Raw genomic sequence first — 104,756 nt, forward strand, 5'->3', positions numbered from 1 at the left:
AGAGCTTCATCCTAAATATGCTGCTATAGAGCTACGCTGCAGGGGGGGACTCCACCATGATCCACTGAGCGGTGCCCACCACCCCTCCTTCTCCTTCCTTTCTCAGTTATTAACTAGAACTATATCATAACCATCATTGTTCTCCATTGTTCGTGTATTGGGGCAGCACGGAGGCTTGGTGGTTAGTACTGATGCCTCACAGCAAGAAGGTTCCCGGTTCAACTCCCAGGCTCGAGAGGGTCTTTCTGTGTGGAGTTTGCATGTTCTCCCCGTGCTTGCGTGGGTTTCCTCCGGGTACTCCGGCTTCCTCCCACAGTCCAAAAACATGCAGTTTGTAACATAAATTGATGATTCTAAATTGCCTGTGAGTGAGCCTGTGAATGGTTGTTTGTTTAACTATGTGGCCCTGTAGACTGGTGACCTGTCCAGGTAACCCCTGAAATTAGCTGGGATAGACTCAATGACCCTGCAAAGGATAATGTAGCTTTTATAGTTTGTTGTACAGGCCAGAGCTTCAGGAGCTGCGGGAGGGTCCCCCATTACGAGCCTGGTCCTGCTCAAGGTTTCTTCCCTCTTAAAGGGGAGTTTTTTCTTGCCACTGTTTGGATTAAGGCTTTTCTCCCACTAGGGGAGTTTTTACCTGCCATTGTTTATGTTATGTTATGTAATAATTGCTCTGGGGGTTCATGTTTTGGGTCTCTGGAAAGATCCTAGAGACAACTTCTGTTGTAATAGATGCTATAAATAAAATGTAATGTAATTGAAATGAATTGAATTGAAATCAAACAAAAAGGGACATGGCTGTTTGTCATAGATGTTTTATTTTGTGCTGTTTGCTCAAGGCTTTTGAACCTTGAGAGAAAAGTCTGCAACTGGACATCCTTGCGTTATGCAGCCCAGGGAGATGACGTCTACGTGTGAGGAGAAGTACAGGGCTATGTTATCAGGGCCCACTCCTCCGCTGGCTTCTATCAGGAGGGATGGGAAGTGGCTCTTCAGGCTGCGTGCTGCAGCGTGGAGCTCCTGAAAAACACCACAGTGCTTGTGTCAGCCAGCAGCAGCCAGGAAACCACCCCAGGTTGTTGTTTTGTACCTGAGGTTGAAGGTTGTCCAGCATGACGATGTCGGCCCCCGCTGCTGCAGCCTCCCTGCCCTCCTCCACGGAGCAGCACTCCACCTCCACCTTGCTGCTGAAGCCGCACACGGACCGGGCCGCCGTCACCGCCTGCACAACCAGCACAACCAGCACAACCAGCACATGGCAGGACCCAGAAAAATCTGTTTGCCACATTTACAGGGATTAAACCGCTGCGACTGTTGGACAACTCCCACTCTCTCTGACCTTCAATTACAACACTTCTGCTTTCAGAGGCGTTTTCACTTCAACATGTACTGTATGCATACTATAAGTTTACTGTATGAACATCTGAAGTTGTTTTGAGTCTGCTCTAAACTGTCCTAGTGAAGGCGCCATGAACACACAAACTGCAGAAAAGCCATCTTTTTTCATAAATTAATCAATTAATCTAATCAAATTCAAATGTGTCTTTTTCAAATGCCAGTTTTTCAATCTGGCTGTGAAAAGTTCAACTACCGTATTTTCTGGACTATAAGCCGCTACTTTTTTCATAGGTTTTGAACCGTGCAGCTTATACAAAGGTGCGGCTATTCTGTGGATTTTTCTTCAACCGCTCGGGGGAGTGCTAACCGGAATTAGAATAAAAACTAAGACAAAATAAATGCAAAGAAGAATATGCTACTTCTTCTTTAGCAGATAGAAGTAGGTAGAAGCAGATTTCAAACAGATAAATAGATAAATAAATACTGGTTATTTTCTCTTGGTTCTGTCCCGTTTTAATCAGCAAAGTTGCTGCCGTGTTAAAAGACACTGTTAGGAAAGGATCTATTTAGGTACAAACATGTACATCATTTACAGTTCAAAATCCTTCTTTACATGTAGTAAATATCTAATCTAACAACATAAATATCTGCGGCTTGCATATCTTTTTTTTTTTAAATAGAGCGGATGCGGCTTGTATACAGGTGCGGCTTGTATATCTTTATTTTATCGTTTTTTTTTTAAATAGAGCGGATGCGGCTTATATACAGGTGCGGCTTATAGTCCAGAAAATATGGTATTTTCTTTTTTTCTATAAGGCAGGAACACTTTTTCTCTCACTTTTGTAGTTTTCTCAGCGTCCGTTACGGCTCTTGGGTTGTGAAACATTGTTCTGTAGAAATCTTCCGATATTATCTTAGTTTTCTTACATTTAGTACTTTTGGTAAGCTTTGATAGTACTAGCCTTAGAGTCTTGTTCTGTGTTCTGGTATTCATTTGTATTTTATTTTACAATCACTTTTTGTTCTGCACAGGGTTTTCATTTAATTTGGTTTACTAGCTGTTTTATTATATTTTATTTATTTAGAGCTTGTTTCCTTGTGAATTCAGGGCTGGTTTTGGATTTTTTATGTGTCTCAGTCCCTGATTTCATTGACTACTGCACCTGAATCCCCCTCACACCCCCTGGACTCGGCTGGACTGGGTCAACAGTTGGACTCATCACACCTCCTCTGCAGCCTCCTTAAATGTTCTCACTCGCTGCCTGGCGGCCTGATAAGCAGGAAGTTCCCAGTCATGTGGAGCACACATACCTGTACTCAAGATGATGTACCAGGAACAGGTGATAGCCAACTCTGTCAATAGATCAACTTATTTAAAGATGCACAAAAGAGAGTTCAATAGGGGTCAGGAGGAAGGCAGAGGGAGATGTAAATGTCATTAGAAACAAACCAAAGGGCTGCTGCTCCACCGACAGTCTGTGGAGGGTGTTCACAAATAAAAAATAAATGTAATCAAATATTGGCCCCACCGGGCAAATGCCTGGTGTACCAGATTACAAGTCCAGCCCTGCCTCCGTTAGTTACATGACTATTCTATGTTTTGCTTTCTGCCTCCTTTATTCTCCTCTTTTTTTATTGGACTGTCAGCATCATCAATCTGAACGTGTTTTCCTTGAAAAAGCTGAGTAGAGTTGTATATTTTCATTTATTTTTGTCTCAAGCTGCTGCTGGCTGTAAAGCATTTTTACATTCCACTTATGACACACACACACACACACACACACACACACACACACACACACACACACACACACACACACACACACACACACACACACACACACACACACTCTGGTGAAATCACTAACCACAGCCAGAGCCAGTGGGAGTGGCCGAAGGAAAAGGCTGTGTAGCAACCACACGTGTACTTCAGTCTACTCTACGGGTCCGGGACACGACTATCTCACACAGGAATCCAACTCGTGCTCCTCTAAGTGCACGTTTACAGCCTGATAAGAAACATGCTCAAACATGTTTCCAGAGTGGCTGCAAGAAACATGAAAAAGCAAATGTTATATGCATCCGTGGCCTCTACAGGTGTAGAATGACAACCTGGGTCAATAAGGTATTGACTAACCTCTTAAAATCTAATTTATGAACATTTGGATGATTCAATTATAGATTTTTTTTTTTTACTATGAAAAACTAACAGCTTGTAGTATGTTTGCATCTATAAGTATGCACATTGTTCCCAAACTCTTCCTCCACCTCTGGCTCACAGTTTGGGAATATCTTTGGCCATGCTGAGATTTCATGTATTAATTAGAGTGCTCTTTGGTTGGTTCAGCGCCTGCAGTTGTTGCTCTGCAACCAACCCACCAATGTCTGTTTGTTTAAGTGACCTGTAGGCAGAGGTGGGTAGTAACGAGTTACATTTACTTGAGAAAGTTTTGGGAAATGTTGTACTTTTAGGAGTAGTTTTGAATCACTATACTTTTTACTTTTACTTGAGTAGATTTGTGAAGGAGAAACTGTTCCTCTTACTCCGCTACATTAGGCTACGTTGAGCTGTTACTTTTCTTTTATCCCTTTTATCCACGTACGCGTCAATCTCATGACATCACTGGGTGATTCTTTGGGAAAAATGTTTGTTTTTGCATGTTTTGTCACATTTACACAGACTCAAACACACACAGAGTTTCTATGAGTTCATGTTTGTTCTAGTTCTTCCTGGTTAAAAAAGAAAAGTACAAAGGCTTGAAATTTTGTGCTACTTGTGTTAATTTATTTTTTTTATTCTGTTTTATTTATTGTATTATTTATTAAAGATTTTAATTGACTTTAAGCTTATTTTAATTTAAGGTATTTTTATTTTTTATTTTTATTTAATTATTTTATTGATTTAATTTGCCTGAAGATGATTATTTTGTACTTTTGTCTGTTTGAATGGTTGTGTTAAAAAAATAAATCAGACGTTACTCAACAGTTACTCAGTACTTCAGTAGTTTTGTCACCAAGTACTTTTTTAGTTTTACTCAAGTAATTATTTGGATGACTACTTTTTACTTCTACTTGAGTCATATTATTCTGAAGTAACAGTACTTTTACTTGAGTACAATTTTTGGCTCCTCTACCCAGCTCTGCCTGTAGGTCTGTTCAGTGATGGAGAGACAGGTGTGCCGGCACCAGGTCGCTCAGCTGGCTGATGTTAAGCAGGTTTATCCGTGTGTCCTGCCTTCATCATGAGGCCCGCTCTCTCCTTTTGTTTTTCTTTAGTATTGAGTGTATATGTGATGGTGCCACCCACCTCTGTGATGCTGCCGGAGGCCCACACGTGGTTGTCTTTCAGCATCACCATCCCACTCAGGTCCTGCCTGTGCATGGACACGCCGCCCACCAGCATGGCGTACTTCTCCACCAGCCGGAAGCCCGGGGTGGTCTTGCGTGTGCCGGCCACCTCCCCGTGCCAGTGGCTAGCCTTTGCCATGGCTTGGAGCCGAGAGCAGCGGGTGGCGATCCCGGAGGCGCGGGCCAGGCAGTTCAGAGCCGGCCGTTCCCCGAGCAGGAGGTCTCTCGCTGGGCCTCTCACCACAGCAGTCAGGGTCACGCCCTCCGGGCCTGGGGAGGTTTCACAGAAGGTGGAGATTAAGTACATTCAGTATACTATATGCACTTCATTTTGGACTTTTTATTTTTTGGGGGGGAGGATTTTTAACATGGGAGTACAATATTTATATCAGTGTTCCCCAGTCAGGTGTAAATGCATCCCCGAGCTATTTTTTACAAATTATAATTCTGATCTTTTGAACGATTTCAGTGTTTTCACTATCTATAACAAAGATTATAATGTTTAAAAATGCTGATTGGCTTGTTTGTGTTTTGGAGATAATCGTAGAAGTTAATTTCTTAAAATCCAGTGGTTCATGATGAAGAACTTATTTACAACAAATGCTGTTCTGTTCAAGCAGCTGATATGTAGATCACATGTAAAAATAAAGTTAATATATAGTACATGTTGTCTCAATTAGGATACACAAATATATACATGGTGAGAACATCTTATGTCTTAAAGTAACAACTAAAAAAAAAAAAGAAAAATCTTGTTCCAAACCGCAGATGTCAAAAGGTAACTGCTATCGTGACTGGGTCCAGAAGATGCATTTGTACTGAATTTGGCTTCCTCTGGATTTGTCTCTGGCCTGAAAGCACATACTAGGGCACAAAAAAGCAATGGCTAAAATGAACCAATCTTTATGCGGTTTGGAATGAAAAGCAGGAGGAATATTCACGCCGATTCCCATGTTTGAGGCTTTTAAGGCTCGGTTGAAAAGATGTGGAAGTGGAAGTAAGTGCACAGTGCCTACCAATCTCATCTCCATCCTGGTAAATCCAGTCCACGGTGCATCCCACCTCCGTGAACACTGCCGTGAAGAAAGGGCTCCCTGCCAGGACGGTGTGAGGAGTTTTACACAGCAGCCTTGCCTCAACTACGGCTGATCCCACACACACTCCTGCAGGGTCAAAGTTCGGCGTGTCCTCTGCCAGCCACTCTCGTGCCAGCCGGGTCAGGGTGGGGCGTGGGATCGAATCTGCCACTGGGTGTTTTAATGCAAACATACTGCATACAAACAAAGGAAACTGATTTTTCTCTTTTCATTGACATGAAAATGTCTGAACTGAAAGAAGGAAATGCATAGTGAAACACTTTGAAAGGGATTTCTTGTCTCACAGTTATTTTTTTATTAGTAAAAAACGGGCGTGCAGAGAGTTTCATTATTTATCAGCTTTGTTCATCCTGATTCAGAGTATAAGTAAGACTTTTTGAAAATGAGAACAAATTGCAAGATCACCAGACATCTTTAGTAGGTAATTGTAAACTCTGTGATAAGGATAAGGAACACTGACGTGGTCCTAGATGCTCATGACCCTCCATGATGACTCACTTTGATTGTTGTAACCCAGTGTTTCCCAACCCTGGTCCTCGGGGACGGTTCTGCATGCTGCATGCATGTTTTAGATGCTGCCCTGCTGCAGCACACCTGATTCTTATTAACGTCCTCATCAGCTTGGTCTGTACAACTGTGTTGATGACACAGCTACTTGTATCCCGGTGTGCTGAAAGCAGGGCAGCTTCTCAAACATGGGGGACAGGGATGCCCCGAGGACCAGGGCTGGGAAACCTTGTTCTGGTCTACAAATGGTGAACACGTTTGCTTCCACTGGGCTGTATCGTAACCTCCCAGGCTAAAAACTACAGCGCACAAGGAACTATTGCTAACAGCATATTGATACCCTCTGACAGGAACTGCACATATAGATGTAAACCAAATACATACTTGCCCGAGTCAAAGGTTCCTACTTTCAGTAGGGAACAGACCACAGAGTTGTAGAAGTGTCGTTGTGAAGTGTAGAAGTGAGCACACAGGAAAATTGTGGAGTGGAATTTGACCCTGCATGCATCCATGCTGGAATGTTTACAAGATCAGTAAGAGGTCACAGTGTAGGCTCAGCATTGATTATTTTGACAATGGCTCAGTCACAGGCCCCGTTTTCATGTGGAAAACAAATCTAATCGTCTCAATCAATTCTATTGAGCCCAGAATAACAGAGTTTATAATATAAAGGATTATTGAAAAGAACTGAACTGATATTGCTTGAGAATTTCAGATTATAGTATTTATTTTCAATTTGTCAAACTGTGCACACAGGCCTTCTTCTCCTTCTTCTTTTTTGGAGTTTTGCGGTTTTTTGTGATATTTTGATCTTTGAGTTCACGTGGACACTTTGGGGAAGCGAACATGTTATCATCATGTCAAATGTTGTTTATCATATTTATTAACATTTGGCCCTACAGATTGAATGGATTATACTCCTCATATATACCATCAGATTACTTAAATTATATGGTAATTGGAAAAGTTGAATGACCGACATCCATGTTTAAAGTGAATGTATTATCAGACATTTAATGACTTGACTCTCTAAAATTAAGAATCACAGCAATTGTTTATATAAGACAGAAATGCTGAAGCACCATATAATATAAACATTTGTTTTTATGCTTAAGAATATATAGATTTAGCACCAAAAGGAGATTTGTGTGTGGTAGATTATATCTTTGTTGTAGCGATGCTTCTTGGCAATAAATCTTATACTATGGGAAGTCTGTTTGTTTCACTTTCTAACGGTGCCACATTTATAAGGTGCCACGCATCTGTGGGATGAGGAGCAGAGATGAGGATGTGGGTTGTGCCCATGAAAACTGTGCCAAGTTTTCTCTGCCAATGCCAAACATCTTATTTTGCTATTGACTTTTGTTTGGGGGATTAGATGATTGAAGTTTTAAGAAACAATATGTATTGGCATTTTATCCATTTAACAAACAGGAGCCTCAGTAGTGTGTGGAAGAACCAAACAATGCCACAACAGCCTGGCTCCTCCTCCTCATGCTGGTCACCAGCCTGACACTGCTGTGGGATGGATCCCATCCTTCAACCAGCTTATGTCACAAGTCAGCCAACGTCGTTGTGTTGGTCACTCTGGCAAGAAAAGCACGCTCAAACCACAAGTGTCAGGACTGCTGGCAGGACACCCCATCCTCTCCACTCCCAGATTCTGCAGGAAGTCTCTGATAAACCTGCTCTGTGGTGAACGTTGTCAACTTGGAGGCTAGAGTTCCATCCCAGACTGGAGATATGGGATTACCACTGGTTGCAGAATCTCATCTCGATATCTCTCTGCATTGAGATTGCCGCCAATGATGACGAAACCCTCCAGTGAAGGAGATGCTGCCACACACCATCACCCTGCCTTCAGCAAAAGATGTGACTCTATTGGCGCTGCAATCAGCACAGCTTTCTCTGTCTTCTCCACACTTTGACCCTTCGATCCAACTGCCGTCTGCAGAATCTAGACTGGTTGGCAACTGACTTGTAGCAACTGGGTTTACAAGAAGCTTACGATGATGACACCTCCTGAATTGTAGGATATGATGGATGTGGAAAATTGTTATAATCATGTGCTGATTGTAAACGAGAAGCGAAACAAGATAACGAAACGCTGATTGGTGGTAGCGTTCATGTGTATCAAAAATGCATAGAAGAAGAAGCCGTGAAGGAGGAAACCGTGGTTTGGTGTCAGAGGCATGTTGAGGCTGTATCTCTTTGGTGTTTTTCTACTTAAGTATGAGTGATGCATTCAATTGAGAGCTTTGGAAGTTTTGTCAAGTTTTGAATAATAGGGTATCGTATGAGGGCACGTGGTGGCTTGGTGATTAGCACGTCGCCTCACAGCAAAAAGGTTTCTAGTCGGCGGCTTTTCTGTGTGGAGTTTGTATGTTCTCCCCGTGGCTTGCTCAGGGTACTAACTTCATCCCACAGACCAAAAACGCCCAATTAATAGTGATTCTAAATTGACCATAGCGGTGTGTAAGCGTGTTTGGTTGTTTGTTTGTACACTTTGAGTGTGTGTATATTTATACATGCACTCACCCCTTTATTGGGTGTAAAGCAATACATGTATTTATAATATGGGGCGTAGCCTTTCAATTGGCAGTCGACTCGGCCAGTAGAAAGCCATTATTGCTTTTTCATCAGTCATTATGCTGAAACTTTGAAGCAATCTGCACTTTGTAGCCTACTAACTAACCCATCATCGCCTAAAGGCAGTGGTCATTTCTGATTAAACCACCAAAACAACATCTCAAACAGGATGTTCCACTGCAAACGTTCAGTGGTAACTCCACAGCTCTGTTTGTTTGTGCCACTGCTTTGCATCGTGGCATTGTGCAGGACAGGGAAAAAAAGGCTTCAAAAAGGATCTTCAGAAAATGTATAGTATATATCATGGATTGCCCTGCGTAGTGTTTGCAGGCCAGAGTTTCAGGAGCTGCATGCTGCCCTGCAGCCCTCCCCCCGACCACCTCGGTGTCTGCTGTCTACATCTGCTAATTTAGTCATCCCTGCAGTGCACCAGTTAGCCATTGTGTCTGTCTTTCCTTTCTCTGCTTTTCGTTCTCCCTGTCTGTTCTCTCTTTTCCTGCTCTGCCCGGCTGGTCTCCGGCAGGAGGGTCCCCCCTTATGATCCAGGTCCCTTCTCTCCTAAAGGGATGTTTTTTCTTGCCACGGTTTGGTTTAAGGTTTTTCTCCCACTAGGGGAGTTTTTACCTGCCATTGTTTATGTTATGTTATGTAATAATTGCCTGGGGGTCATGTTCTGGTCTCTGGAAAGATCCTAGAGACAACTTATGATGTAATAGACGCTATAAATAAAATTGAATTGAATTGAATTGGAATCAAGCAAAAAGGGAACATGGCTGTTTGTCATAGATGTTTTATTTTGTACTGTTTGCCCAAGGCTTTTGAACCTTGAGAGAAGAGTCTGCAACTGGACATCCTTGCGTTATGCAGCCCAGGGAGATGAGGCTTAAGGCTTTTCTCTCACTAGGGGAGTTTTTACCTGCCATTGTTTATGTTATGTTTATGTAATAATTGTTCTGGTCTCTGGAAAGATCCTAGACACTACTTGTGTTGTAATAGACGCTATATAAATAAAATTGAACAAAACAGACAGGACGCCAGGATAAATCTTGATTTACTGATGTCCAATTCTATATTTACTCAGTTGCTCGAGAGGGTGTGTGATCCACTTGTCTCGATAAGACAATAGCAGGAAGTACAGTAGTGAACATGCAGCACAAAGAGACAAAGAGCTATTTCTGTTTCCCTCCAAGGCGTTTAAAAAAAACAACTTTATTAGCAAATCATGCCATACAAACACCAACAAGGTTCGAGTGGAACATACAATGATGGAGTCAATTATAAAAATATCTAGTATGAATAAGAAATCATAATGAAGCAATAACAATAATAGCAGTAATTATAATAACTAGAGCCGTCATTTTTCTACCTCATACTGCTGCACCTTTCAGTTCTTTATTTGTATATATGTTAATAAGTGCCACATTTGTTTATTTACTGTTTGCTATTTTTAAATCTGGGTACAGCGAGCAGCATAATAATAATAATAATAATAATAATAATAATAACAATAATAATAATAAAGATGAGTAAGTAAATAAATACAGAATAAAATAAATACATAAATAAATAAATAAAACAGGAGAATAAAACAGGTATGAGGAATAGAATCAGATGCATAGAAAACAATAAGGAAAGGTCAAGACAGTTATAAATAAAAGGTTAGTCAGAGGATACAGGGAAAAGCTTTTCGTAGTTGATTAAAAATATATTGCTTTTTTTGTTGTTAATAAAATAAGGAGATCTAATGAGATAATGTAATTCTAATAGAAAAGGGGCAAATTTAGGAGTAGCACCAGCAAATCTTTGTTTGTGAATAAAGTTTCCCTCCAAAGGCGTCGCTGCGCAGGCGCGGCGCTGGTGACGTCACGCGGGCAGGCAGGCGAGTCGCGCTCCCGCTTTGCGCGAGCCCGCGGCCGCGCCTGCGCCCTCTGACCCAGATCGAGCGGCGGAGACGCAGAAGAACCAGGAAGTGAAAGTACACACATGGAGGGTGTGTCTGCCCCCGCCACCGTCGTGAGTTTTCCGTCCGGCGGCAGCAGCAGCGGGTAGAGCAGATCCATGATGGGGGACTCGGCGAGGAGCCGGCGGCGGGAGCAGCTGCAGCGCTGGGCCGGGTCCGGCACCGACACGGCGTCCGCGCTGCCGCGGCGGCGGCGGCGGGGCCGCGGGGCCGGGGCCGGCCCGGAGGACGCGCCGCCCGGGCCCGGCGGGGACGAGGAGCAGGGCCGGGACGAGGGCAGCCCCGGCCTCCGGAGAAGGTCAGAACCGAAGCTGAAGGAGTTAGGAGGCGGTACTGGGTGGATATTGATCTGGAACCATCGGGACGATGGTTCCAGATCAATATCTACCCAGTACCGCCGTAGTTGAAGTTACCTGTATTACCTGTCCGCCCCAAGCTTGATCTTGTCAATACCTCTCTGCTGCTTTTTCTATTCACGTGTCACAACATTACATGTACATCCACCCACTGTTCTTATCTGTTACTGTAGAGGTCTGGGGAACACCTACACAAGAATAATCTATACCAAATAACAGAGGAATGTTCACACAGAGAGAGGGGCTGTAATAATCTAAGGGGAGAACTAGATTTTAGAAAATATAAAGTAAGAACAACAATGAAAAACATGTACATAGAGTGACTCTGTCGTTTGGAGCAGGAAATGAAACAAAGTAATAACATAAATCTGTTTAAAAAGAGATACAAAAGATTATTTAAAAACAAGTATATGGAAGAGGAAATGGGTTAAAGAAGAGTGTGATAAACAAATAAAATAGGGAAAAATGGTATATTATACTTGCTTAAGATAGGTTTAGATATTTATGTAGTATATATGATATGATGTATAAGAGGGATAGTTATAATTATGTAATATATGTTATATATTTATTATGTATGTAGCATATATATATATTTATAGGGATATTTATGTAGTTTATATAGTGTATATTTATATAATATTTGTATTTTCTATATATATTTATGTAATATTTATATTTTCTATATGGATAATTATGTAGTAATAGGCATGTTTACGTAGTATTTATATAGACAATGTTTATATGGATATTGTGTAGTTATAATAATAGCAATAATGTAAATTCATAGAGTTATAAAGGGGTAGGAACTAGGAAAAAGTGTATACTTCTTCCTACTCCTTTTTCGAACCTATGTGCATATGAAGATGTTACTGTTTATTTTTTTATTTTTATTTTTTATATTAATGTTGGAAATAAATTCATTCATCCATGTATTTACATTAGGGGTGGGACGATATGGGTAACTTACGGTTCAATACTGTGGCGATATGTGGCCCACAATAACGATAATGGCCGGGTTTCCCAGATCAGTTAAGTAGTTCTTAACAGCGAAAGACTTCTTTCAAACCTTCTTAAGGAGCCTGTGAAAGAAAATCGCGTTTCCCAGAGTCGCTCTTAGCTTAAGTATCTCTTTCATTAAGAAGGAAATGAAAGATGCTGCTGACCCAGTCTTTACAACCATCTTAGTGAACAAAGACTCACAGATCCAGCCGCGTCAGGCAAAACAATATTACACCAAGCAATGAGATATTAAAACAATGCACCCCGCACACGTTTTGATCTATTTTATACTTTAGATTTATATTGTTTAGCATTTATTGGTGACAGCAAAGGGGGGAAAAAAAAGAAAAATAAGGAATAACAAGTGTGTTCCTGTATATGCTTTACGCACAAATAAAACGATCATCATGAATATCATTTATTTGATGATTTGGCTGCTATACAGCATGTTCTCGCTGCAAATAAACCGCGTCACCGTGCGCGAAGCAGAACTGTTTTTATGAACGCATTCGTGCGTCAGCACTTCAGTCCCCTGGACGTTCTGTCGGACCGGCTGTCCAGGCAGCCGTGACACCTGCGCCGTGCCCGAGCCCGAGCGCACCTATGTGATGACAGGGAAGCAGCAGCTGATCAACGGGATCCTTTGATGAATCGTTCATACAGTCTCAAATATAATCAATGGTGTCGGTTTATATTAAAGAATCTTTTTGCCCAGAAGAAAAAAGAGCGAAGACAACGACCCATAACTATTTTCTTCTCTTGGAAAAAACCCACCTGCGGGATGCAGCAGCATCAGAAGAGCAGTGGAATACGTGCGTGGCGGGGATGATCTCTGCAATCTGAAGCCCTCTATAATTGTAAAAAGAATTTCACTTATCACGGGTTCTTTTTGGAACATAACCCCTGCGAAAAACCAGGGATTGCTGTAATTCCACGTTGCGATTTGCGAAACTCGCCTTCTCTTGGCTCATGTTTTTGAACGCACACACACGCCCACCACGTTTCCTCCCGGTTTCTGCGTGTGGGGAAAAAAAGCCTCACTGTAGCCAGAAATAACGGAGTAACTCACCGTTTGGATGAAAAAGGGTCATTGAATTATATTTATCATCTTAATTTTTCATTATAACGCACAGGCAGCAGGGAATTAGTGCGTTAGGTAGCAGTGCTGCGTGTGAAAATGCGCTGATAGTGATCGGTGATCGATTTGCCTGGCATCGATTGATTTGGTTTCAGAACCGGACAGCTGCTCCAAAGAGCTTCTGAAAGAGCGAAACTAAAGAACGGTGTTAAGAAGTCATCTGGGAAACACCCATATCTTAGGGTTCTCTCTTAGTTCAAACCTTCTTTGAACCTCTCTTAAATCCTTAAGAGAGGTTGGATCTGGGAAACCCGGCCAATATCACGATATCTATGATATTCAATATATTGGAAGGGATTTCATCAACGATACATCACGATATATGTGACCTGGAAAAGAAAAAATACCCATAAAAAGGAAAACTGTAGTTATGCATTTATTCAATGCCAAAACTTCATACAATGTACAACGAAAGTGCATTTGTATATATTTGCCTCAGTGCCTCCTAGGCTTGTAAATGTAAACACTGTACAGCTGGACAAATGGAAGTGCATGAACAAAAGTGCAGTGACAACCGCGTAAATCCATTATGTGTGTTGTAGTAAAATATGGATATTTGCCGTGACTAATGTACACCCATCCATTCATCCATGTATCTATATATCTATATAGATCAGCTTGTGCAGATGGATATCCCAGAGCGGTCCCTCCTCCTCCAGGAGGATGCTGAGGCGGTCCGGGTCAGCCGGGTCAGCTGGAGCTCTAATGCTCCATCTGTCTGCTGCTGGCTCGTGTCCAGGAGGGTTTAGCCACACACCTCCCTCAGCCTCCTCAGGTGGCTCCTCTCTTCTTGAGAAGCAGCTGCTCCCAGTCTTTCCCAGATCATTGAACTTCTCACCTCATCTCTAAGCGTGCTCTCACAGCTTCCTGCTTTTGCTCGGGACTAGATGGGAATCAGCTGACCAGTTAGTTCATTTGAAGCAGTTTAGTTCATTTTCTTCTTTTACACGGATCCAAAACATGTGACGTTGAAACATGCAAGGACTTCTTCTTTGCCTTGTGGTCGGATGCTCTGAGGCAATAATGAGAAACAGGAAGAAGACCCCATGTTGTGTGCTGTTCCTGCTTTGTGATGGCGAATGCATGGGGATCAGTTGTCAAGCTAGTGATACTTTATGTTACCCGAGTTTATCTTTCTCACTAAATGCTTCAGTTTGCAAAGGAAGTCCAGCTACAGATTGTGAGGATTGCGTGCATTACTGTTAAATACTATGCTACTCCAGGCAGCTTTGGTCTTGTTTCTTGTTTGGCACTTCAAGCACTGCAGTGACTGACTACGTTTACATGCAGTCAAAATTCAGGTTATTGCTAATATTCCGGTTACTGAGACATTCAGAATATTCCGTTTACATGGTAATTAATCATTTGGGATATCTGGATCAAACATGAACATGTGCAGAAAACAAATTCCTGTTCCGTTTGATGGGGATATTCTGTTTGGTGTTTACATGACCCAATATTCGGGTTTTAAAAGGAGTAATCCAGGAGTAATCCATATTCGGGTTTTTAAAAACCAGAATATGAGCAAATTCGGGTTATTCAAAGGTGTTATTGGTGTTTACATGGCTGTGCAAAACCGGGTTATTGCTAATAATCGGGTTTTAAAAGGGTTATTGATGCATGTAAACGCAGTCACTGTTGTTTTGGTTTGCACCTGAGTTTGTTTACTTGGCGCCTGATACATCAGACCCTCTAGAAAGACGTCGGGTCTGGAACGGTCCACGGGGCCTCCTGCTCCGAGGGCTCACCGGCGGTTGCTTATCAAGCTGCTTTTGCATGCAGATGGTTAGCGCTGTGACCAATCAGGGCAACGAACAAGGTGACATATTCAGAGCGACGGAAGCGCGTCAGCGGGAGAGTGTTGAGTAGTAGAGAAAATGAAGCATTTGCCGAAGCCTGTCGGCAAAACAGCAAATACACGTAGCTTGCAAAGGAACAAAGGCAAATTAAAAATTGGTGGCACTATGTCCAGATTTCCAGGGTTATTACTTTGTTCACATCAGATGAAACAGACTGCACCATGTGGCAAAAGTGAACTCAAGTTTGTTTGAACCAAAATTTGAGAAAAGGGCCATTTCAAGTTAGGTTTTTTTTCTCTGTCCAGGATTATTCAGTGCAGCATTAAATTCACTTTCATCCTGGTGCAAGAAATACTACCGCAGCTAACCCACCCTTCATTAATTCACTGTTGGAAACGTCCCATAAAATGAATTATTAGTTACAATCAGAGCCTTGGAAAACCTATTTATTTATATTCTACATGTTTGGCTGGTTGTGGCTCAACTTCTGAGTGTTTGTAATCGCTGTTTTTCCAGCAGAGATGGTCAAACTGTTTTGGACGGCGTGTGTTTTTGCCGACACATTGGTCCTTCAGCGTCCATCAGTCCATGTAACTGATAAAGACATGAGCTACTCTTTTGGGGTAGAAGTAGGGAAAGACTACTTTATTAATATTTATAAGAAATGTATCCATATCCAAAACTCCTGCAAGTTTTATACAGAAAACTATGTTACAGTTCAGAAAATCACAGCTATAACACGAGACGCTGCCAGAGGTCATTTCTCACTGCCAAAAACAAATACAAACTAATAAAAGAACTGTGATGTACAGAGCTATGTATGAATGGAACTTACTTCCCAAACACTTTGAGCGAACTACTAGCATAAAAGAATTCAAATTATTAGTAAAGAAACATCTCTTGAATAAATACATATAAAACTTATTTATTATTATTAAAAGGTTATTGGTTCAAGTTACGATAAGTGATCATAACTTAAACACATTGTCAATGACTATACATGTACAAGTATACAAGTATATCTTGTAGTAGAATTTCCTTTTTTTTCCTTTTTTTTCTATGTTTCTTTTCTTTTTCTTTGCTACCTCTTTAGGTTTGCTTTTCATTTTTGTCATGTACTGTATATTATGTGTCGGACCCCAGGAACAATAGCTGCAGTTTTGCTGCAGCTAATGGGGATCCAAATAAAACTATAAAAAAAAAGTATTGTTTGAAAACATGACACAAAAAACAACTTTGATTACAGGATGATTGTATGGACTTTTCTTAAATGCTGGAATTGGTGAAAGCACTAACAGATTTGCTGTAATGAGATGTTCCTTGTGTGTTCAGGAAGAGGGTGAGGTTTGACCGGTGTGCTGAGTTCCTGGCTGCCTGTGCCAGCGGGGACACGGAGGAGGCCACGTCCATGGTGGACGAGGCCAAACAGACCATCAGGACGGACAGTGACAGTGTGGCAAACATCGTCAACTGTTCCAATGCCGACGGCATCACCGCCCTGCACCAGGTGAGACGGCTCCTCCTCCTCGTGGTTTCAGTAACGGACTTTCTTCCCTTTCTAAATCCCAGCTTTGTTGAAGGATACTTAATGGAGCGTTCTCCTCCGCAGGCCTGCATAGACGGCAGCATGGAAATGGTGACGTTCCTTCTGGAGAATGATGCCGGCGTGAACCAGGTTGACAGTGAGGGATGGACGCCGCTGCATGTTGCTTCCTCTTGCGGCTACCCTGACATTGCAGAGTGTGTAGTATACACCTCAACAGTTAGCAGAGTCCCGTGTGAACAGCTGTGCCGTTCAGTCCTCTTTGCTCGTGTAGTGACGTCAGTACAGCCAGGGTGCCAGAGCATTTCTGCACCCAACAATACTAACATTGTTGTCACGTTTGGCAAGACGACACGTCAGCTAAAGCATGCCCGCCACACAACGCTTGCAGCTCAGAAGATTTAATAATAGACCTACTTTTTTTACTCCAATGGGTTTTTCTTTGTTAGAGTTTTAATGTCTTTTTAGTCTTACAGTGTACATTGAATGCGTCGTAGCCATAAACACAGATCACGTGATGGATTACGAGTCCCCACTTTAAAGGGGATTCTCTTGTCTTTCTTAAGTTCAATGTATCGTACCTTTGATTGTTTTTCAGGTTTCTTTTGCAACGAGGTGCGTGTCTGACTGCCGTGAACTGTGATGGGGATGTTCCCGCGGACATCGCTCTGGACGAGACCACCGAGTCCCTCCTGCAGGATTACACGCTGAGACAAGGTCAGAGATGCTCCTTCACTGCCCCGGGGACCTATTATGGCATCTAATCCCTATTTTAAACAGGCATTGAATGTCTTAAAAACAAGCTTTTGATCGTTTTTGCTAAATAAATTAGAAATTCAGCCTCTGTCTTTATCTCACCATTCTCTAATCTCATTATCTATGCGGGATTCTGAGTGGGCGGGGCTATGATAATGAGGCTCTGTGCTGATTGGCTGCCTGAATGACGCGATACACCGCTACGAAAAAATGGCGGAAGCTCCGGCTGGTGGAGTTAGTTGTGGGCGTGGTTTCACGCATCGGAGGCCAACCGATGGAAATCGCATTTTGGTTACGTACCGACGGCAGCAGAATCTTATTGGCTCGTAGATCCACATCACACTGGACGGCTCATCCGGGCGGCTGTACAGACACTGCAGAATCTGGTTGCTTTCCTCCTTCTCTGAGTTGGCAGGCTGAGGGGAGAACACTTTATCTACAGGACGGTCTCAGAAAATTAGAATATTGTGATTTTCTGTAATGCAGTTACAAAAACAAAAATGTCATACATTCTGGATTCATTACAAATCAACTGAAATATTGCAAGCCTTTTATTATTTTAATATTGCTGATCATGGCTTATATTAAAATAATAAAAGGCTTGCAATATTTCAGTTGATTTGTAATGAATCCAGAATGTATGACATTTTTGTTTTTTTATTTGCATTACAGAAAATAAAGAACTTTATCACAATATTCTAATTTTCTGAGACAGTCCTGTATGTTAAAGCAAGAAAAAACATGTTTTTCACATAAGGTCACCTTTAAGATAAATGATCATTCGTCTGTTCTGGACTGCAACGTTACAGCTCTCGCCAGAGTTTTTAGTGGGATCATTTTCTAAACATTAAATGAGACACTGACCTGCACTTCAGACGGGTCCTGGTTGACCAATCAGGATCCACGAACACGAGGTTTATTGGTAGGCAGGATAAAAAACATCACACATTTCCCCTCATTTCCTTTAACTGTGCTTTTGTGCTTCGGCTCTGTGATATACTTGTATGTATCTAAACTTGTTTATATGGGGTAAAGCGATCCCCGGCTGAGTAAGGGCCCATCTGAGGACACAAGTCAGTTAAAGGAGATGGATTTGACGTGGCCAGCCTCCCGTGACGCTGGGGTACAGAGCGATGGAGGGCTCGGTTATGACGAGCATCCAGAGACGCTGGTCCAGATTTATGTAAGAGATCTGTGCTATCAGCCAGGGTTACTGCTCTTGTTTTTAAGTCAGCACAATTGTGATTAAAGGTTAAAAAAACAAACCAACAAGCACTTGTGATTGTGGCTTGCCACCTCTTGCTGGGACTTTGTGTCCTACTGAATCATGACATGAATAAGTACCCGAGCTGAAGGGAGTTGCCTGCAACAGCTCTGGTTGTGGTCGTGACGGCATGTGCTGCTGCGTCTTGGTGGGAAGGTTGTGTCTCATCCAGAAGGCTGGTTGGTTAATCCCCGGCTCCGCCACCTGTCACTGTTTTTGGGTGGGAACTGATCTCTGCACACGTTGCGTAACTGTTCTCGGTCTGCCGCTGTTTCACCTGCACATGTCATCAATTTGCTTCCAGATTTATTCCTTGTGTCTAATCCAAAACGCCCTGCTTCTCTGTAGAGAAATGACATCAGATTTATTTCTGCTATCTCCTGCAGTCAGCTGTCAAACCGCCTGAATCATAGTGACTTTGTCTCACAGTAAACATTTAAAAACAGTTGAACAACTTGTGTCGTTTAAATGTTGCACGAAACCAAACCGTTTTAATGCTTTTTTTGTTTTTACAAAAGGGAAAACTAGGATTAATCTTATTATTCACGGCTAATCCTACAAAGAAGTCAATGTCCTTAGCTTGAAGAGTTTGCTGATATTCAGTTTTATTATTGTAAAACTCAGAAAATTTGAATATTGTGATAAAGTTCTTTATTTTCTGTAATGCAATTTAAAAAAACAAAAATGTCATACATTCTGGATTCATTACAAATCAACTGAAATATTGCAAGCCTTTTATTATTTTAATATTGCTGATTATGGCTTACAGTTTAAGATTAAGATTCCCAAAATATTCTAATTTTTTGAGATAGGATATTTGAGTTTTCTTAAGCTGTAAGCCATGATCATCAATATTAAAATAATAAAAGGCTTGAAATATTTCATGAATCCAGAATGTATGACGTTTTTGTAATTGCATTACAGAAATCACAATATTCTAATTTTCTGAGACAGTCCTGTATAGAATCTTAACACAGTACATTTAGAAATAAAAGTGTTTAAAAAGAGACCAAAAAACAAACCTACATGTAGAGGATTTGCTTCCAAAAAAGTAAGCAGAGCAGTTGTACAGTAATATTTATATTGAGGACAATTGTAAACTAAAACGTTAAACTTTAAAGGCGGGTCCTCGTTTTGGCATTGATCAGATAAATGTTTAAGATAAATACAAGTTTTTGGGAACCAACTTGTCCCGTAAATGTTAAAACTCCCTCCGTCACTAAGCATCATGTGTCATTTAATGTCCAAGTTTAAAGTTTCCTGTTAACGAGAGTGATGGTGAAACTCTGACACGTTTCACTGTTTCCTCTGCTGATGCCGTTTCAGCGCTAGATCGGACTCCGAGACTCAGAACCAGGAAAACCGGTGCTGGCACCAGAACGAGACTGGGATTATTAACAGATTATTAACAGATTGTGATTGCAGCTGTTCCGTCACATCTGTGCCGAGCTGGTAGAGAAGAATTAATGTCAAGCATTAAAAGAATGGGCGTCAGTAGTGTGTGGATCGGTGGAGGGGACCGTCTCCACATGTTCACCTGTATTTATGAATGCCACCACAAACTGTGTTTTAAACTGCTGGCGGTTGTTTTATATTAAATTTAAGATCAGGGTTTGGATTTTCATCAATGAGCATAAAAATGATGGTAGTTTCGGTGCTTGTGCTTGGGGGTCCTCTTCAAAACAGATGCCATAGATCTCTTTGTAACAGTTTGTAAGTGTTCATAAGCAACAACCAGAAGAAAACTTGGGTTTTGAGGTGATTTGTGTCCTTTTTCGAACCGTGGTCTGGTACAGAGTTCAACATCAGAAGAGACGTAATGATGCACTGATCCGGCTCTGTGAATAAGGAAAAGCACACCACCTCGGTTTAGTCTGTATGTTGGGAAGTGTTGCATGTTATGGCACTTTTCCACTAGTACCTAGTGGATTCTACTCATCTCAGCTCGACTCGACTCGGCCTGGTTTATTCAGCACCTGGAGCAGAAGTAGGAGGTTGGAGAAGCTGCTGTGACGTATTTGATTGTGTATCTAAAGGAAGAAGACAACAACACTAAAGATGTAGAACCTGGAGGAGATGATAGATGTGCTGCTGGGTCTGTGGCTTGTGTTTGATATCAAGTTAAAAAATGAGAAAAAGGGAAAAGCGCTGCTGAAAAGTCAGCTGAGCCGTGAGCAGCTATGAAGAGACAGAGGTCCTGGTAGATCTTTTCATTCCTCATCGCCTGTCTAGATCCCTTTTTAATTCTCTCCTCAGCACCAGGTTTATGAACATCTGCACCTCAGAGTTGGATCATGAAACAGACTTTTGCGCTGGTTGAATAAAATGAACAAGAAGCCGTAAGAGTCTCTTTCTCTGATTTCCTCCTCCTGACTCAGACGTCTGACTCCAACCCCCCGACCAATCGGTGGCCTGTAGTGTGATGATGTCAGATACAGCCGACTCAGCAGCTTAGAACCTCAGCAGAGTAGTTACAGAAAAGTATCTACTCGGCACGTTAGACCCCTGGTGGAAAAACGCAAAGGCGAGTGCTTCATCTGTACCTGCTTGTTCCAGTTCAGTCACAGGGTTGACCTTGTGTTTGTTCAAATAAATGTCAAGAGAAAGTTGATTTGCTGGTTCCAAAGACAGAAACCCACATTAGTAGTTTGACTTGGTAGAGAGGGAAGAAACAGGAACTGGTTGTGTTCTCATGAGCCTGGATCTGTAGACGGTGGTATTTAAAAGGCAGTGCTGGTTGTGTGCAGGCGTGGACCTGGAGGCGGCTAAGCGTCTGGAGGAGGAGCACATCATGACGGATGCTCGGACCTGGCTGACCGAGGGCCCGCCGGCCGACGTCCGGCACCCAAAGACGGGGGCCACGCCGCTGCACGTGGCGGCAGCCAAGGGCTACGTGGAGGCGCTGAAGTAAACACCCCGACCCACACCCGTCTAATGACCCAACTGCCAGACGAGCATGCTAAACTGATGTTGTTTGTAACGCCGCTCCTCCAGGATACTGTGCCAGTGCGGGCTGGACGTGTCGGCCACAGACCTGGACGGCTGGACGCCCCTCCACGCCGCAGCGCACTGGGGCCAGGGCGAGGCCTGCTGCATCCTGGCCGAGCAGCTGTGCAACATGGAGGCTCGCAGCAACGGGGTGAGGCCCGGAGAGACAACACCGATGTGACCGCACCTTCTTCTCAGCGTCCTCTTTACTGTGATGTGTGATGGCTTGTTGCTTAGTGCAGCTTTTGATACTGTGGACCATGTCAATCTACTTCAGTGCCTTGAACAGTGTTTGGGCCTCAGAGGAAACAGTTCTTAACTGGTTTTCATCATATCTAAGTGGTAGATCTTTCTCTGTTTCGGTCGGCAGTTATGAATCTGATAATGTCAGCATTCAATATGGAGTCCCACAAGGGTCAATTCTAGGTCCCCTACTTTTCAATTTGTATATGTTACCACTTGGGTCCATCATTCGGCATCATAATATTCAATATCATTCTTATGCTGATGACACACCATTATATGTATCTGTTACTGCCGATCATTTGAGCCCAAATGACCTCATTCAATGCATTACAGATATCAAGCATTGGATGGAAACAAACTTTTTACAGCTGAATGAAGAAAAAACCGAGATTCTTTTAGTTGGTCCAAGTGCTCTGAGGCAACATGTTCTCCCTTTATTAACTCCTCTGTCAGTAAAACCTTGTGAACTTGTCAAAACCTTGGGTGTTATTTTAGATGCTGATCTTAACCTCCAGAAACGCATAACTAATGTCTCCAGGAACTGCCTTCTATCATCTCAGAAATATATCTAAAGTAAGATGCTTTCTGTTACAATCAGACTCTGAAAAGCTGGTTCATGCTTTTATCTCCAGTAGATTAGATTATTGCAATGCACTTTTTGCAGGACTAACAAAGCAAGTGTTACATAAACTCCAGCTTATTCAAAATGCTGCAGCCAGAATTCTAACAAAAACCAGGAGGTTTGAACACATCACTCCTGTTTTATCCTCTCTTCACTGGCTCCCTGTTAAACAACGAGTAGATTTTAAAGTACTTATTTTTGTCTTTAAATCTATGAATGGCTTAGCTCCCTCCTACATGGTTGACATGCTGACTGAATACATACCGGACAGATCCCTTAGATCATCAAATAAGAGTCTTCTCATCATACCTAGAATTCACACTAGATCTGCTCATGGTGCTTTCAGTCACTACTACACTCTCTGGAATTCCTCTCTGCAGGAACCAAGGTCTGCTCCAATAGTGCCCACTTTCAAAAGCAGAATAAAAACTTACCTTTTTGCACAGGCGTTTGCCTAAACTCATGGTTGGCTGGGTGATCGCACTTTTGTTAAAATGGAATTATGGTTGTTATTATTGTTTTTTCTCTTGTCATACTTGTTATCTATTTCTTTTATTGTAAACTTGTAATTTTGTTTGTTATTGTATTTTGAGCACATTGAGTCCATGCTCTTCATGTGAAATGTGCTTTATAAATAAAATTGTCTTTGCGTGGCATCAACGTTGCAGGGTCAGACACCGTTCGATGTTGCTGATGAAAGTGTGGAGGGGCTTCTGGAGGAGTTGTCACAGAAACAAGCCAACGTAAGAGAGTGGCTGTCCGTCTTTACTCCGGTTGTACCTCCGCATTAAGATATTTACTAGCTTTATTGTCTCAATCGCACATTCCTCTCTTGCAGTGGCGAAATGAACAGTCTATATTAGACAGGCAGAACCAAGCCGGCTCCAACGCTGCAAATGCACAAAACAAGCGCCGAAGGTAAAGCCCTTTCCTCGTACTGGAAGGTCACAGGGTGAACAGAAGAGCAGATGTGTGGAGTAACCGGTGTCCGTTTCTCTCCTGCAGGAGTTCGGTGTGCAGGATGAGCAGCAAAGACAAGCTGAACGTTCAGGACCAGTCTAAAGAGAGGAGTGTGTCCGGCAGCCTGAAGCTGAGCGAGGAGAAGGAGAGCAGTCCCGGTGAGTCCGTCTCGTCCTGAGTGCTGCTCTCATTCAGCGTCTGAGTCATCTCTGCCGTTACAAAAGATCCTTGTTCTCTCTCCTCCCCAGAAAGCTCCACTGTGTCCAGTCTGGACCCGGAGAGCGTGACCACATCTGCAGCCGGTCCTGCTGACAAGGTCCAGTAACACACAGCAGCTTTGTGTCAGCCCATCAGTTGATCAGTGGCAGCAGTAGAGGCTGGAGCAGTAGAGTCATGATTCACCTTAAACACCCGCGCCTTAGTCAGCGCTGGTCACATGACCACCGCACTGACGCAATCAGAACGCAGGAGAAAACAATACGTGGACTTGTGTAGTTTGAGGTCAAGTCATCCAAATAAAGGAGGATATTCCTTTTTAATTATTATTTCATTATGTACATAAGCATTTAAGCCCATGTTCTTGTTTAAAAACACAATCATCCATAAAGTGAGCTCCGGCAGCTCTGGGCAGCTCTGGGCGGCTCGTCTCAGATCTGAGCAGCTGCTGATATCAGTATACATTTATAAAAAGAATATTGATTTACTATTACTTTGAAAAGTAACACTATTACTTGAAACATTAGCATCTGATCTGGCTGAACAGCTGTAACATCACTGTTTGTTCTTTACACCTCTACATGAATTAATGCTTTAGATTGAGTTATTCCCTTTATTTATGGAACAGTGATGACTTTGTTTGGTTTTTAAGTGAAGGAGAGGGATCTAATGTGGTATATAATGTCAATCATCGGTGGTAATACATAGTTCAGTGAGGAATTAAATAAATCTGTACTAAAGCGTACAATATTTCAACAGATATTTAGCACCGTATGGCACTTTTCCACTAGTACGTACTCTGCTCTGCTCAGCTCAGCTCGACTCAACCAAGTTTCTTTACCATAACAATTCAGCGTGACGTATTTGATTGTGTGATCTAAACGAAGAATACAGCACTAATGATGTAGAACCTGGAGGAGATGATAGATGTGCTGCTGGGTCTGTGAGAGTGAGAGAAGCTTCAAGCAGCAACGCTTTTTACATTTTTTTTAGTTTATCTCGGCGCTGCTGAAAAGTCAGCTGGAGCCGCGAGCAGCTATGAAGTGACAGAGCTCCTGGTAGATCTGGTCGTTCCTTATCTCCGTCTAGATCTTTTTAATTCTCTCCTCAGCACCAGGTTTATGAACATCTGACCCTCAGAGTTGGATCATGAAACAGACTTTTGCTGCCGTTGCTGGTCGAATAAAATGAACAAGAATCCGTCAGAGTCTCTTTCTCTGATTTCCTCCTCCTGACTCAGACGTCTGACTCCAACCCCCCGACCAATCAGTGGCCTGTAGTGATGATGTCAGATACAGCCGACTCAGCAGCTTAGAACCTCGGCAGAATAGATACAGAAAAAGTATCTACTCGGCACGTTAGACCCCTGGTGGGAAAGAACCAAACTGAGGCGAGTGGAGTCGGGCTGAGTAGCTGCTGGTGGAAAAGCGTCATTAGATTCAGACTAAAGCTCGTCTTCACACAATGTTGATTATTGTTTACTTGAGTAACGAGTGGGTATTTTTGAGGTGAGACATCTAATTCCAGCTTGTTTTGGTCTCTCATGTGGTCCAGACATCGGAGGAGAAGGATGAGGAGGCGGAGGAAGAGCAGCAGAAGGAGCAGGACAAGGCCAGCCGGACGGCCAGAGTCCAGCCCACTCCTCAGACCAGAGAAGCTGCTGCCGACAGTCCCAACGCTCCCGCCGCCGACAAGAAGCACAAACAGTACTGATCCCAGCTCATTCTTTAGTCCTGAATGCACTTTAAACCATGCCAGACTTTGATATGTTCAGACACTAAATGATGCTGTAAATGGTCACATTATTGGTGTGTATTTGTGTGTTTCAGGTTCCAGGCTCCCGTCAGAGACGAGGAGTCTGAATCTCAGAGGAAAGCTCGCTCTCGGCTGATGCGTCAGTCTCGCCGCTCCACGCAGGTACTGCTCCACAGCGCTGCTGCTCCTCACTCCTGGATAAAAACATCTCTGGTTATGCCGTTGTGCTGGAGGCGGCGTGACTGCCGCCTTTGTTCTCTGCAGTACAGAAGAGAGGGAAAAAATCCCTGGTATAATTCTTATTTGTAGAAACCACTGAGCCAAAGATACGGCAGCGTGTTTACAAAGTAACATAAAGTGGAGCCAGTGCCAAATGACGTTGAAGATCCTTTTTACTGAGTCACAAAGGATATTTTTAGGAAGTGTTATTGATGTATTTGTAAGATAATTAGTTACTTCTGCTCAAGAGAAAATAGAAATATCTGTGTTGCTACATACAGGACTGTCTCAGAAAATTAGAATATTGTGATAAAGTCCTTTATTTTCTGTAATGCAAAAATGTCATACATTCTGGATTCATTACAAATCAACTGAAATATTACAAGCCTTTTATTATTTTAATATTGCTGATCATGGTTTACAGCTTAAGAAAACTCAAATATCCTATCTCAAAAAATTTGAATATTCTGGCAATCTTAATCTTAAACTGTAAACCATAATCAACAATATTAAAATAATAAAAGGCTTGCAATATTTCAGTTGATTTGTAATGAATCCAGAATGTATGACATTTTTGTTTTTGTAATTGCATTACAGAAAATAAAGAACTTTATCACAATATTCTAATTTTCTGAGACAGTCCTGTAAATGTGTGACTGACTGAATTCAGTACAAATTGAGAAGGTGCAATTTAAACCGTTGTTTAGTCCGACTGTCAGACGTGTCCAGGAGCAGATGAGCTCACGTGCACGAAGGCTGGTGGTTTATGTGGAGATGTGGGCGTCTCTGAGCAACATGAACCCTGAGGGTTGTGGTTTCCTCTCTTCCTGCAGGGTGTGACCCTCACCGACCTGAAAGAAGCAGAGAAGAGCGTGGGCAAAGCGGCCGACCCTCCTCCTCCTCGGAACGTCCAGTCAGTGAGCCCCATCGTCACCGTCACGCCGGCAGAGAGAGGTGAGCGGGAGCTCTGCTGCTTCTCAACCAGCTTCTTTCTCTTGAGTGCATTTGTAAAAATGTTTGTATAATATAAGTTCCTGCCCAGGACGTAGCTAATAGAAAGCTTCAACGTGCACTTACGCAGTCCGGTCATTGCACAGCTTCCCACACAAAAGTGTATTTAGTGACCACATTTGTTTGTTTGTCTGTAGAATATTCTCTCCTCTCGCCTGGAGGCCTCAGTTGTGGTGAGAAATAGGACGTACGCAGCTATTTTAGGGTGGAGTGCTGCGCAGGGTCGTTCTCTTTAAAGGAAACGATGCTTTCTCACACGTTTAAGGCGACTGCTGCTCGTGGCTCGTGTGCATCAGCCGTTCTGGTTTTGGTGCATTTGTGACCACTGCAGAGCACCGCCCTGGTTTGTGGTCGGTTGGTGAGGAAGTGCAGCGTTTCCCCACCTGGCAACACGGGCCTGGTGTAAACAGCCTGTAAACATCTTCATTAATGATCGTACTGATCCCACGCTGAACCTCTACTTCAGCCCCCGATGATCCAAGCTGGACGTTCAGAGTCACGGGCAGCTTGTTTTACTCTGAAAACTAGGGCCAAAACCTTCTTCTTTCTTTCCCTGGCTGGATCCAAACCCCCAGATCTCACGAGTGTTTTGTGTTTCAGACACAGACCCGGAGAAGCAGGCGGAGCAGCAGGGAGACAAACGCCTGGGCGTGAAGGACCGGAGGAAAGGCCGGAGGGAGAGACGCTCCACGGGCATCGTCCAGCTGGGAGAAGTAAGCAGCATTTAACCGTCAGACCCACCGGCAGCCGTCCCGGGGAGAGGTCTGGTGGGAGCTGCCGCTCGGCACCCCGACGCCACTCAAGAAGAAATGTTCTGCTTTTAAGAGAACTTCTCTGACTAGAAGTTAAACGGACTGGTGGTTCTTGTGCAAGTGTTACAGCGAGGTGGGGGTGTGGTCGTTCACAACATGAGTTTATCTCGTGGGTCGGCAACCCAAAATGTTTTAGAGCCATATTGGACCAAAAACACAAAAAACAAATATGTCTGGAGCCGCAAAACATGAAGAGTCTTGTATTAGAATGAATTAGAACGCATGCTGCATGTTTCTATGTTAGTTATAACTGGGTCCTCGGCTGCAAATGTAGCTGCTAATGTCTTTCCACATGATTCTTTTTGTTACGCAAATCTATGGAAGAGTATTAGGGCCAGGCAGGAGAAAAATAAAAATAATATTTTAGAGGAGGAAGATTTTTTTTCATTATGCACCTCGAGAAAAAAGTCGAAATGTCGAGAAAAAAGTCGAAATGTCGAGATTAATGTTGAAGTACAATCTTGAGAAAAAGTAGAAATGTCAAGAAAAAAGTCAGAATTTCGAAAAAAAAAAGTAGAAATGTCGAGATTATAAAGGAAAGGAAAAAGGAAGAAAAAAAAGAAAAGAGAAAAACAGAAGAAAAAAGGAAAAGAAGAAAAAAGGGAGAAAAAAATTAACATTTTTGAAAAAGCTCCAGGAGCCACTAGGGCGGCGCTAAAGAGCCGCGGGTTGAGACCCCCGGTTTATCTTCTGCCTTCCAGATGTTTTACAGTGAAGATCTGCCAGAGGTTGCTTTTAGCGGCTAACAGTCCGATTGTCATGGAAATATTTACCAGAGCAGGATGGGATCCACCTGAGACGTTGGATCCTCATTGTTTGCTGAAAGTGTAATTCCATATTTCAAAGTGCTTTCAGACAGTTTTAGTCTCCATTCCCCAGACGCATGCATGACAGTCAGCGGTCGATCATTATCTCTGAACAGCTCAAAAACTCACCAGAGACACCAAGTAACTGCCGGCAGCCGTCAGGTATTTACCGTGCTGATTATCTGGAGTTGCTGCGTCCAAGTTAGAGCCAGTAGGAGAGAGAAGCATCAGCACAGTGAAGCCTGAGGGGAAACCGTACCAGCGCAGTACAAGCAGGCTGCTACGGCAACACACAACATTCATTACCGCACACGTGTCCTGCTAGCTGAATGTGCTAAACTTTTATTTAGCGTGTGATTTGTTGACGTCTCGCTCACTCCTGTTTTTCAGAATGAGGAGGACGATGTTCAGCCCGATGATCAAAATAGTGACGGCACTTCTCTGTGAGTACCTTTGCTGGATTCTTTCCTTTTTTTTATGTGATAATTATTTTATTAATTTTAAAAAGCAAAAACAGTCAAAGCTGAATCTTGACGGCATCTTAAAGTCATAGAGCTGCAGGACAGGACTGCTCAGAAATGTGTTTGCACTTGAAATTGAAGCAGTTTTTGTTTTGTTTTTGTGTCCTGACGTAGTTTAAACATGTTTTAAGCTCAGTTTTTAGCTCTTGTGGGCAGATTCAGCGCTAGTCTAGTGTGAATATGGAGCAGTCTAAAGGAGTTGTTGTGTTTCTGCAGCGGGAACCAGCTGGGAGACTCGTCTGCAGATTACCGAACGGTACGAGCCCGATCCACTCAGCACAAACACAGCTGGGGCTGACGGGGCGGAGCCGGCGGGCAGGAATGATGCCCGGCAGGCCGTCGCCCCCACACACACACACACACCTACTTTCTTCTGTAGTTTCTAATCACAAGTAGTTTTCGTGGAGGCGTAATACCGTCTCCACAGGTGGCTGCTGCTTTTACACATGCTCTGTTGTTTTGTTTTGTGGTCCAGTTGTACTTCAAGGTGCTGGAGGAGAACGTGTCTCTGAAGGACAAGCTGCAGGAGATGGAGCTGCTGCTGAGCCAGAACAAGGTGGAGCTGGAGAGACTCCGACAGGTCCGTCAGGTTTGCTGCTCCTCCCTTCAGCCGGCCGACGGCGCCTGCGGCTCTCGCTGCACCGCCGGGGGCTACAAGCCAAACATTACCTCACTGCTGCTCATATTTGTTACTGATCACACTTGTTCTCTGTGGCAGAGTCAGGACAGCTTCACCGACAAACCCGCCCTGTTGGAGTTGGAGAGATTCGTAAGTCTGCATTTGCACAAAGTGGATATTTCCTAGTTGTTAAAGCCGCAGAGCTGCGGAGGCTGAAGCTACGGGTGCACGTTAACAGCTCTGCAAGCTCATCTGTACTGTTAGACACGCAGCTGAAATGTTTGGCGGGCGGGACCTGGGCAGGTTTCACGGCTCTCTTTTGCCCCGCAGGAGAAGTTGGCCCTCCAGAGGAAAGCAGTGGAACTGGAGGACGAGCTGAAGGTACGAGTCTTCACCGAGACGCAAACACACGGGGATAAATCAATAACAATCAGTCCTCGGCTTCAACACAAACACAAACCCGGTGGATTCCTGCAGCGTTGAACAACGTCCTCACCGGGATCGTACCTTCCTGTCAAAGATCCTTCACGGTTTAGGTTGCACCAACTTTTATACTCTGAAGGCAGCCCGAGTCTGAACAGGAGAAACCGTTTCAGCGTAAGCCGTTACTGAGCTCTGCAGGTGAAACAGCAGACGACATCGTCTCTCTGTTTTTGAGAATCATTTAAGAATGGGTTGAATGATCCTGTTGAAGTGAAATTGGCTGAGATGTCGGCAGTAGCGCTCACTACGTTTACGTCAGGCGTGACCTGCTGCAGAGCTCACTCACGTCACCTCCTTTACAGTTTTCCTCCCTGGACAAGCAAAGCAAATTCCACCTTCCAGGTTTCAGACGCCACTTCAACCCAAAGTGAAGTGATGTCGTCGTCATTTCTGTGCAAAGAACAGTGGAAAAGAAAACAAACAAACTGTAAAATCCAGCGAGGCATTGCGAGCCATAAACGTCCCTCACTCCCGACGTCCACATGACAACACTGCAGTTTTCTTTCCTTTATGAACCATTGATGAACATTTTAGTTTTGACATTAAAGCAGATGAAACTTAAAGCAACCGAGTCCATCAGACATCGACACCTCAGAGCTACCGCGACCACATCATCTCCGTCATTCAGTTTCATTACTTTTTAAACACCTGTGAAGCTCCGGCTTCATTCTTAGCTTTTCCTCCAGAACCTGCGACGCGTGTGGACGTTTCAGTCATCTGGCAGCTGAAACGCCTCAGATCTCCTCTCCTTCTGAGAGCAGCACGTTTCCCATGAGCCTCTGCCTCTGAAACACTGACTACGTTTACATGCAGTCAAAATTCAGGTTATTGCTAATATTCCGGTTACTGAAACATTCAGAATATTCCATTTACATGGTAATTAATCATTTGGGATATCTGGATCAAACCAGCGACGCAGGGAGAACATCATGACGCAATTCCGGTCATTTCTGCTTCTTCTTCCTGTATCCAAATTCAAAACAAATGCTGCTTCGTGCAACTTTCTCACCTTCTTGTAAATCTCACTATCCCGGTACTTTCTACCGTCTACAAATGCAGAAATTTTCATATCCTTCATTACATTTATGAAGTGATTAGTCTCCTCCTGGTCTTGTGTTTCTCCGTGTTTATAAGAACTTCCTGGACTCAAAAGACCAGGATTCCTTGTGAACAGAGCATGTGCAGAAAACCTGTTCCTGTTCCGTTTGATGGGGATATTCTGTTTGGCGTTTACATGACCCAATATTCAGGTTTTAAAAGGAGTAACCCAGGGGTCATATTGGGGTTTTTAAAAACCGGAATATGAGCAAATTCTGGTTATTCAAAGGGGTTATTGGTGTTTACATGGCCGTGCAAATTCGGGTTATTGCTAATATTCCGGTTTTAAAAGGGTTATTGATGCATGTAAACGCAGTAACTGTTTCGCCTCTGCCTGCAGGTTCTGGGCGACCTCCGAGCAGACAACCAGAGGCTGAAGGATGAGAACGCCGCCCTCATCCGAGTGATCAGCAAACTCTCCAGATGAACCTGGAAAAGCCCGGAGAGTGAAAGTATTCCAGGAACGATCTGTTTGCCAAGGCGGAGGAGACGCAGCAACACGGCCGGAGAACAGACCACTTTCAGGGTTATCGCCTGCACTTGGGCCTTTTACATTTTGGCAGATCTACTGTATAACAAGCTGAACTGCACCTCCTTCGGGTCGACGGGATGTTCCTGTTCACATCCACTTTTATAAGTTTTTATTGTACCTTTTTTTTTTTTTTTTTAAACTGGAATATTTTAATGTGCTTTGCTTCAGTAATCTTGGTATAAAATCTGTGTTAAGAGACTTGAAGCCATGCACAGTGAGGGCTGACGGCTACATTTTATTTTTATTTCGCTTCTTGAATAGTTTGAGGAATTTAGAGGGAAAAAAAACCAACAAAAAAATAAAAATAAAGCCAGTCAGGTGTGTGGGCCGATCGCTCACGAGAAATGACTTTAATGTGCCAAAAGAGGGAAAAGATAGAAAGAAAAAAAAAAAAAGCTCCCAGTTTTGCACATCCGTTTTGTAAAACTCCAAGTGGTCAGTGTTTTTCTCAGGAAGATTTTCTGTTTGATTCTTCCTGTGTTTATTTTAGCCGGCTGCTGCGACGGTGGACCAAAACCTGCACACTCGTTTCTCTTGTGCTTCCCTGAACCTGCACGTCACGCCTAGATTTACTAACACACACCGGTGTGGGAGGATGGAGAGCTTAGGGGTGTCAATTGACTATTTGTAAAACATTATGTTACAGACGTGAAGTCATTCGGGGGTCGTGGAAAACACTCGCTCTAACTCGATCAGTCGTGCCGCTTCGCCATGTTTGACTGGACGCTTGTGACGGCAGCAAAGTACTCTCGTGATGGACAACTGTTTAGAAAACAGGCCAGATGGGTCATCCTTTGAATGTTTACTTCATTATGAGGAAAAAAAAAAGATGCATGCCCGATATTTTGATGCCGTGCCTTTGAATATACATTTGTTAGTATTATTTCTATTTTGCTTTGGCAATGTACACTGTTGAGTATAAAATACAACATGGGCATAAATGATTCAGGATCTGTTGCTTCTCTCTATGTGAGTCCTTCCTCTTTTTTTCTTACCAATATTACAGCTGTATTTCCCCCTATAAAATAAAGTAAGAGAAAGTACCTCTAAATAGTGTTGGTTAATTTAGATATTTGTCCATGACAGGTTTCATCCACCAGAGGGCGCTGATGAGATTCATTTTACGTGGTGAAAATTACACATTTGTTAAATAACCATTTTCTGTAAGTTTTTATCACAGGTCATTCCTGAATTTGTTTTTCTGACAGTGTTAAACACAGACATTTGGGAAAATGTAGCTATTGTGGCAGTAAAGTATAGAGGAAACTGGTGTTTTTAAATAAATGTCTTGTCCATGCTGTTATTGTCATATTATTTATCCATCTGATACAGAAACATAAGTGCTTTCAGCTTCATTTCACATCTCACCGTCTCTTAATCATGACGCCTCAGTACTTTTATCCTTAAATGATCCAACTCTTCGTGGTGAGATGCTTGATTCTAGGGGTGTGCAAACAAGGGTACCTCACGATTCGATTCGATTTTGATTATTGGTGCCACGATTCTTCGATTATTGTGATTTTTAATGCTTTTTTCCATACAAGATTGATTTTGTCTTCATCTGTGGCTACATTTGTAAATAAATAGCCAATCAATTAACTCAGTTCCTCTAACAACACTCATTAAGTAAATAACAAGGTTTTTTGAACATTTGACATGTATTTTTCAAAGACACAAAATAATGTATTTTATGACTATGTAAACATTTGCTCTTTGACTTCCTTAACTTTGACCAGGGAAAGCTCCACTTGCATGAGAGCGCCCTCTATTGGTGGAAAACACTGAAAACGGTCAAGCCCTGGATTTAATGAGTTCATTAATTCAAGTAAACAAGTAAACACATTTATTTAGTGTAAACATATCTGCCATATTTCAAGTGAACAATAAGAAATGTGCATTCTTGAAAATGAAATGATTCAGCAGCTTATTCAGTCTGGAATCTGGATAGGATAACTTAAAAAAAAAAAAAAAAAAAATGTATTAATTGATTCCAAATCGTCACGTGACGCATCGCGATGCATCGACACATCGATGAATTGCACCCACCTCTTGATTCATTGATCAATTAGTGTCAAATAACAGATATGGATCCCAAGCTTTTTTTCTTTGGCAAAACATTGCAACTGAGGCTGATTTGAGCAAAATCTTTATTGAACGAGAAGAGCAATCACAAATGATGACAGAATATACAACCCCACCAACATGCCAGCGTTTTCATACAAACTGTACAAGGTGAAGGAATGTATGGAGCAGGAATCGTTTACACTCATGTCTTCAGATACAGTACGAGTTGATTTCAGTTTAGCGGTAAGTTGTGTTTCTGTGGTGTCGCCTGACCCTAACGTTAGTGTTACTGAGATGTGGGGGCTGAACAGGCCAAGCATCTGTCTGGGGGGGGGGGGGGGGGGTAGCGGACACCGGCCAGGTCTCCAGCAGCAGCAGACGGTGTCCGGCTCTTCCTCCTCCTCCTCTTCCTCTTCCTCCTATCTCTGGTTCTACTTCCACACCTGGGACTTCCTGGCTGCAGATGTCGTGTAACAGAGCCGTCTGAATGAGGTGTAGTGTGGGGGTGGGGGTGGGGGTGGGCGGATGATGTACATTAAGGCAAAGGGAAACTAAACAAAAAGAAAAAGTTATTATTTTTGTCCTCCACATGATAATAGTTTGGTTCTAAGGCCTCACGGCTGAAAGGAGCAAGAGTGCCATCGTGGATTTAACTGTTCTCATCATCATTATTATTAAATCTAATTCTATGTGAACATTCGGCCCCATCTGGGAGTGTGTGTGTGTGTGTGCAGAGCTGCAGCTGAAAGGGCTTGTTGGCGGCGAGTAGCCCTTCAGTTAGCGACTACAGCGTCACAACTAAGCGCTGCTCGTGCACACAAGGCATGCTAAAGAGACACCGAGGAGTTCAGACATAAGGCAGCTATTTCTGTGTTTTACTCTCCCTTGTGGACTTTGGCTCCCGTCCCTGTTGGGAGGGGAGTGGGTGACTAGGCCTGGGGGGGGGGGAGGGAGGCGCTACAGCAGCTCCGAGTGAACTGTCGTCACAAGGCAGTTATTGGTCATAATATCAAAAGACAGCGAGCAAAAGGAATGATATAGTGAGAGAGTGAAGGACGAGGGGATGAGGTGGGGTCAGCGATGATGAACACAACAGCTGATTACCTGTGAGTACAGTCACATTACACAACCATTGATACAATTATACACATATATATATAAAAAAAACAATAAAAGGCAAACAAAAGTTGATTGTACAGTTGCTTCTCCACATGTACTTCATACTGAAAGAGGAAGACACCGTTCTGGGGAGGTGAAGGCGGGGGTTAATCTCTTCAAGCAGCAAAAACCAGGAGGAGCAGGGTGTGAGGAGGAAGGTGCTACATCAGAGAGGTGGGGGGGGGGGGTGTGCAACCAATCAGACAATGTGCAGGGAGGGAGGTGATGGACGGACGGGGGGGGGGGGTTGCTACTGCCGACAGGAAGGTGGAGCACGGCCAGGCGGAGGAACGGAGGCATGACAGCATGAAATGCACTGCAAAGTAAAAACAGAGAAGGCAGAGACGGTGGATACAGTGCGGGGGGGTGGGGGTGAGGAGAGGGAGGGGGCGGCGGGGCGGCCCCCCCTGACCGCACACCCCCCCTCTGCAAACACAAAGGCCTCTTAATCGTTCCAGTCCTTCTTGATGTTGAGGTTCCACTCCCAGGACAGGTGGTTGTGCTTGTCGTCGTCGGTGAACTTGGACTTGATGAGGTAATTTCCGCGGGCCAGCAGGCCCTTGGGAGCCTCCTCCACCGTGGTCAGGAAGTCGTACTCGGGGGCGCGGGGCCCGTAGCTGCCCACCATGTAGTCCGACTTGTCAACTGTCGACAGAGAGAGACGTCACGGTGAGACGGCGACACGTCAGCGTGAGGCTTGCTAGCCTAGAGTAGCAGCTGATGTTGCTCATGTGTGCTGCTCAGGACTGGACATACTGAAACTGTATTTCTAATTCTGAGTTGTTTAGGCCCAGTCCCAATACTCCCCCTACTCCTACTTTTCATCCCTACCCCTAAATTCTGCACGTTCCCGTGAGGGTAGTGGTGTCCCAATTCCTCTTTTCACCTAGGGCTAGCGGGGAAAACAAGGGTAGTGGCTATGAATCTGTCCCTACGGATCAAGTGTTTTCAGATCATCACTAGCTGAACTAGGGCCAGAAAAATTTCCCAGAATGCTTTTGTTGTCATTTGCGGACTGAATAAAAAAAAAACAACATGGCGGACATTTCTTATTTTTTAGTGAATAAAATCAATATTTTGAGTTAGTTTCTGCATAAAAATGCGTTTTGATTACATTTCTAGTGAGAAATATATATTTTACTTTCATAATATTCACTCAGTGAATGTACACAATCACTCGTTTGCCCGTTGTTGTGAAGTCTTTTCAGATTTCGCCGGAATAAAGGCTGATTTATGGTTCCGCGTTACACCAAACCAGAGCCTACGGCGTAGGTTACGCGGCGAGGCGCGCCGTACGCCGTACCTAACCCTACACCGTACGCCGTACCCTACGCCGTAGGCTCTGCGTCGATTTAACGCGGAACCATAAATCAGCTCCGGAGCCGGCAGGCAGAAATCTCAAAATTTTCGGAGCAAATTTCTTAACAGGCGTAGCTACAACTGTTAGATTTCATCTATTAAACCAACATTTATCTTCCTAAATGATTTATTTCAGCCAGCAGTAATTCTCCACAGAGCTGCAGGTTTCTCCCCGGGACGACGGCGCAGGTTGACCTGGCGATCAATCCTGTACGTGAGCTGCTGCTGCTCCGAGCCGGCGGCTCTTCTCATCGCCGAAAACATCGGATCAAATTTCTTAACAGGCGTTATTTGGATAAACTGAGCCCAGGTTGGGGATCTTAACGGTTACTTTTACGCCTGAAAAAATATTAAAACTTAATAAAGTGGCATATTAACAGCGCTACAGCTGAAATTAAAACAGCTTTTAGCTCTCAGCTTCCTGATTTTAGGGGTGGTGCTGAAAGTAGTAGTAGGGGGAGTATTGGGACAGGCCCCTGGGGAGATTTCAAGTGCCCTAAAATCTGTGGCTTCTTTTTTAGGGGTAGTGGTAGAAAGTAGGGGGAGTATTGAGATTGGCCCTTAGGCCCAATCCCAATTCAACTTCACTCGCACTTCTTTTCTTCCCTAACCCCTAAAAAAGAAGGGGGAGATTTTAGGGCACTTAAGATCTAGGGCACTTTGCCCAGGTGCCTGTCCCAATTCTCCTACTCCCCCTCGTTTTCATCCCTACCCTGATCAGGAAGCTGAGAGCCAAAAGCTGTTTTAATTTCAGCTGTAGTGCTGTTAATATGGCACTGTATTAAGTTTTAATATTTTTTCAGGCATAAAGGTAACCTTAAGATACGGCGTAGGGTACGGCGTACGGCGCGCGTCGCTGCGTACATCGACGCAGACCTTACTTACGTAACCTCCGCCGTAGGCTCTGTGTTGGTGTAACGCGGAACCATAAATCCCTTTATTCTGGTGTGATCTTCGGCAACTTTATCTGAAAGTGTGTAAATTACCCAGATAACAGCTGGATTACTTTGTGGTTTCTGAAGACTATTATATCAGAAACATCCAAAACAAATCTGACGAGTCACAGGGTTATTTCTCTCTATTTCTCTGAGACAAGTCTGCCTGTTTGCCTTCGGTCGGCGAGTCAAATCGACGCAGAGCCTCTTTTTTTCATACCCCCTCGCTCGCCAAGTCAGCATCTGAAATCCCTCGATTTGAAGGGGCTATTCTCAGCCCCTAGCCCTCGTTATGCCCCCTCCCCCTAGGTGAAAAGAGGAATTGGGACACCACTACCTTCACGGGAACGCGCAAAAGTTAGGGTTAGTGAAGAAAACGAGGGCGAGGGGGAGTATTGGGACGCAGCCTAACTCTCTGTGGGGACATCCATCCTGCCCCGTCGTGCTCGGCCCACCATTGGATTCAGATAAGTGGTGTGTGTTGAGGAAAAGGACCAAAGCTTCACCTGCAGAGCCGTGCTTAGTTTATTGTTTCATCTCCTCTTGGAAATGTTTTCACGTGTAACCGGCACATGTGCGATGACAAATACGTCAAATTAACTGAAATATGTCAAGATCAGATGTTTCTTGCTGAACTCAGAAGGAGAAAAATTTCCCGGCTTCGGGGAATAATATTCATTTGAGAGGACGCACAAGTTTTTAAAGAATTAAAACAACAAACATCTGATCTTCATGAGGTCAATAGTTTTATATTACAGTTATTTCCTTCATGAAATGTTCATCTAAAAACCAGGGGCCTCATGTACAAAGCGTGCATACGCACAAAAACATGGCGTACGCCCTTTTCCACGCAAACGTTCAGATGTATCAAGAGTGAAATGACCGTGGAAATGTGCGGTGCCCGACGCCAACTTCATGGCTGGCGTACGCACGTTTCCACAGCTATTGGTCCGTTGGCGACACTTAGTGGTGATGCTGGGAAACTGTTAATAATGTGAAAACAATTAGCCCTCAGAGTGATGTGCACATCAGAGACACACTGATGAACAATTAACACATTCAACTGTCTGCAATTACACGAGTGGATATAAAAGCAAAGTGGTGCAGAAATACCGTTAACAACAATGGCAGCTTTGGCAGTGTTAGAAGATATCACAAATGGCGCAGTAAGAACATAAATAATATTTAGCCGGTTTTCCTAATGTAATCGGAGCTATCGACTGCACACACATTGCTATAAAAGCACCATCACTGGATGAATATGTGTACGTTAACAGGAAGCATTTTCATTCCATTAATGTACAGATTATATGATTAATTTATGTTATTTGTGAAGTTATTTCTTGGAAAAAGGGGCAGATCAGATAAGATTCTTCTTCTTTCTGCTTGCTTTCATTCACGAGTTAAGAACATTTGTATTTGTATTGAATTATTTTATTTTTTTGAATGGAATAAAGAATATTAAAAAAAATAAAAAAATATGTCACAGGTGTCAAACTGAATCCCAGAAGGGCCGCTGTCCTGCATGTTTTAGATGTTTCACTGCTTTAACACACCTGATTCTAATTAATCATCATCACCAGCTTGTCATCAAAGTCTGGATGGTTCTGTTGATGACACAGCTCCTTGTATCATGGTGCAATTAAACAGGGAAACCGGCCCTCGAGGGCCTATTTAAATACATTTGCATATTTAAATGGAGGCGTGGTCAGGGAGGAGTCTGGGACTCCTACATGTGCGCTCAATTCCACGTTGATTGGGATGTACAAAGGAAATGTGCTTGGATTCATGCCTACGCACAGTTTCATACATCTGGATTTTTTTGTGCGTAGGACGTTTTCTGGATTTAAGCGTACGCCATGTTTCAGTAGGAAATCCACGCAAGTCTTTGTACATGAGGCCCCTGCTCCATGTTAAACTCAGATTTGATAGTTTATAAGTTGCAGTTGGTCACAAACTCTCCTGCTGCTGGTTAACCAGCGTGAGGGAGGAGAGAAGCTGCAGCCTCGTGTTTATCTGCACGTTAAAGACGACAACCTGAGAGCAAGTGTCCAAAAAAAGACAGAACTTACAACTTTATAGGCGTTCACTCTTGCTGCTGCTAAAATAAATCTAAATTAAATGTTATTAGCAGCGTCTGGCTCGGGGGGGCGAGGCTGCTCCTCCACTCCTGCAGACATGGAGGACCGTGCTGGGGAGGACCAGTCACTTTGACCTGATCTAATGATCACTTTCATGATACAAACCCTCCAGGAATCTCTTGACCCAAACAACACATTCAGGATTCTTTTGGTAACAAAGATAGTTACTGAGTAACGGGAAGTTCAGATACAAGAGCCCACGTTGAGCTTCAGTTCAAAGTTAGTTTTTACTCACTTTTCATTCCTTTCCTGTACGTTTCCTGCACGTACTTCAGACCCGAAACAATCTCCCTGTTTACCTGAGGATAAAAAACATGATTCAAAACAAGAAAGCAACGTCTCTTTTGTTCAAAACATCCCATTTCAATCACATTTCTAGATTTTTGCTCTTCTGACGCCGTATCAGCAGAGACGGCAAATGAAAATGAAGAAGGAAAACTGGTTATTTCTTGAGGTTTTTATCTTACTGACATGGAACGTACCATCAAACTGTCTCGGCCTCCGTCACAACCTTCAGCTCTAGCGTTTCCGGCGGTTCCAGCTCGTACCAGACCCTGCCCTGGTTTACTGATCAATACTGAATGATTTCCTCCGGGCTGCTTCACAAACAGCAGCAGATTGTGTGGTGACCTTTCTGGACGGGACTGACCCAGACACAGCTCTGGTATTTGATCAGCGTTATAATCACTGATAATCATTTTTAAATTAATACATTCTGCCACGCAGACTTGCTATTTAGTTACATTATATGAGTACCGTATTTTCCGCAATATAAGGCGCTACAGTAGATAAGGCGCTACAGTAGAGTCTGGGGTTACGTTATGCATCCATTAGAAGTATTTATTCAAGTGTATTTTATTTGTGTTAGTTCTTTAATATTTTAGTTCTAAATTGGAAGATTATTGTGATCTTTTTCGTCGCTCAAAATAAACGTCATACTTCTGAAAGCCGGTATTCCCGCCAAAACGCCATCCATTTGTCGCGACTTTCAACCCCAGCAAGGCCAAGTATGGAGAAATGTAAGAAAAGAATAATATCTGAAGAAAATGGAACATTCATGATGCCTGGGCAGATTCATAAATTACCTCTGATGAGAGTGACCTACCAGTATGCCTAATGTGTGGAGAAAAACTGTCTAACAATAAACGGTCAAATGTCGCAAGACATTTCAACAATACACACAGAGCCTTTGCTGAACAATATCCAGAGGGAGAAGAGAGAAAAAAGCTGTTTGGGAACTGATGCAGAGACTGATCTGACGAAAAATCACTTCAAGAAGTGGCTGAAGTCGCAGCTCAATATTGATCCATATATAAGGAGCACCGGATTATAAGGCGCATGGTCAGCTTTTGAAAAAATTGAAGGCTTTTAGGTGCGCCTTATAGTGCGGAAAATACGGTATTTCTGAAGCATTATTCATATTTTTTTTGCCCCTGATGGACGCCATATAAGGTAGTAGCCCACCGTCGCCAGGGCAGAGAGGGCTAACAATGACCTCACTCAGACCTTTAACTCTCAGCTTCTGTTACACTTCCCTCCCAAATACCTGGTGAGGCCGGGGTGTGTGTCAGCACGCTGACTGGTTCAGGAAGGGAAGCCTTAGCCTACCACGTCCACCGGGAAGCTCACACTTCATGCGTTACAGAGTGCAAAGCATTTGTTTAGAGTTCAGACGGAGGCGTGGAGCTGCAGGTGGAGACGGCTGGGATCCCTCACCAACACCCAGCTGTGTTTACATCACTTCTCACCTTAAAGCTGATCTTTATCTTGTATTCTACTCCCTCCTTCAGCACAAACGCCTGCTTCTTAAAGGCTTCCAGGTCTCCTGTTACAAACCAAAGGTAGAACAAAAAAAAGAGAATAAGTCAATAAGTGGGTGATTGTAGCGACAGAGAGGGTGTAATTATGACAATCCAGGACAAAAATCAAACACTCAAGTCTAGTTTTTTGTTAAATACATGACAGAACAACGTCCCAGATGTTCACCAGAGACAGGATTCATGACATTTTAAGATCTAGTGAAGACAAGTCAAGATTGTGTTTTTTTAATTATAAAAAAAACACTTGAACACAAAGAGAGCATCAGTGGTGGAGGAAGCCAAGACTTCTGGAGGCTGAAATGAGCCTTTCACAGTCATAAATAGGTAGATTATAATACATGTTTGAATTATTTAAACAATGTAGGAGTAGGAACTCAGTTCTTCTACTTTATATACCGCCTGAAAAAGCTGAATTGACTGTATTTGCTTCAGTTGACGTCCCTACACCCGTCTCTCCTGCATACCCCACTATCAACAGGAGAGCTGTTTTTATAGGTCAAACACGTGTATACGAGACACTTTTAAACCATCTTCAGACATGATGTGTGCATAATTGATAGCGGTATCAGAAAAGTTAAACAGTAATGATGTGCAGTCGTTCAGACACGGGTCTCTTTTGCATCAGTGTTCCTCTTTTTTCAGTCAGACACGTCTGTAAATGTGACAGAAAACCCACTGAGGACATGAACGGCAGAGGAATAAGCTGGTTTACCTGCACAGAGTTTACAGAGTCTGTTTTCTCTAATTATTTTCCTATATCTAAACAAAAGCTGCATTTCCTCTCTCAGACAAACCTTTAGCTTTGATTACGGCACGAATTCACCATCACATCCTTGCATTAAGCTTATGCCACATCACAGCTCGTATCTTCCTCCAGAGGTTTGTTACATTTACTAAAAGATGCTTTGGTGATGGGAGAGTCTTCTCCAACGCATCCCAAAGATTCTTAATGGGGTTAAGATGTGGACTCTAGCAACTCTAAATCTCAGTACGGACCAGACAGGCTCACATTCAGGTACTGTAGCATCACCTCATCCCCCCGTTCACCCTGTTATCTCTCGCTCCAGGACAGAACAAACCTGGACTCAGACCAGGGAGATGATGATGATGATGATGATGATTCTCCAATTAGAGCACCAATCTCTGATGCAGTTAAAGCTTTCATAAACAGGAAGTAATTTTGAAGAAAATAAATGAATACAATCTCTATGACTGCTCTTTCCAAACCCTTTTGTATTGCTAATCAATAAAAACTCATAACTCTTAAAATAACAGCGAGACAGCCTAAAACTAGGTATATTTAAGACAATTTTGACCCTTTGACAAGCAGGAAAAACACTTGAAAGACTGAGGATCTGCTCACTGCTGCAGCTGGACTTAAATAACTCTCTGCCAGCTGAGACACATTAATCACTGCACTACTTTTCCAAACAGGAACTTCTGACCCACTTGCTTAGTTGAATTAGGTGACACATTTATTTTTGGCCCAGCCAGTCCACTCACAATTAATTAATTTGCATGACAAGCAACGTGTGGGGATGTAAACAAAGAATCACCAAACAAAGTGACACAATTCTCACCTTTTTTGAAAAATAAATTAATCAACATCAACATCACCTAATACTGAGCACTTTAGGTGATCTGAACAGAAAACGTTCGTGTATGTTAACCTAAGTCAACGTTTAAATTCATGTTCTCTCTCAGCCCTTTATATTGCTTAGATATGAAATTATTCTTAAAAAAAAAAAAAAAAAAATCTGAATAGCCCAATACTACTTCAAAACTTAATTAATAACTGGGAAGAAACGAGTATCAAAACCTGCACGAGCTCCAATACTAAACCATTAAAGATCACAGTATTGATCAGCTCAGAGGATTTCATTTCTATTCTACCTGCATGAGTGCATGTGTGGATGCAGTCAGGAGGTTTTAAACATTACCACCACTAACAAAACCACCACTACTACTGATGATATGGTCCTTACCGCATCTGAAAATTTAATTTATGTGCCACTCACAGCCCCTCTTACTGTATCTTTCCATTCGTCATTAAATGCATCAGCTGGATTTTCTTGCAACTAATCTTCATCCAAATGTGACGAAAACCAGCCAAATGTTTTGCACAAACCAAATTCCATCAATGAGTCTTGCCGAGATGCCAAACAGCTGATTGATGTACAGAAGTGTTGCATCCTGTATTTGGATATATTTGGATTTCTGTGCATTTTCTACCCCGACATCTCATTCTAGGATAAACCTGGGAGAAATAAAGGTCATACCAGAGTCCTGCCACCTGATCATCCAAGACTATGCTGCTCAAAATGAGAGAAAAGCAGACTGAAAAACTGAAAAACTCTGCATTGTTTTCATTGAATGAGCAGTGATAATTAGCGGAGAAAGTATTTATGCAGTGATGCTCAGAGAGGGAGCCGGACACAATGTTCCCACTGATTTAAGTGTTGGCCAGCAGGGGTAAACGCAGCTCCAGGAGCGGCTGTTCCTTCAGGCTGACTCTGGGAATACCATAACCACATTTTTACACTTGTAAGCAAAATGGAAAACAAAGTTGTGTATTCAGTTCTTCTGTACATAACAAACTCTACTGTTAAAAGTATAAGGGAGATTTAGAGAGCACATTCAGCTCAGGGTGAAGGAGTTCGTGCAGAGCTCAATAATGATGACGACGGGGGAAAAGTATTACTTAGGAGAACTTTCACGCAGGCTACGGTATAACAAAAATAGGATGAATCAACAAAAGCAACTCCCTCCTGTCAGAACTATTGAGCTTTTTGGAAAGATGCAATGTTGAGCAGCTGTAAACAAGGATGGTGCAAACATATTACTCTTTACTCCCCGTGTGATTCCAAACCCCAGAAAACCAGTCTCACCAATTCCACAAATGAAACAAATGAAAAACCAAACCATCAACACTCCCATGAGTCATCATTATCTAAAGGGGACCTATTATGAAAAACAGGTTTTTTCTTGCTTTAACATATATAAAGTGGTCTCCCCTCAGCCTGCCAACTCAGAGAAGGAGGAAAGCAACCTAATTCTGCAGTGTCTGTACAGCCGCCCGGATGAGCTGTCCAGTCTGATGTGGATCTACGAGCCAATAAGATTTTGCGTATTTTCGTTACGTAACCAAAATGCAAACCACGCCCACAACTATAAAACCGTGTAACTGCATGCGAGCGTCCGACTATCGTAGCACTGCGTGACATCGTACTCTCTGTCCATCTCCCTCCAGCAGCTGCCACTTTATTGAGGTTTTTGTAGTGAAATGAGGAGGAATCATAGAGATAACTTCTCATTTCAACTAACTGGATCAGCCGTTCCTCATCCGTGACTGTTTCCTTCAGCGCTTTCAACCGGCTTTCAACACGAGCGGCAGGAAGAAAATAGAAGCAGGGCGTCCAACAAATGTTCAGCTCAAAACGGCGCTGCGTCGCTGCGGCCAGTTAGGACAGTCCAATAGAAAATAAAGCAATGGAAGTGATTTTGTCGCTGAATCCCTCATAGAGACTGAGGTTAGAGAATGGGAAGATAAAGACATGGTTCAGAGGCTGAATTTCTAATTTATATAGAAAAAAGAATCAAAAGCTTGTTTTTAAGACATTCAAGTCCTGTTTAAAATATACATTAAATGCCATAATAGGTCTCCTTTAAATCTGGCTATAATATGTTTCCAGGCCGAGCCACCACCCCTGCGGTCGTCTGCAGTTCCTCCATGTCATCTGACTGCAGAAACGTCACAACATTGTTGGTCAAACACCACGTGAGCAGGAGCAGAATAACTAGTTTCTCCTAATGACCAGACAGACGACCCTCAGCACCAGAGATGAAAACCAACCAGTCAACCGCTAGTAAATCAACATTACTGCTGCTGCTCTGCATGGGAAGACTTGGCCTGTAATTTAGGTACAATTTTAACAGATAACTAAATAAAAGAAGCCAGTGGTGGACTACATGATTAATTCCTCTAAATCATACAGTTGACTGCAAAGATATTCAAGGATTGCCGGTGAAAAGCGTCTCACCTTGCAGGTCCAGCACCAGGGGGTTGGGGGCGGCCTCGCAGATCAGAGACATTCGTGTCACCTGGACATTGGGAACAGTGGGATCTGAGGAGGAATCAGAAAACACATCATTGAATTCAGACAATAAAGAAACTGTTTCCGGATACCACACATCATTGCTTGTGACATCCACCTGCTAAAAGAATACTTATGTCAGTTTTACAGTAATATTTGCTTCTCACAGGAGACAGAACATATGACCAGTCTTCTTTCCAGAACAAATAAACCATGTCATGTTGCCATTTCATTTGTTTCTGACTCAACAAGTAGACCTTGATGATACAGAACATCCCAGTGAGGAGGAAACGTGTTCAGTTGTACAGACACACAAAAAAGGCCATTCTTACGTCACTGAAATGGCCTAATCACAAACTACAAAAAATACTCCTTTTACACTTGTTTGAAATGGTTCTATTTCTAAAAAGTATGTATAAACTTATTGGGAATTATTTCAATTGAAACATGTGCGCTACGATCTCTGCTATCTGTGTCCTGGTATTTTTTATTTATATATAATAAGAATTGTAGAAAATATTCACACTCAGCTCAGACTCCCCTGAAGATGATGTGTAATTGTTATGTTTGTACAAATCTGACATGAAGACAACATGTTGTCTCATTAAAGGAAATGTGAGGGTCAGAAAGACACGTCTGAGACATTGTACAGGACTGTCTCAGAAAATTAGAATATTGTGATTTTCTGTAATGCAACTACAAAAACGTCATACATTCTGGTTTAATTACAAATCAACTGAAATATTGCAAGCCTTTTATTATTTTAATATTGCTGATCATGGCTTACAGTTTAAGAAAACTCAAATATCCTATCTCAAAAAATTTGAATATTCTGGGAATCTTAATCTTAAACTGTAAGCCATAATCAGCAATATTAAAATAATAAAAGGCTTGCAATATTTCAGTTGATTTGTAATGAATCCAGAATGTATGACATTTTTGTTTTTTAAATTGCATTACAGAAAATAAAGAACTTTATCACAATATTCTAATTTTCTGAGACAGTCCTGTATGTTCATGTTATGCAGATTTTTGCAAAAAATTAAATTTTCCCCCCCAATTTCTTTAAATGCATTTTCAAATTCAAACTGAAAGATGAATCCCTAATTGGCACACGTGCAGGAGGCGTGCACATCATGCGTGTTGTTAAGTGTGTTTACTCGGGGGGCTGGATGTAGGACGGCTCTGCTGTAGTTGAGACCATCTTTATTAATTAAACTTTGGTTTGTCTCTCATGAGGAGCAGCAAACGGTCATTAGAGGCTCCGCATACGAGGAGATAATGGGTTTGATATGAGGAGACGAGGGACAGGTCTTGTTTCAGCTGCCGGCAATCTCTAAACAAAGCTTAATCATAAAGCAGAATTCAAACTAAATTATTGTGAAATCATTTTTGGATTTATTAATTGAACCGTCTGCTAGCAGCAGGAAGAAATAATCCTGGTGGCAATTTTTAAATACCTAACTGCCAACAGGGTTGTAACTGCCACCTGAACGTTGTAAGGTTGACGTAAACACAAAACAGTCATGTTAACAGGAAAAAATCCTTTTTGGTGTCATTTATTTTTGCAGTTTAACAGGAAGTTAAGCCTCAAGTTAAAACACCTCAGTCCAAAGGAAAAGTGTCTGAAGAAGCTTAATGTCGGGATCATCCCAGTGCGTCAGCAGCGTTCTGCCCGCCGCTGCTCTCCTTTGGCTTTTTGAGCCTTAAGTTCATTCTAATAGGGAAATATCCCTCTAACCCTCCTGTGGTACAACCGTCCAAACTTTTGATAAGAATAATCTAGAATCAGCAGCTGACGCGTGTTTGAAAAAGGCAAACAAACTCCCGCATTTCACATTCCCGCATAGTTTGTAGGTGAAAGAAAGGAAAGCTCAGGACGGGCCAACATATGTGGAGAAACTAGTTTGCCGACTTGACCAAAGTATAAACGTGAAACACGTCTAAAAAACACAAAATAATGCAGAAACTAGACAGAAACAAATCCAGTGATGGATGCAGAAAACCTGCCAGCAGCTTTTAACAACAGAAATGACTTAATCAGACCAGAGACGGACAATAACATGGAAAACATGGATCAATCTATAAAGAAAGACCTTCCTTCCTCTACACTCGGGATTTACATTTAATAATCCCAAACAGTTGAGGTTATTCTGACTGAAAAACTACGCTGCAGGTGCAGCTCGCTGGAACAGACACGATCTTCAACCACATAACTCACATCAAGATGCCAGGCAACATTTTAACATCTATCCATTTTAACTGCGTTTATCCTACAGAAATTACAAACCTGTTTTTCTATTAAAAAGAGAAGAAAATGTTACTTTTAAACATGCATCTTATTAGAAAATAATGAAAAAAGAAAAATCAACTTCATGATTTTTTGCTCTTAAACCACTATTTCACTATTATTTTCACCTTTACCAGAAGTTTGTCACCGAACCAATCATCTATCAGTAACATCTAAGATGGAGAAATGTTTCACAGTGATTCGTGGAATATGATTTTACAGTTAGTGCTTCTACTAGAGATGTGAGTCTTGAGCTGTAATCATAACAACGGTGTGCTACATTCTTTCACCTTTTTTGTTAACCCTTTCCCAAATAAGACCTAACATCAGCTGGTACAGGACCTGACACACAGACAGATGTGGAATTGATGCACTTTACATGAAACCTTCTTCTTCTTCTTTTTAAAAAAAATAAAATTAAATTTGATTTCTTGTTCTAGTTGTTCTCTCAGATAAGTGGCGTTTCTAGACACCCACTCAGAACACAATCTTCCTCACCCTCCGCAGCGATGCCAGGACCCAGCAGAGCTTCTTTATATTTGCGTAAGCTTTCGTCATCCTTATCCAGCTCGTGGATCTCCTTCACAGACTTCTGCGCTGGCGGCCTGTAGTTGACGGGCTCGGGCTCCTCATTCTCTGCTGCGATGGCTGCTAGCTGCTCCGGGGTCAAGTCATCCTCAGCCATGACTGCAGACAGAACGGAGAAAAGCGTATGTGCATGAGGAAACAGGAGAAGGAAATGTAGTCATTTGAACAAAAAGAAAAACTCAGGAAGACTGTCAAAGTTACAGCACAATAGGTATACGAATAGACTCTTACTTTATCAAGGAAAGGGTTGTTAAATGCTCAACAAGTAGAATAACAACAATAATGTCGGTGCGAGCGCTGATAAAGTCCAGCCGGTGCTTTTTCCCCCCAGTGCGCTGCTGTCAGGCTGCACAAACATTAACATTTATCTTTACACTGCTACTGATCTTACTCTGCTGGGTCATATTATCTTGCCACATTTCTCAAAGTCATCAGCCCTAAAGTCAAGAATGAGGGGTCATGCATCACATTTGTTTGTCTGGCGCGCACAATAGTTAGGGCAAAGCAAAGGGTTCAAGCTTTTAACAAAAATGAGCCACCGGGAATGTTTAAAAACATATTTCAGCATCATTACCAGCAGTATCATATCTGGGTTTAATTCCCATCCATCCATACATGAGATGAAGATAATGTGAAGTTATAAATAAGCAAGTCACACCATTTATGACAGGAAATAAGGACCAGGTTACCCTGCTACCAGAGGTGTCAAGTAACGAAGTACAAATACTTTGTTACCTTACTTAAGTAGAAAGTTTGGTTATCTATACTTCACTGGAGTAATTATTTTTCAGACGACTTTTTACTTTCACTCCTTACATTTTCACACAATTATCTGTACTTTTTACTCCTTACATTTTAAAAACAGCCTTGTTACTCTATTTCATTTTGGCCTTTAAACAAAACTATCCAGTTAAATTGCTCCATGCGGATAGAGTGAATTTGGTTGTGGTTGTTTCAGATGTTCTTGTCCAGTTTTGTTCTTACATCCGCTCCCTCAGATTCCTGCAACTAAACTTGGATGTACATTCCAATAAAGGTTAGGATAAATGATAACATGTCTCTGAAGTTTGACTTTTTGCACCATTACAATACTTATAGGCAACTAGTCATCATATCTCCTGCTCTCTGAAACACATGTTAATGCTCAATAGTACACATATATGGTTCTTTAATATATTTGCATTATACTAAGATGCATTCATTTTCAATGGCTTTTGTCCTTTATGGCTTTTTTACCCCTTACATTACTTTTATACTTTAGTAGTTTTAGTAGTTTTGAAACCAGTACTTTTATACTTTTACTTGAGTAAAAAACTTGAGTTGATACTTCAACTTCTACAGGAGTATTTTTAAACTCTAGTATCTATACTTCTACCTGAGTAATGAATGTGAATACTGAAGACACCTCTGCCTGCTACCAGGACAACTTCATTTTGACAGCCAAAAGTTTGTTCTTTCTCCATGTCCCTTTTTGGACGAGCGGTCTTGTGCTCAGGAGCCAACGCTGGAAAGATTTCCTTTGCAGCAATGTGAGCGGGAAACAAAAGCAGGAAGAGCTCTGTTTATTCCAAGAGTCTTGACATTCATTGAGGCCATTCTGCCTTCAGAGCTACACAAGAGACACCGATTCAATGCTATGTAGATATTTTAGTCAATATAATATGCCCATTCCTTAAAGGAAACGTACAGGGCCCACAAAATTTCCTGCGTCATTTCAGAAAGGTCTGGCAAATACTTGAGTCAAACTGCCAGAGGAATAAAGAATGAAGTACAAAAGCACCTTTTTCAACCATATATTTACAGTTTTGTTCAGATCAGTACAGTACTTTCCATTTTCAAGGTACAGCAAAGCAGTTGTTGTGAAACTGGATGGAGATGAAGATAACACTCCGACGTCTGAAACCGTCACAAAATCACTCTTGGTTTCACTGACTGAATTGGCAAGGTTAAAATGTGTCAAATGGTTGAACTGGTAGTTAGTTCAAACTATCAGAAGCACATGTTTTGTGCTCTCAAGAACAGATTACACCCCTGGTTTTTACAGCTGCAGACTGAACACCTTTGAACAGCCGGAGTACTTTGTGCTGGTCAGACTACACAACTTTCTCTCTTGCCATTAACATTGTTGAGGTTGTGGGTTCACATTAGGACAGGGAGAACTCACAGACAGATGACATGATCTGACAGCGATTCTAGGATTTTGTAAGAAAAAAACCCCAACAAAAACACAAACGCTAGAAGTGATGTGGGAAACGATGTGAAACGGGAGCTGTTTATCCAAAGAGTCAAAGGAGATTCAAGACCTCTCTGTCATTGTGCAGTTTCCTGACAACAAAAGCATTTAAAGATAAACTAGGAAAGAAATTAGCTATAGTTTTTTTGGAACACAAACAAAAAAAGAAGAAAATACAGCTTTTTCAGTCTTTTCTTTGAATACAATATAGACTTTCTGCTTAATTTGTGGGTTTTCCATCATCACGGTTACCCAGGTCCATGTTACCCACTGACTGCTGCTCAGACAAGCTATAGCCTTGCAATGTGTCAATGACCATCTTTGACACATTTTTGACTACTTTACTACTACTAGCAAGCACAAGTTCCTGTGCAATTCACCTGAGACTTGGAAGAATTGTATGTGAGCTTTCAAGAGTTATAAACCAGGACAAGTCCTGTAGTGTTAAATTGGCTTTGGTACAGACACTTTAATACAGTAACTAACAGGAGAGGCCTACAGAGCAGATTTACATCACTAAGAAATGATATGATACACAGCTATGTGGAAAGCTGTATATACAGGAATGTCTCAGAAAATAGAATATTGTGATTTTCTGTAATGCAATTACAAAAACAAAAATGTCATACATTCTGGATTCATTACAAATCAACTGAAATATTGCAAGCCTTTTATTATTTTAATATTGCTGATTATGGCTTACAGTTTAAGAAAACTCAAATATCCTATCTCAAAAGATTAGAATATTCTGGGAATCTTAATCTTAAACTGTAAGCCATAATCAGCAATATTAAAATAATAAAAGGCTTGCAATATTTCAGTTGATTTGTAATGAATCCAGAATGTATGACATTTTTGTTTTTTTAATTGCATTACAGAAAATAAAGAACTTTATCACAATATTCTAATTTTCTGAGACAGTCCTATAAATGATTTAAGGATGTCAACTTTTTTTAAGCATTTGCTCCGTTGCATTTCTCGTGGTGATGCAGGTATGTAGGTAAACTGAACAAATGTTTCCACATAACTAACACCTGTCCTGATGGGCATCATTTCTGTTTGGCACAGAATATGACCAGCAACCTTCTGCCACTCCTGCTGTTGTGTCCGTTGACCACAAACAGCTTCTTCCTGAGGCTCTTCATTTCATTAATGACCTGAGTTTTGTGTCTTGCACAGCCCCGGTCTGTCATTCTAGTAGCAGTTATCAGCAAATCCTGCACCACACGCCAGTTCTGTTTACAATAGTCCTGACACACGATTTATTCCTCAGAGGGAGTTAATGGTGGGGCCAGCTCATCATGCCACCTTGTGTCCGTTCATGTCAAAAGGACAGGCACACATTCATCAATATATTAAAAATAATTCTGCTTCAACTTTTTTCTGGACTCTGTTTTAAGTTTGTATTCCACACAATTCTTCATCTTAATGAAATCTATGGAAATTAATGTATGCGGAACATAAACATGCATTTTTTTATTTTAGCCATTTAAAAAAATGGCTGACTGGTGCATATAATCCCATTGTTATTCTTTTATCTATTTTTTTTAATTTTTTAATCAACCAGTCCACTTGGATAGAGTTAATTTCAGACTCTGCTTCCAGAGTATTCTGAGGAAGAAAGAGCTGAACGTGCCTCATTTACTGTGTGTCTGCACATTATTATCATTATCATTACTGTTGACTAACGCAAATAATGCTCCTGGGTAATTCTGATCAGGCAGGGAAAAAAAATGACATCCATTGCCTATTTCATCATGACATTTACAGTAAAATTGAACAGGCTTAGATTTGTGATATGGACAACTGAATAAAAGTATATCATGAAACTGCATCATCTTTATAGAAACAACTATACTCTCCAGTATACATGACTATGTTACTGTAAAAAGGTTCAAAGTTGTTGAAGTTTTAACTGCAATTAATGACTTGCTACAACTGTGAAAAAGCTGAATAGATGCAGCAGTACCTGAGGTAACTGACACTCTTTTTAAGACGTATATGGTATATCTGCATGCTTGACCTACATTTCAGATTACACAACATCCCAGGTTAATATAAACTAATGCTATAGCCATTTATCGCAGTAGAAGAATATATTTAATAATCTTAATAACAATGTGAGTCCTAAAGATCCAGAGCTCTACTGGATATGATAAATTAGGAAAGAGAATGCAAAAACAGCTGACATACATTAGTTTGAAGGATAATTTCCATAATTATACCTTCATAAAGGTTAAGAGACTTATTTTCTTATTTTTACATTTTTCTCCCTCACATCCCCCTGCACAGCTCTCTCCCCTGACCTGCCTGAACTGGCAGACATGGGAGGAATGTGTGAGTAAAGGGCCAATAAACATGCCTGAACCTGGGCCAAAAACATGCTCACAATTTTCCTCTCTTCTTCACAATTTCACCACTACTCAGACAAGATTTTAACAACAAAATTGTTTAACAAGCAACTAATTCAAGTTTTTTAATGCATATTTAACATGTTCTCGAACCCAAATGGTCCAACAGACTTTCTATGACCAAATCGCTCTTTATTTCACATTAAAATACATGTCTTTGTAATGAAATAAGAGAATGTGATTTACAGAGAGCAGGTTTACTGGAGCTTTAGCATAATAATAGTGACATAATAAGTCACATCCTTAATGAAAATGACAGTGCAGGCTCAGATGAGGACGGATCCATTTATTTAAATTTTTTTTAAAAGAGGGAAAATCACAGCAGGTCCTCCAATGAAAATTTTATGGATCTAAAATTCACTCAACTGCTTTGCCTAATTAAAATGCAAATCTGTAAGAGACAAAATTTAGATCAATGCTGTTTGAAATGACAGTAGAGGTGGTGGTGAAGAGGATTATACAAGTTCTTCCATTAAATCAAATTATTCTTATCTTGTATTTAATTTGAAAGGCCCATTGTAAAACCTAAAAGGTAAAACAGATTTGTCGTCTTTCTTATAAGGAGGTATGTTTTCTCTGCAAGTCCCTCTCCTTGTGTGTACTTTGTTTAGACTGTTGGAGGCTCAGAGGTATTTTTGTAACATTCACCAAAGGTAACATTAATTAACCACTTAATGTCCCGTCTTGAAAATGTCTCCATAATGACATTTCAGAGATGCTCCAGCACACAGAGCCACACAGAGCCACCACACCCAGCTGGAGGAGACACGGCAGGTTTAGCAGGATCCTGCTCATCATGACACAAGACAGGAAACTAGAGCGTCCCCTCCGTTAGGACAAAGGGTTAAAGGGCTGGGGTCTGATTCCTTCTTGGATCACCAGATTTAAGCTCGTCTGGGTGTCTTTTGTATGAATCTAACCAAACTCCTAAACACGCTCCAGGGTGTCACATCCAATTCTGCAACCACTGACCATGTGACCTTTATGAGGTTTTAATAAAAACACCATTGTTGTCCTTCAATAACCCATTCATCTTCATGACTGTTGGTAAAATTGTTCCATCTTAATACTTAAATAGTAAAACATTTTGAAAATGGTGGAACTTTTTGCTTAAAAAAATAATCATTGGTATTATAAAAGACATATATATTAAAATGTACGTGTGAATGCTTTCAAAATCAATTGCCCTATTTGAAATTGATAAAAACAGGGTGACAATATTGGGTGTTAGCCATCAATGATTGTGGACATTTTTAAACTATTGAGGTTCAATATTTATAGGCTATAACACTCATCTTATTTAGAAAAGGTCTGATAACATTTAAACCTAAGAAGCAGGAATGAAATTCATTCAGGATCTTTTGTCACAGATTTTGACGGAACATCCATCAATGTAAAATACAACTAAGTATGTCAAGCTTACATGAAACTGGTATTAACAAACGTAAATTGGGGGGGGAACAATACATACAATGACGATGGATAAGTGACAAGTTTGTCCAAGACGTACAAGTATTGAGCTGATAAAAGTAAAATGTGAACAGGCTTTTCTGCAGGACTCCGGCGAGAACACAAAGCTTTGGAGAGCTGGTCGCTGAGAAACCCACCAGACGGCCACGTTTGACCACACTAAAGGCTGATTTATGGTTCCACGTTACACCGACGCAGAGCCTACGGCGTAGGGTACGCGGCGATGGTGCGCGTCGCCGCGTACCCTACGCCGTCGAGTTAACGCAGAGCCATAATTCAGGCTCAAAGGCCCTCGCGGGGAGGCTAGCGGCGTGCCGCACGCGGCAGAGATGCGCTCTCTGCCGCGTGCGGCATGCCGGATATCTCATCATCGCTTGTCCCCGTCACCCACAGGTCTTACCTTACGTTTTAAAAAATAGTAGTAGCGCTACCAGGTGCCTCTGCAGTAAGTGCGTTGCGCTGCTCGGGAGCTCTTGTGCAAGTATGGCGAATCACGGCGCGGCGCCGCCCCATGCGCGAGCGGCGCCGCGGCGCGGCGCGCCGCGCTCTCCGCCCATCACGCAGCTCCACCTGCACCGACACATAAACCACTACTCTTTGTTTAAAACAAAGAGTAGAACAAATTGTTTTACTGAGAGCGGGGGGGATTTATTTACGCTACTTATTTCCTTGTGTGTAGAGCGGTACAGATCATTTTATTGAAACTAGGTGAACAGGTGAATAGTTCCCCATCTGTATAAACCAGGGGTCTTCAACCGGGGTCCGCGACCCCTAGAGGGGCCTCAGAGGTACTGCAGGGGGTCCTCCAATTTAAAAAGAAATAAAGGCAATTTTAACCAAAATTACGACGGATTAGGGCCAAACCAAGACCAGAAAATTTTGGAAATTACGAGAATAAAGTGATAATGTTGCAAGAATAAAGTCGTAATAGAATAAAGTTGTAACATTACGAGACTAAAGTCGCAAATTTACGAGAATAAAGTCGTAATTTATGAGAATAAAGTCATATTATGAGAATATAATTTATGAGAACTCTAACACGAAGAGCAGTCGCCTCTCTGTTAAAATGAGGAATATTGAGAATCTTGTGAAGTTATATTTATAATATAATATTACGACTTTATTCTAAAAATATAACGAGTTTATTCTCGTAATTTTACGCCTTTATTCTCATATTGACTATCCTCGTAATTTCCCTTTTTTTTTGTCTAAATTTGGCCCTAATACTCCATCGTACAAAATAATTTGAGTTAAAAAAAAATATATATATATAGGCTATATATATATATATATATATATATCTGATTGAGAAAACTCCATTAACAGCCAATAAGAGTCTACTTTTGACAATAACTATTTAGTCTACAACTCTACATAAATGATTCCCATGACGTGGGTCATGTGACTAATGTCAATTTTAGAGCGGAAAAACGAGCTAGATAGCTGTTCCATTGCGAAATTGACCTGACTATTTCATATTTAATGCTAGTAAGACCTGATGGATAAATTTGTGACAGTAACGAAGCCTAAAGCTGGAGATTGTAACGTTACAGCTCGGCCTGAAGTTACTCCTTCCACGTCTGATGAGGCCAAAGTTTCATCAACCGTAAACACATGTAGGCTAATAACAGTCTGGAATTGGTTAATAAGGTGATATAAGCTAGCAGAATAAAACATTCAAAAGTTATTATAAGCCAGGCTTAAAACTTGACGTTAAAAAAAAAAAAAAAAGGGAAAAAATAAGAATTCCAAGCGGGGGTCCCTGCTGTTTTTCTCTCATCCACGGGGCCCCTGGGCTAGAAAAGGTTGAAGACCCCTGGTATAATCTGTTTTAACAAATAAGGATGCTTGCAAATGATTTAGCAGTTTAAGGATTGTAATTCAATTACCCGTTACAATTGCAGTCAAAAAGAATGCTTATTAAAAACCTGAAAGCTTGTCTGGAATGGCAGTTTTACTATAAGCAGTCACCCCACTGTCTTGTTTCAACCAGTGTAAACTGTTATGCCATCATTGAAGAGATGGAGATATATGAGATTGATGGCATGTAATGTTGTTGTAACCATGTCTCCCAGATTAAAAAAAAAAAAAAAAGGCTAAAACAAAGTCAAAATCCATACACAGTATTTTGTTTAAAGACAATTCAGTATTATCCATTTATGTACAAAATTCTGTACAAGTCCACAAGTATACAGTACCAGGTGACGGATGGGATTTGTGTATACATTCAACATTACAGTAAATAACCCTCCATAGAAAAATGCAAACATGTTACATATTTAAAAAAAAAAAAAAACTAAAACAGATCACGTTGCAAATTTAAGGCAGTTAAATGTTCTGATACATTAAAATGACTTTCAAAACACAACTGCCCTAAACATAATAAAAAAAGAAAGAAAAATGAATGAGACCTCAGTGGTTCATATAATAAAATGGCTTCAAAACACATGTCTGGACAGCGTCCTCCGAATACTTTAGGCGGTGTCCATCTTACACTGGAAGAGAAATGAAACATGATTATTCAATCATCAATGAACATTTGCTTTACATTCAGAATTAAAGCAGTAATCATGTTGGACGTTGGTGTGTACCTCAGCATTGTAAGCGTCTAGTTGAGCGTCGAGCTCCTCTGCAGATAGCTGGGGTTTGTTTCCACCTCCACCTCTTCCTCCTCCTCCTCCACCTCCACCTCCTCTCCCTCGCCCTCTGAATCCTCCTCTGCTGCCGCCTTGCCGCCTTTCAACCCTGGGCTGACCGAGTCTGCTCCGATCAAACTTCCCATTTGAACTGCAAACAGGTTAAAAACAAGAGGAATATTTTTTTTGGTGTTTAAAAATAATAAAGAAATCCGTGTTCATACATTCAGGGTGCGTGTCCTCGTACCTCGGTGCACTACTGCCTTCTGAAGTCACTTCTAGGATTTTCATTGGACGACCTGAAAAACAAGTAACATTGCACAACAGCATTAATTCTGCGTTTCTAAAGCCGAATAATTTTGCTTGTAGAGCTGAGGCCTCACCATCAAGAGGAACACCGTTATAGTGTTTCATAGCTTTGAGGGCATCTTCCTTATTTGCAAAGTGGACATCTGCTGTTCCTTTACTACGACCGGAGCGGTCATAGTGTATTGACGCAGTCTGTAATGTCCCAAAATCTGCAAAGAGATCCTGGAGAGCAAAGCACAAAATAAAAGGGATGTTCACAGAGCATGATGCAAGAAAGTAGATACAGACAGCTGACAGACTTACCTTGATATCTGAATCAGAAACTCCAAAATCAAGATTAGAAACCAGCAGCTTGCCACTATTTTCTACACGTCTTTCTGTCCTAACATGTTGTCCTCTTTGTCCACCTGCGTGCTCCTCAAACATGTCATGCTGCCATTTGTCTGGTAATTCTCTGGGCTGAAAGAAATATGAAAAAAAATAATAAATACAGTAAATAATACAGATTTTGTGCATGCTACTTAATATTTATAGAAAACGTACCCCGAAGCAAAGCCGTGTACACCAATCCCTTTTAATGGAAAAGCAGGATACCCGGACTGAGATGACCGTAAAACAACCACTGCACATTGTTTTCTAGCCATCTTTATGTGCATTGTTTTAATTAAATATTTTTTTTTTTGCCGTTTAGTGCTATACTGGTCATTTTTGCTCCTAAATTCTGCTCTCAAATGTTTTGAACTGCTTTGTTGGCTACTTGGTTCTACATTTCTCTTTTCAGCCTTTTATTTCTCCATCAACTCATGGGCATATTGTGTTTTTGTCGCCGCCACTCTCCACCAAGGCTAAGCTTGCATTTGTAGTCCTTTTTTAAAATGTAAAAACTGTCCAGCATATTTCATGAGCACTCAGAACAGAAACAAAGACGAGAAGCAAAAATATAAATCGCTTTGTTTGACATAACTGAATATCAGCACTGTCAGGGTGCTCGTGTGTTTTTCTCCATCTGTTGGCATATTAGTTATTTATGGTCTCTCATGACACACACGCTTAAATCCAATTCTTGTACATTAATTTTAGATCTGATTGCATACATTTCACTTTTCCAAGGTCCTTCTGTGCCTGTGGTTGTTTTAACACGTTTCATAGTTATTCTGTGCACCAGTTAAAGCACCAGTTGTCAGATTAAACTCAGTGTAGCAACCAAGAGATTGCTATCCTGATAGCTGAGGATTGTATGCACGACAAAAAAGGGAGGTTTTGTTAACAACTTTGTGTATAATCAAACATAGCATTTAAAATATAACAACCCCACCAGATTGGGAAATAAAATGCTTCCTTGTAGTTATTTATGCAGTGTTTGATAGGGATTTGTCAGAATGACACAAAATTCAGAATAATTATGTCATAAAGCTATTGCTATGTATAAATCAATGCTATTGATTTGTTGATGCTGATAATGTGAATGCATTTTTCCAATTTCCCTGTACTAATACAGAGTAGTTGAGATGTGTAAATTAAGTAGTTTTGAGCAGTGTAAATACTCGAATATGTCTGAATTAGCAGGATATTCCACTATAGCATCCTCTACTCAGTCTTTCCACGGCTCTGGTCTCAAGTGGAGGCCGCTGAATTTCTTTTTGATCTGTGAAAGTTGTTCAACTTCAGTTAGTTAGAGCAGAGGTGACATTTCCTCAATAAAAATAAAAGCCTTTGTGTGCTCTTAAGAGTTACCAAGACATAAATGACTGAGATCCTGCTAAAACCCTTTGTTTCCCCACTGTGTGACCGTATCTATAAAGAGAAGCAATACACAATCCCAGCTTTTTCTTATTTTTACCATACTTACAATTTATCTGTATAGAATTAATTTTAAAATACTATTGTTTGTTTTTAAGTCACTAAATGAGTTGGCACCAAAATATATCTCAGACCTCCTACATGTTTATACTCCATTTAGGTCTTTGAGGTTTCTACTCAGTCGCGTCTCGTTGTTCCGAAAACAAGGCAAAAAACCAGGGGCGACCGAGCCTTTTCAGTTATAGCCCCTAAACTCTGGAACAAGCTTCCTCCCCACATTAAAATGGCCCCCACACTAGAAATGTTTAAATCTCGTCTTAAAATTATTTTTATTCTTTGTCTTTTAATCCAGCGTGAGAGTTGTTTGGTCTCTGTCCGGTCTTTTATGTTTATGAATCACTGGTTGTCTGTCTGGTGTGTTTTTATTTCGTGCTTTTATGTGCTCTTATCTATTTTACTCTGTTTTTAGTTTTTTACTATTTTATCATGTTTTATTTTACTCATTGTGCAGCACTTTGTTAACCTTGTTGTTTTTAAAATGTGCTATACAAATAAAGTGGATTAGATTGTATCGTTTATTTAGTTCATGTTGCCCTGAACATGTATCTGACTTTGAGCTGCTATAAAACCCGAATTTCCACTCTGGGGATCAATAAAGGACTATCTTATTTATTGATTCAGAGTATAACTCAAAAGACCAAACCAACTGAGATCTTTAAATGAAATAAAAAGCTGATTTAGGCCTAGTGAAGGAGCTTCTCTACCTGTTGCTGCTGGTTATTGTAGCAGGAGGAAGCGGAAACATGGTGGTGATTCATAAAGCCTCCAAAGCTTAAGTCTGATGTATGGTTCCGCGTTAAAGCGACGGCGTAGGGCACGCGGCGACGCACACCTTACGTTGTGCGTCGCCGCGTACCCTACGTCGTAAGCTCTGCGTCGGTGTAACGCAGAACCATAAATAAGCCTTAGTGAGGAGCCATGAGGCAAGTAGACGCTTCCTGGCAAAGCAGTGCCCAGTTCTGCCGATAGTTCGCCCTTACAGCCATTAAACCCCACAGAAATCATCACACGTGTGCCTGCCCCCCCCTCGTGGTTCGTACCCGGGTGTAGGGAGCGGGTCTGCTGTTCCTCTCCCGGCTGAAGTTCTGCCGACCCCGCGCCGCCGAGCCCCCGACCCGGTCTGAACTTCCTCCCCGCGGGGACGACTCCGCTCCGCGGCCGCCCCGCTTGTTCATCTTGATGATGTCGTCCAGGGACATGTTAATCTTATCGGCCATCGCCTTGTTTATGCCGTGGAGACGACGATGGAAACGAACAAAGAAAAGCGTGAAGCGTCGAGTGGCTGTTGTTTATCAGCTGATCTCCGGTGGCGCGATGTTGAACGGAGCGGACGTGACGTAGTTAAATGCGGAAGTGACGAAGGCGAGGACCCCATATATATATATATCATCGATGATTTCCTTATCAATAATATTATAATTCTAGGTAAATTCCACATCCACAAATCTAGGTATATGAAGGTGAAACCTCGTTTTTGTGTATTCCATAACGAATTCCTCCGTTTTTTTTAAAGCCCTTAAACTCCTGACAAAAAGAAATGCAATACAACTTTTGAACACAATTGAAGAATATAATTTATTGGATAAGCCCTAGCCCCTTAAGTTATTTTCCTTCTGTTCTCTCTTTATGCAATTTTTCCCTGATACATGTTGAAAAAAAAAATGTGATGCCTTGTTGTTTGTATATGAATATATTTTCAATAAAGAAAAAAAAAAATTATATATATACACACTACCGTTCAAAAGTTTGGGGTCACATTGAAATGTTCCTATTTTTGAAGAAAAAGCACTGTACTTTTCAATAAAGATAACTTTAAACTAGTCTTAACTTTAAAGAAATACACTCTATACATTGCTAATGTGGTAAATGACTATTCGAGCTGCAAATGTCTGGTTTTTGGTGCAATATCTACATAGGTGTATAGAGGCCCATTTCCAGCAACTATCACTCCAGTGTTCTAATGGTACAATGTGTTTGCTCATTGGCTCAGAAAGCTAATTGATGATTAGAAAACCCTTGTGCAATCATGTTCACACATCTGAAAACAGTTTAGCTCGTTACAGAAGCTACAAAACTGACCTTCGTTTGAGCAGATTGAGTTTCTGGAGCGTCACATTTGTGGGGTCAATTAAATGCTCAAAATGGCCAGAAAAAGAGAACTTTCATCTGAAATTCGAGTCTATTCTTGTTCTTAGAAACAAAGGCTATTCCATGTGAGAAATTGCTAAGAAATTGAAGATTTCCTACAACATGTACTACTCCCTTCAGAGGACAGCACAAACAAGCTCTAACCAGAAAAAGAAGTGGGAGGCCGCGTTGCACATTTGAGCAAGAAGATAAGTACATTAGAGTCTCTAGTTTGAGAAACAGACGCCTCACAGGTCCCCAACTGGCATCTTCATTAAATAGTACCCGCAAAACACCAGTGTCAACATCTACACTGAAGAGGCGGCTGCGGGATTCTGGGCTTCAGGGCAGAGTGGCAAAGAAAAAGCCATATCTGAGACTGGCCATTAAAAGATTAAGATGGGCAAAAGAACACAGACATTGGACAGAGGAAGACTTGAAAAAAGTGTTGTGGACGGATGAATCCAAGTTTGAGGTGTTTGGATCAAAAAGAACGTTTGTGAGACGCAGAACAAATGAAAAGATGCTGGAAGAATGCCTGACGCCATCTGTTAAGCATGGTGGAGGTAATGTGATGGTCTGGGGTTGCTTGGGTGCTGGTAAGGTGGGAGATTTGTACAGGGTAAAAGGGATTCTGAATAATGAAGGCTATCACTCCATTTTGCAACGCCATGCCATACCCAGTGGACAGCGCTTGATTGGAGCCAATTTCATCCTACAACAGGACAATGACCCTAAACACACCTCCAAATTGTGCAAGAACTATTTAGAGCAGAAGCAGCTGGTATTCTATCGGTAATGGAGTGGCCAGCGCAGTCGCCAGATCTGAACCCCATTGAGCTGTTGTGGGAGCAGCTTGACCGTACGGTACGCAAGAAGTGCCCATCTAACCAATCCAACTTGTGGGAGCTGCTTCTGGAAGCATGGGGTGCAATTTCTCCAGATTACCTCAACAAATTAACAGCTAGAATGCCAATGGTCTGCAATGCTGTAATTGCTGCAAATGGAGGATTCTTTGATGAAAGCAAAGTTTGATGTAAAAAAAATCTTATTTAAAATACAAATCATTATTTCTAACCTTGTCCATGTCTTGACTCTATTTTTTTATTCATTTCACAACGTATGGTGGTGAATAAGTGTGACTTTTCATGGAAAACACAAAATTGTTTGGGTGACCCCAAACTGTTGAACGGTAGTGTGTATGTATGTGTATATATATATATATATATATATATATATATATATATATATATATGTATATATATGTATATGTGTGAACAATATAAAGAATGAAAGAAAGAAGTAAAAAGTAGTCATCCAAATAATTACTTGAGTAAAAGTAAAAAACTACTTGGTGAAAAAACTACTCAAGTACTGAGTAACTGTTGAGTAACGTCTGATTTATTTTTTTTAACACAACCATTCAAACAGACAAAAGTACAAAATAATCAGGCAAATTAAATCAATAAAATAATATAAATTAAAAAATAAAAAATAGCTTAAATTAAAATATGCTTAAAGTAAATTCAAGTACTTTAATAAATAATAAATAAAATAACAGAATAAAAAAATAAATTAAGCACAAGTAGCACAAAATTTCAAGCCTTTGTTCTTTTCTTTTTTTAACCAGGCAGAACTAGAACAAGCCCATGAACTCATAGAAACTCTGTGTGTGTTTGAGTCTGTGTAAATGTGACAAAACATGCAAAAACAAACATTTTTCCCAAAGAATCACCCAGTGATGTCATGAGATTGACGCGTACGCGGATAAAAGGGATAAAAGAAAAGTAACAGCTCAACGTAGCCTAATGTAGCGGAGTAAGAGGAACAGTTTCTTCTTCACAAATCTACTCAAGTAAAAGTAAAAAGTATAGTGATTCAAAACTACTCCTAAAAGTACAAAATTTCCCAAAACTTACTCAAGTAACTCGTTACCACCTCTGTATATATGTGAGCAATATAAAGAATGAACGGTTTGAAAAGGCCTAGCTTTCTGTGGGGTCATCTATGGGGCCACACAAATAAGTTTCTCTTTATGATCAACCAAATACACAACTACATAGATTACGAGAAGGAATTATTCATAGCAAAAAGCAGCCATATTTTTTCCTTTCTTAGTGGAAGGACGAACAAAGGATTTAGAAAAAAATTCCCAGCAGTTTTCAGTTCCCACTTTTCTAGCCTGGTTTGATTCACAGTGTTTCATCTGCTGAGGGGCCCCAAACGTCCGAGGGGTCTTCTGTATCAACAGTAATATAATGTCACCCATGGTATGGATATTTCTGCAATTTCAATAATATTTCAGACACAAACAATCTGACAGATGTAAATATTTGTTTTATTTTTTAGAATCTGTATAAAGTAGGGGAGGCAGACCCAGCTTTCCTCTCATTTGTACAGGCTGCTGTGTTTCTCTCCTGTCTACTGCAGACAAGTCTCTGAACTGCCCATCGTCATAACATGACACACCTTTGATCAAGCTACCAGCATTATTTTCTTCCTGAGGAAATACCAAACTCTGATCATTACCAAGATCATCTGTGTGTATGCTGCAGAATCAGTCAACGTGATCATTATCTCATCACAGGCTGGCCTTGTTCTGGAGGCTGTTCTGAAGCCTCTGGAGCTGCAAAAGAGGATACTTTATACAATGAAGAGCATCATCAACCACCCTGAGCATCCTCTTCACAACACAGCAATAAATCTCTACAATGAATCTTTGGAGGGACTTCAATCATAAAAACGGATGCAATACATATTTTTCCTTCAAGGATTAATAAAGTATTTTTGAATTTAAATTTCATTGTCTTATGCACTCAGAGCTGGATGACAATGCCTTGTTCTTGCAGTTTACTCCCTGTTGTTGCACGTGCAATTTATCAGCTGTGTTTAATTGATATTTGTGATTCATCAACGCTACTGGGTCTTATTTAAATTGATACCACGTTTAAGGATGTCAATGAAAGATTAGGGAGTTCAATGCCCAGTAGTGGGGTTGCTGAAGTTTTCTTTACACACCAGGTTTTTGCGTAGAATATAAAAGACAGAAATAATAATTAAAAAAACATGTTTGGACTATAAAAATAAAGCATTCGGAGTTGACATTCCTCTTAGAGCATTCTTACAAATTCATAAAGTATATTCAATTCAATTCTGCAATCACACGTGCTGACTTTAACCAGCCAGTTTATGTCCAATCTACATGTGGACAGCGGCCTCTGCTGGAATCAAGTGCAAAAACCTCACAGTCTGTTTTGAACTGCAAACAGGTTCACTAACATGTTGGCTTTAATTCATTTTGCTGGGGTCTTTATTCTTAGGGCCATATTCTAGCCAGAAGTCTCCCAATAGAAAAAAATCATACAGAATATATATGAAAGACACGTTTGGTCAGAGGCCCAATTTGTTTTTCAGTTTCAATATCCAATTAAAGCTGCAAGCAGCGATGAACGGGCCCTCGCACCCTTGTGCACGTTCAGGCTGCAGTGGAAGCTTGTATGACTTGCATGTAGATTCTTCAGGCCTGGACATTTAGCGGATGAAACCACCCACGACTCTATATATGAAACCATTCAAAAGTTATGGCAGAAAATAGGATCTAGCAAATATCAACCAATCAGAAAAAGGGGCGGGGCTAATTCATGCCAAAGGAGGTCAAGGACTCAAAACCGAGTCCGATGACACCACCCATGACTCTCTATGCGGCTCCAGCAGCTCCAGGCGACTTCGTCTTGTTTGTTTGATCTGTGCCTTATTTGTTTAACCCTGTCTGGTGTGGTGCGCTTGGGTTCAGAAAAGAAATCCATATATATAATAATAAATCATCTGATTGGTCCATATTTGATAGTTCCTACTTTCTGCTATAACTTTTGAATGGTTTGACATATACCCCTTTTACACCAAGCTGGTGCTTGGAGACCAGCCGGGCAAGCCGTAACAGTATGTACTTTTTTGGCCGATACCGATGTTTTGAAAATGACGTGATCAGGCCCGATCAACACTACTATAAATCAAACCATGTGTCACGGCTTGGACAGTTACACAACCACAACAGAAGCATCTTGTAGGAGGGGCGAGCGTTCTGATGGTCCATCCATGTTCCTTTGTGCAGGTGACTCCTCTGAGACCGATGGAGCCCCGGTGTGTCTGTGCAGGAGTCAGAGAGCTTAGTTAGCGGAGAAACACTTGAGCTTTTTTACATAGTTAATGTACGGAAGAGTATTAGGGCTTTTCAGGAGAAAAAATATTTGAGAGGGGAAGATTTTTTTTTTATTGTGCACTTCGAGAAAAAAGTCGAAATGTCGAGAAAAAAGTCAAAATGTCGAGATTAATGTTGAAATACAATTTCAAGAATAAAGTCGAAATTATCGTTAGTTAGTTAGTTAGTTAGTTAGTTAGTTAGTTAGTTAGTTAGTTAGTTAGTTAGTTAGTTAGTTAGTTAGTTAGTTAGTTAATATTTATTTCGGTCAATCACAAACAAAAATCAACAAACAAGATAACACAGGTTTTTCCCTGGTCAACATTGTGACCGAAAAGGTCTGGGCTTGAAGCATAAAGCTTATCTTGCCCACCTTTTAACTGAATAGAATATACAAAAAGAACAAATGAAGTATCATGAGGCTACACAAAATAATAATAATAGTAATAATAATAATAATAATAATAATAATAATAATAATAATAATAATAATAATAATAATAATAATAATAATAATAATAATAATAGCAATAATATAATAATAATAATAATAATAATAATAATAATAATAATAATAATAATAATAATAATAATAGCAATAATATAATAATAATAATAATAATAATAATAATAATAGCAATAATATAATAATAATGATAATAATAATAATAATAATAGCAATAATATAATAATAATAATAATAATAATGATAATAATAATAATAATAACAATAATAATAATAATAATAATAATAATATAATAATGATAATAATAATAATAATAATAATAATAATAATAATAGCAATAATATAATAATAATGATAATAATAATAATAATAATAATAATAATAATAATAATAATAATAATAATAATAATAATAATAATAATAATAATAATAATAAACTTTATTTGTACAGCACCTTTCATACATAAAATACAACGCAAGGTGCTTCACATAAAAATAAATTTAAGGCATAAGACATAACATAGAAATAGAGGGCATAAAACAAAAATCAAAGCAGCAAAGTGGAAGCAAAAACAATAGCAGTAAAGCAGCATAGTGAGGACATAACCAACACATAACCCAAAAGATCGATTAAAATAATCAAAATACAGACAGTATTTTAAAATAATTTAAAAGATCAATTAAAAGCAAGTGTGTAAAAGTATGTCTTCAGCTGTGCTTTAAAAATGTCCACAGAGGCTGCCTGTTGGAGATACAGTGGGAGTTTGTTCCGAGCAGTTGGGTGTAAAAGCAGAAGGCCGCTTTACCATATTTTTTAGTTGTCATTTTTCGGGGCACAACGAGCAGGTCAGCGGTGGAAGACCTGAGGGGGCGGGTTGGGACATATTTAGGGAGGCAGTCCAGCAGGTAGGGAGGCGCGAGATCATTCAGAGCTTTATAATTTTATGGGGCGGCAGTAGCTCAGGTGGTAGAGCGGGACGTCCAATGATCGGAAGGTCAGCGGTTCGAATCCCGCTCCGTCCCAGTTGCTGTCGTAGTGTCCTTGGGCAAGACACCTTACCCACCTGCCCCGTGTGAATGTGTGTGAATGTGTATGAATGTTGGTGGTGGTCGGAGGGGCCGCGTGGCGCGGAATGGCAGCCACGCTTCCGTCAGGGCAGCTGTGGCTACAGATGTAGTTTACCACCACTGGTGAGAATGTGTATGAATGAATAATGATCTCTGTAAAGCGCTCTGGGTGCCTAGAAGGGCGCTATATAAATCCAAGTCATTATTATTATTATTATTATTATTATTATAAACAAGTAAAAGAACTTTAAAATCAATCCTAAAAACAACTGGAAGCCAATGCAGTGAAGCTAAAACTGGAGTAATATGTTCTCTCATCTTGGTTTTAGTTAAAACTCTGGCTGCCGCATTTTGGACAAGTTGTAGTCTGTCTGTTGTTTTCTTTGGTAGACCAGAAAAAAGTGCATTGCAGTAGTCAAGACGAGAAAAGACAAAGGCGTGGGTCAGCGTTTTAGCATCATCCAATGACAGGTAGGCTCTGATTCGAGCAATATTCCTAAGGTGAAAAAAGGCAGTCTTAGTAACATAACTTATGTGTGAGTTAAAATTCAGATCAGAGTCAATAATGACACCCAGGTTCTTGACTGTGCCGTTGCTATCTACAGCCAGGTTGCCAAGTTGTGTGCTTATGATTGTTTTCTGCTCACTGGAGCCGATTATGAGAACCTCTGTCTTATCCTCGTTTAGCTTCAGAAAGTTCTCACTCATCCTAATAATAATAATAATAATAATAGCAATAATATGATAATAATAATAATAATAATGATAGCTCTGAAAACAGAAAGTGAAAAGATGCTAAGGAAACCGACAAAACCAATTTAAGTTGTAATTTTATCTCATGCATGTGTGCATTCTTCTTTGTTTGCTTATTGTGTTTCTATATATGTGTCCATTACCTTTGCTTTGAATAACATCTTGTATGCTTTTATTGAATTTGCTAGTTTAAGGTCGTTATCTAATGAGTTCCACACTTTTACTCCTAAAACAGATAAACATCTGCCCTTTGTGTTTGTTCTTATTGCTGTTGTGTCAAACATTGCTGTTCCCCTGAGGTCGTGTTTGCCCTCTCTCTATCGTGAATAAAGTTGAAATACAATTTGGTGAATAAAGTGTAAATGTCTCCTCTGGCCCATCAAATCCAGTTAGAGTGACTGACAGCTCTGCAGCAGCAGCCGGAACTAACTAACTAACTTACATCCTTGGAGTGGAACGTTAAGGGTACATTTCTGAAGTTATGCAACTGCATATGTGTGATATGTGTTTCAAATCAATATCCTCATCAAATTTGGACTTTTTTCTCAACATTTCGACTTTTTTCTCAAAATTGTACTTCAACATTAATCTCGACATTTCGACTTTTTTCTCAGCATTTCAACTTTTTTCTCGAAGTGCAAAATGAAAAAAGAATCTTCCTCCTCTAAAATATTATTTTTCTTTTTCTCCTGCCTGGCCCTAATACTCTTCCGTATTAAAGTCACGATGCCTGGTAAACAAACCTTTTTAGGTGGACGACTCTGCAGGCAGTCGCCCCGTGTACGGTGCACCCGAGTGTAATGAGGATTCCCCTCAGCAGCCCGGCATACAAGGCCCAGCTCAGACCTGGAGAGAGACATTTCAACGTTACAGTCTTTGACTCCAGCCATGACATTTCTTCTTCAAAAAGATATCGAGTTTACAGTTTAAAAGCACACTTTTCAACCACAGCTCACACCTGATTCTAATTACTCGTCATCATTAGCTTGTCATAAAGGTCTGGACAGTTCTGTTCTTGAAACAGCTACTTTTATCACGGTGTGCTGAAGCAGGGAAACATCTAAAACATGCTGGATAGGGGGACCAGGATTGGGCCCCCCTGGTCTACGCTGAAGTAAAATGATTGTCGCTTGGGAGCCATTTGCATGGGGAGGCGGCTGCTACACCCGGGGCCCAGGCTGCATGCTACGGGGCCACAACCCACCCCCAGGTATGGATAAAGTGCCAAACACGTTTTACCTCTCTTTAAAGAAGGAGAAACCAGTGTTTTCAACAATTATAGACCAATTTCGATTTTGCCTTGCTTCTCCAAGGTCCTGGAAAAGTTAGTTTACACAAGAGTTATTACACATCTCAATGATAATAACATACTGTACAAACACCAATATGGTTTTCGCAAAAAACATTCAACATATATGGCTTTATTGCAACTTATCGATAAAATCTCTACTGCTCTGGACAAAAATATGTTTGCCATAGGAATTTTCTTGGATCTCTCTAAAGCGTTTGACACCGCTGATCATGGTATTCTCTTGTCAAAACTCCATAGATATGGTCTTCAAGATGTGGTGATCACTTGGTTTAAAGATTATCTTTGCAACAGAGAACAATATGTTTGTATTAATGGTCATGAATCTAAGAAAGAAAAATTACGTTATGGTGTGCCTCAAGGGTCAATTCTTGGGCCCCTTCTGTTTCTAATTTGTATTAATGATTTTGCTGTAATGTCTGAGTCCTCTCTGCCCATTTTATTTGCGGACGACACCAACTTTGTCATGTCGCATTCTAATTTTGAATGTTTATTAAGAAATGCCAATACCATGTTGGAATACGCCTCAAGATGGTTTCTGACGAACAAGCTTTCCTTGAATATAAATAAATCAAATTATTTTCTTTTTAGAAACAAAAACAAATTTTTTCCTGAGCAGGATTTAACGCTCCAAATTAATAATATTGAAATCCAACAAGTTTCATGTGTAAAATTTCTTGGTGTACTAGTGGATGAAAGATTGTCCTGGGGAAAACATATGTATGCAAAAAAATGATGAAATCCTATGGTATTATTAGAAGAGTTTCTTTCTTGGTTAATCAGTCCTGTCTCATTATATTATAGTCTAATTTATCCATACTTGACGTATTGCAACATTGTTTGGGGCGCTTCTTATTCTTCGTACCTTAACCAATTATTTTAAATTCAGAATAGATTCTTGAGAATGATTTCATATTCTTCTCATCAAGCACCTTCTGCACCCTTATTTAGCAAATTTAAATTATTATCAATTGTTTCTATTAACAAATTTCAAACATGCCTGTTTATGTTTAAGTTAGTTCATTTCAAACAAGACATTCCAGGCACTTTTCATAATTTTTTTCTGTTATCATCAGATATTCACTCTTATTCAGTTAGAGGTGGAAGAACTTTCATTTACCTCTTTGTCGTACCTGCAGTCACCAATCCTTTATCAAATTCCATGGCCCTCAACTCTGGAACTGTTTAGATAGATCTCTTAAGTTAGTGTCATCCTTAAAAATGTTTAGGACCAGCTTGGTGGGGTATCTTTTATATAGACAAAATTAACAGGCTATTCGTACTGAAATGAAATTGCCATTTCATGGATATTTTTGTTTGGGTGTTTATTGTATTTTTCTTTGTTTCTTTTACCTTTTCTTTTTCCTTTCTATTCTTTTTCTATTGATTGATTTGTTTTGGTGATTTTGTATTGAGGGGGAGGATTTTTTATAAGCCCTTCGGCCTTCTTTTCCTCTCCTGCTCAAAATTCATTTGTCAATGTATGTTAAGATTGCTGTTATCATTGTGCAAATAAATAAATAATAAAATAATAAATAAAAATAAAACAGCACCTTTGTTAGATGAATGTCTTAACCCGACCACAACCCTGGGATGAACAGAGCCAGCAACCGGAGTCAACAGCCCTCCCATCTTCTCTACTTCTGATGATTTTACTGTTAAAGATGCTCATAAAGTCTTCACTACTGAGAGCAGCAGGAGTTGTGACTCTTTGTCAGCCTGGCTACAGTGCTGAACAGAAAACGTGGGTTACTTTGGTTATCCTCTATCAACGTTAAATGATAAGCTGTTCTAGCTTTGCAAATGGCTTTTTTATATACTATTAGAATATCTTTCCATTCACGATAAGAGTCTACAGACTTACAAGGATACCACTTCCTTTCCATTTTACGCACGTTTTGTTTCAACATGCGGATATCTGAATTATACCAGGGAGTTAAGCTCCTGTGGCTAGAAACCCTCCTTTTCAAAGGAGCAACTGCATCTAAAGCTGAATGCAACAAATCAGCAGTGTTACTAGCAAGGAAATCAACATCTGCAGAGGTAGAACCCAGGTCACCGGCCTCTACTGCTTCACTATGTTCCACTGTGGTAAGATGAGCGATGGCCTCCCTAAATTTAACAATAGCTTCATGGGACAAACATCTGCTAAAATAATACCTCCTATTTTGCGCTTCAACATCGACAATATTAAATCCAAACGTTATTAAATAGTGGTTGGATAGGAGGGAGTTTACAGGCGACACAGATTATCAGGTTCGACACCAGAGGACGGGATCGAGGGTATGATTAAAACAGCGCCTTGGTTTGTTTACTTTTTGTGAAATGCCCACTATAGCTGTAGTTGGGGTAAACGGGGCGAGGAGATGTTGGAGGTGATTGTGTCACTGCGTGGCCTGGATATTCTGCTGTGAATAGTGAAAGCTGCGGTGAGTGGCGGGCAGAGAGGGGATCAGAGGTGTGTCTGCAGGCTTCATTTGCATCCAAGTAGTGCATAACCCCCATCCCCCAAATGCAAATACAAAATACACAAACTGTAACCACCTATTAGGCAATTGAAGTTCAGTTGAAATTCAGTACTTGTATTACATTCAGTACAAATCACAAAGAGAGAATTCACAAAGACAAACTACATCAGAATTCAAGCTTTAATCAGAAATAGCAACAAGAAAAAGATGAATATTAAAGTAAAAAGAACAATCAAATGTGGTAGTGAGACTGTGATCTCTGTTTACATCAAATCAATCTTTACTTGTATAGCGCTTTTCATGCAATTAAGAAATGCAACACAAAGCGCTTTACATAAAACATAAAACTTAATAATGCCCCCCCCCCCCCCCACACACACACACACACACAGTTAACATACACACTAAAAGAGTTTAAAAGTATAACATAAAATCCTGAAAGTAGGTCTAGAAAGCAAGACATGCTAAAACAAGCATACGAACAACTTAAAACCATAGGAGCATAAGACCTGGGTTAAAACAACAAGAACAGCTAATTAAAACAAGGGTATACAAAAAAAGACTAAAAAGAATCAGCTAAAAGCCAAATTAAAAAGGTGAGTCTTGAGCTTTTAAAAGCATCACCAGTCTCTAACCCTGAGGTTCTCCAGCAGGCTGTTCCACACACGTGGGCCGTAATAGTGAAATGATGCCTCAGCGTGGGTTATGGTTCTGACTTTGGGAATGATTAAAAGGCCGGTGCTGGAGGACCTCAGGGTCTGCCAGGGTTTAGAGGGTAAAAGCAGATCAGACAGATAAGAAGGACCAAGACCGTTAAGAGATTTAAACACTAATAAGAGAACCTTAAAATCATGAAATGAGAAATAATTTTCTGTTCAAAAAAAATTACAAATCCAGCAAACTTCCCAGAGATAATATACACCGGTTTAAATACCATAGCGAGACATTACAACAGTATCCTCTTCAACAAGATGTATACTTTACACATCTGTCCACAGTGTATGGTTTGGCTAAAGTGAGATATCAATAATTCCTGTAATTTCCCATTTTATTTGCCAAAGTATGTCACTAAATCCTGTAATTTATTACCACAGAAGATCTTAAAGAGATTGAATCCTTAAAAGGAAGAGCCCTTATTTCTATCCTCTTCGTCAACCACGTCTACCTCCCCCTCTAACCATCCACCAGATCTACCTCCCCCTCTAACCCATCCACCAGATCTACCTCCCCCTCTAACCCATCCACCAGATCTACCTCCCCCTCTAACCATCCACCAGATCTACCTCCCCCTCTAACATCCACCAGATCTACCTCCCCCTCTAACATCCACCAGATCTACCTCCCCCTCTAACCCATCCACCAGATCTACCTCCCCCTCTAACATCCACCAGATCTACGTCTACCTCTAACCCATCCACCAGATCTACCTCCCCCTCTAACCATCCACCAGATCTACGTCTACCTCTAACCCATCCACCAGATCTACGTCCCCCTCTAACCATCCACCAGATCTACGTCCCCCTCTAACCATCCACCAGATCTACATCTACCTCTAACCCATCCACCAGATCTACGTCTACCTCCCCCTCTAACCCATCCACCAGATCTACGTCCCCCTCTAACCATCCACCAGATCTACCTCCCCCTCTAACCATCCACCAGATCTACATCCACCTCCCCCTCTAACCCATCCACCAGATCTACGTCCATCTCCCCCTCTTAGCCATCCTCATTCCTCTTCCAAGTCTTCCACTTCTTCTACACCTCCCTCGACCTTTAAGCCACCCACTTTGACTACGTCTCCTTTCTCTTCCAAGCATTCCTCCTCTTCTGCGTCTTCCTTCACTTCAAAGTTGTCCTCCTTTCCTACGTCTCCCTCTTGTTCCAAGATTACTTCCTCTTTTACCTCTCCCTCCCTGTTGAAACCATCCACTTTGACTACATCTCCTCCCTCTTCAAAGCCTTCCTCCTCTTCCACGCCTCCCTCCCCCTCTAAGCCATCAACCTTTTCTACGTTTCTTTCCTCCTATCTGATTGTCCACTTCTTTGTTTTTTTTTTTTTTTGTGTCTGGTCTTGGCTTGGATCAGGGTATACAATGCAATACTCTGCAACCTTTTTATTGGGACCACCAGAACAGCTGCTGCACTCCATTTGTCCCTTTGATTCTACACATCGGAATATGTTTTCAAGACCCAGTTTTGGGAGATCGGCGGACAACGTCCTTATATTCTGTTTTTACTATGAGGACGTGACCAACCTGCCAGGTTTGACAGGCCGGTCACGCCCCCCGCTGGTAGTCACGCCCCCCGCTGTCCTCCTTCCGCTCCAAGATGCTGGTCCATGTGTGAGAGAACATGTACGCTCCCTCATGTCTGTTCATAGTGTGTTGTCCTTGTTTCCTTATATGGCCTCCAAAATCCAGCGCTGGTGTCTGTTGTCCTCGGTGCGGATGACTCTGGCTTTGTTCCAGTTCATGAAATGATTTTGATCTCACTTGTTCTGCTCCTTTTGTTTATATTGTTGTTTTTTTTTGTTTTATGCACGTTCCAGTCCGTGCCAACATTCATTCCTAAATCATTTTTTGACTCTTTAGACTCTGTTATCTCATCATACATTTGGAAAGGAAAACGGCCTCGACTAAAGAAGACGCATCTCCAAAAATCTAAGCAAGATGGAGGCATGGCGTTGCCCAACGTCCGTTTCTATTACTGGGCGGCAAATATCCGTCGCCTTACCTGTCACACTTTCACAGTAGACCTGACCGACCCGTATGGGTGTCAATGGAGGTAGGATCTGCCCAAAACATTTCCATTCCTGCACTTCCTGGTTCCTCACTCCCTTTCACATCAACTATACCTACAGATAACCCTGTGGTACGGAACACACTGAGAGTGGACTCAGTTCAGGAGACACTTTGGCCTTCTTGCTTTCTGCCTCTCAGGCTCCATTGTAGCTAATCATCTCTTCCAACCTTCCCTACTAGACCCACATTTTCAAGAATGGCAAAGTCTAGGTGTCTGTCGTTTTAAAGATCTCTTTATTGATAATATATTTGTATCATTTGAACAACATTCTAAACATTTTAATCTCCCAAACTCACATTTTTCAGATATTTATAGGTGCCGAATACCAAATTTTTCTGTGGGACCAGATTTGAATATCGTTGACTCATTTCTCTGTTAACCATCACATAAAGGGTTAATATCGGTTATTTACAGTAAATTGCTCTCTGTAAGGCAAGCCCCCTTAGTAAAAATTAAAATGGCGTGGGAACAGGATCTGAATTTGTCTATACCAGAAGACACGTGGGTGACAATCTTTAAGTTGCTAAATGGCATCTCTCTCTGTGCTCGTCACTCTTTGCTACAATTTAAAATGGTTCACAGAACTCACATATCCAAGACTAAATTATCCAGTTTTTACCCAGATGTAGATCCATGTTGTGACAAATGTAAGACAGAGGAGGCTTCTCTTTTCCACATGTTCTGGTCCAGGGCTGGATTTAGTGAGGCCCACTAAGGTGGGCAGACTGAAATGTAGGGCGGGCGACGCTGCCTGCGGCGAAAAAATTTTGGGGGGTCAAACCCCAGAAATGCACAGAAAACTATGCTATCATCATATGAGTTCATCTATCTTCTCCTTTGACCAACAGTATGCTAACCCAATTGCCCTTCCTGACACTTCCCTCTGCATTTACCCGGGCTTGGGACCGGCACTAATAGGACACTGGCTTGTGCCCTATTGGGCCTGCATTTATTTGATGTTTTTTGCTTTTTTTTTGTGTGCTTTTTTTTTTAATCAATCAATCGTACCCTACGGCGTAGGCTCTGCGTGGATTAAAAAGGTCCTGCGGCAGGCTGGCGGCTCCAGAGCCTGCACGGCACCGCAGCACTGCCGCCCGCACCAGCGCTCTCCGCCCTCGCCAGGATGGAGAGAGGCGTCTCAGAGGCTTTTGCCTTTTTCAGTTAATATTTGCATTTCAGTTACTGTTCATCTCTAACGCATCTCTAACTTAATGCATTAAGAACTATGTGATTATTTTTATGACTCGTGTGTGTGTGTGTGTGTGTGTATACATGTACATTACCTAACAGAGATGCACAACTAAAGACTTTCAAAATATGACAAGAAGAAAAACACTTAACGAAAAAGAGGAACATAAAACCTATAACGACACAGCAAACGGAACTGATGTGTGTAGTTAAAAGACATTGCACAATCACTTGATGTTTGGGGAAAAATAGCTCCTAATGCAACTATTTAGAGAGACACTGACATTTTCCTACAACTACTCTATATTCTCTTCTTTGGAAACACACTAAAGATACTCTGTTTCTTTTTTTCAGACAAAGCTCCGACTTCTTAAATTTCCGTCTGACAGTTTCGGTGGTTCTCCTGCCTTCCTCAGAGTGTTACGTGATGGGAAGTGACAACGTCCTTATCAGCTGTTTTTACTATGAGGACGTGGCCAACCTGCCAGGTTTGACAGGCCGGTCACGCCCCCCGCTGGTAGTCACGCCCCCCGCTGTCCTCCCTCCACTCCAAGATGCTGGTCCATGTGTGAGAGAACATGTACGCTCCCTCATCTCTGTTCGTAGTGTGTTGTCCTTGTTTCCTTATATGGCCTCCAAAATCCAGCGCTGGTGTCTGTTGTCCTCGGTGCGGATGACTCTGGCTTTGTTCCAGTTCATTAAATGATTTTGATCTCACTTGTTCTGCCTCTCAGGCTCTATTGTAGCTAATCATCTCTTCCCTACTAGACCCACATTTTCAAGAATGGCAAAGTTTAGGTGTCTGTCGTTTTAAAGATCTCTTTATTGATAATATATTTGTATCATTTGAACAACATTCTAAAAATTTTAATCTCCCAAACTCACATTTTTCAGATATTTATACAGGGGGTTGCAAAAGTATTCACCCCCCTTGGCTTTTTATCTATTTTGTTACATTTCAACCTGTAATTGAAATATTTTTTGAATCTGAATTGTATGTGATGGATCTGCACAAAATAGTCTAAGTTGGTGAAGTGAAATTAGAGAAATATCTATAAAACAATAATTAAAAAAAATAAAACACTTAACATTAGCATCAGGGGTGGGCACGTTTGCCCACCCCTGCCCGGCCTCGCTCTGGACATTTCCCAGTCTGGAGAAGTCCTGGAGGGAAGTCTTCCAAACTTTATCCCTCATTGTTGGTTTGGACAACTCTTTAGTTGCTCTCTTTGGTACCCTGGGAGGCGAGGCTGATGCACGTTTGAGCCTGGCTAAACGTCGAACTTTGTCATTCACCTCTCTGCTTGCCAGTTGGCAATTCTGTTGAGGTGGAAGGATGCTGCTCCGCCCACCCACGCTCAGTGAGTGATGGATATTATGTCCTGCCTAAATCTGGAAAAAATATACTATTCCATCCATAACTTTAAAGAAAAATTTCATAGGGTGTGGGAGCCTTTCACTTCCAAACACTTCACCAATTTTCAGATCAGTAGCACCACTTAAATCCCCTTAATATTATCATTATTTCATTTGTTAAATATATTCTTGAGTATATGTTTGGAGATTTGGAGATGTTTCTTTCCCTTCATATGTATTTTTTACTGCTCCAGGAATGATGTACTGCTTATTGTTGTATTTACCTTTGATGTGCAACCAGGGGCCTGTACTACGAAGCGGGATTTGGGGTTAGCGAGGTAACTTCAGGTTTAACCCTGGGTTTTCAGGACTACGACGGTGGTTCACTTCTCACCGGGGCACATCGCCATGGTAACTTATGCTGAACAGCTAACCTGCTCCGGAGCAGGTTATGTTCGAGATACAGATCGCCGGGTATAAAAGCACCGCCCACTGACCAATCAGCTCTCTTGGAAAATGGCATGCCCTTTCGAAGAGAATCCAGTGGAGCTTGGTGCGCGGATCGTGAGAGGATCCCTCCTGTCTTCTTCTTGTCATTTTTTTTCTGTTTGCTGCAAGTAATGTCAATGCTATTTCATTGTGCTTTTGTATACTGATATCATCCTAAAACAGAGAGTGATAGAAACACTAAAGCCTTGTACTTGTTGTACTTCTAAGATATGAAAGTGAGCCTACTTACCGCTTTGAATTATGTTTTTATATTTATTTTTTATTTGCTCCCATGTGCGTTTCACTCCGCTGGGGTTGCAGCTGAGGCTACAATTGTCATACACGCCATACGAATACATCTAAGCAACACATGCATTTAACAGAATAGACAACTGTAATTATAGTCAGATCTACTTATGCCCTAATGATGGGGCAGTGATGTTTATATCCCTATGAACTTACGCATTTATACAGTCAGCGATATTTTGCCAGCTGTCTTTCCTGCATTTTGCAGCTGCAACTGTGTTGCTTTTTGCCTGTATTATATGCCTATACTCATCATATTTCCGTAAAATTATTGTTTGCTCTTCGCTACTGAAATAAGCGGCTCTGACAGCGGACTTCTCCATGCTTGCGATTGGTCATGCGCTGAAAACACCGCCCCTTTTATGTGCACGCGCTCATATCCAGATTGGAGAAACCTGGGTTGATATACCGAGTTGATAACCACCGTCGTGTGACCGCTTAGCGTGATTGCAATTGTCCGGGTTAGTGAATCTGGATAAGGAAAAGATATCCTGGATATGTTGAACTTGCTTCGTAGTACAGGCCCCTGGCTTGTTGGCAGCTGAGTGAGCAGGTGACTGGAGTGACTGACGAGGTGGGTGTGGCTGGCAGATGGGTGAGCAGGAGAGAGGTGAGTGGAAAAGTACTGAAGGCTGGAGGACCAACCATGACATGATGTATACTGTACACATCTGTCCACAGTGCCTGGTTTGACTAAAGTGGGATATCAATAATTCCTGTAATTTTTTTCTTTGCCAAAGTATGACACTAAAAAATGTAATTTATTTCCACAGAAGATCTTAAAGAGATTGAATCCTTAAAAGGAAGAGCACTTTTTTCTATCCTCTTCGTCAACCATGTCTACCTCCCCCTCTAACCATCCACCAGATCTACATCTACCTCCCCCTCTAACCATCCACCAGATCTACATCTACCTCTAACCATCCACCAGATCTACCTCCCCCTCTAACCATCCACCAGATCTACCTCCCCCTCTAACCATCCACCAGATCTACCTCCCCCTCTAACCATCCACCAGATCTACCTCCCCCTCTAACCATCCACCAGATCTACCTCCCCCTCTAACCCATCCACCAGATCTACGTCTATCTCCCCCTCTTAGCCATCCTCATTCCTCTTCCAAGTTTTCCACTTCTTCTACACCTCCCTCGACCTTTAAGCCACCCACTTTGACTACGTCTCCTTTCTCTTCCAAGCATTCCTCCTCTTCTGTGTCTTCCTTCACTCCAAAGTTGTCCTCCTTTCCTACGTCTCCCTCTTGTTCCAAGATTACTTCCTCTTTTACCTCTCCCTCCCTGTTGAAACCATCCACTTTGACTACATCTCCTCCCTCTTCAAAGCCTTCCTCCTCTTCCACGTCTCCCTCCCCCTCTAAGCCATCCACCTTTTCTACGTTTCTTTCCTCTTTATTCCTCCTTTTAATCAGAAACGCAATACTCTGCAACCTTATTATTGGGACCACCAGAACAGCTTCTGCACTCCGTTTGTCCATCTGATTCTACACATCGGAATATGTTTTCAAGACCCAGTTTTTCACCAAGGTTTTCAAGAGCTTTGCTGCGCTGTTCGACAGTGGTGGCCTTTTGTGGATTGTTGGATTTATATACGTTAGTAAACACAGAAGCATAATGTTTCCAGGGGTCCGTTTCACAAAGCAGGTTCAACAAACTCTGAGTCTAATCCTGAACTCTTAGTTGATCTACTCTGAGATCGGAAACTCGGAGTTTTCGGTTCCAGAACAGCGGATTAGAGTTAATTTACTCAACTCTAAGTAGTTTTACCTGGAGTTAAGCACGTGCGCCACAACTATAAAAAGCCAGTATCTATAGAGCCCTGATACAACGATTCACCAAGGCAACCGGCGACAACAACGGCAAAAGATCCACACACTTTTTCTTTTTTTTTTTTTAACTTTATTTAACATTTCAATTTACAAAATCCCTTTGAAGAAACATTTGTTTGCATCTGAAGATCCACATACTTCACGCCACTGGAGTTGGAAGTGTTAATACGTGCGTATGGCGAGTATGAGAGCATATTTCTGAAAAAAAAAAACAGCTGCAGCAGCAAAATTGGCGTGGGAGAAAGTTGCTGCAGTCAATGTGTAAGTTTGAAAGCAGCATTCATTTAACATTTTAGCACACTGTCTTATAATATTACAGAGATGAAAACAGTGGTGGAATGGTATTGAATGAAATTTTATTGTCATTTAGATCAGGGCCGTCAATTGGGTACGGCAGCTGCCACACCTCGGCTTCAGGGGAAAATGTACATTTTTTTTTTTTAAATACATTTATGGAATTACTCTGTATCTATTTGTATTGATTTATCCTATTACTTAATACATATAAAATAACTGCAAATGCATATCAGAACAACATGATGGATTTCACTAGGTATATCAACACTTGTCCCCCCTCATATCTTGAAATGTCCCAGCGTCCCTGACGACAGTCGTCGCTATCAATCTCGTTTTTAGCGCGCTCTGCAGTGTTACTAATTTACAAAAATTAAAAGGAAGCAGACAACCACGCAATTTAAAAAAAAAAAGAAAGAAGGCAAGTGATGGGTCCAATGTTATCCCAGCAGCAGAAGATATTAACGAGGCTGTTAGCCACTGATGGATTAATTATGCAAGTTCATTTTAAGGTAAGATATCAAATCACCCTACCCTCTTATAAATCCGTTTAAGGGAAATATTTGACTTTTTTTACTCTCTCTCTTTCTGTCTTCTGCTCCCTCCCTCTCCTTTTTGCATTTGGACTTTAACTGTTTGAAGTTAAACTCGGATGTCCCTGTGATATTGTTGCACTGAATTGACGCCACTGAGGGAGGAGACAGAGAGAAACTCAGGGTTTATTGAAGTAAACCTGCTAGCGAGCAGGTTAGGTTCAGAGAGCCTGTTACTACGGTAACTGACCGAGAGCTTAAGTTACCTCTCTTTGTGAAACTAGAGTTACCTCTTTCTCTGGTTTGAGTTACCTCCCTTTGTGAAACGGAAATCTCAGAGTTTCCCTCATTTCAGGGTTAACAGTTTTCAGGGTTTCTATAGCCGCTTTATCCTTTGCAGGGTTGGGGGGTCTGCTGGAGCCTATCCCAGCTAATTTCAGGCGAGAGACAGGGGTTCACCTGGACAGGTCGTCAGTCCATCGCAGGGCACCAAGTAATATCTGTAACCTACAGTATGTCAGTGTAGCACTGCGAGTGCTACGGGGGCCGACCGACAGGACAGAGAAGACACGGGGTTTTCGTGCAGAACTCTTTATTCACCAGAAACTTCCAGACACCCACACACGTGCACAAGCACCTTCAGCCAGCCGACCCTTTGCTGCTGTCCAGTCCCTCCTTATCAAGGCAGGCAGGGTGGAAAGGTTGATGGAGCACACCTGTGCCCCATCACCTGAGTGGCTGCACCTCCACCCTGCCACAGTCAGTTTTTAGAAATCATGTCAGAAACAAATGCCGTTTTTTCAGCCCTGAAGTCTGAGATGGAAACCCCAGAGCCAAAGGCGTGCACAGCTGCAAGAGCAGCGGGGGGAGGCAGAGACGGGCACGGAGAGGAGGAGGAGCCACCCAGGCAAGCCCAACGGCAAAGAGCTCCAAACCCAGGCCAGACAACCAACACACATTCACTTTTAAGTTATTTGCATTTCAGTTAGAGTTCATCTCTAACGTCACGGGTTATTTGGTTATACATGCATTAAGAACTATGTGATTATTTTTATGACTCGTGTGTGTGTGTGTGTGTGTGTGTGTGTGTGTGTGTGTGTGTGTGTGTGTGTCTGTGTGTGTGTGTGTGTGTGTGTGTGTGTCTGTGTGTGTGTGTGTGTGTGTGTGTGTGTGTGTGTGTGTGTGTGTGTGTGTGTGTGTGTGTGTGTGCATGCACATTACCTAACAGAGATGCACAACTAAAGACTTTCAAAATATGACAAGAAAAAAAACACTATTAACGAAAAAGAGAAACATAAAACCTACAAAGACACAGCAAACTGAAAAACCCTGATGTGTGTAGTTAAAAGACACTGCACAATCACTTGATGTTTGGGGAAAAATAGCACCTAGTGCAACTATTTAGAGAGACACTGACAACTACAACTACAACTACAACTACTCTATATTCTCTTCTTTGGAAACACACTAAAGATACTTTTATGTTTATTCAATGTCTGAGACAGTGGGACTTTGTAGATTTATTGATTGCTTCTTTTGCTAATATTTGACTAAAAAGACACAGCTGATAAAAAAAATCAACTTAAAATGATTCAAAAAGGCTTTATTTTGAGTGCTTTTTAAAACTTTTGTATAGAATACTTCACATTGATTGTCATTATATTTATGTGTATATATGGTGTATAATTACAAATAATTACAATTGTTGGAGCACCTGTTACAAACTACTTTCTTTATTTAAAATTTTTTTTCTGTTTCTGTAATAAAGTGACAAAGTGCTTGAACATAGCACCGACTTTAACATTTAAATATTTTGCATTTCTGCATACCCACTTTCTTAACAAGGTAAAACAAATTAAAGTTTTTCCATAAAATATAATATAAAACTAAACTCTTCAGAATAGTGGAAGTAGATATCCAGTTTTGATGATGTTACCAGCTAATTGTTATCTATAAACAAACACAACAAAATTAAGAGTGCATGCAACTGCACCCAATATATAAATAATATGAACAGTACATTTTAGTATTGCATGTCATTAAAACAATTTTGTATATAAAAACAAAACAAAACATATTATTACCAATTGATTACATTTTATGCAACTTTGATTTGCCATATTTACGTTGTTTTCTGTGTATTTTTTTTATATGACCATTAAATGGTATTTTTATAATATTCTTACTTAATAATTTGCATAGAAGCGACCATTCCCAGGTATAACAAAGCTATTTAATGTTTGTGCTCAATTATCGTCTATACTCCCTGTCAAGCCCACAGCCAAGTGTAAGTTATTTGAACTTTTCTTTATATTTAATAAACGTACTAAGTAGGCTGTTGAACTGACGTTGATTTAACTTAAAAATAAAAACTTTGATAGCTACTTCAATCAAATTTACATGAAAAATATGGATCTAAAACAACAAGCCAACGCTAACTCGGATATGTGTATGTGAGAGAAATTACCCCCTCGAATCCACATACGGTAACGGTACGGTAAAAGAGCACTAACAAGTAAAACTACGCGCAACAGACACTGGTAAAAAAAACAATGTTATTTTGGCTGTTGAAAGCATTTTTTCCATCACTTGAGTTAGATTGACTGGTGGCTCCATCCACTCTCAGTCTGAATCCAGCCTAAACACACAAGCGCATGTGGCGATGTTAGCTGCTACCCAGGTGTTAAGGCGGCGGTGGCAGGTTATTTACTGGGAATTATGGGAATTATTCACAGCACGCAACAGGTAGTAAATTGTTCTAAATATTGATCTATTCTTTATCTATATTATTTATCTTTAGTGGAAAAGTAGAAAAATACTGTATTTTCCACACCATAAGGCACATCGTATTATAAGGCGCACCTTCAATAAATGGCCAATTTTAAAATCATCTTCATATATAAGGCGCACCACATTATAATGCGCGCAGAATATGCGGTAAGATACTGTACTATAGTGGCCGGGGGTTGAGTTACTTATCTACCTGATGGAGCTGCGCTACAGGAAATGCTACAAAATGCTACAGAAAGGCGCACTGCCGGTTTTTGAGAAAATTAAAGACTTTAGGTGCTCCTTATAGTGCGGAAAATGAAAGTAAAGTATGAAAGTATTCAAATGGTATTATGAAAGTAACTGTATTTGAAATACTCCAATTTAAAACAGCAACTGTACCGGAATACAGTTACTCAAAATGTATATTCTAAATACGTAACGGCAGTACATCCATCCATCCATCCATCCATCCATCCATCCATCCATCCATCCATCCATCCATCCATCCATCCATCCATCCATCCATCCATCCATCCATCCATCCATCCATCCATCCATCCATTATCTATAGCCGCTTTATCCTTTGCAGGGTCACGGGGGTCTGCTGGAAACGATCCCAGCTCATTTCAGGCGAGAGGCAGGGGTTCACCTGGACAGGTCACCAGTCCATCGCAGGGCAACGGCGGTACATGTAGTCCGTTACTCCCCAACACTATATATGACCAAACATTAGAATGGAGACTATCACACATGACATGAGTTTTATCAGAAAGATAATTGCAGGACCAGCCGACTGCTTGTTTTGAGAACCTTATGTTAAAAAGACTGTTTCATTATTAGATTAAATGCTTTCGATAGTTAAATAAAAAAGAGAAGCACATTGTTACTTTCTATCAATGGCAGGAACTAAGTCATTTACCACTTTTAATGCTCCTGTGACAGTGCCATGTCTTTACCTGAACCCTGATTGATATGTTTCAAAAATAGTGCATGAATCTAAAAAATCCTTAAGTGGATTATTAATAAGACCCTCTTAAACACAGATGTTTCACTGCATCAACAGATCAAACTCATTTAAATTAAATGGATCATCAGCAGCTTGTCATCAAGGTTTGTACAAGTCTCTAAATGACACAATCGTTTGTATCAGGTGTTTTGAAGCAGGGAAATATCTATAATAGACTGGGCTGTAACTTCAGAATCATGTAACCCTGTAGGCATTTTTGAGGAAAAGATGGCATACAGCATTTTTTGAAAGATCAATGTGTCCCAAACCAGAATCCACCGTATGCCAAAAAAATTAGACCCCTGGTTTTCTATATTCCCACATTCAAGATGGCCACCCCATATGGTAAATTGGACTGTAAACGCTGTTGCCTATCCTGGTATAGGCTCATAGATCAAGCAATTCCTAAGTTACAATAATACTGTGTTTGGTATCATTTTAAAGGAGACATTTATAGCTCTCTTTCAAACCTAAAGTTGAACTTTTCTGACATACTTGGAGGTCAATACAGCTCCAGAAACCCCAGAGAATGTTAATTTTTCATCATTTTCGCCTATGTTATTTTTATTTGTATTAACTCTGTGACACCTAGGAATACCAGAGACATAAAAAACAAGTACAGCAATACTCACTCTCATATACAGTTTCAGAAAATGTATAATATCACCATATTATTTCTATCTTGTGGGTGATTGTGTGCTGGAATTCGTGGGCAGTTAGGATGCTGAAATACCGCAGTCAAGCAGCAGGTGGCGAGTTGCCACAACAACGAGTTAGCGAGACAACTAGCTAACATGGATGTTGCCAGTGCAAATATATGTGGTGGTGTTCATCTCCTCTATTAAGGATGAGTAACAGTAACAATAATTTTGAAAAGATGAATCATGTGTTTAAGTTAATCAAGTCATTTAAAAAAAATATCAACCAATTTCCTGGATTAAAGTTAAAGTTAAAGGGTTCAGTCAGTGAGAACATCAATGATGTCCGTTTGGGCATATTTGTCAAGGGTCTGAAAATAGAGAGACTACTGCCCACCAGAGATGCTTTGAGCTTTCATATTCAGCGCGTTCACTTCCAGAGCTTGGTCTGGCGGCAGGCCCATTTGCGGTACCCGGTACCCCCGCCCCCTGAAAATATGGGATAGGAGATGGAGGACAAAGTGCTCATTCCTAAACTGATGTTGCTTCCTGCGATTCCAGATGCCTGTGAGGAACTAATGACCTGTGGTTGCACAACTGGATGCAAGACGGCCTGATGCGGTTGCAAACCAAACCCATGCACTGATTCTTGTCAGTGCCAAAAGTCAAGTGACTGTTGCATGAATATGTAGGCCTAAAGCACTGAAGACAAAAATGTGATAGCTCATCACTCACTCATCTTCTTCCGCTTATCCGTTCCGGGGTCGCGGGGGAAGCAAAGTCAGCAGGGATGCCCAGACTTTCTTCACCCCAGACACTTCCTCCTGCTCTTCCGGGGGGAGTCCGAGGCGTTCCCAGGCCAGCCGCGAGACATTGTCTCTCCAGCGTGTCCTGGGTCTTCCCCGGGGTCTCCTCCCGGAGGGACATGCCTGGAACACCTCCCTGGGGAGGCGTCCAGGAGGCATCCGGTACAGATGCCCAAGCCACCTCAGCTGACTCCTCTCAATGTGAAGGAGCAGCAGCTCGACTCCAAGCTCCTCCCGGGTGACCGAACTCCTCACCCTATCTCTAAGGGAGCGTCCAGCCACCCTGCCGAGGAAACTCATCTCGGCCGCTTGTATCCGCGATCTTGTCCTTTCGGTCACTACCCAAAGTTCATGACCATAGGTGAGGGTAGGGGCGTAGATTGACCGGTAAATCGAGAGCTTCGCCTTTCGACTCAGCTCCTTCTTCACCACGACGGTCCAGTACATCGGCCGCATAACTACGGACGCTGCACCGATCCGTCTGTCAATCTCCCGCTCCATCGTTCCCTCACGCATGAACAAGACCCTGAGATACTTGAACTCCTCCACCTGAGGCAGGACTTCTCCACCCACCCGGAGAAGGCACGCCACCCTTTCCCGATGGAGAACCATGGCCTCGGTTTTGGAGGTGCTGATTTCCATCCCTGCTGCGTCGCACTCGGCCTCAAACCGCCCCAGCACATGCTGAAGGTCCCGGTCCGATGAAGCCAACAGGACAACATCATCTGCAAAAAGCAGAGATGAAATCCTGAGGTTCCCAAACCGGATCCCCTCTGGCCCCTGGCTGCGCCTAGAAATCCTGTCCATAAAAATTATGAACAGGACCGGTGACAAAGGGCAACCCTGCCGGAGTCCAACATGCACCGGGAACAAGTCTGATCTACTGCCGGCGATGAGAACCAGACTCCTGCTCCGATCATACAGAGACCGGACAGCCCTTAGTAGAGGGCCCCGGGCTCCATACTCACTGAGCACCCCCCACAGAATGGAACGAGGGACACGGTCAAATGCCTTCTCCAGATCCACAAAGCACATGTAGACTGGTTGGGCAAATTCCCATGAACCCTCGAGCACCCTGCGGAGAGTGTAGAGCTGGTCCAGTGTTCCACGACCAGGACAAAAACCGCATTGTTCCTCCTAAATCCGAGGTTCAACTATCGGCCGTATTCTCCTCTCCAGTACCCTTGCGTAGACTTTCCCGGGGAGGCTGAGAAGTGTGATCCCCCTATAGTTGGATCACATTCTCCGGTCCCCCTTTTTAAAGAGAAGGACCACCACCCCGGTTTGCCACTCCAACGGTACTATCCCCTTCCTCCATGCAATGTCGCAGAGGCATGTCAACCAATACAGCCCTACGACATCCAGAGACTTGAGGTACTCAGGGCGAATCTCATCCACCCCCGGTGCCACTGAGGAGCTTATGAACCACCTCAGTGACCTCGGCTTAGGTGATGGATGAGCACGCCCCAGACTCCTCACCCTCTGCTTCCTCAGTGGAAGGCATGTCAGTCGGGTTGAGGAGATCCTCGAAGTATTCCTTCCACCCTCCGACAATGTCCCCAGTCGAGGTCAACAGCTCCCCACCCACACCGTAAACGGTGCCGGCAGAGTACTGCTTCCCCCTTCTGAGGCGCCGAACGGTCCGCCAGAATTTCCTCGAGGCCGACCGAAAGTCTTCCTCCATGGCCTCCCCGAACTCCTCCCAGACCGGAGTTTTTGCCTCCCAGACCGCCCGAGCCGCGGCTCGCTTGGCCTGCCGGTACCTCTCTACTGCGTCAGGAGTCCCACCGGCCAACATAGCCCGGTAGGACTCCTTCTTCAGTCTGACGGCATCCTGTACTTCCGGTGTCCACCACCGGGTTCTAGGATTGCCGCCACGACAGGCACCGGAGACCTTGCGTCCACAACTTCGAGCCGCCGCGTCGACAATGGAGGCAGAGAACGATGTCCCCCGCCTCCCCTGGGATCCGAGAGAAGCTCGCTCGGAGGTGGGAGTTGAAGATGTCCCTGACAGAGGGCTCAGCCAGACGTTCCCAACAGACCCTCACAATCCGTTTGGGTCTGCCCGGTCTGTCCAACCTCCTCCTCCGCCAGCGCATCCAACTCACCACCTGGTGGTGATCAGGTAACAGCTCAGCTCCTCTCTTCACCCGAGAGTCCAAGACATGCGGCCGAAGGTCAGATGAAACGACAACAAAGTCGATCATTGACCTCCGGCCTAGGGTGTCCTGGTGCCACGTGCACTGATGGACACCCTTATGTTTGAACATGGTTTTCATTATGGACAAACTGTGACTAGCACAGAAGTCCAACAACAAAACACCGCTCAGGTTCAGATCGGGGAGGCCGTACCTCCCAATCACGCCTCTTCAGGTATCACTGTCATTGCCCACGTGAGCGTTGAAGTCCCCCAGTAGAACAAGGGAGTCCCCAGTTGGAGCACTATCCAGTACTCCTCCCAGGGACCCCAAGAAGGCCGGGTACTCCCCACTGCTGTTCGGCCCGTAGGCACAAACAACAGTGAGAGACCTTTTCCCGACCCGAAGGCGCAGGGAAGTGACCCTCTCGTTCACCGGGGTGAACTCCAACGACTGAGCTGAGGGGCTATAACCAAGCCCACACCAGCCCGCCGCCTCTCACCCTGGGCAACTCCAGAGTAGTGGAGGGTCCAGCCCCTTTCAAGGAGCTGGGTTCCAGAGCCCAAGCTAAGTGTGGAGGGGAGCCCGACTATCTCTAGCCGGTATCTCTCAACCTCACGCACAAGCTCCGGCTCCTTCCCCCCCAGCGAGGTGACATTCCATGTCCCCACTGTGAGGGTTTTGGTTCAGGGATTGGGTCGTCGAGGCACCCCGCCACGACTGCTACCCAGCCCACATTGCACCGGCCTGCCATGGTCCTTCCTGCGGGTGGTGGGCCTACAGGAAAGCGGGCCCACGTCGCCGTTTCGGGCTGAGCCCGGCCGGGTCCCATGGGCAAATACCCGGCCACCAGGCGCTCGCCTACGAGCCCCAACCCCAGGCCTGGCTCCAGGGAGGGGCCCCGGTGACGCCGATCCGGGCGACGTTACGGTCCTTTGTTCTTTCTCCTCCATGATTGGCGTGAACCGCTCTTAGTCTGGCCCGTCACCTAGGACCTGTTTGCCATGGGAGACCCTACCAGGGGCGTAAGTGCCCCCGACAACATAGCTCCTAGGATCACTCGGGCACACAAACCCCTCCACCACAGTAAGGTGGCGATTCAAGGAGGTGAAAAATGTGATTGTTCAGTGAAATTTTTGATGAATTAAATTGATGAAAATCACTCAGGCCTTTGAATATTGCTTACTAATAATAGTCTTTACAAAATGCTGGTCCAAAGAATGAATGGTGGTGAATGGGACTGAGCTGGTTACAGCTATTTCAAGCCTTATAATAACTTCTCACAAAGAAAAAGTATGGTTATATCATACATTTCCTGACTCGTCAAAGTCCATTGGGTATTGTGGTTGTTGTCTTTTGGGTCGTTGACATCTCTTGATCCCAGAAGATAAAATTAACTAGATAGTTTAGGCGAAAAATTGTATGGAAATGTGTGTAATTTATGGTTTAAGGAGGCCGTGTGACCTCTATGTTTGTCAGAAAAACACAACCGTGGGCTCAGATAAAAGCTGAGAAGGTCCCCTTTACATTGATACCAAACAATCATATATCTACTATTGACAAATAGGAAACTGATCACCATTTCTAACTTTAGACGACAAATCAATAGTTGTGCTAATTAATCAATAATTATGACTAAACGATAACTTTGACAGCTTAGCATACAGCAGAAATGGATTCAGCACAAAAAAATCATACAGAAACAATAGAGAAAGTGCTTTTCCTCAAAAATGCCTACCATGTTGTTTTCTAAGGGACGTTTTCAATTTTCGGCCCTGACTATAACATGTTGGACAGTGGCCCAAGAGGACTGGAATATGACACCCCTGTTTTAGATTCTTATATAAGACAGAATGTTTGGAGAATGACCTGTACAGTTACATAAATGATTCAATCCAATCCAATTCAATTGTATTTATATAATGTCTATTACAATACAGCCCAGACCCACAGCATGACTTCTGCCCAATTATTACACAAACAGCGGGAAGAAAAAACTCCCCTTTAAGAGAGAAGAAACCTTGAGCAGAACCTGGCTCATTAGGGATCCTTGTGCCAAAGGCCAGCCGAGTACAGCAGGAACATGGAGATAGGAAAGAGAAACTTAAGAACAGGGAGAAGAAGGGAACAGATATATTGTCAGATATATTCCGCTGCACGCCAACAATTCCGCTGCTACTTCTCTTGAGGGGCCAAAAATATATGTACAGTATTATAGTAGTTTTTCTGTTCTAAATTCTGGTTGCATAATATTTTAGACGTAGATTGTACTAAAGTCATCAGATGAATCAAAGTAAAATGATTACTGTTATAACTTTTATAACAGTAGTGTGGTGGTAAGGCCAATGCAAAATAATGTGTTTGAGATCTGGTTCAAGCATTCGATGCATCTAAAAATTGAAGAAATGACTATTGACTTTCTCATTGTCAACTAAAACTAATGGCTTCAACTAAACCCTAAAAGGCTTGTTGCCTTGCAACTAAACAAAAGAGTTGGGTTTTTCCTGAGTATTTCACAAACCTGTTTTGCCTAAAGTTATAGAATTTAGCCCCTTTCCATCTGGGTCCTATAGTACCACCAGGTGATTGTGGAGGAATCCACCTGTGTATTCTGGAGTGTTTTACATAGCAGCTTCACCCCAACTAAAAACTGCCAGCTGTTTGGGAATATTCATCCCCTGGTTCTTTAAGGGACACTCAGAGCTGGTCAACTTTAAAAACCTGCGGCTTATATCCTGAAATTAGGGGATATGTTGATCTGGTCCTATATGGTTGTACCAATAAGAGACAAAACCTTTTTGAGTGGTTGAGTTGGGATGAGTTCCAGCAGTCAGTAATCTGATGTGGACAGGTACAAGAGCGGGCAGTAGCACCGGCACCTCTTCAAAATTATAAATAATTAAATAAAATACTCTTTTTCATGTCATTTCATGTCATTGATTGTATCTGATAAAGTGTTTGATAGTAAGTGTAATATCATGAAGAATGAAGGAAAAGAGACATTTGCTGATGTTGAATCCAACAACAAAACCAGGCAGTTCTGGAAGTACTTGAATTGGAATCAGCTAATTAAACAAAAAAACTAAGCCTACCAGAGAACTCACCTGTGGAACAGCGATATAAATACATTTGATTGGATTTGAATATGAGGATGTTTGTAACATGATATAATGTCATAGATATTCACAAATACAGTACATACATATTCACTTGTTTAAGTTTGTCTGAGATCATTTTTATTTATTTATCTTTAGATATTCTGCAAATATCATTAAAGTGAGGCTGGAACATGTCATGATTTGGGGACAGATCCAGAGAGCCAAGCCTGGCAAGAGACCCCTTAGCTGGGCCGACCTGTGGAAGATGCCACAAGGCAGACTCAGCTTTCTGCTTTCTGCTCAGGGCAACCTACGACACCTTGCCATGCCCCAGAAACCTCAACCAGTGGTTTGGAAAGGAAGAGCGTTGTCCCCTCTGCAGTGCACCCAACGCCAGCCTACAGCATCTACTGTCGGGCTGCAAGGTTGCGTTGGGGCAGGGGCGCTACAGATGGCGGCACGACCAAGTCCTGACAAAGCTGGCTGAAGTCCTGGAGAACTGCAGACGAGAGGCCAATAACCACCGCACAGGCAAACAGCTGCCTGTCAGGTTCGTAAGGCCAGGAGAAGGAAGCGGAGTCACCTGCCGACGAGGCCCCCGGAGCGTTCTTTCTCAGGCAAGGGACTGTATGAGGGCTGACATCGGCAAACAGCTACAGTTCCCCCGCGAGATCACCACCACATCGCTCCGGCCAGACATCGTCCTATGGTCTGCTGCAAGTTCTCATCTAGTATCAAACATTGACATACAAGGTTTGTAGCCGACTGAGATCAGGGTTTGGGTTTGTTTTTTTTTTATGTTATTTTTTTTTTCATTGTTTATTTTTATGTATTTTTTCCTTTTTTAAATCATTCATTCAGGATTCCCTCCATCATCTGTTGACCTTCAGCGTCTGCGTCGGACAACTCTCCTGCGTCTGCGGGCGACGCGGGTCCTACGGACTCTCCGGCGCCTGCGGACGGGGCGAGAGCTCTGTCTGCGTCTGCGTGGCATTGTCAAAAGATGTGATGAGAACTAGTAAGGAGTTCTAGTTATAAACTCTGTTACGAGCTTGTTGATGGAATGGAATGTTCATGGAATTGATGACATCATATCTTCTTCAATGGAATTAATGACATCATAACTTGATGACATCATATCTTCTTCAATGGAATTAATGACATCATAACTTGATGACATCATATCTTCTTCAATGGAATTGATGACCATATTATTTGGGTTTTTTGGTTTAGTTTTTACTTCATAACAGTGATGATGTCATAGAAAAAAAAGAAAGCAGACTTTTAATCACTTTAAATTACAAAATAGTGAATAAGAGAATGATGACTGTAATAAAACACATCTTACAGGGTTTTTAGCTGTGATTTCACCTGATAAGTCTGGAAACCGCCGCAGACAACAGTGATGTCACAGTCATGTATTGATCATTGATGTGTACAGTCATCTGACAATGATGGCAGGATGAAAACGTCCAATCATGTGCTAACAGTGGAATGATGATCTTCAGCAGTTTCTATTCTGGCTCAGAGGCCAGGGCTTTATGCTCTTATACACTTTCTGAACCCACGCTGACATTTGTGGAAATGTCTGTAAAACCCTTCGTGAAGCTTCCTTAAAACAAGTCCAGAAAAAGCCATTAAAGGTAAAACAGAGACTTGCTTGGGTAAATGAAATCAGACTTAACTCTAGCAGTTAAATATAAAAACACAGCAGCTCAGGAGAGCAATATTATATATGTAGTGGATATGGGTAAATGAAACAGTAAGTATGGATATGAATTAAAAGAAAAAAGTATATATGGTATTATAATAGTATATATAGTATAAGGTCATATATGAGGTGTACAACATTATTGACATCTCACCCAGAATGAAGCAGATCCAAGTCGTACAGTGAGATGTTTTTTATTCTGTTTTACATTCATGTGTCCTCTGCCATTGTTGTAGGTTTTTAAAAATGATTATTGGAAATAACTGAAACAAAAAACAAACATAGTTATTAAAAATAAAAACATTAATGTACAGTATCCAGGGAGAAATTTCCAATTAAAGAAACGAAACGAAGCGTCGATTGATGAAAAACTGGAAAAATGGGATGAGCCTGGATGGAGGAAAAACTGGAAAAATATCCAGCCGCTGTTGTTAAATCGACCAGTTACAGTAATTATGCTATGTACTTTTTTAAATTGATTATTGACAATAAAGAAGAAAAGAAACGAAAAAAAAAGCTAAATTTACTGGACTTTTACATAAAACTCAAAAACTCTAAAACTCAAATCAAGAAGATACCAAGCTGAAGGTGAATAACTAACTGACTCGGTCCAGAGGAATATTTACAGATAAATGGTGACGTCACAAATGATCAAAAGAGGAGAGAATTCCACCGCCATATCAACCTACGTCATATCAACCTACGTCATATATCAAATGTACTATTGCAACAGATATAATGAAGTCTTATTTTTGAAAATAACTAATAAATGCATTTTTGGAAAAGTGTTTTTCTACTGACACTCCAAGAAACAGGTTATAAAGTTTAATTTTCGTTATTTTAAGTTGTCGTTTCGGACTACTTTAGTGAAAGCTGAACCCTGAAATAGCTCTTATATAGTGTTCACTTCTCTCAACCACATCCCCGATGTCTGAGACGGAGAGTAAAACCACTGCGGTCACGCCATCTACGCTTCAAGGAGGCGCAGTCGCGCTATCTGCGCTTGGAAATCGATTGCGCGTCTACAGCGCGTTGTACGGTAAAGCGTGTGGACGGCTTCAAAACGGTTATTATTATTATTTTCACGTCTTGAAATAGATACATATGTCATTCCTTTTTGTAGTTTTACTAAAGTCTAACAAAATGATAAAAAAAAACAAAACAATCCCATTCAGAATCCCCTTCATTTCTATATAGGCAGATTAAAAAAAATTCATAAAAAAATCAAATCAAATACTAGTCAGCACACTGTAAGATATTCTTGTTCAGCATGTCCTCAAGTACCTCTGACATCATTTTCAAGTTCTTTTACCCTAGCATTTTCTAATAATTACATCCTAAAATCATACCCAATACACATGAATATAGGCAGATTAAAACAATTCATAAAAAATCTAATCAAATTTTAGTCAGCACACTGTAAGATATTCTTGTTCAGCATGTCCTCGAGTACCTCTGACATCATTTTCAAGTTCTTTTACCCTAGCATTTTACTAAAGTCTAACAAAATGATAAAAAACAAAAAAAAACAATCCCAGAATCCCCTTCATTTCTATATAGGCAGATTTAAAAAATTCATAAAAAAATCAAATCAAATACTAGTCAGCACACTGTAAGATATTCTTGTTCAGCATGTCACTTTTCACTTTCACTTTTGGCTGGTTTTGAGGTAACCTGGTCTTGATCAAACTGTCAATTGGATTTTGATGTTTGGCTTATTAAAGTCTTCCCTAATTCTCATCATAACTCCGCCTTGTGTGTGCTGTAGGTGTGGCTTTACCATTGTAACAATAGACATGTGGACCCAAGATCCGGGTAAAAGGATGGATAGCAGATCTGGTTTTTAGTCTCTTCATCAGATTTGAACGTAATCGCAAAAGCACAGAAACACTACTGCCAAACAAGAATATCTTACAGTGTGCTGACTAGTATTTGATTTGATTTTTTAATGAATTTTTTTAATCTGCCTATATAGAAATGAAGGGGATTCTGAATGGGATTGTTTTTTTTTTTGTTTTTTTTTATCATTTTGTTAGACTTTAGTAAAATGCTAGGGTAAAAGAACTTGAAAATGATGTCAGAGGTACTTGAGGACATGCTGAACAAGAATATCTTACAGTGTGCTGACTAGTATTTGATTAGATTTTTTTATGAATTTTTGAAATCTGCCTATATTCCTGTGTATTCGGTATGATTTTGGGATGTAATTATTAGAAAATGCTAGGGTAAAAGAACTTGAAAATGATGTCAGAGATACTTGAGGACATGCTGAACAAGAATATCTTACAGTGTGCTGACTAGTATTTGATTTGAATTTTTTATGAATTTTTTTAATCTGCCTATATAGAAATGAAGGGGATTCTGAATGGGATTGTTTTTTTTTTTGTTTTTTTTTATCATTTTGTTAGACTTTAGTAAAACTACAAAAAGGAATGGCATATGTATCTATTTCAAGACGTGAAAATAATAATAATAACCGTTTTGAAGCCGTCCACACGCTTTACCGTACAACGCGCTGTAGACGCGCAATCGATTTCCAAGCGCAGATAGCGCGACTGCGCCTCCTTGAAGCGTAGATGGCGTGACCGCAGTGTAAAACTGGTGTGTTCCAGAGTCAGTGGATCATTCACGAGTGGAGCTGGTGGATTGTAGCGGACCTGAAACTCTGCAGCTGCCGTGTGTCGGTGTTTATGAGACACTTCACTCCCACATGTTCACCGGGGGTTGGTGTCACATTGTGAGTGTCTGAAATAAGAGGCTGTGAACGGGTGAATAGGAAAAAGGATAAATCGCTTTGCAGAGCCTATAAGTGGCTGAACTAAAGAAATAAACTATAGGAGCGCCATCCATTTACTTTAAGGAGTAACTCAGTCGTCAAAGGACAGCATACGGATGTTTGTGTTGTTCAGTTATGATGAAACAAACACAAACGTGACAGTACACTCGGTAAGTGCGTATAGAAGACGGTTGTGAAGCCGCAGCTGCCGCTTACGACCATACCGCCATGAACCAGCAGAGGGCGCTGTTGCTACGTTTGGGAACATGTGCACATTCATCCTCGTTTGCAGCAAATCAGCTCCAGCTTCAGACGCGTAGCGTTCAAATGCTCTTTCATGGAGCCTTGGAACGTCATCAAAGAATGTGACGTCTTTGATGACGTCACGAAGAATAGTGGAAGAGGAAGCACACGTAATAGCACACATTAGAGTGAAGATGTATTTCTTTTCTTGTTATTATAAACACCAGAAAACCAGACACACACAGCTGTTTAAAAGCACAGCAGAAGTAGTGAAATTATTTTGCCACAGGACCATGAAAATATTATAACTGTAATGGCAATCTAACAACAAAAAGTTCCATGTGAGGGAATTTGAAGACATTTCCAACTCATGCTGGTTCCAAAAAAAGTGGTCCGACAGGGAGCTGATTCAACACTTTATTTTACATGTGCAAAGCTTCAAAAAACAACACCTACAATACCCGGGTGCTGAATGAGCGGTTAAAAAACAAGCTTGTGTATTATCAAAAACAACACATTAGGCTACTGGCGACAGAACAAACCATGCGGACACACACACTCCATGCACGGTTGAAAAACTGTGTGGCTTCCCAGCTCCTAGTTCCCCTGCACCTGATGATCACCTGTGTGTGCATGTTTGATCCAGGCCTGGTTTACAACATCTTGAATTACATGCACAGTCTCCCAAACCCAGTAGAGACCTTTTTAAGAGAGGTCACACTTGGAAAGTAACTGACTGTCAGACACACCACGTAAAGAAATACACATTTGGTCAAGAAGAATTGGAGGAGTACCCCACCTTGTGGCACGAGTGAAGAACAGCAAAGCATTGAAGTGACTAAAAGGAGAAGAACCAGACATTACCTCCCTCTCAAGCAGTCCACATCTCTTAGAAGAACTTTAAGACTGGAATGTGTGAATTCACTTTGGTTAATTCAATGTGCCTTTCTATTTCTTTTAAGCTACATGTCATTTTTACATTTCACCACCATGGTTGAATGAATGAGACATCTATAATCTTTTTCTCATCCAAAGACAGATGAGTTTAGAGGCTCTGCTGGGATTTGAACCCAGGATCTCCTGTTTACTAGACAGGTGCTTTGACCAACTAAGCCACAGGGCCTCCACAACCTCTCACTTACCTCGTCTCAGACATCAAAACAGTGAGACCTTTAGAGGTGTGACATGCTGGAATGAGAAACAGAAGACATTGGTGGACCACACGTCCTAAAGGACAAGGATCTGACTTTGGATAAGAAGGTTGAGAGTTTTAGTCCCTCTGTGGTTAAAGAGACTTGAGACAGTAAGTTCTAGTGTCCTACCTCACATTCACTCTTTACAGGTCACTTCAGTTTACCGTCTTATACCTGCTACACATATTTACGTACTGGAAGGTCATGTTAGTCAATAATGGGACTAAGATCAGGGTTTGGGTTTGTTTTTTGTTTTTTTTTACGTTATTTTTTTTTTCATTATTTATTTTTATGTATTTTTTCCTTTTTTAAATCATTCATTCAGGATTCCCTCCATCATCTGTTGACCTTCAGCGTCTGCGACGGACAACTCTCCTGCGTCTGCGGGCGACGCGGGTCCTACGGACTCTCCGGCGCCTGCGGACGGGGCGAGAGCTCTGTCTGCGTCTGCGTGGCATTGTCAAAAGATGTGATGAGAACTAGTAAGAAGGAGTTCTATTTATAAACTCTGTTACAAGCTTGTTGATGGAATGGAATGTTCATGGAATTGATGACATCATATATTCTTCAATGGAATTAATGACATCATAACTTGATGACATCATATATTCTTCAATGGAATTAATGACATCATAACTTGATGACATCATATATTCTTCAATGGAATTAATGACATCATAACTTGATGACATCATATCTTCTTCAATGGAATTGAGCACCATATTATTTGGGGTTTTTTGGTTTAGTTTTTACTTCATAACAGTGATGATGTCATAGAAAAAAAGAAAGCAGACTTTTAATGACTTTAAATTACAAAATAGTGAATAAGAGAATGATGACTGTAATAAAACACATCTTACAGGGTTTTTAGCTTTGATTTCACCTGATAAGTCTGGAAACCGCCGCAGACAACAGTGATGTCACAGTCATGTATTGATCATTGATGTGTACAGTCATCTGACAATGATGGCAGGATGAAAACGTCCAATCATGTGCTAACAGTGGAATGATGATCTTCAGCAGTTTCTATTCTGGCTCAGAGACCAGGGCTTTATGCTCTTATACACTTTCTAAATGTGCTAACAGTCGAATGATGATCGAATGAGAAGTGGAAGAGAGCCGAGAGGTTCAGGTACCAAGAGGATCTTCTGGATCTCTGCCCTGAACTGGACCAGCTGCTCCGGTTCAGACCAACATGATCTTTCAGCTGGAGCTACAGGTCGGACATCTCTGTCACCATGACGACCGTATGGGACGACTACTGGAGATTAAAGCCAGATCCTAAACATCCCATAACTGTGTCTGGACAGAAAAACATTAAAATACATTTTGCAGTGAAGAACCGGTTCTGTAAAGTTGTCTTTTAAAATAAAACTAAGATGTCACAGAAAGGTTGGTTGGTACGAACTGATGTGATTCAGCAATGATGAATAAAGTTTTTATTGAATGTTTAGAAGACTTTCAGAGTCTGATATTGAGTCAGCTGCAGGTGCTGCAGGTCCAGAAAGTGTTTCTCCGGTGATGGAGGCCGGGACTAAGACCCGTCTCTCCTCCCGGTGATGCAACACTCCGAGTTACAGCAACTTTGCTCTTTATTTCTCACGTTTGCACCTCGATAATCCCGTCGGCACAAGTTGTCTTTATTTCTGCAGCGGAGGAATCAGATCGTAATGCTTCATTTTTAAATATAAATGTATATTGTTCACATTGTTATATTTATGAGAGAGGTGATCGCGGACATCCACAATGTGTAAAACTCAATAAACGTGTACATTGGTCTTAATCCGTTAATATATAATACGCGTGACAATAAAGTGGAACGAGGAGCCGTTTTTCATTCACCAACTTAAGTTCTGGTGTCGGTTCTTGAAGGTATTGTGACATCATTTTTAACATGCTTTTAACACTATTAAAAGTCTTGGCCAACGTCCCTCAAATGTGTCTAAAAAGGTATAACAAGAAAAACTTCACTCCAGTACTCCATTCCTGGCTTTTTATGACGGTGTTTTTTTGCGCTGTGAAAAACGCTTCCTTTTCCCCCTTTCCTGTCAATCATTGCCCCGCTTCTCCTCCAAGCCTTCTCCAACCCAACTGCTACACACTTCTGCCGTCTTCACACACACGCGCACACCGAACCACAAACACCCACACACACAGCCCAGACAGGGCGACTACAGCCCGGGGATGAAGTCCAACCGGGACCAGAGGACCGTAGCTCCCCGCAAGCCAAACGCTCACAGCGGCGTCGGAGAGTTAAGTCGGGAGCGACAGGCGAAGCATGCACGGAAAAGCAGCACGGCAAACAATCATAAAAATAAAGGCATGCAAGCAGCAGTGTACCCTTATCTTAAGTCCAGTCAGTGGCCGCGGGTCTTCTTAGCAGTTTTCCTCCGGTGATTAGAACAAAAGAGCCTCTAAACAGCTCCGTGTTAAGCCTGATTTATGGTTCCGCGTTAAATCGACGCAGAGCCTACTCCGTAGGGTTCAGCGTATGGTGCGCGTCGCCGCGTAACCCTACGCCGTAGGCTCTGCGTCGGTGTAACGCGGAACCATAAATCAGCCTTTATGGTGCGCTGGAGAGGAGCGGAGACAGGGAGCTGGGTGGAGGGGGCGGTGATTTAGCGGGGCGTGACGTCACGTTCCTCCACCAAACCAGATGCGCCGTTTTTGCATAGTTATGTGGAAAATCCCCAAAAGCACACAATACACTGAATGTTAAAAGTTCGTTGTTTTTTGGGTGTAATTGATGTCAAGACACCCAACAAAACACAAAAAATCAAGAAAAATGTGTTTTTCATGTCACAATCCCTTTAAAATACAAACAAGAAAAGGAGAGTGTAATGATGCACTAACGCTGCCCATAAACATTCACAAACTCGTACGATCATAATAAAACCAAAACTCTTCACGGAACGCAACACAAAGCAAAGAACAGCATTACCCATAATGCAATGCAGCTGAAATCGGAAGAATTGCCCCAAATAAATTATTTATTCCAGCTCAGAGCCGATGTTTTTTTTAATTTGTTTTACCTGTTTTGGCACATTTCTTGTTAGGATGAGCGGTTTTTAATGGATAATTATCTTCATTATCATATTCAAACATATGTATTTGAGGGAGGAGACAGGGCGGAGTGTTGTGCTCCCGCATGTGTGCTCAAATCCACGCTTATTGTACAGAGAAACCTGCGTGGATCTGGGCGTACGCACAGTTTTGTATATCTGAATTTTTGCGTACGTGTAAATTCCACGCACGGTTTCACGTTGAAATCCACGCACTCTTAGTACATGACGCCAGGTCAGCTGGACATCGTTATCAATCAACCATCGACTCAGTCTTTGTCCAGGAATCATGCAGCAGTTCAGACAACATACAAAATATCAGGTCAATTAATATGTTTAATATTTATGTTATTATATTATTCCCTGTGATGTTTGAACTTAATATTTCTTGTTGCTTTACCTGCAAAGTTAAGTAAGTTAAACTTCTCTCTTCTAAGACCAAGAGACCCGAGTCCCTCACTAAGGCAAGGCAAGTTTATTTATATAGCACAATTCAACACAAGGTAATTCAAAGTGCTTTACATTGATATTAAAAGCGGCAAGACATAATTAGACAGTAAATAACAAATAAGATTGAATACAATTATGAATAAGATGATAAGAACAGAAGTAAAATAATAAAAAGCACAAGCTGTTAAAAATAAGGGCAGTAGAGTCCAGCAGGTAAGTATTTAATTTAGGACTATGCTTCAGTAAACAGTAATGTTTTTATCCTGATTTAAAGGATCTACAGTTGGAGCAGACCTCAGGTCTACAGGAAGTTTGTTCCACCGGTGAGGAGCAGAATAACTGAACTGCCTCACCTTGCTGGTTCTGGTTCTGGAACCACAACAAACCAGATCCAGATGAAGCTCAGGGTCTGGGAGCTAAGACCAAAAGACTGGACCATATAAATCCAGGTCTTAAATCTCTACACTGGCTTCCTGTCTGTCCCAGAACAGATGTTAAGATCCTCCTTCTGGTAAATTCTGAATGGTCTCAGACCAATTTACATCTCTGATTTCCTGGTCCATGATGAACCAATCACAACCTTCAGGTCTTCTACTTTCTGTACCCAGAGTTAGACTCAAACATGTTGAGGTGGTGTTCAGCTTTTATGCTCTTCACCTGTGGGAGAAACTCCCAGAATGCATCAGGGCTGCTGAAACTCTGAAAACCTCCCATAATGCACTGCAACCTTTATTTCTTCTATCTCATTTGTGAATTATTTTTAATTTCTGTCTGTCTTTAATTATCCCTCTTTAACTCTTGTCTATGCTGGTACTTTTAAATTTGATATGTCACATTAGAAATCCTGCACTGTTGTTGAATTGGGCCATAAATAAACTTGCCTTCTCTGTTTCTTGGACTGAGTTTGGATTCTGGACTGTTTTGGTAGGATCTCTTCTTCCATATTTGGAACATAACCTTATGCTTTTCTGAAGTTGCCCCAAAACCCTGTTCTGGTCTCCTAACAGTCTTTCTTCATTCTCCAGTGGATCTGCTGCTCACTACCAACCACCTGAAGACCCACACTCTGTTTTTCCAGAGACTAAGTCTCCTGAACCTGCGTCTGCCGCCCTCCACGTCCGTTTTTACCAACCTGAATACATTTTTATGTCTCTCTGTAGGTCCAGTTTGCTGATACGTTACAGTAAAAGTGTAAAGATCATCAGTCCCTGAAACATTGTCAACACTCTTGTCAGATAAGCGTTTCCTTGATGTTATCTGTAATAAAAATGTCATGAGTGAAATCAGACCAAATACAAATGTCAGCTGTTTTAGAAAAAGCTATTATTTAAAATCTATTAAATGAATCCTGCTTGAGGAGTCATTACCTTGGTGGTTTGTAAATGTTAATTTTTAAAAACTTTATGGTAATATCAAATGTGTCCCCTCTCACTGATTCCCACAAATGAACTGCACAAAGATGAGTGCATGATGGGCCGGTGGTTTGTAACCGCCCCGGTGATGTGGAGAAGAATCTTCCAGAAGATCCAGAGAGATTCTCTGACTGGGTTTGACAGAGGAAGGCAGATTTTACTTTGAGCTTCAGGTTAAACACAAGAGCAGACGGATGGAGGAATGTGAAAATGTACAATGGTTTCCAATACGACACGTTACCTCGCTAAAAGATGTCCTTGTAATTAGTTTCCAGTTGTGTTTTCCCCAGTGGGACTGAACCTACATAAAACTAAGATTTACTCTTACCCTCCAACATTTGAACACGCAGTTTTTATCAAGTGAAGTTTTCAGTCGGTGGACCAGTAGATTCCAAGTTTCACATTGACCCAGAGTTGATTGAAGATAAGAGAGATAAGATAAGATAGACCTTTATTACTCCCTCAATGGGGAAACTCACGTGTTAGCAGCAGTACACTTAACATACATACACACACACACACACACACACACACACACACACACACACACACACACACACACACACACACACACACACACACACACACACACACACACACACACACACACACACACACACAGAAGGGGGGTAAAAAGGTAAAAAAGTAAAATATATATATGGAGATAAAAAGATAAAAAATATAAGATAAAAAAATAGTGCAAAGGAAAGAAAAACTGCAAAAAAAAGCAGGTAGAATGAGTGTGAGGTAGACAGGTATTGCATGGATATTGCACATATGATTATTGCACATCTAGTTATTGTACATGTTATTGCTATTGTCCGTTAGCTACAGTGATCAGCCTGGTTATAGAGTCTGATGCAGCGGGAGGAAGGACCTGCGATGCCTCTCAGTGGTGCATCGCGGGTGATGAAGCTGGTCGTTGATGGATCTCTCCAGGGCTCTGACAGTCTCATGAAGGGGGTGGGAGACATTGTCCATGATGGAGGACAGCTTAGCCACCATCCTCCTCTCCCCCACCACCTCCACAGAGACTGCAGCCCAGGACAGAGCCGGCTTTCTTCACCACCTTGTCCAGTCTCTTCCTCTCTGCTGCAGTGACGCTGCTGCTCCAGCAGACCACACCATAGAAGAGGCCGACGCCACCACAGAGTCATAGAAGCTCCTCAGGAGGTCCCTCACTCCAAAAGTGGAGGTGGAGGAACCGACTCACAGCAGCTGTTCTGTAACCGGGACGGCCCTGCACTGAGCTCAAGTTTCCTTGTTGCTTGAGGAGTGAGCAGGCCGCTCCTTTTCACCCAACAGGGTGGGGCTTCTCTGGCCAGACGTAGGATCACGTTATTCCAGTGGGTTCAGTGAATGGCCCAGGAGTGCTGCATGTCATGTCATTTGTGAGGGTCACATTAGGGGAGAACATGCAAAACTCCCACAGAAAGGCCTTGTGGATGCTGAAGTCATGGGGGAAGTAAACATGCACTCAGCACCAACAGCATCCTGTGGGTGAGCTGTGAGACGGCTGCACTACCTAGGGAGACCCCATGACCACGGGAGGATGCAGGAACCCTACGGTGATGGACCAGGACCCAGCCGAGCACAGCCACCTGGCATAGGCCGATCACGGGGCCAAGAGGTCCACACCCTCCAGACCAAACTTCACTCAGGACATGAATGCAACACATGTTTGACATCCATGAATGCAGCACGTTTCTTCACAACTGAAGAAGTAGAGTCAGGAAAAGGGAACAGTCTTTTGCCTTGGAAGAGAAGAGGAGAATCCCTGGAAGCCTCACTGGCACGGCGTAGAATATCATTCCTCATTGAAAGAAGTGCACATGAGTCAGAAAGGGTCGGATGGTTTACCATCACTAGTCTTGGGTCGGAGAGTGAGATGAGCAAATCAGGCAGGCTGAGAGAGTCCATCAGCAGCTTGTAATAAATTCAGTTCACCTTCAGCCCCTCCGGCACACCTACCAGCCGTACGTTGTTGCTCTGGCTCTGACCTCCAGGTCCTCACATTTAGCGGTCAGCAACATTTCAAAATCAACAGATCACAGACAGTAGTTCACTGAGGTCATCAAAAAAGGCTGCAAAGTATTTGGGGGCCTTTAAACCTTCAGAAACAGGACTCTGGATGAGGCCTGCAGCTGTACAGCCCCGTATTAAAAAGACTGAAACCTTCAAGGTGTTAACTCTTGACATTGAAATGATTTTATTTTTTTTTTCCCTTGTCTGCACACATATTAATGATTGATACCATGACGGTAGAAACCCAAAGCATACACACGTGCATTATTACTAATATATATACATATATATACGCATACATATGCGTACACATACATAAATATACACGTACAAACCCAGTGATTTTATTAATTTATTTATATTTTTTTTTTTGGGGGGGGGGGGGGGGGGGGGGGGGGGGGGTGACGACATCCACTGCCAATCCAAACCGGCACGGAGCCAACCAAACAACAACAGCAATCGACCTAAATCTTGAGATCTGATCGCAGTCTGAGCTAAGCTACCGCTACGCTACCTAACCCAAAAACTAGAGAGCCAGCATGCAGGTGAACAAGCCAGTGTGTATGTCTATGTGTGTGTGTGTGTATGTATATGATCATGCGTATGTGTGTGTGTGTGTGTGTGTGTGTGTAGTATGTTATGTGTGTGCTGCGTATGTTTGTGTATATGCATGTGACTAAGTGGCTATATGTGTGTTGTGTGTGTGTGTGTGTGTGTGTGTGTGTGTGTGTGTGTGTGTGTGTGTGTGTGTGTGTGTGTGTGTGTGTGTGTGTGTGTGTGTATGTGTGTAATAAACCAAACAAAGCTCTACCTGAAGTGTATCTATAGTGGGGGGAGGGGGGGGAGCAACCCCGCCACCCGCGAGACCAGAGGCCGACACGGAAGAGCCCGGAACCCAGGCCGCGGGCGGGGCCCCCACGGTGCGGGAAGAAGCAGCCAGGGATCCCGCGGCAGCGGACCGCGACCCAGGCAATCCCCGGCCACCCGGTCCGGGCCGGACACGCGGCCAGGAGGCCCTCACCCTTCAGGCCAACGACCCCCACCCGGCAGGGGGCCAGCCTGCCCGAAGAGACAGAGCCGCCCCGGCCGCCGACGCGGGCAGGCGCACCCGCCCCCCACGAAAGTGGCCCTCCAAGACCAGAGGGGCGCCCCGCCGCAGAGGCAGCGGGGGGGACCGGAGACGGGCCCGGAGAGAGGGAACCCCCCAACAAGGCGACACCCGTGCAGGCCCGACAACGGAGGGCCCCAGACCCAGGCATCCCATTC

General features: G+C 41.9%; 4 protein-coding genes and 1 non-coding gene across 7 annotated transcripts; 1 reads left to right on the forward strand and 4 right to left on the reverse strand.

Moving 5' to 3' along the window:
* Positions 1-808: 808 nt before the first annotated feature.
* Positions 809-6,790, reverse strand: LOC133453818 (nicotinate-nucleotide pyrophosphorylase [carboxylating]-like). 2 transcript variants are annotated; one of them, XM_061733122.1, is made up of 5 exons: positions 6,678-6,790; positions 5,706-5,959; positions 4,649-4,959; positions 1,094-1,225; positions 809-1,023 (listed from the first exon to the last, which is right to left on the reverse strand). In XM_061733122.1, exons 2-5 carry the CDS (start codon positions 5,956-5,958, stop codon positions 838-840), a joined length of 882 nt encoding a protein of 293 aa, XP_061589106.1. In that variant the 5' UTR covers position 5,959; positions 6,678-6,790; the 3' UTR covers positions 809-837. The 2 variants fall into 2 exon arrangements, with proteins under 2 accessions (XP_061589106.1, XP_061589105.1); XM_061733121.1 differs by having other exon boundaries at positions 6,682-6,771.
* A 4,019-nt stretch (positions 6,791-10,809) lies between these two features.
* Positions 10,810-32,889, forward strand: ppp1r12c (protein phosphatase 1, regulatory subunit 12C). The gene is made up of 20 exons (XM_061725122.1): positions 10,810-11,140; positions 16,470-16,644; positions 16,747-16,877; positions 17,279-17,397; positions 21,448-21,607; positions 21,695-21,839; positions 23,225-23,299; positions 23,395-23,474; positions 23,562-23,674; positions 23,765-23,832; positions 25,287-25,438; positions 25,562-25,649; positions 26,540-26,660; positions 27,318-27,430; positions 28,726-28,778; positions 29,073-29,112; positions 29,332-29,436; positions 29,575-29,625; positions 29,806-29,856; positions 31,397-32,889. Exons 1-20 carry the CDS (start codon positions 10,941-10,943, stop codon positions 31,481-31,483), a joined length of 2,127 nt encoding a protein of 708 aa, XP_061581106.1. The 5' UTR covers positions 10,810-10,940; the 3' UTR covers positions 31,484-32,889.
* A 2,226-nt stretch (positions 32,890-35,115) lies between these two features.
* Positions 35,116-54,679, reverse strand: LOC133453844 (rho GDP-dissociation inhibitor 1-like). Of its 2 annotated transcripts, none has more exons than XM_061733125.1 (6): positions 54,552-54,679; positions 47,948-48,136; positions 45,106-45,189; positions 40,994-41,070; positions 39,481-39,544; positions 35,116-35,455 (listed from the first exon to the last, which is right to left on the reverse strand). In XM_061733125.1, exons 2-6 carry the CDS (start codon positions 48,132-48,134, stop codon positions 35,256-35,258), a joined length of 612 nt encoding a protein of 203 aa, XP_061589109.1. In that variant the 5' UTR covers positions 48,135-48,136; positions 54,552-54,679; the 3' UTR covers positions 35,116-35,255. The 2 variants fall into 2 exon arrangements, with proteins under 2 accessions (XP_061589109.1, XP_061589107.1); XM_061733123.1 differs by having other exon boundaries at positions 54,557-54,676.
* Positions 54,680-56,264: 1,585 nt separating this feature from the next.
* LOC133453870 (aly/REF export factor 2-like) lies at positions 56,265-60,282 on the reverse strand. Its single transcript, XM_061733126.1, has 6 exons — positions 59,997-60,282; positions 57,400-57,555; positions 57,171-57,318; positions 57,035-57,086; positions 56,743-56,938; positions 56,265-56,646 (listed from the first exon to the last, which is right to left on the reverse strand). Exons 1-6 carry the CDS (start codon positions 60,171-60,173, stop codon positions 56,626-56,628), a joined length of 750 nt encoding a protein of 249 aa, XP_061589110.1. The 5' UTR covers positions 60,174-60,282; the 3' UTR covers positions 56,265-56,625.
* A 36,115-nt stretch (positions 60,283-96,397) lies between these two features.
* On the reverse strand, positions 96,398-96,471 carry trnat-agu (transfer RNA threonine (anticodon AGU)). The gene has a single exon. It is a non-coding gene; the product is annotated as a tRNA-Thr (tRNA).
* Between the last annotated feature and the right edge of the window lie 8,285 nt (positions 96,472-104,756).

Source organism: Cololabis saira, chromosome 1, assembly GCF_033807715.1.
Source record: "Cololabis saira isolate AMF1-May2022 chromosome 1, fColSai1.1, whole genome shotgun sequence".
Lineage (NCBI taxonomy): Eukaryota > Metazoa > Chordata > Actinopteri > Beloniformes > Belonidae > Cololabis > Cololabis saira.

Bases quoted from the DNA above. Each gene is read 5' to 3' on its own strand.
- LOC133453818 (XM_061733122.1), bottom strand. From the start codon at position 5,958: ATGTTTGCATTAAAACACCCAGTGGCAGATTCGATCCCACGCCCCACC. The intron at 4,960-5,705 runs GTAGGCACTGTG...AAACCTCCCCAG, and splicing joins CCAGGATGGAGATGAGATTG to GCCCGGAGGGCGTGACCCTG. The intron at 1,226-4,648 runs GTGGGTGGCACC...CTGGTTGTGCAG, and splicing joins CCTCCGGCAGCATCACAGAG to GCGGTGACGGCGGCCCGGTC.
- ppp1r12c (XM_061725122.1), top strand. From the start codon at position 10,941: ATGATGGGGGACTCGGCGAGGAGCCGGCGGCGGGAGCAGCTGCAGCGC. The intron at 17,398-21,447 runs GTCAGAGATGCT...GGTTGTGTGCAG, and splicing joins GGATTACACGCTGAGACAAG to GCGTGGACCTGGAGGCGGCT. The intron at 21,608-21,694 runs GTAAACACCCCG...CCGCTCCTCCAG, and splicing joins GGCTACGTGGAGGCGCTGAA to GATACTGTGCCAGTGCGGGC.
- LOC133453844 (XM_061733125.1), bottom strand. From the start codon at position 48,134: ATGGCTGAGGATGACTTGACCCCGGAGCAGCTAGCAGCCATCGCAGCA. The intron at 45,190-47,947 runs GTGAGGAAGATT...ATTCCTCCTCAG, and splicing joins TCCTGGCATCGCTGCGGAGG to ATCCCACTGTTCCCAATGTC. The intron at 41,071-45,105 runs GTGAGACGCTTT...GGTTTGTAACAG, and splicing joins CCTGGTGCTGGACCTGCAAG to GAGACCTGGAAGCCTTTAAG.
- LOC133453870 (XM_061733126.1), bottom strand. From the start codon at position 60,173: ATGGCCGATAAGATTAACATGTCCCTGGACGACATCATCAAGATGAAC. The intron at 57,319-57,399 runs GTAAGTCTGTCA...TTTGCTCTCCAG, and splicing joins TTTCTGATTCAGATATCAAG to GATCTCTTTGCAGATTTTGG. The intron at 56,647-56,742 runs GTACACACCAAC...TTTCTCTTCCAG, and splicing joins TAGACGCTTACAATGCTGAG to TGTAAGATGGACACCGCCTA.